Here is a 144,179-nt window from a genome sequence, read left to right on the forward strand (position 1 = left end):
TGCACGCGAGTCCTGGGAAAGATGGTAGCTTCTTACAAGGCAATTCCATTCGGCAGGTTCCATGCAAGGATCTTTCAGTGGGATCTGTTAGACAAGTGGTCCGGATTGCATCTTCAGATGCATCGGCTGATCACCCTGTCCCCGAGGGCCGGGGTGTCTCTGCTGTGGTGGCTGCAGAGTGCTCATCTTCTAGAGGGCCGCAGATTCGGCATACAGGACTGGGTCCTGGTGACCACGGATGCAAGCCTCCGAGGTTGGGGGGCAGTCACTCAGGGAAGAAACTTCCAGGGACAATGGTCGAGTCAGGAGTCTTCCCTTCACAAGACCCTGCTTCAAAACCAGCCGGTGCTGATTCAGTCAGACAACATCACGGCGGTCGCCCATGTAAATCGACAGGGTGGCACAAGAAGCAGGATGGCGATGGCAGAAGCCACAAGGATTCTCCGATGGGCGGAAAATCACGTGATAGCACTGTCAGCGGTGTTCATTCCGGGAGTGGACAACTGGGAAGCAGACTTCCTCAGCAGGCACGACCTCCACCCGGGAGAGTGGGAACTTCATCCAGAAGTCTTCCAACTGATTGTAAACCGTTGGGAAAGCCACAGGTGGACATGATGGCGTCCCGCCTAAACAAAAAGTTAAAAAGATATTGCGCCAGGTCAAGGGACCCTCAGGCGATAGCTGTGGACGCTCTAGTGACACCGTGGGTGTACCAGTCGGTTTATGTGTTCCCTCCTCTTCCTCTCATACCAATGGTGCTGAGGATAATAAGAAAGAGAGGAGTGAGAACTATACTCATCGTTCCGGATTGGCCAAGGAGGACTTGGTACCCGGAACTGCAAGAAATGATCTCAGAGGACCCTTGGCCTCTGCCTCTCAGACAGGACCTGCTACAGCAGGGGCCCTGTCTGTTCCAAGACTTACCGCAGCTGTGTTTGACGGCATGGCGGTTGAACGCCGGACCCTGATGGAAAAGGGCATTCCGGTTGAAGTTATTCCTACGCTGATAAAAGCTAGGAAATATGTGACAGCAAAGCATTATCACCGCATATGGCGAAAATATGTTGCTTAGTGTGAGGCTATGAAGGCCCCCACAGAAGAATTTCAGCTGGGTCGTTTTCTGCACTTCCTACAGTCAGGAGTGACTATGGGCCTAAAATTGGGTTCCATTAAAGTCCAGATTTCGGCCCTGTCTATTTTCTTTCAAAATGAACTGGCTTCACTGCCTGAAGTTCAGACGTTTGTTAAGGGAGTGCTGCATATTCAGCCCCCTTTTGTGCCCCCAGTGGCACCTTGGGATCTCAACGTTGTGTTGGATTTCGTAAAATCAAATTGGTTTGAGCCACTTCAGACCGTGGAATTAAAATATCTCATGTGGAAAGTGGTCATGCTTTTGGCCTTGGCTTCGGCTAGGCGGGTGTCAGAATTGGCGGCTTTGTCCTGCAAAAGCCCCTATCTGATCTTCCATATGGACAGAGCAGAATTGAGGATGCGTCCCCAATTCCTCCCTAAGGTGGTATCAGCGTTTCATTTGAACCAACCTATTGTGGTGCCTGCAGCTACTCGGGACTTGGAGGCCTCCAAGTTGCTGGACGTAGTCCGGGCCCTGAAAATCTATGTTTCCAGGACGGCTAGAGTCAGAAAAACTGACTCGCTGTTTATCCTGCATGCACCCAACAAGCTGGGTGCTCCTGCTTCTAAGCAGACTATTGCTCGCTGGATCTGCTCCACGATTCAACTTGCACATTCTGCGGCTGGACTGCCGCATCCTAAATCAGTAAAGGCCCATTCCACGAGGAAGGGGGCTCTTCTTGGGCGGCTGCCCGAGGGGTCTCGGCTTTACAACTTTGCCGAGCTGCTACTTGGTCGGAATCAAACACGTTTGCAAACTTCTACAAGTTTGATACCCTGGCTGAAGAGGACCTTGAGTTTCTCATTCGGTGCTGCAGAGTCATCCGCACTCTCCCGCCCGTTTGGGAGCTTTGGTATAATCCCCATGGTCCTTACGGAGTTCCCAGCATCCACTAGGACGTCAGAGAAAATAAGAATTTACTCACCGGTAATTCTATTTCTCGTAGTCCGTAGTGGATGCTGGGCGCCCATCCCAAGTGCGGATTGTCTGCAATACTTGTATATAGGCCCTCATTCCGAGTTGTTCGCTCGGTATTTTTCATCGCATCGCAGTGAAAATCCGCTTAGTACGCATGCGCAATGTTCGCACTGCGACTGCGCCAAGTAACTTTACTATGATGAAAGTATTTTTACTCACGGCTTTTTCTTCGCTCCGGCGATCGTAATGTGATTGACAGGAAATGGGTGTTACTGGGCGGAAACACGGCGTTTCAGGGGCGTGTGGCTGAAAACGCTACCGTTTCCGGAAAAAACGCAGGAGTGGCCGGGGAAACGGTGGGAGTGCCTGGGCGAACGCTGGGTGTGTTTGTGACGTCAACCAGGAACGACAAGCACTGAACTGATCGCACAGGCAGAGTAAGTCTGGAGCTACTCTGAAACTGCTAAGTAGTTAGTAATCGCAATATTGCGAATACATCGGTCGCAATTTTAAGAAGCTAAGATTCACTCCCAGTAGGCGGCGGCTTAGCGTGTGTAACTCTGCTAAATTCGCCTTGCGACCGATCAACTCGGAATGAGGGCCATAGTTATTGCCTAACTAAAGGGTTATTGTTATGAGCCATCTGTTCGTGAGGCTCAGTTGTTATTCATACTGTTAACTGGGTATAGTATCACGAGTTGTACGGTGTGATTGGTGTGGCTGGTATGAGTCTTACCCGGGATTCCAAATCCTTTCCTTATTGTGTCAGCTCTTCCGGGCACAGTTTCCCTAACTGAGGTCTGGAGGAGGGGCATAGAGGGAGGAGCCAGTGCACACCAGATAGTACCTAATCTTTCTTTTAGAGTGCCCAGTCTCCTGCGGAGCCCGTCTATTCCCCATGGTCCTTATGGAGTTCCCAGCATCCACTACGGACTACGAGAAATAGAATTACCGGTGAGTAAATTCTTATTTTCTGCTGCCCTGAAATCGGAAATATTAACGCAGGGGATTATTGTGTTTAAATGTTACATTTATTGTACCAGACACAGAGATATCAGCCACGGATATACAGATACATCTTACACAACCTCATTATATATATATATATATATATATATATATATATATCCAGAGCTACATATATATATATATATATATATATATGTAGCTCTGGATATATCAACAGCCTCATATATAGATATGTCACCCACAGCTGTATATAGAGATATATCAGCCATAGCCTCATATATGGATATATATCTGCCACAGCCTCATATATAGATATATATCAGTCACAGCCTCATACATAGATATATATCAGCACCAGCCGGCAGCTGCAATAGGGGGTTGCCACGATCGCGGGGGGGGGGGGGGGGAGAGGGGGAGGGGGTGCCACAATCGCAGGTGGCGGGGTGCGGGGATGCCGTGGTAGCGGTGATTGAGGGGGTAGTATGCGGAATCGCCGGCGGGGATTTACGGGGTGCCGCGATCCTTCAGTCCGGCAGCAGCTTTGAGAGGGGTGCCGGCTATCAGACCCCCTCCCACCCATCTGACCAGCTACCCGCCCCACAGTACCTCCGCTGCCAGGCTGACAGGGGAAGCCGGGCAGCAGTGAAGTACTGCCGCCGCTGCTCCTGCACTTCCTCCCGCTCTGCCGCGTTCACTACTGGGGGCGCCCGTGTGACAGGGGCAGCCCGGCAACAATGATGAACTGCCGCGGCTGCCCCTGAACCTCCTCCCGGCTCCCACACCACTTCCGCTGCTGCCAGGGTGACAGGGGCAGCTGTCACAGACTACACAGCTGCCCCTGCACTTCCTCCCGCTCTGCCGCATCCGCTTCTGGAGGTGCCCGTGTGACAGGGGCAGCCCGGCAACAGTGATGAACTGCCGCAGCTGCCCCTGAACCTCCTCCCGGCTCCTGCTCCACAGTGCTGCCCAGCAGACAGTGATGGTTACAGAAGTAGGTGGACACTGCTGGCCAGTGTCCGCCTACTTATCGTTCAGTTGGGGGGAATGTTCCCCCTACACTTGAACGATTAGTTGGGAAAATCAAACAAGTTTGATTTTCCCAACTAGTTGGACAGACCGTTTCTGGCCGTTTTTCAGCGTGTGGGAGCAAACGGCTGATAATCGTTTCCTCCCACACACTGCCAGATTATCTTTCCAACCAGCCAACTAGTTGGCTGGTTGGAAAGATATCGTGCTGATGTATGGCCAGCATTACTGTAGTATTCCTACCTAACACCTCTTCTGTCACTAACATCAGCTGTTGGCAACAGGTCGCACCCTTCTTCCCACTACTGCTAAATCTTCCTGCAGTATGCCCACCTCACACCTCTTCTGTTACTAATGTCACCTGCTGGCAAAAGGTTGCACCCTTCATCCCACTACTGCTATATCTTACTGTAGTATTCCTACCTAACACCTCTTCTGTCACTAACATCAGCTGCTGGCAACAGGTCGCACCCTTCTTCCCACTACTGCTATATCTTCCTGCAGTATGCCCACCTCACTCCTCTTCTGTTACTAACATCAACTGCTGGCTACAGGTCACTCCTTACTTCCTACTACTGCCATATCTTACTGTAGTATTCCTACCTAACACCCTCTTTTGTTACTAATGTCAGCTGCTGGCAACAGGTCACTCCTTACTTCCTGCAGTATGCCCACCTCACTCCTCTTCTGTTACTAATGTCAGCTGCTGGGCACAGATCACACCTTCCTTCCCACTACTGCTATATCTTCCTGCAGTATGCTGACCTCACTCCTCTTCTGTTACTAATGTCAGCTGCTGGGCACAGGTCACTCCTTCCTTCCCACTACTGCTATATCTTCCTGCAGTATGCCCACCTCACTCCTCTTCTGTTACTAATGTCAGCTGCTGGGCACAGGTCGCTCCTTACTTCCCACTACTGCTATATATTCCTGCAGTATGCCCACCTCACTCCTCTTCTGTTACTAATGTCAGCTGCTGGGCACAGGTCGCTCCTTACTTCCACTACTGCTATATATTCCTGCAGTATGCCCACCCCACTCCTCTTCTGTTACTAACATCAGCTGTTGGGCACAGGTCACTCCTTACTTCCTACTACTGCTATATCTTCCTGCAGTATGCTGACCTCACTCCTCTTCTGTTACTAATGTCAGCTGCTGGGCACAGGTCACTCCTTCCTTCCCACTACTGCTATATCTTCCTGCAGTATGCCCACCTCACTCCTCTTCTGTTACTAATGTCAGCTGCTGGGCACAGGTCGCTCCTTACTTCCCACTACTGCTATATATTCCTGCAGTATGCTCACCTCACTCCTCTTCTGTTACTAACATCAGCTGTTGGGCACAGGTCACGCCTTACTTCCTACTACTGCTATATATTTTTTTTTTAATTCAACAATTTTTATTAGATTTTTTATAGAAATACAAGAACAGGGAAGACCTTCATGATACAGACATACCAAAAACCGGAGAGAAACCAGTATAGTTACAATAATCCATCGTAAAGTGCTTTTAAGCCACATCAGTGAAATCACAGATACATAGTCGGTAATTGTAGGCTTGAGTAAGAGGTAAAGGATAAACAATCTTAACCTACATGAGGTCTAGGAAATGATGAAGACATTACCGACGTGCGTTTCAGCATAAGAAATCACCATATACCTAAGGCTAAGCATACAATTCTACCTGAGGATTCACAGGACATCAGTATACCCGAGAGGTCAGTAAAGAAGACAGACAGGAGGGGGGGAGAAACAAATGGGGAAAACAATACAAGTATAATCATATCATGAATGAGTAGCGGCCAAAGAAGTCTTAAGTAAAAATATTAAAGAAGTAATCAGGCATGGTTAGCCATTCTAACCAAAGAGAAGGTTCAGGACCCATATGGCATCAGACTAAACATATAGCATAGGGTATTAAAATTAATATAATTGCATTTCCTAAGAAAACCGCAGGAGGTCCCAAAGGAACAGTACATGGGCCTAGGTTGTCAAGAGGCCCTATCGATTTGTCTATATAGATACCACGTTGTGGTCTCAAAAAGTTTATAGATGAACGACTGTACATCCGGGTCTAGAGTATCAATATACTTCTCCCACTTCTTGGCAAACCGCCTGACCCCCAATTCAATATCAGGAAGAGTAGCAAGCCTCTCAAAATAAATAATCCGGAGGGTCATGTGTTTCACAGCCATCAAAGAAGGGGTAGATGGTTTGATCCAATTATTAAGAATTTGTTTCTTGGCAATTGTCAGGATAACAGAGAGTACCGGAACAATATCTCTATCTTCAGGCCCAAGAGACCACTCCCTAAAATCAAGTAGCAAACAAGCCTTCGGGCGTTTTATTAACCGTAAGTTAAATACTGTGTTGAGATAAGCGACCACCTTGTACCAAAACTTAGATATTTTCCGGCAAGACCACATATTGTGGTACAAGGTGGCACTCTGCGCAGTACATTTGATGCAACAGCCAGTGTCATCTGGGACCATGTGTGCCCTCTGATTAGGTGCTATATATGCCCTTTGGAGCGTCTTCAAGTGAACCTAAAAGTGGGTAAAATGTTATCTAGCAATTCAGCGCACGATCCCATATTGGGGATATCTCTGGACCATGAAGACAACGCGGAATCCCAGAGCCTGTCTCTATATGAGACCCTAAAGGTGTTTCTGAAGTAACTAAGATGGTAAGGACAATCTTTAGTAAGTACCATTAAGGTGCGCAGCGGGTCTGTGGTAGCCTCAGAAATCATTGGGTGAGACTGGGATTGAGCAAAGTGTCTAGCCTGCAAGTACATAAAAAATTCCTGATGGGAAATACCGAATTTTATCTGGATATCAGAGAAAGAAAGCACTGCGTTGCCTCCTGGGTCGTATATGTCTCTAATAGCTGCGATCCCCTTTTCTCTCCAACTCAAAAAATGTGCGTTATCAAGGCCAGGAAGGAAACATGGGTTACCCCAAAACGTAGTGTGAAGAGAGGTGTCAGGTTTTCTCTGGGCTTTAGTGTGAGTGGCCTGCCATGCTCGATATGTATGCCAAAATAAAATATTATGTTTTATCTCAGATGGGAGACAGGAGTTTGGGGTGTGTAAGAGTGCAGCAGGGGAGAAACGATGGAATACGGCCAGTTCAAGTGGCAAGTTCATAAATACTGATCTGCCCCAAAGCCAGTCTGCGATATACCGGTACATCGCTGCTCTACTAAATAGGCCAGGATACGGGATTCCCATACCTCCCTCTTCACGTAATAGCTGCAACCTAGCGTAGGGGACTCTTGGCCGTTTACCTGCCCATAGAAATCTAGTGAAACACTGTTTAAGAAAAAGGACATCTTTCTCAACAAGGGCAATAGGGAGCATAAGAAGAAAATAAGCAATCTTGGGAAAAACAACAGATTTAATAACTTCTGCACGACCCATAAGAGACAAGGGCAGAGACGCCCAGTCTGTGAGGATTTTAGACACCTTGTACAAAATAGGACCAAAATAACCGCATATAGATCCGGGAGGGAAGTAGGGATCTGCACCCCTAAATATCTAAGACTATCTCGAGCCACTGGAAATTGGGACAGGACCAGGTGTAATGGAAAGAGGGAAGAGTCTCCTGAAAGGAGGAGAAGCTCGGATTTAGATATATTAATTTTGTATCCCGCAAAGGAACCATATTGTTCAATCAGGGAGACAATCGCAGGGATGGACGTATCAGGATGAAAAATAAATAGAAGCATGTCGTTAGCATACAGTGATAATTTTACCGTGGTGTCCATTATTTTTATGCCTGTAAATCTGGGAGAATTTCTCAGGGAAACAGCTAGGGGTTCTAAAGCTAAGGCAAATAATAAAGGTGACAAGGGGCAGCCCTGACGTGTGCCACTCTGGATAAGAAAAGGGGATGAGAGGATACCATTCCCCAAAACTTGAGTGGAGGGAGATTCATATAATCGGGAAATAAGAGAGACAAAGTCCTTTTTAAAATGTGTCAGTGGAAGGGAGGTCAGGGTCTTGCAGAGCTCCAGCCAGCAACCTTTTAAAAAAGACCCCCTGGCCCAGATTTGAGGGCTGCTATCCACCTGCACAGACCCCTAAGCCCTGCTGGATCACCCTGCATTCAGAGGTCGAGGCTGCGGAATCGGGGGGGCCCTGCGCTGCCCCCTGCAGATTGCGGCCTACCTCTGTCCCTGAAGCCGGGGCCTCAATTTTCGGGTGAGGACGGGGAGCCACCGAGCCCGGAGCGGCGGCTGTACGGACTTTCCCCCCCACCTAATCAGCTCTCTGGGGGTCGGATACCCTGCCCAGCAAGCCCCTAAAGCCCCACTGAGAACCGGAGACCGGGCAGCCTGCGGGAGACAGTGGCCGGGACACACAGAACGGGCGGGCGGTGGCCATCTTGTGGTTGGCGCCGCCTAAGATCTCATCTTTTGCACTGCCTCGCCGATCCCCAGCCTCTACAGGTGCCTGAAATTCGCCCCCCGACTCACTTACCCTCGTTTCACAGCTCCCCCACTCCGCTGACGGGAGATAACGGCCAGGAGAGCTCTGGAGGGACCTGGTCTCATCGACTGGCGGCGGCCATCTTGAGTTTGGCATGGCACCCATCCTGCTGCATAGCTGGAGATAGGCTGTAACAGGAGCTCCCTCTATTGGTGGCTTCTGGATTTGCAGCTGCTCCACATTTATTCCTATAATTCTACCTGTCCACAGGTCTCCTATCTGACAACCGGAGGGGAATCATCACTATATATCATCTTGAAATACCCGATGTGATACCTCAACAACCCTGTCGTAATCTGCTGTGTCCTGCAGTTGTGGGCTCACTGAAGTGGATGTCTAGCTCTCACCACGTCACCTCAAACCTTTCGACGTATACATCACGCGGCTGTGACATTTCGGAGTGTCACATGGTGACACCGCTAACACGTTACTTCTTGTGAATTTGTCCCGTAACGACCTGACATGTCGGCTATCTTCATAGCAATGTAACTTTCCAAGACCTCTCCCACGCTGATGTGACCCCCATCGAATCACTCTCTGCGCCCTACTTTATTTCTACTTTACATATCTATCTCTGACGACCTCATATGGAAAAGTTCCTGGTGTCCACTCCAATGTCCTCAACTAGTCTTATCTCAGGCACACGCGAGGACACATCCCGCAGAAATTCTTCTGACTCCGATTGCTCCACCACCCGTTCCCGTTCCCAAAGAAAACGTACTAATACTACGACTACTAAACAGCCTAAGATGAAACCCACTGATATTGCTGCAGTTCTCGGACCTCTCCTAGACGAAAAACTGGCGGGCATCAAGGAAGCCATTGACTCCACCTTAGCCCAGCTAACTCAACACAGTGGTCGTCTAGATGAAGTTGAACAGAGGGTCTCAACATTGGAGGACGACCTACAAGCCGCACAATCTACCATACAGTCCCAGACCACAGAAATTAAAGGACTCACTGATAAACTAGATGACTTGGAGAATCGGAGCCGTCGGAATAACCTGAGGGTGGTGGGCATACCTGAGTCGATAAGGGGCCATGCACTGCTGGACCTTTTAGCCAACTGGCTACCTGACAAATTAGGTATGGATCTTCAGGGCTCTTCGTTAGCCATTGAAAGGGCACATAGGATCGGCCCTGAACGCAGAGACTCAGCCGGACGCCCTAGACCTGTTATCCTACGGATTCTAAACTACGCGGATAAAGCCAAGCTCTTAGACCATTACCGCAAGTCAGAGAGTCTCCTCTATACGGGTGAAAGGCTGCTTATCTTCCAGGACTTCTCCACCCATGTCGCCAACAAGCGCAGAGAGTTTGCTCCGATATGCAAGCGATTGTTTGAAGACAACGTCAAGTTCTCACTATTATACCCTGCCCGTCTTCGGGTCTTTGTCAATGGGAAACCATGCTTTTTTGATGATCCGATGGCGGCAAAGGCCCATTTTGCACACCCTGACACTTGACTGTCCACCATTACTTAACGTTTGCATATCTTTATACTTGTCTTGATTAACAGGTCACACAGTGTTCGGGATATGATATAGGCATGCTATTTGCGCATGCCGGAGGCTCCACCTCCCATTGTTTCATATTTGTTAGTTTAATGTCTTTGTCTGTTTGTTTGTTTGCTCGTTCTGCCTGCTGGGATAATGTGTCTCGATCCTCCATAGGTTGGCCCCTCCTTGCTCATTGGGACGGGGGGGGGGCACCATTTCACCTATACGATTTTGATATTCTGCTTTCCATCTACGGGGGTAGGATAGCATAGCTACCCATGCTACCACTCAGACCTCAACTCCGGTGACAACCCCACTTTTAGATTTTAATATAATTTCTTGGAATGTGGAGGGCCTCAACAGCCCCATTAAACGCAAGAAGGTGACTGCCCACCTTTCTCGCTTATCCCCCGAAGTCGTGTTCCTACAAGAAACACACTGGGTGCATGATTCCCCTGTGTCACTAAAAGCCCCTTGGATTGGGGAATGTGTATCTGCTCCTTACACCAATAAAACCAGAGGGGTGGCCATCCTCTTTCATAGAAATCTCCAATTCTCCATCCTTAAAAAATATATTGACCCAGAGGGCAGATTTATTCTCCTAGATGTCTCCATTGATAGTGTGATATATACTTTTTTGAATTTATATGCACCCACCGGATCTAACAATCTCTTCTTTGCAGATATCCTTCAAAGAGTTCTGTCCTGGGGCGGCAAAAACTTAATCCTAGGGGGAGATTTCAATACGGTTGTTGATCCATCCATGGATAGATCAGGGGTGAGTACCAAAAAACCCGGATCCTCCTCTACTCTGCTTTCCTCTCTTTGCTCTCAACTTACCTTACTAGACCCTTGGCGTACACACCATCCCCTCCAACGGGATTATTCTTTCTATTCACACCCGCACTTCACCCACTCTCGCATTGACTATTTATTTTTGTCTAAACACCTTTTCTTTAAAGTCACCCACACCTCAATCAAGGACATCATTATTTCAGACCACGCCCCCATCACCCTGTCCCTACATTTATCCCTACCCCAGAACATTTCTAAATGTTGGAGATTCCCAGCATATCTCATACACTCAGAGGATTTCTTATTACATCTCAAACATTCCTGGCATAATTATACTACTGACAACTTAGATCAAGTATCTAACACTCCACTCTTTTGGGGGGCCTCTAAGGCAGTCCTTCGAGGCCATATTATTTCCTATGTTAATTCTAAGCGTAAGAAATTCAACACCAAATTGCAGGAACTTAGCGCAGCTCTAACACTCGCATATCGCACTTACAAACAATGCGACGATCCTACCCATAGAGAAACGTACCTCATGGCAAAACAAATCTATGATACCTTTCTCACCGAACAGGCCCAGATCAGCTATGATTACGGCAGAAACAGATTCCATAGATGGGGAAACAAGTCTGGCAGACTATTGGCCAACTTGGTTAGGGGGCCCCGAAACAAAACATGGGTTAACTCATTGCACAGCTCTGGAGGTGTTCTTTCTGATCCCACTGACATTTGCTCGGCCTTTATGAGGCTCTATAAATCCTTATATACTGCCGACACGGATGACGCAACTGATGGTCAGTTATTCCTGGCGGAGGCGCAGTTACCAAGGCTAGAAGTGGAAGAAAGGGACTCACTGGATGCTCCCATAACCGATGACGAGGTACGGGCCACCATTAAGTCCTTACCCAATGGAAAGAGCCTTGGCCCTGACGGCTTCAGTGCCGAATTTTATAAGATGCTAGATGCCGATATACTCCCTACACTAACACGATTATATAACCACATCCTAACAACAGGAGAGACTCCCCTTCGTTTTAACGAAGCTAAGCTTATAGTACTCGCAAAACCGGGCAAAGACCCTGCCCAAGTAGGGTCATACCGTCCCATTTCACTCCTCAATCAGGACTTTAAAATATTGACCAAAATCATAGCTAATAGGTTGCAAGCCTACCTACCCCGCCTTATCTCACCCGCGCAGATGGGGTTTGTCAAGGGTAGACAATCCACACGAGGAGTGCGGGCGGCCCTGACTGCGATTTCTCATACCCACTTCAATCAGGCCAAAAACAACATCATTGTGAATTTGGACGCAGAGAAGGCGTTTGATAAAATTGCCTGGCCTCACCTATCCCGAGTACTTGCCCACCAGGGATTCGGCACAGCGTTTTGCAACTTAGTACAGACCTTGTACAATAACCCAGTGGCACAGGTCTTAGTCAACAATGTGGCATCTCCACCCTTCACGTTGGAAAGAGGCACTAGACAAGGATGCCCCTTATCCCCCCTCCTTTTTGATCTGGCATTAGAACCTCTTATACGCCACATTCTGCTACACCCAAACTATGGGGGCATCGAGGTGGGTACACAGGAATTACGGGTGGTGGCATTCGCAGATGACCTCCTCCTTTTTATGTCAGACCCTCACCGTACGATCCCACAGCTGATTGCTGTGATTGATCGTTTCTCCTCTTTTGCAGGGTTTTCCATTAATTACAATAAGTCGGAGGCACTAGCCATATACGGACAGGCGAGATTGGGTTGGGGGACCACTTTTCCCTTTAAATGGGCGAATACACATATTACCTATCTAGGCGTTGCACTCCCTACCCACCCCTGCCACCTGTATAGGCTTAATATCACCCCGGTCCTCCATAAGATTAGAACCGAACTTGGTCTCTGGCAATCCCTCCCCCTTAACATGCTAGGGAGATGTAACCTATTTAAGATGGCCAGCTTCCCAAAACTCCTCTATGTTCTACAGATGACCCCCCTTCTATTATCCAAGTCGGATATATCTTCTCTGAATACCTCTATCTCCAGATACATCTGGGCTGGCAAACGTCCAAGGATTAGCATTAAAAAATTGTCCCAGACGGTATATAGGGGAGGAATCAACCTACCTGATGTTAAACAATACAATCTAGCGTGCCTCCTCCGCATTGCTATGGACTGGCTTGGAGACAATAATTACTACACGGACTCCAACCTAGACTCTCAACTCTGCGCCCCCTTATCCCTTAGTTATCTTCTTCATGCCAAACCCTCCAAGTTGGCGCTACATATCACCACTAATTCATTACTACTCCCCATAATACAGGCGTGGCAAATGGCGAGGAAATCTCTCAAACTTCAGCACTTGTGCTCACTCTCGATGCCCCTTATAGGCAACCTGGAGTTTCAGGAAGGAGAGGCTCTACAACCCTTCATTGCCTGGCACTCTCTTGGTATCCGCAACCTACACAACTTGCTTAATCCCTCCCGTGTCCCGCTGTCTTTCGCGGAGGCACAAGAAAAATATGGCCTGCCCCCTCACAACGAGTTTGCCTACTTCCAGGCAATACATTATCTTAAAAATGTACTCTCGAGATTGACAGGGAATGATTTTCTTAACTCTCTAGATACATTACTCCAATCAACATGCTACTCTATATCAACCATTTATACTCGTATTCGTCATGAACTCATCCCTGACACGGACCTTCCAGAGCTGTCCCAATGGTCCTCCCACATTTCAACGGTAACCCCTGAATCCCTCCTAAATCACTTTCAACTCACCCTAAAACTTATCCCTGCAAGCTCCTATCAAGAGATGGCCTATAAAATGCTCCATAGGGCATACATCTCACCTAAACGCCGATATTTGATGGGCATCTCAGAAGACAGCAAATGCACTAAATGCTCAATGGAGGGGGCCGACCTCTTCCATTGTTTCTGGGACTGTGCTCTGGTGTCACGGTTTTGGCATGAGGTACATCATTATGGAACCACCTCCTTAGGCATATCCTTTAGTTGCACTGTTTCTTGGGCATTGTTTGGATGTTTGACCGACCAGCCAGACATCCCCAGGTCTAACAAAAAACTACTTATGATATTGTCTGCGGCTGGCAGGAAGGCAATCCTACAACAATGGATCCACAACATACCTCCTAATCTTTCGATGGTGACCTCTAGATTATTTTTTCTATTCACCATGGACTGGCTGGAGGCCTCTATCCATAAGGAGAGGCTCACCCCTGCCCTGTTCCAATGCTGGGACAACTAAATTTTGACACTCCCCCTACACACTAAACAAGCCATTGATAAATGCTTTCAATCTACCTCATGGTACCTCCTCCACACATTAGCCCAACCTAACCCCTTGAACATCTGATTTGCCCTCTCTCCTCTCCTTTTTCCGGACCCCTCCTCCGCTCCGTTCTATTTTCAATAGTCTACCGGGTTGACTAGAAATATGGACCCTCGATATGGGAAGATTGCTCTGTGGATGGATCAACGGCCCGTGTCCCATAGTAGGCATTACATGTTAGTTTATTTTCTTATGTTCTAGATATTATGTATATGTTTAGGGAATTCGAAATACTCTGTCCATACTGGCGGAGAACCGATGTTTAAACCACCTCTTTTCATCTATAGTCTGCGACACTTGGAGAACTAAAGCACGTTCTCAATTCCCTGATATCCTTAGTTATACATAAGTTGCCTTTCTTGGAAGGGTACGAAGGTTTTATGTAGAGAAAAGTTTGAAAATAGGTTTGGATCTCTACCAGGTTTTATATGAGACTGAATAATCTGTAACTTCCTGTCTTTTGTCTAGAGGCTTATATATAGCGCATATTATGTTGTACAATGCCAACTATATATTCCATTCGATGTCTCGAAATGCTACATATCTACTCTGTATGGTATGAGATTATAATAAAAACAATTTGAAAAAAAAAAAAAGAGAGACAAAGTCCTCAGGTGCACCAAAGCGGTGGAGCGTTTCATACAGATGGTCCCAGGTGACCAGGTCGAACGCCTTTTCGGCATCAAGTGACAATAATACATTAGTGTTAGTGGGTTTGGAAAGCTGAAAGGCCTGCATAACAGTCAAGACCTTTCGGATATTGCTCACTGATTGCCGACCCCAGACAAATCCAGTCTGGTCTGTATGAACTATATCAGGGACTATGAATTTGAGTCTATTCGAGAGGATTTTAGTGAACAATTTATAATCCGTGTTTAGAAGGGAGATCGGACGATAAGAACTGGGAGACTCAGGATCCCGGCCAGGCTTCGGGATAACCTTTATGACTGCGGAATTAAAATATTGGGGCAAGGAAGCACCCTGCATAAAAGAATTAAATAAGACAGAAAGAGGTTCACACAGTCTAGTAGATAGAATTTTATAGTAGTCATTGGCGAAACCGTCAGGGCCCGGAGTCTTCCCAGTCTTCAGTCCAGCTATTGCTAAAGAAACTTCCTAAGTGGTGATAGGTGCAAGAAGAGAGGTACAGTGCGACTCTGACATTTGAGGCAGATCAGTAGAAGACCAAAAACTAGACTTGTGGGTCTGGTTAATAACAGGACGTGCATAAAGAGTGGTATAAAAAGACTGTAGCACCTCAGCAATCTCGGCCGAGGTCCGTACTCTGTCCCCACCTTGGGTGAGCAGAGAGTGAATGACCACTTTAGGGTGTCTGCCTTTTAACAAACGGGATAACAGTTTGCCAGACTTGTTGCCATATCTGTAAATGCCACAGTCTCTTGAAAATGAATATTTAGCTTCCATTTGAGAAAGGAGGGTATCAAACAGTGTTTTTTGTGTAAGGTACCGTTCCCTAGTAGAAGGGGAGGGGGAGGATTTAAATTCCTGAAAAGAGTGAGTAAGAGCCGCCTGGGCTTCCAAATATTGTGAGTTTAAATCTAAATCCCTTTATTTACTATAGGACATAATGTGCCTCCGAATAACTGATTTTGACGCCTGCCAGAAAAGAGCAGGATCACCGCTCAGAGTTTCTCCATTGTGCGTATGATAATCCAGCCACGCTGCATCTAATGAGGAGCGGAATTTCAGAGAGCCACTTAAATGAGAGGGGAAGTGCCAGGAGCAAAATGGGGATTTTTCTGAGAGGAGCATCAATTTCATCCAGCATAAAGCATGGTCCGAAATACAGATATCCTCAATTTTAGAGTCAGCCACTTCTGAGAAAAAGTAGTCAGATAACAGCAGATAATCAATCCTCAAGAACGTGTGGTGCGCAGCTGAGAGGCATGTAAATTCCCTTTCTAATGGGTAGCATGCGCGCCACACATCCACTAAGGACAACTGCGAGCAAATATAGGGGATACCAATACGTGGTAATGAGGGGGGAGCGCGAGGGGGGGGGGGATTTATCCAAGGTTGGAGAAGAATATAAATTAAAATCTCCACCCAGGATTATGGGAATTTCAGAGTAGCTTAGTAGTTTAGTGACCATGTTCGTATAAAATTGCTTAGAGTACTGATTGGGAGCATAAATATTACAAAGTAGGAACCTGGATGCATACAATGTGACATCTGCCAGTAAATACCGACCCTGAGTGTCATCTAAAATCGCATGGACAGAGATAGGGACCGTGTGCCGTGCTAAAATAATCACTCCCCTAGCCTTAGAAGAGAAGGAGGAAGAGGCTACCACAGACCAACCCATAGTGTTCAGTTTTACCACCTCATTTGGCATAAGGTGAGATTCCTGAATGAAAACAACATCCATCCCCACCTTCCGAAGATAGAGCAAAATCTTTCTGCCTTTAGCTGGGGAGTTGATCCCTCCCACATTCCACGTGCCGACACTCAAACTAGCCATGCATCATATGAACTGGGAAAACCTGAAAACCTGCGCAGTAACCATAATTTCTCTAACGTCCTAAGTGGATGCTGGGGACTCCGTCAGGACCATGGGGAATAGCGGCTCCGCAGGAGACAGGGCACAAAAATAAAGCTTTAGGATTAGGTGGTGTGTACTGGCTCCTCCCCCTATGACCCTCCTCCAAGCCTCAGTTAGGTTTTTGTGCCCGTCCGAGCAGGGTGCAATCTAGGTGGCTCTCCTAAAGAGCTGCTTAGAAAAAGTTTTTAGGTTTTTTATTTTCAGTGAGTCCTGCTGGCAACAGGCTCACTGCATCGAGGGACTTAGGGGAGAGAATTTTAACTCACTTGCGTGCAGGATGGATTGGATTCTTAGGCTACTGGACACCATTAGCTCCAGAGGGAGTCGGAACACAGGTCTCACCCTGGGGTTCGTCCCGGAGCCGCGCCGCCGACCCCCCTTACAGATGCTGAAGATTGAAGGTCCGGAAACAGGCGGCAGAAGGCTCTTCAGTCTTCATGAAGGTAGCGCACAGCACTGCAGCTGTGCGCCATTGTTGTCACACACTTCACACCAAGCGGTCACGGAGGGTGCAGGGCGCTGCTGGGGGCGCCCTGGGCAGCAATATTTAATACCTTTATGGCAAAAGAATACATCACATATAGCCATTGAGGCTATATGTATGTATTTAACCCATGCCAGATATCTAAAACTCCGGGAGAAAAGCCCGCCGAAATAGGGGGCGGGGCTTATTCTCCTCAGCACACAGCGCCATTTTCCTGCTCAGCTCCGCTGTGAGGAAGGCTCCCAGGACTCTCCCCTGCACTGCACTACAGAAACAGGGTAAAACAGAGAGGGGGGGCATTTTTTGGCGATATTTTGATATATTTAAGCTGCTATAAGGAACAACACTTATATAAGGTTGTTCCCATATATATTATAGCGCTTGGGTGTGTGCTGGCAAACTCTCCCTCTGTCTCCCCAAAGGGCTAGTGGGGTCCTGTCTTCGATAAGAGCATTCCCTCTGTGTCTGCTGTGTGTCGGTACGTGTGTGTCGACATGTATGAGGACGATGTTGGTGTGGAGGCAGAGCAATTGCCGATAATGGTGATGTCACCCCCCAGGGAGTCGACACCGGAATGGATGGCTTTGTTTATGAAATTACGTGATAATGTCAGCACATTACAAAAATCAGTTGACGACATGAGACGGCCGGCAAACCAGTTAGTACCTGCCCAGGCGTCTCAGACACCGTCAGGGGCTGTAAAGCGCCCTTTACCTCAGTCGGTCGACACAGACCCAGACACAGACACTGAATCTAGTGTCGACGGTGATGAAACAAACGTATTTTCAAGTAGGGCCACACGTTATATGATCACGGCAATGAAGGAGGCTTTGCATATCTCTGATACTGCAAGTACCACAAAAAGGGGTATTATGTGGGGGGTGAAAAAACTACCTGTAGTTTTTCCTGAATCAGAGGAATTAAATGATGTATGTGATGAAGCGTGGGTTAACCCAGATAGAAAAGTGCTAATTTCAAAAAAGTTATTAGCATTATACCCTTTCCCGCCAGAGGTTAGGGCGCGCTGGGAAACACCCCCTAGGGTGGATAAGGCGCTCACACGCTTATCAAAACAAGTGGCGTTACCGTCTCCTGATACGGCCGCCCTCAGGGATCCAGCTGATAGGAGACTGGAAACTACCCTAAAAAGTATATACACACATACTAGTGTTATACTGCGACCAGCCATCGCCTCAGCCTGGATGTGCAGTGCTGGGGTCGTCTGGTTGGATTCCCTGACTGAAAATATTGATACCCTGGATAGGGACAGCATTTTATTGACTATAGAGCAATTAAAGGATGCTTTCCTTTATATGCGAGATGCTCAGAGAGATATTTGCACTCTGGCATCGAGAGTAAATGCGATGTCCATATCTGCCAGAAGGAGTTTATGGACGCGACAGTGGTCAGGTGATGCGGATTCCAAACGACATATGGAAGTATTGCCGTATAAAGGGGAGGAATTATTTGGCGTCGGTCTATCGGATCTGGTGGCCACGGCAACTGCCGGAAAATCCACCTTTTTACCTCAGACCCCCTCACAACAGAAAAAGACACCGTCTTTTCAGCCGCAGTCCTTTCGGTCCTATAAGAACAAGCGGACAAAAGGACAGTCATATCTGCCTCGGGGCAGAGGAAGGGGTAAGAGAGGGCAGCAAGCAGCCCCTGCCCAGGAACAGAAGCCCTCTCAGGGTTCTGCAAAGCCCTCAGCATGACGCTGGGGCCTTACAAGCGGACTCAGGAGCGGTGGGGGGTCGACTCAAGAATTTCAGCGCACAGTGGGCTTGCTCACAGGTGGACCCCTGGATCCTGCAGGTAGTATCTCAGGGTTACAGGTTGGAATTCGAGAAGTCTCCCCCTCGCAGGTTCCTAAAGTCTGCTTTGCCAACGTCTCCCTCAGACAGGGCGACGGTATTGGAAGCCATTCACAAGCTGTTTTCTCAGCAGGTGATAGTCAAGGTACCCCTCCTACAACAGGGAAAGGGGTATTACTCCACGCTATTTGTGGTACCGAAGCCGGACGGCTCGGTAAGACCTATTCTAAATCTGAAATCTTTGAACCTGTACATACAAAAATTCAAGTTCAAGATGGAGTCACTCAGAGCAGTGATAGCGAATCTGGAAGAAGGGGACTTTATGGTGTCCCTGGACATAAAGGATGCTTACCTGCATGTCCCAATTTGCCCTTCACATCAAGGGTACCTCAGGTTCGTGGTGCAAAACTGTCATTATCAGTTTCAGACGCTGCCGTTTGGATTGTCCACGGCACCTCGGGTCTTTACCAAGGTAATGGCCGAAATGATGATTCTTCTGCGAAGAAGAGGCGTATTAATTATCCCTTACTTGGACGATCTCCTGATAAGGGCAAGGTCCAGAGAACAGCTGGAGGACGGAGTAGCACTAACCCGACTAGTGCTGCAACAACACGGGTGGATTCTGAATTTTCCAAAATCTCAGTTGACCCCGACGACACGTCTGCTGTTCCTGGGAATGATTCTGGACACGGTTCAGAAAAAGGTGTTTCTTCCGGAGGAGAAAGCCAGGGAGTTATCCGAACTTGTCAGGAACCTCCTAAAACCAGGGAAAGTGTCTGTGCATCAATGCACAAGAGTCCTGGGAAAGATGGTGGCTTCTTACGAAGCGATTCCATTCGGCAGATTCCACGCACAAACTTTTCAGTGGGATCTGCTGGACAAATGGTCCGGATCACATCTGCAGATGCATCAGCGGATAACCTTATCGCCACGGACAAGGGTGTCTCTTCTGTGGTGGTTGCAGAGTGCTCATCTGTTAGAGGGCCGCAGATTCGGCATACAGGACTGGGTCCTGGTGACCACGGATGCCAGTCTGAGAGGCTGGGGAGCGGTCACACAGGGAAGAAACTTCCAGGGAGTATGGTCAAGCCTGGAGATGTCTCTTCACATAAATATACTGGAGCTAAGAGCGATTTACAATGCTCTAAGTCTGGCAAAACCCCTGCTTCAGGGTCAGCCGGTGTTGATCCAGTCGGACAACATCACGGCAGTCGCCCACGTAAACAGACAGGGCGGCACAAGAAGCAGGACAGCAATGGCAGAAGCTGCAAGGATTCTTCGCTGGGCGGAAGATCATGTGATAGCACTGTCAGCAGTATTCATTCCGGGAGTGGACAACTGGGAAGCAGACTTCCTCAGCAGACACGATCTACCCCTGGGAGAGTGGGGACTTCATCCAGAAGTCTTCCACATGATTGTAAACCGTTGGGAAAAACCAATGGTGGATATGATGGCGTCCCGCCTCAACAAAAAACTGGACAGGTATTGCGCCAGGTCAAGAGACCCTCAGGCAATAGCTGTGGGCGCTCTGGTAACACCGTGGGTGTTCCAGTCAGTGTATGTGTTCCCTCCTCTGCCTCTCATACCAAAAGTACTGAGAATTATACGGCAAAAGGGAGTAAGAACGATACTAGTGGCTCCGGATTGGCCAAGAAGAACTTGGTACCCGGAACTTCAAGAGATGCTCACGGAGGATCCGTGGCCTCTACCTCTAAGACGGGACCTGCTTCAACAGGGACCGTGTCTATTCCAAGACTTACCGCGGCTGCGTTTGACGGCATGGCGGTTGAACGCCGAATTCTAAGGGAGAAAGGCATTCCGGAAGAGGTCATTCCTACACTGGTAAAAGCCAGGAAGGAGGTGACTGCACAACATTATCACCGCATTTGGAGAAAATATGTTGCGTGGTGTGAGGCCAGGAAGGCCCCCACAGAGGAATTTCAACTGGGTCGATTCCTACATTTCCTGCAAACAGGATTGTCTATGGGCCTCAAATTGGGGTCCATTAGGGTTCAAATTTCGGCCCTGTCGATTTTCTTCCAGAAAGAATTGGCTTCAGTTCCTGAAGTCCAGACTTTTGTAAAAGGAGTACTACATATACAGCCCCCGGTTGTGCCCCCAGTGGCACCGTGGGATCTTAATGTAGTCTTGGATTTTCTCAAATCCCATTGGTTTGAGCCGCTCAAATCGGTGGAGTTGAAGTATCTTACATGGAAAGTAACCATGCTACTGGCCCTGGCTTCAGCCAGGAGAGTATCAGAATTGGCGGCTTTATCATATAAGAGCCCATATCTGATTTTCCATACGGACAGGGCAGAACTGCGGACGCGTCCTCATTTTCTGCCTAAGGTGGTGTCAGCGTTTCACCTGAACCAGCCTATTGTGGTGCCTGCGGCTACTAACGATTTGGAGGATTCCAAGTTGTTGGACGTGGTCCGGGCATTGAAAATATATATTTCAAGAACGGCGGGAGTCAGAAAGTCTGACTCACTGTTTATATTGTATGCACCCAACAAGATGGGTGCTCCTGCTTCTAAGCAGATGATTGCTCGTTGGATTTGTAGCACAATTCAACTTGCACATTCTGTGGCAGGCTTGCCACAACCTAAATCAGTCAAGGCCCATTCCACAAGGAAAGTGGGCTCATCCTGGGCGGCTGCCCGGGGGGTCTCGGCATTACAACTCTGCCGAGCTGCTACTTGGTCAGGGGCAAACACGTTTGCAAAATTCTACAAATTTGATACCCTGGCTGAGGAGGACCTTGAGTTCTCTCATTCGGTGCTGCAGAGTCATCCGCACTCTCCCGCCCGTTTGGGAGCTTTGGTATAATCCCCATTGTCCTGACGGAGTCCCCAGCATCCACTTAGGACGTTAGAGAAAATAAGAATTTACTTACCGATAATTCTATTTCTCGTAGTCCGTAGTGGATGCTGGGCGCCCATCCCAAGTGCGGATTGTCTGCAATACTTGTACATAGTTATTGTTACAAACAAATTCGGGTTGTTATTGTTGTGAGCCGTCTGTTCAGAGGCTCCTACGTTTGTCATACTGTTAACTGGGTTCAGATCACAAGTTATACGGTGTGATTGGTGTGGCTGGTATGAGTCTTACCCGGGATTCAATATCCTTCCTTATTGTGTACGCTCGTCCGGGCACAGTATCCTAACTGAGGCTTGGAGGAGGGTCATAGGGGGAGGAGCCAGTACACACCACCTAATCCTAAAGCTTTATTTTTGTGCCCTGTCTCCTGCGGAGCCGCTATTCCCCATGGTCCTGACGGAGTCCCCAGCATCCACTACGGACTACGAGAAATAGAATTATCGGTAAGTAAATTCTTATTATCTACAGCCGCCGAAAAACGGATACAAAACATACCGGGGTGGACACATAAGGAGAAGAAGGGGAGGGGGAGAAGAAAAGAGGGACAGAAACATAGAAAACACACAAAATATAACATTAACATTGTGAAAGAAAGTCCTGCTAAGGACAATCATAACTTCAGAAAACAAGAACAACCGGTTCAAGCAAGCACAGAGGCCGTCATAGACCGCCAATGAGCCAGCCAGAATTTGAAAACCTGAGGAAAAAATGAGGGAGGGGGCGCCCTTACCCACCCTCGGCAACATAATATATGAAAATATACATAGGAAAAATAACAAGAAAGTATCAGAGCACACAGAGCATGTTACAGAAAAAGAAAAACGCAGCCTGTTATCTCCGCTAAGCATATATAAGCATTCTAGAAAGATTACATAGCCACAAAAAGACAACAGATGAATAAGAAAAATCTAAAACATAAAACAAGGCAAAAAGGTTCAGCCCGCTGTATAAGACCAAAGTCTCTTTTGGGGGGAAAAACACCTGCAGCAGATTCTACAGCAATAATTAAATTGGCAGACATAACCGGAAACAGAGAAGTCCAGGAGCAATACTCAGCCATCTCGATCCAGGGTGTCATCCGCCTGAGAGGAGTCGTCATCTGCCTTGGATGCCTCGGAAACATAAGCCTCTGCATCTGCAAGATTTGTAAAGTCCCGGAAAGAATTTCCATCAAACAGGCGTAGTCTTGCAGGGAAGAGCAGAGCAAATTTTTTATTCGCCTTTACCAAACGGGAGCAAAGGGGGGTAAATTCCCGACGTGCCCGGGAAACCTCCGCGGAGTAGTCCTGGAAAATGTCCAAACGAGCTCCCTCCCATTGTAAATTCCTATGCCTCCTGGATGCCGTCCATATTGCCTCCTTATGGAGAAAGTTCAGACAATTAAATATAACCACACGTGGTCTGCTATTAGGTGAAGACCCAGTCTGTGGGCTCTCTCGATAACTAAGCCAGTGCATTTATCTTAGATATGCAGTAAATCAAGGAGGGACGTTTGTAAAAAAAAGAGTCAAATCAGGACCTTTCAGTGATTCAGGGAGCCCCAGCACCCGAAGATTCGATCTCCTCGATCTATTTTCAAGTGTGTCAACCTTGTTCAGCAGCTGGAAGTGAGATTTCTGGAGCTCATCATATCTGTGCTTAAGATCCCCAACATCCTGAAAAGTCTCCCCCAGCCTTTGTTCATTTGTAAGAACAGTCTTAGATAACAGCTTGATTTGGGATTTTAGATCTTTTACTGCCTGCTGCATTTTAGCAGCATGTGCATCCATGATAGGCTCCATGGCATCCCTAACAGCTCTCACTACATCAGCATAAGTCACTGGAGAGGCAGGGGAACAGTCAGGCTCACCTGAGGGAGAAATGTGTTTTGCAGAAGCCTGTTTAATGCTGCCAGCAGCCTGCAGACTCGTTTGTGAGTTAGGTGCGGCGGCCATCTTGGATTCCCCCGGCCGTTTCTCAGACCTCGATCTCTGGGCTTTAGGGGGCATGGGGGAGGACAGAAACCTTTCCATCCAATCCCCAGCACCTTCCCACAGGTAGTGTGCGCCAGGCACGGAGAAAAGCCGCGAACGGGAGGCGCTGTGTGCTCCGGTTACCGAGGGTGCAGGAGAGCTGCAGCAATCAGCTTCTCCTCACATGGGCGCCGGAACCGGAAGTCCTACTACTGCTATATATTCCTGCAGTATGCCCACCTCACTCCTCTTCTGTTACTAATGTCAGCTGCTGGGCACAGGTCACTCCTTCCTTCCCACTACTGCTATATCTTCCTGCAGTATGCTGACCTCACTCCTCTTCTGTTACTAATGTCAGCTGCTGGGCACAGGTCACTCCTTACTTCCCACTTCTGCTATATATTCCTGCAGTATGCCCACCTCACTCTTCTGTTACTAACATCAGCTGTTGGGCACAGGTCACGCCTTACTTCCTACTACTGCTATATCTTCCTGCAGTATGCCCACCTCACAGCTCTTCCGTTACTAAAGTCAGCTTCTGTGTGCCCCCTCCTTTCTGCTGCCAGAGAACTGCATAATTGCTTCAAAATAGCATGTGCACATTTTCAGACCTACCAAATATTTATAATTAATATTGACTCTCCTCCTCTTTTCTCCATCCGTATCGGTAGGAACTGATGAGCACTCAACTACCCGCTGGCTTTTACGTTCCAGAATTAATGTCTGCATCCTGAGTGACAGCTATTCTGTAGTGCTGCAAACATTGTGAATCAGTGTACGTTATTTTTATTTTTTATTTTTTTTACCATAAACCATAATGAATAAATAAGTCATCCTGTTTGCTATCCAGTGCTGTCACCTCATGTGAAATAATAAGTCTCCCTAGTGCTGCATGCTAATTAGCTAATGTCATTAAATGAAAATAAAGACTCTAATAGACCCTAATCTCAGGAACAGAATAGATGAAGGTAGAAGAAATGTCCAAGAAATGTGTTTTTTTATGTTGGTCAATTTCAAAATACTGTGTGCTTGCTCACTTCTGGATTACACCCAACTGTTAATTGTGGGTAGAACCTGTGCAGTAGAGCCCAGTGCAATGGTGTACCATTTGGTACTTCTGCGATGGACATCAAGTGCCACAGAGCAGGGCAATAAAGAGCCTGGCCAGACCCAGTTACTTTTCAGGGTCCCCCCAGAAAAAAATAGTGAAAAAAGAGTAAGCGCCACAAAACAGCGCTCGTCACTGGACATAGGGGTGTTGTGAGCCCATCAGCCAGGAGCAAATGCAGAAGGGGGGTGCACAATCAGTGTGATCGCTGCTCCACCTGCACAGACAGAGGAGACTGCTGCTCAGCAGCCAAATCCTCCCTGGCAACATTGCAGCCCACCTTACAGCTGCATTGCTAGGCTGAGAAGAGCTCCTGCTGCTGCCAAGTAAGAAGGAGCGGCGGCAGACCCAGCAGCCACTCCTCACCTTTCTATGCCACTGCCAGAGACTGCTCTGTAACGGCTCATCATGGCTATAATAACTTTCTACTTGCAAGATTCTGCCTGAAGACTGACACCTATTACATGTTGTAACCTGTGATCTACAGATAAATGCTAAACTCTAATCCGCAAACACTCAGAAGTAAGTGGTTCTAGGTGCCACGGAAGGAGCCTGTTGGAGGCAGCACTTACTTTCTTATACCTAGTGCAGAGTTGGCATTCACAGTCTGGAGGGATTATGCTCAATATTTAAAAGGACAATACTTTTATTAGCAAAATATAAAAGCATTGCCCTTTTACATATCAAACACAAACACAATCTGAAGTGGCGGATTTTACAACATGATACTATGTAAATAAAGCACTAGGTGGCTAGTGGAAAAAGACTGAAAAGTGAAGGGGGTGGTGGAGGGTGACAGAAGAGAGAAGAGATGGGGCGGAGGGACATAGATTAAAAGAGTTTTGGGGGGGGGGGTCAGCGTGTGGTAAAGGATGGATGGGAAAGACGTCTGTAAGCAATTTGAGATCTCACCGTTGCCCCCATCCTCAAGTCACCGCTGTATGCTCCTCCAACTGTAACATCCAACACGACTCCACTCACAACCCAAAGAGGAGGTGGGGGGATGGTCTTAGATGAGACATGAGGAAGCCACACTAGTTAACAGCCCAACAAATGATGAGTCAAAAATATAAATTTTATATAATTAAAAAGGTAAAATATAGATTTCAACTCACCAAGGTCTGATCTGGATCAAGTTGTTAGTGTTGCAGCTCAGCTCAAGTTCCCATTGAGCAGTCACCATACCAGTGGGTCCAGAGAGTGTAGGATGCCTTCTTCCTGTAAGTGTCTGTGCATTGGCGACCTTACCATCACTGCGTATAGTGTCAATGATGTGAGCAAGGTCCGAACTGATATACTTTCAGAATAATGAGTCTTCCTGCAAATGTGTGTGTAAAAGATCTACAAAATGCAGCAGAAGAATCCTAGTGCAACATATAAATTCTTCTCCTCTGACTGTCACTTAAAATACTGTCCGGTCTTTAGATCCATATTCCCGGGTTCTCCATGCACAGTGTTCCTTCTGGGTTTGTTGTACAGGCTGTGTAGAGAAATTCCACAGGCTCCCAACACAAGACTGTGGCTTCTAAATGCACAATAGCATTCAGACGATATAAAACATTACTGGTGTCTTGGATGCTATTCTGTATCTGGAAGACTAGTGAGATCTGTGTGCACATGTCCTTGTGCCTGAGGAAAAATTGGGAATTTCTAGAATAAATCTTACCTGTTTAGCCATTAATAAATGTGGGCGGTACTCTATGCAAAATAAATTTATCGGTAAAGTTATACTGTAGTTAACCTTTCCCTCAGGACATAATGGGATTACCACTAATGGAGGTGGAAATGTTCGTGCTAATAGCAAGTACCAGACAGCATTTATTAAGAAAAAAAAGTGATCTGTATAACTCCCTAGGGACATTTATGATGTAACAAAAAAATGTGTTGGGATTTGGTATTGATACAACGAATAAGAATGTATTTTTGAAGCTGAACTAGAAATATGTCAGAAGTGATTGGTTGTAGTAGTTCCAATGCTATTTGTTCTGTATCAATTTTCTTTTGTCCCACTGTAGTATCATTTAATTTTCTGTGCAGGAACGCAATACTCTAGTTGACCTGTTATGGGTGCGTGATATAAGGCATGAGATTTTCAGCTCTAGACAAGTATTGGGCTTGTGATGTTACCTTACCTCTAGAAGGTATAAACACCTGCTCAGGGGAAATCCCCGGTGGGAAGGGGTGGATCCATAGTAAAATAACAGGGTGGGGGGCACCATGACAGGGGAAGAGGGGTAGTGGTGTGGTACACGTGGTCCTGGGAGTGGGTGTGGCCTCACAACAAAGGTGTAGCCTCAAAGGAAATGCTGTATCCATATGACAGGGTGATGCCTTGGAGAGACAGGGGGTGTCAGGTGTGAGATGCTGATGGGGAGATAGTGAAGCAGGGGAGAAGCAAAGGGTGAGGTAGTGTGTGACTGGAAAAGATAGTGGAGGATGGAGAGCCAGTGTGTGACAGGGAGAGGCACTGGGTGACGCCAGGGAATGGGTGATGGAGAGGATGTGGGTGACATCATGGGGAGGCAGTGAGTGACAGGATGACAGAGAGAAGCAGTGGGTGACAGGGAGAGGATGACGAGAGAGGTGATAGGGAGAGATAGTGGAACATGGAGAGAGTCAGTGGAAAACATGAAAGGGTGACCAAGGAAAGGCAGTGTGTGACAGACAAGGTGATGGGTAGAGGCAGTGGGTGACGGAGAAACAGGGTGATGTCTTGGAGAAGCAGAGGATGACAGAAGAGAGAGGGAGATGGGGAGATAGTGATGCAGGGGAGAGGCAGTGGGTGGCAAAGAGTGGGAGAAAGACATGGAGGGAGAGACAGAGTGAGAGTCTGTCTGGTAGACATTAGAATACATTAGACAGTGGTTTTGATTTGCACAGCTTCACAGAGTTGTTATTCAGCCTGTGCATGATCTGCCGAGTGTGGAAAGAAAGAGGAAGATCTAAGCAGATAGTGGCCTGAATAGTGGGGTCATAGGAGGGACCTGATTTTTGACTATCACATTTATGAACAGGTCGCTTTTACATAGAGCGGTGGAGGAGACTGTTGTTTCTACATTGCATCAGTAACCAGCACTGTAATGAATGTTTAAGCATTCATGGAGAGAGAGACAGGGAGAGAGAGAGACATGGGGTGGGATGTATGAAAAGAAAAATGTGGGCAAAAAGCCCATTTTCCCTTATGTATTAAGCCCTGGATGCTGGGGCTTCAGTGTGGAGGGTAACACCAGCGTTACCCTATAGAAACCTATGGGCTCATTTCTGCATTCTTCGTGAGAGTGTTCCAACCGGATCCCTCCCAGCACCCCTCACAGCTGCTGTGTTCTGACACACTCCTGCTCCTTCCTTTATAAAGGAGCCTTATTCATTGCATGTCCTTTCTCATGGTTGGCCAAGTCCCTCTGTTGTGACTGACCACACTCTTTATCAGCCCCTGCCAATACATTGCATGGTCGGCCCTTAATGCCCGAGTTTGACTCTGCCTTAATTTATGGTGGGGTAAAACAGCAAACCCACCCTCGCTAGCAATAACCACCTTAAGAAAAGAAGGTTCAATAGTTACCCAGAGGTTAAACACAATAATTATTTTCTTCATTCCAGTACCTTTAAGTTGTATACTGACAATTTAAAAAGCATGAAAGTACAATGGTTAAAATATTCTGCTGTTTCTTTAACTAATTGTAAAAAGTCGCATTATATCTGTGTAAAAATTAGCATCCACAGTTTTTCCTAATTTCCCAAAACAAGTTATGTCATAGTTTTTATACAGACTCAGACATACACACAGATATACAGTCAAAATTAGAGAAAAAAACTGTAGGTGCTACTTTTTACACAAATATACAAGTGTGGTTTTTCAAACTACGAGTGTTATCTTTAGGAGACTGAGTTTACTTTACTTCTTCCCAGACCTCCCCATTGCTTTAATAGGCAGCCTCCCCCACCCCTAATCCCACCCCATGTGAGACTTTTTATGGACTGGGTGCACTGCTTAGTAAAACACAATATGCCCGGTACACTACTGTATGTAAGTGAATTGCTCATGCTGTCATTTACTAAGCAGTACACCCAGTCCATGAAATCACAAGTCTCACAGGGGTGCGATTGTTTCTCAGTTTTACGCAATTTGTATAACTGAATACAGGGTCATTAACAGGTTAAAATCTATAAAAAAAAAGAATATACTATTCATATAATCTAATGTGACGGTTCCAAAATTATTATCATTATAGTGTTATTATAGTGTTTTAATTTGTGTTTTAATAAATTTTGATATCATTAAATCCAGTGTACTCCAGAAAGCATCTGTCTTTTACATTCCTTATTGACATAAATCATAGTATAGTTTACCAAAAGTGGTGGCGTAAGCCAATAATAACATCAATAATAACAACAACCTCAACACCTCAGCATATCAACTATTGGCAGCATTCTTGTTCTGATATGCTGCCGACAATTGATATGCTGAGGTGTTGAGGTGCTGCAGGTCTTTAATTGCCCAATAAGGGGACCAAGTTCAACAGACAGTCAAAGTATATGGAGCATATATCAAATACCTGTTAATGCAAAAATATTGCCTATAAGTCTTGGATGGCTTTTATATTCATACAATGTATTGATTCTACAGTTGCCGGTGACAACTTGCTGTATGTTTTTATACTGGGTAGTGATGAAGCAATAAAATGCATAAAGAACTTATATGAAGTGATTATTAATGTGAAGTGTGCCTTCACATTCGGATTTGCATGAAGGTCATCACAGGATTGTGGTTATTGCTGGAGGATGCACCCTACTTGTTGAATTTTTTAAAGAAGCTGTGCAGGCATTTCAATTGACACAAGAAAAAGCAGACAGACAATGGTTTGTTTAAAACAGTCACTTTTACTTCAACAGTTAAAAACTGTCACATAAGGATATGTGATATATTAAAATACTGCAAAAGCACTTGTTATAAAATAGGGCTCCAAAATCTATCCACGCATCCACACTGTGCTCCAGGCCTCATTTACAGGCTATGTGATGTGTCTGGATCGCTGTTAGTGCCGCACAAAAGTGTTTTGTCATTGATAGACTTCATCAGCCACTGTCAAAGTCTTTCAATGATGACAAGTGTTTGGGCAGGACTAACGGAGATGCTGAGTCCGTAACATCACAGAGATCAGAACAAGGCCTGGAGAGCAGTGTGGACACCAGTGGTGCCGGTGATTGTGGATGGACTTTGGAGTCCTATTTTATGAGTAGCACTTTTCAATATATCACATATCCTTGTGTGTGTGTGTGTGTGTGTGTGTGTGTGTGTGTGTGTGTGTGTGTGTGTGTGTGTGTGTGTTAGAAGACAAATATTGTTAAATACAACAAAATCACACAGTTTCTTCTCATTAAATATGTTGTAAAGTTTATTACTTATTTTACAAACCAAATAAAAATTTCCTGATTTTCGATAAAATTTCGTAGTTAGTGGCACTGAAAGACCAATGTTTTTGGGTTAAAATGTGCTGCTTGATACATCATATTGGTACTATGGGATTTAGTATAATTTTTCTAAAGTTAATATTTTCTTAATATTAAATCTCACCAAGAAGAAATGTCTTGTTAATGTGCACTGTTACCAATCTCAAAACATATAGAGATGAGCTAGCACAAAGAATTAAATAAAAAATAAAATAAAAAGCCTTGTGGTTAATTTTTTATAATTAAAATTTTTATTTGTGTTGGTTCGTTCTGTCATGAAATATCCCAGATAAGATTAACATCATTCAACAAAGATTACATCATAGGATGGACTTTAATACAAATAAAAAAAATCAAACAAAACGGGTTTTATTTTTTATAGAAAAAGCTTTCTATCTTTATTGCGGAAGAGTAGGCGGGATGGGAAAATGAAAGAAAAAGATACAGTAAGACAATTATTTCACAAGAAAGATTAGTGTTGGTGTTGGACATGTTCACTAGCCTACCATGCTGAAAATCAGTATTGCAAAATAAAAAAAATATCTATTTTACATATACAAAATAGTACATATTCTTATTTATTTTATTTTTAATCCGTTATGGTTTTGCTCCCTCTTCCCCCCACCCCCTCTGGCAAAAAATGTCTACCTGTTTTTCCCTTTAAAACTCTGCAAAGTAAAAGTTAGAGATACTTATATTTCTAGGGAAAAATTAAAGGATCAACAATTCACATACATAGTTGGGAAAACAACAGAGTAATTATTTTGAATGGCTTTGACCTGAACAGTATAAATCATCCACTTGCCTATTACAATACTGATTTTATTGACTCTAGCTGCTAAACTTTGGCATTGTCCACATTCCACCACAAAACAGCAACACTTAAGTCACCATTATCTACTCCACTGATTCCCCATGAGCCTCGATCTTTGATCCATTTCTTAGTCTTCTACTAAGTGGAGAACATAGAAGTGCAAGGTAAGCACTTTTTTTTCTTGACATAACGACCCATGATATCTCCATCCACAGTTCCTACTGTGTGTTTAGTTCAGCTTCAAGATTAAACTCGTGTCTCTCTAGTTTTCTTTTTATACTTAGTGTGAGGTAGCTTAAACCTGGGAAGTTTTAGATTTTGCCCTAAACTTCCTCCATCTCATATTGGAAATAAAAACAAAAAAAACAAACAAAGGGCAGACAAACTTTAAATCCGGGAACTTTTCATTTTTTGCTATCTACAGTATAATTAAAAATAAAAAAGTAAAAAGAACAAAGCTCAGATCAACTTGTACTTTCCAAAAAAAGTTATTTTTATATCAGTTGATGTTACAAAATACAAACTTTTTTACAACATAGCACCATTTCATTCAATGACACGCAGTCTGGTAGTCTGCTGGTATACACTGTGAGGGGGGAGGGTTGCTTTAAACTGCACTTCATACATCGGTTAGGGGGGGGGCTTTCAATCATGCCAGTTAGTGTCACACCTTCACCTGACCCATAGGTCTTACAGGAAGACAATAAATAAATAATACCATGATTTTATTCCGCAGTCTGCCCATTTCTGGTCTTGCAATAGAAAATGAAAATGTCCAAAATGTAAGCGCGTGGATGAATGGAAATTTGGGGTCGGTTCAGCCATTCAGTGCAGAAGTCCTAAAAGTGATTGGAAAGTACTCAGGTCCTTAGGGTTTTTATTTATTTTTTATTTACTTTTTGGGTTTTTACAAGAAGCAAACTGGGCCAATGTCAACGCCAAATTCCTGATCAGCTCCACCAATATCCATAGGTGCAATGTCTACGATGGGCAGGCGGGAAGTTTTCTGTGTCCTGTATTCAATAACTGTCTTTCCCCATTTGCCAGTGTGTTTCTAGAATAAATAATGCACAATGGTTAAAGCATAAATAACATTTGTAATCATTTAAATATTTTTATTTTGTATTATAAAAAAAACATTTAGATTGTAGTAGCTACTGATCCAACACTTTGGCTGTTAAAAGGTATTCTCTATTCTACCAGTTATTCTGTCCTCTAGACAGCATTGTACCGACTATGTTACATCATTCTACTACATAGTATTGGACTTTGGAATGAAGGCCCCCTCTTAGGAATGCAGTGGTAGAGGCCCACACTAAAGGGGTAGGGCCAGTTACAGTGGAGTGAGACCAGTCCCCACAGGGGCTTGGACAGCCATTAGAGACCATGCAACTGACCATCTATTTGAGTAACAATGTCTAGTTTGATTGCACTGTCTGTAGCCTGACATCACATGAAGGGGTGGGGCCCACTGGGGAGTCCCCCTTCAGCCCTGTGGGCCAGTCCAGCTTTTCTATTACATCACAGTAAACCACATATATCTGATCCATGCTCATTTAAATAAGCATAAAATAAAGGTTTCAATGCACAATAACTTATGTTTATATATTTTGTAACACTTAATAAAGGGCAAATTAAGTAAACAAACAAAATAGCCCCAGGGTTTACTCTTTATTCCATATAATTTGCTAAATATTTCTACATTTATATTTACCTTGCAGCCATCTTCCAAGGCGTTGTATGTGAATCGGCTGTTGCCCTCAGCTCTGATCTCAACATCATTTGAGCCCTGGAGAAGGAGAGCTTTTTTCAGGTTGCCTGATGCCTCATCTATGAAAGCAATGCTGTTCTTGCAGTGGTAGGTGATGTTCTGTGATGCGTCCGTAGACAGCAGGCGGAGGAAGGTCATTTGAATGCTGGCAGTGTTGGGTGCTGAGCTGTCATCACCATAACTGAACTGCAATGGCAAAGACAAACATATTGGTGTTTGATGCTAAATCACATAATGAAAATAATCAAATGGCTATATAAAAATATGGGGAAAGGCAGGCACCTAAGTCATTTAAGAAATATAAGCAGGAAAGTTCAAATGTAAACTAATTGTTGTCTAATGCACAGAAAGTTAGAAATTTACTTACTTGGAAGCCACCGTTGATTGTCTCTCCAAACCAGATGTGCTTCTTGTCCTTGGTCTTGCTTGTCCACCAGTTCTTTCTTGGGATCTTGCTTGGGTTGGGGTATACACATGTTTCTCCAGTTTCCATGTTGCAGAAGACTTTGATGGCATCCACAGTACAGCCCTGGTTGGGGTCAATCCAGTAGTCACCTGAAAAAATGATCAGGATTCAGTCAGTAGGATAATACAAGGCAAATACGTTGTTCTGTTCTGAAGAATTTTAAACATGATGCAAGAAAGATAAGCTATCAAAGATAGTAATAATAATGATGCAAATATATGATCTAGATAAAATATTGATCATGTAAAACTTGTAAGTGCACAGGGGTTCTTCACTTAACCATATTAGACTTAGAAGATAGTGACCTTAGGAAGAGAGGATCAAGATACATTGAATACTGGGAATGTGAAAATCAGCAATAGGAACAAAAACAATTGGAGATGGAACAGCACAATAAGTATATTATATGGTGCAAAAAGTGAAGAAGTTGCCCATATAAACCAAATAGCTTTTAGCTATCATTTATTATGTACATTTTAAACAATGAAAGCTAGCAGATGATTGGCTGCATTTGGCAACTTCTTCACCTGTCACCTTCAGAAGATTTAATTCATCTCCCCTTATATGAAAATATATATAAAATACTGTTAAGTAAAAAAAAGAAAGCAAAAAGAAACAGAGAAACTGAACTGCTGCTATTTATTCATATAGTCTGTGTAGTAGTGATTATTTTGTACATACCACTCTTCCATTCAGGGTGGCACAGTTTCAGGTCACGGCAAGTACGAGCTGGGTTTTTCTTGCTTCCATCTGGACTACGGATGCTCTCGATCTGGTTGTTCAGTGATTTCAAAGTGGCATCAACCTCAACATCATGCTGGCGGAGGTTTGCGGAAGCCTGATCGGCACGCATGTAACGGAGAGGATCTGGTCCTTTCTCTGGCTGGGATAGGCCAGCAAATGCAGACATGTCAATGCCAGGGCCGGGAGGACCAGGGGGACCAGGTGGACCAGGTTGACCAGGAGGACCCTTTTGAAAGAAAAACAAACCAGATGAGTTATGAACCAGTAGTTTATCATTATATTTCCTTCTTTTGTCTAATGAAGTATGGCGTGAGTACTGCACTTAAGTAATGTAGGAATACATTTAATTAGAGATAGTTAGAAGACCGTAAATTTAAAATTGTGTGTATACTTACAGCTGGACCAGTTTCACCACCACGACCACGAGGACCAGGTGGACCAATTGGACCAGGCAGACCATTAGAACCATCTTTGCCAGAGGGACCAACAGGCCCAGGAGGACCCTAAACAAGGTAAATAAAATGTAAGTTAACTGATAGTGTCTAACATAAACAATGACATAATAATAATAATATTCATCATTTTTAGTTATATTTTAGAACTTACTCTTGGGCCAGAAGGACCAGCGGGACCGGTAGCACCTTGATCACCAGCAGTACCCTAATTGAAGAAAAAAAGTTTGAATATAAATGTATGCTATCCCTGTTTTACAATAACTCATACACCTTATAGTACAATACTGAAATACACCTACCTTTATTTTAATAGTTATAGTAGTGTCTATAGTAACCACAGTTTAAGTTATATCAAATATATTAAATACTAGGCTTACTTGTTCAGAACTTTATTAACAAATATTATGACGTGTCCATAGAAGAACTGATCCATGGAAAAACATTTTACTATCTGACCTTGCACTCTCATTATTTTGGGTTAGGACCATTTTTTAGCAGAAGCACGGAAAACTGGCAAAAGGCTCAGATATTTGCAAATGTGTGTAACCAAGACTTCTGCATTATATATACAAATTAGAACCATGTTTGATTACTGCATTGTGCTGTGTGATTGTGTTTTGCTTTGTGTAACAGAAGTCTAATTGTGAAACAATATTGTTACATTTTTCTAAGATGGTAATTTATGACTGCACCCTGATTATTTTCAATTGATAGAAAGAAGATGAGACATTTAAAAGCCTATTTTATCATTTTTCCTACTTGCACTTTGATTAGGCTAAGCACATAAGCAAAAAAGCAAATAGGTTAAATGACTAAAAGCATGACTTATGTTAATACACATCCCTGAATTATATAAGTTAGGACATTGTGGGCAACAATAGAATTCCACCTATTTTTAAAGTTTTATTTCCAATAACACTTAACAAACCCAAATGGGACGTCATATCTGAAACAGGTAAACAGTTGGAAGTGCTTGTATAATGGATCAACAATGTTTGCTTGTAAAATTAACAGCAAACATTTCAAAATAATGATCCATTATAGTTGAGTCATTTTGGCAAGACAAGTACTTAAGAGTTGAATCTGCTCTCTATTTCCTATACTTTTTTGTGGTAATAAAATACCTGATTATCACGTGGACAATGTATTACGTCAGTAGACAGGATTGGTATGGTTTCTGAATAATGAATTTTGTGTTTGCCAATTAGAGGCCTCTAGTAACACAAATGTTCACATTAATATAAGATGACCACACCATATAATATAATCTTCCAAATATAGATAATATTCACTCTTGCTCCAGTTTAATGCACAAATGCTGATGATTTTAATGAGATAAAGAATAAAAATGTACGCTTTGCAATTTCACGGGACTGAGAAAGTGGCATAGGGGTTAGCTGTCTTTGCTGTCTTGCCATTCTGGTTGGTTTTATTCTGATCTAGGTTGCCGAGTTTACTCTTGCAGCCCAAGGGCAAACTAGAAGGGTCATTTAGTTATGTCTAGTTTAGACTTAGTGTTTTTGTGTGGTGAAGGAAATTAAAGTGTAAGGAAATTAGAGCGTAACCGCCTGGGGCAGAGACTGATACTAGTGGCATAGTTTTGTGGATTAGTATCAGTTCATCTTTAATAAAACAATAAAAAAAATTATATATTTTCAATTAGTGTACTTACTGGAGGTCCGGGCAGACCCTGAAGACCAGTGAATCCTCTGTGACCCTTCTGTCCTCTCTCTCCTGATTCACCAGCCTCACCCTTATCACCACGTGGACCTTGAGGACCCTAAAATAAAGGAAAATGTTATAAAAGAGCCTTAAAAATAATACAGTACTATGCTAAAAATATTTCCCAATGTGCAATGTATTAGGTGTGCAGTCTGCAAACAAAGTGCACACAGGATACATTGTAACAAGTTTATATTGAGCTAATAAAGCAGACACTTCCTGGAGAGGCGGTCTGACCTTGGTTCATATAATTATTTGTTCATTTTATATAGTCATCCCCATACAGTGCTGCTTACTAAGTAAATAAATATAGTCCTTAATGGAAAAAATCTAATTTCTTGTGGTAAACTGAGATTGATCTGCATTTTCACTGTGAGTGTAAAATGTCTGTACCAGCCCATTGCAGCTACAAATTATATTCATCCTTCGGTTGTCTCAACCATTTTTCTGGTCTCAGAATTGTGCACAATGATAATAAGCTATCAGGACACGTCTGTATGATTGTGATTTCACTATAATACGTGAGCACCAAATTAAAGCCCGGAAAGGTAATTATATGTGTGGATTGTTTTATACATGAAATTGTTGGGAAAAAAATGACCAGAATATATAAAAATGAGTACTTACTGCCAGACCACGAGCTCCAGCTGGACCAGATGGACCCAAAGGACCTTGTGGACCCTACAAATGAACATAAAAGTTGTATTAAAGATATTGAAGAATATCTACCATGTTTTAATGTATGGTATAATGGATGCTATATAGCTTCACAAAATATAACAACTAAACACCGACTACTTGCCTCAGGAGTATTAAACTAATTACTTCACTATTTTCTTGAAATGTACTTCCTTAAGCTTGTAAGAAATGCTTGTATATCAGATTGGGTAGGGGTACCAATAACACTCCCCTTATGCCTCATTTATTCAAATAAGAATAAAAATGCTACATTCTGTAATAGTGCTATGTGACTCAACTGGCTAAATATTGTAGCTATAGCTAATCCTATATATATGCAATATATAACAACTGTGGGGAAATATTTTCTATGCATTATCCTATACTTCCACAAGAGCATCACAAACTCCTTGGCACATTTCTACGTTTCTGACTTGCTTACTGTGTTTAAAACTTTTATATAGTAAAGAGTCGGCCATTTTAAAAAGAGTATCCCCCAAAGTTTATTCAGAAAAAAAAATGTACTTACAGATTCACCTCTATCTCCTTGTTTTCCAGTTGGGCCAACAGGGCCAGGGGCACCAGGAGAGCCAGGGGCACCAGGTGCACCAAGAGGCCCAGTCTCACCACGGTCACCCTGTAGGGTTAGAGCAAAAGGTTGCATATCTATATGATTTCTTAAATAACTCATGCCTCTTGTGGTAGAGAAAAATGTTATATCAAGATTTAAAGTTCTACAAATATATAAAGTTCAGCAAATATCCTCTGACTAAGTTCATACTAGAGTTATACCAAATATACTCAGCTACAGTAGTCATTGGTTTAAGCTATTATCAGGATTATTGCATGTTCCTTGGTATCCAATTACTTTAATCCTAAATGGTTATTATTTCATATATAGAACATGAAGATCAAAGCTATCTTGAACACTTGTCTCTTTAATTTAATTATAAAAGCATTAGAAGTAATGAATGCTGAATTAATTTTAGTGTTACTGCCATCATATTGGGACCTAAACAAAATTGTCCTTGTGATCAGTACATCAACTGGAACATTTGCCAATCTTACCTTCACACCGGTGGAACCATCGCGACCAGGAGGACCATCACTTCCAGGGTTTCCCTAAAGGAAAATAACATTTTAGACTTACAGTATATGTCTGAAAATAATTTCCCATTTTGTCCCTTGCCTACTAAATATAAATTAATAATTATGTTATTGTTTTTTATTCTGGTTTTACTTGTTTGTGTATTTGATTATGTTATTTTCATTATTTAACTTTAATATTATTTAACTGAAGTCTGGAGCATTTCATAGTAGCAATGACTATCATCTCATGCCATATGAGGGCTGATTCCGAGGTGTGCGCTAATGCACAGACACTGGCGGCGGGATGTAATGGTGTCCGAGTTTGCCGGAGGTCTGGTATGCCAGACGAACTCTGACAATTTTTTAAAGCAGCAGTCATTTACAGGGCATGGTTTTGCCTTGTAAATGATTGCAACTTTAAAAAAAAGTCTGAGTTCGGCCAGAATCCCGCACCTCCAGCAAACTCGGACACCACTACATCCCACCGTACGTCTCTGCGGCTTGTGAAATTATGCAAAAGCCGCAGGAGGCACTTAAGTAAGTAATTTTACTACTACTATGGGGCAGATTTAACAACGAATGATATGAATGCTAAATGGTGCTCCAGCCTGTCATGTGTTTGTGTTTGAAAAATGATAGTTAGGAGTTGATTGGCTGGAGCACCATTTAACATTCGTAACGAATGATAACAAGACTTCCACTCATTGTTAAATCTGCCCCTAAGTGTGAATAATTTCTCTCCAGCTAAGCCTTTTAGATAATTCTGTGGATCTTTGGTTTTCTTTGGTTATCTTTTTCCTTGGGTTGAGGTCACACAGCCATTATAGTACACCTTTCTGAAGTTCCTATACTAGCACAGAGCCCTGAGTAATGTAATGTTACACTCACAGGTATGTGTCAATAGTTAAGGTTCAGACCACCAAGGCTTTCTCTCTGGAAATGTACAATATTTTAAAGCACCGATATGATGCTATTTTTTTTTTGTTTCTGAGCGCTCTTAAACTATTTTCCATACTAGAAAAGAAGCCTTAATTCATAGTAAGGGTAATGTCTCTTTTACATATCATTTTCATAAAAAACTACAGCAGCATATTTAAAACATCAAATAAGATTGTGCTTGCCTTACAATGGGGCAGACATACTAGGCCTTGGAGAGAAATAAATGCAGAGAGAAAAATAGCAAACCAATTAGCTCCTAACTTTCATTTTTCAAGCACAGCCTATGACATGGCAGTTAGGAGCTCATTGGCTGGTACTTTATCTTTCTCCACGTTAACACTCTCAAAACTTTCTTGAAGTATTCGGGCGCTGTGAGATGAGGAGCTAAGCTAAGCAGCAGCCAATGTTTAAGAGGGAAGTCACTCCCAATATTTTACAAAGAAAAAAGGGGGAAGAAGGCTGCGCTTTGAGAGGAAATGAGCAATAACCACTAATTGTGTAAAATTAAAGACAATTTATTAAAAACATTAATTACTTAAAAAACAGTGATATTATGTGCATTTACATTATACCATAAGCATGCTATGGAATAGTAAAATTTTACCCTAGATATTGATACCGGATATTTGTCATATAGACACTGAAGGATCTGTTCCAAATATTGCCCAAAGATGGTTTAAATCCAATAGTTTTCCACTATGTAAGTCCCATTCAGATAATACCAGAAGAGTCCGTTGTAATTTCCATGGACCGCTAGAGGATTTTAGAAGTGATAAATGTCCCAAAAAGTTTGTGGGTACCTCATGCAATGCGGTAGTTTGGATGGTGCCTCTCTGGGGTTCTCCTGGGTAGCTGGAAGTTGTTGTGGGCTGGTTCAGATCCGGTTAGAGATGGTCGTGCTCAAAGCATGCAGTATCCTGGTAACCTGACGCGTTTCGCTGCATATGCCTTGCAGCTTTTTCAAAGGTACCTTTGAAAAAGCTGCAAGGCATATGCAGCGAAACGCGTCAGGTTACCAGGATACTGCATGCTTTGAGCACGACCATCTCTAACCGGATCTGAACCAGCCCACAACAACTTCCAGCTACCCAGGAGAACCCCAGAGAGGCACCATCCAAACTACCGCATTGCATGAGGTACCCACAAACTTTTTGGGACATTTATCACTTCTAAAATCCTCTAGCGGTCCATGGAAATTACAACGGACTCTTCTGGTATTATCTGAATGGGACTTACATAGTGGAAAACTATTGGATTTAAACCATCTTTGGGCAATATTTGGAACAGATCCTTCAGTGTCTATATGACAAATATCCGGTATCAATATCTTGGGTAAAATTTTACTATTCCATAGCATGCTTATGGTATAATGTAAATGCACATAATATCACTGTTTTTTAAGTAATTAATGTTTTTAATAAATTGTCTTTAATTTTACACAATTAGTGGTTATTGCTCATTTCCTCTCAAAGCGCAGCCTTCTTCCCCCTTTTTACTCTCAAAACTTTAGTACATCTCCCCCTATATGTTATAAATGGAAACTTCTATTTTATATTACTATTCTTATAACCAAAGCAGAGTAACACATATATAATTTACTACACTGCTATAGTTTTCTGAATCTATCTCTGCCTCCTTATTTGGATTCTGAAGCCATCAGACAGTAGGCAGAGGAAGCAAACAGGAAAGACAGGAGACAAAACAAAAAGAAAATAAATAACTAAAATTGAAACATCTGTGATGGAATATCTTGATAGTATCACACAGATAAGATACATACAGTATAATATATTAGTATGCTTAACCTGAATGGTCTAAGTGGCAAATGCTGGGACGTGACATTTGCTTATAGTAAGTCTCACAAAATGTGAAATAGTGGCCGCAGGAGGATACTAATGATGGTAATTTCGTTTGTGATTAATACTACAATGGCATTAAACTGCTACTTTGCAAGGGAACCCAAAAGTATTTTGTCTGCATCAAAATTAGGTACTTACTTCACGTCCAGGCTCTCCAGAAGGTCCAGTCAAACCAGGTGGGCCAACAGGGCCAGGGGGTCCACGGTCACCAGCACCTCCAGGGCTTCCTTGTTTTCCAGGCTCACCCTAAGGAAATATTTAGGGAATGAGGATTCGGAATATAATAGGTCTGAACACACAGGCATATCTTGATTTGTCATTTTTATATTTTTATTGCCAACATAATCTTCTTATCTATGGAATATTTTAGGGCCACTTAGATCAGTTCTGATCTATTTGTAGCATATATCTTTGACATCTGTACAGGGGTAATAACGTGCTATTATTGTATTGCTATGCTAACAATGCAATTGAATATCCATTACTTCTTTATGGTGCTTTTGTTGACTAGAAGCCTTAGGAGTTGAGTCAATTCAAATAAATGCAATGGCTGCAATTTGCCATTTTGGAACAGTACATTGTGGTTAATAACATCGCTACTTTTTCTTGAACATCATAGAGGTGCAGAGGAACAATAGCAATATTGAGGGTGCTGTAATGGGCAAATATGTATCCATTTGGTGACAAATCACCCAGAATTGTATCAGCACCCTATTTAATGACTTTTCCAAGACAGAACCGCAACATAATAGGACACATATGTAAGCTATGTTTTTATATATACATTATAGGAATGTCTATATAGTTTTGGGAGAAGAGTTACATATATATTATATATGTCCTTCTATATTCAATAAATGTTGTTCTGTGTCCTAAAAACCAATCTATAGAAGGTTTGGCCAAAGTCTAAACTTAGAAGTGGTGGTATGGAAAATGTAAGTTGAATGGAATTTGATAGTGTTATAAGGAAAACAGTAGAAGAAGTGGCGGTATGGAATATTCCCCTGTATCGGGCCATTTCCACCACTGGATGCATTTTAAATTTAGGTAAATTAGACAAATGCCTGTGGCAATAATGCTTAAAATTGCTGAGGTATCATGCTGCTAGTGAAATGAAGTGATAAATGTAGCAACTGTCCATTCACAACAGATGACAGTCCCCGCTATGCTAACTGGATCCCATGGTATCGGGATTCCAGCGCTTGGCGACCGCCGGTATGCTAACCTGATCCCATTATAACAGTTTCACTTCACTTTGCATAAATGTATACTTACAGAGGGTCCTGGAAGGCCAGGGAAACCTCTCTCACCACGCTGACCAGGAAGACCAACAATACCACGCTGTCCAGACAAGCCTTGAGGACCAGGGGGACCATCAGGACCCTAAAGAAAATTTTGATCAATACTCATAATTAGTACTCCTCATGGAAGATATGAAATTGGCAACACAGTAATAACACAGAACTATGTATGTAGTGAAAACTGAACTCATGAAGATACAGTAGTCTGGCCAATTAAATTTTTTAGACATCAAGGGGACTACAGGTATATGAATAGGACAATATAGTAACATGATTTTGAATTACTTTTCCCCTCTTGTTGCCTTATACTCAATGGTGATTTTTACACCCCAACACATAACTGAATGCTATATGTAAAGATATACTCACAGAAGTACCATCTTCACCAGGCTCTCCCTTCTCGCCAGGAGGACCAGAGGGACCTTGAAGACCTGGGTCACCAGCACGACCAGCAGGGCCACCATCACCACGAACACCCTTTGGTCCATCTTTACCAGCAGATCCAGGAGGACCAGGAGGACCAGGGTTTCCCTATAAAATGGTTTTAAAATTGTGTTATTCAGAACTTATTACTAATTATTATAATAATAATAATAATAATAATAATAATAATAATAATAATAATTACAGGATACTCATCATTACATGGAAATGTCTTCCAAAATACAGTAAGTCTTAAAGTAAGTTTACAGAGTAGAAATGGTCCTTGTTTTTGCACCCATTTATTTATTGGACATAATTAGTTGTAAAATATGTATTTAATGTTTATTTATATATGAATTATGCTGTTTAAGACATAATGTAGTATAGCAGTTATCTACATTAGGACTAAAAGATATTATTTCATAAATTATAGAATGGTGTCTGTAACACACAGGGATATAAAGCAACTGGTCAGAAAATGATTACAGCAAGTGTTGTCAGAAAGTCTTTCATGTCACTGTTTCCACCTCAGTGCCAATAGTTCTTCATCTAATATTATTTACATTTATTTACATAGCACCAGCATATTCTGGGAACAAATGCAGTAATGAAATGAGACTGGACATTTACAGGCAAACTAAAGGGCCCGACACACTGGCCGATGTGTGTGGCCGATATGAACAATCTCATTTAGTAATGAATGAGAAATTGTTCATACCTTTCAGGGTGTATGCACCAACGTTGAACGATGCGCTGCCCCGCGGTCGTTCATCGTTGGTGCCAGCTCGTTTGTACCTGCAAGCCGATATAGACAATATCATCCATATTAGCATGCAGGGCTATGGGGCCGTCACCCCCACACCATTTCCCTTTTTGCCAAACGGGTCGTCCGTCGGCCGTATCAGCCGTTGGGTGCCTTGGCAGAATTGTCAACTGTGTAGGGGCCATAAGAGATATGAGGGGAAAGGGTTTGATACACAACATTTATGTTCCACATAGTGAGTATTTGTGCAGCCAGATTTTAAAAGGAAAACTGCTTCTTGAAGCTATGTTGGTTGGTGGTCAGAGATTGAGGCGTAGAAAAAGAATACATGTCACTTTTGTGTGAATTGTGTAGAGGGGCGGTTATCGGAAGGTTAAGAAGCTAGTTTTAAAAAATTATAAGCTTGCTTCATAAGGTGAATTTTCAGGAAACATTTGAAGGTTTTGGGGGTTATATTTGCCCTAGAGAAACCTAGGGAAACATGGCCTATGTTATAAATATACTGTATTTAAGATAACTGCATATATTATTGTGTACAGAGGTACCCCTGAATATTTGTTATGAAATAAAAATATTACTGTCCTAATATGTGGCCAAATCTTTGATGCCACCATGAAAATAAGTGGTAAATAAAGGCATGTTACTTACATTGGAACCAGGAGGACCAACCCTGCCGGCAGCACCAGGGAATCCAGTAGCACCCTATAGGTAGAAGAAAATATGTTTACAAAATGTATACAATTAACATTATTAGACTGATCATCTAGTTAGAAGGAAAATATGTATTTATTTATTTATTCACAACTTCATATCAACAAATACAGGAAAATAACTTTTAATTACATTATTTCTGTACTTAATTGTAAGACGTCAGCATATTTGTTTATTGAAATCTAATCTGTCTTGATGACTGTGAACATTGACAGATATCCTGATTAGTTAACAGATTAGCTAGGCTGTTATTAGGGCTATATCCACATATCCACATTATATAGTTACTGGACATTTGCATTTATTTTTATATTTCAACCATAGCTCCATTAAGCCCATTTTAATACTTATACTCAGGAATATATTGAGTAAATATTGTTATTATGCTACACATCTCTGAACATGTGTAGAGGATTTAACCTGTGAAATACAGTAATTTAGGATTGTAAACCAATAAAATTAGGACAGTAAAAATTATACTTACAGCTGGACCTTGGGCACCACGAGCTCCTTTAGGACCATTAACACCAGTTGGGCCCTGGAATGACAAGGACATTGGACATGTTAAAAGTTAATATTAAGTATAGTTAATGGGTCATATACTGTACATCCCTATATTTTATTATGTTGTATTTTTGTAATCTATCAGCTACTGAAACTGTTTACAACTGCAAAACATATACTACTGTATACCAATAATAATTTAAATTACCATCTATTATTTATCTAATGTAACATTTTAATTTGCAGCAATAAATATATGCACATTGGTATTATAGTAAAGTGGCATCATACAGAGGTAAAATGCATGTTAGTGACTGCTAGGTGGACTTGGTATATTCTGATTGTGCCACCAAAGGTAAAATTGTTATTCTATGTTGGTTTTGTTGGATATAATGAACAAACCTGAGGGCCAGGAGCACCCGATGAACCTTGAGGACCAGGAGCACCAGCATCACCCTTCTGACCAGACTCACCCTGCTCACCCTTAATGCCAGGTTGACCATCACCACCCTGTAAAATAAACAAAGGGGCATCTCAGAACCGATACTAGGAAAACATACTGTAGAAAATGATTAAGTCACAATATATCTTCAAGTTTAATTGCTGAAAATTGATTGATGATATACAACATGGATATGTCAAGAAGGTGGTATGGTGGTTTTCTCGATACAGCCAACAAATTAATCTTCCCTGGTCATTGTAGTACATGAACCCACTAAAGGTACAGTGATTTTATTCCAGTTATTTGGATCTTTTTCTTGCTACTAGTTTCTACGCCTCAGAAGCAGTACTGAGCAATGAGGTTCTCAAGTTTAGAAAATGCCTATCCCTGTGTCTGGTTATAAATGACCACTCTCAGGAAAGAAGAACCTCCAGGAATTCTCTAGGGACAACCCCACTTATGACCATATTGCTATAGACCATTGTGGCAAATCTACATACTGTACATGTAATTATGTTTATAGTAAAATCTAGGAATGGAACTTCCGGTTATAGCATCTTAATAAAATTGATTCTTGACCAAGAATCCATAAATTCCAGATCGCGTTTTTCCCAGCCATAATCTATCACAATTGTATTGAAGTTCACTTACAATCACAATACTGTAGATCAAGTCATCATTTATGGTGACAAATTGGAATTGAAGATACTAGATAAACAACAGTTTTATTTACTTACAGGTGGACCAGCAAAACCAGCAGGACCAGGTGGGCCAGTCTCTCCGCGATCACCCTATAAAAGAGACAATTTCATGATTAGTCTATTTGTTCATAGGTTCAATAGAAACATTACAGTTTAAGTATTAGAAAAATCAATTCTGATATTTTTTATCTTTGTTGACTACCAATTCAACTTTAAAATAAGTTATTCGCATTGATGTAATTGACAATTGTTAAAGGCACAAAGTAAAGAAAAACAGTTTAGTGGCTTTGCTATTAAAATAAAAGCCAAGTTTTTCTCACTGAAACTGTGAATTATTTTTTCAGTGTTATTTAACTCCACTTTTAGCAATAACAAATCAGAAAATGTATGCATTAGTATTCATGCTAACAGATTTAATATGCTCTTATATTATTGTATAACTGACAATATCCTGCCTATACTCTGTCCATTTTGCTATTTCCTAGCGTAAAGTAACAAGCACTGTATATGTAGATATAGTTATATATATATAGTTAGAAGAGAGTCCCAGAGGTAGCACTCCAATTAGCTCGTATAAGTGTCCTGGTGCCCTCCGTAGGTGCTCCCCTGCAAGGAGCCCAACAATATGCACTGTATATGGCGGCCCTTGGTTAATGGAAATACTACAGAATCTCAGGAAATAACTGATGTTTCGATGGTTTATTCCATCATCATTAGGACATATCAAATAGTGGGGCAGATGTATTAAGCCTGGAGACGGATAAGGAAGTGATAAACCAGTGATAAGTGCAAGGTGATAAACGCACCAATCAGCAGCCAATCAGCTCCTGTTAATTTACATATTGGAGCTGATAGGCTGGTGCGTTTATCACCTTGCACGTATCACTGGTTTATCACTTCCTTATGCTTTCTCCAGGTTAATACATCTGCCCCAGTGTTTTTACATTTATTTGATATGTCCTGATGATGATGGAATAATCCATCCGCCACACACAGTCCACTTATATATATATAGTTATATTTATTTACTATATTTATTGTACATAACTAGTTTCTTCTAGTTCCCCAGTACATGTTAAAAGGGAATTACTTATAGTGTAAGTGCTAAAAATATCATTATACTGCTACACAGTTACATATACAAATATGCTTTGAAGCCTACTATTTGACAAAAGTAAAAGTACAACAATACCTTTGATAAATACCCTATGCAGAGATAACATATAATTAGCAAAATAAACTTACAGGAGCACCACGGGCGCCAACAATGCCAGATGGGCCAGGAGGACCAGATTCTCCCTAAAAGATAAAAGAGAACAATGTATTTTCACACACACACCGTATGTTATGCAATAATATCACAAAACAATAAACACACTTAAATGTAATTGAATATGAAGGAATTTTAACTTCCTTGTTTAAAACTATCAGTTATTTTTTACAATATTAAGTACATACAGTTAGTGTGTTTTATTTGTTTCAGGACATATTAAGCTTTCTTCTTATTCTTGTTAAATAGTAAAACTAACAATATTTATTTGTACTATGTTATTTTTAATATTTTATTATAATAAGAAATTATATTATATTATTATATAAATAATTTCAAATTGTGATTAATCTGTGAACTGAAAGTACAGATCACGCATTTCACCACAAATTTAAAACTAGCTCTGTACATGTTCTTGCTGGGATGTATTTTAAAAGCTACAAAATATAACTGCTTATAGACCTACTCGATATGGAGTTTCAGCCTTATGGCAAGACATTGCTTATTATAACGTATATTGTCTGTGTCTGTAAATTATATTTTTGCCCGTATTGGAAATAGAACTGCAAATAGTAAAACTATATGTAATCTCTTATCTTTTTATTAACCTTTCTTCCACTAGGATGTAGTTATGGTTTAAACATTTCCAGGGCAGTATATAATATAGTGTAAATCCAGTGTTTCATGCAACTTTTTTTCTTAGACATTATAAGGTATATATACAGCCTTATTATTCTTCTGATGTTCTCAAGGTCCTACAGGGATTGTGATAGGAAGTGAGAATTCTGAATTTTGTATTAGAAAAGTTTACTAATAAAAGATTGGAGACATGAGCAGATGAATATGACAGGGTCATGGCCCCTCCAAGACTAAACGTATAACATTTACACTACCATAAATGTTATTATATGGAAGAATGTTGCAGTGCTTTAATATTTCCATGGTAGCATCCAACTGATATGTTGTTGTTACTAAGACAATAATTTTTATCATTAGCAATTATTAACTGTTGTAAAATTGCTTAAAACTTTATTATATGACTATCATATAGCAATGAAATCATTATGCATTACTATTCTCATTTGAAACACATTTTTAGATGAAATGACACCTACTTTCTCTCCATTAGGACCACTTGGACCATGTGGACCAATAGGACCAGTCAAACCCTACAAAAAAAAGTAGATATTAAATTAACACATTCACATGTACACCACACTTCCTATAATTAATAACCGGACATGGTCATAATACAATTCTTTAACAACCTATACAGACTCCGGACACTACGCCTATCCAATATGATCATAATACAATTCGATTATAACCTATGCAGACTCCGGACACTACACCTACCCAACATGATCATAATACAATGCTATAACAACCTATGCAAATTTTGGACACTACACCTACTCAATATGATCATAATATAATTCTATATCTATGCAGAATGTGGACACTACTATACTGACATGGGACATTACATCTACCACATAATTAAAAAACCAGTCAACGGCAAAATCCCCAGGGACAAAAAATCAAAAGCTCAATCAGGAGTTTCTCAATAAGGAGTTCCTGTAACATACATTATTCCTTAATGCGAAAGACCTATCCAAAATGGAGGTATGTCACAAGCCGTCCGTACAAACAGCAGGTTTTGTCATATACTCATATTGTAATAGTTTGTCATATACTCATATTGTACTTACTCTTGCACCATCTTTTCCAGGAGCACCTTCTGGTCCTTTCTCACCAGAGTCACCCTATTTGCAATGAAAAAGTAAACAATTACAAAATAAAATATTAGTATGCTCATTTGTTATTTCTCAGCAGTAGCATAAAAAAATCTACATTATGTTCAAAAGGAGCACATAAAGAGAAATTCATTATTCACTAGTATTCAATTAAAAAGTACAAAAATAATGCCTAGAATTATATGGTTTTATATGTTTTAGGGATAGTAAGAAAAATATAATGAAAATGCCAACTACTGTACTTATTACTTGGTTTAAAATTTATTTCTTGCCTAGCAAAAATTCTAAGATCTACATGTATATGTATGTGGATTGACCTACCCTTTCTAACCTCTGAGACTAAAATGGCACCTACCTTCCTCATCTCATAGACTATAGCCACATATGGTACGGAATGCTTAGCCACACCACACATGTGACAGCCAGAGCATACAAACACATACATGGATCCTATCATTAGTTCATTGGGTCACATGTCTTTAAATATTTTTTTTTATCAAGATTATTAGTTGGAATATACTGTATGTATCTTGACTATCATGAAAATTGGACATTACAAAATAATGTTTTATCACTACAGTTTTTTATTAGTGTTATGGCCAAACATGGAGAATAAAATATAAAATAGAATTAGTTTACTTACTCTGTCACCTTTAGCTCCAGGGATACCTGAAGTTCCTCTCTCACCAGGCATGCCTTGAAGACCAGGAGGACCTTGGGCACCATTAGGACCAGATGGGCCACCAGCACCCTACAGATAACAGTAATCATAGTAATCACCCAATTAATCCACTGATCTCATATAGCAGATGCACAGAAACAGAGCCTAAACTGTTCTTACCTTAGGGCCATCAGTACCTGGAGTACCAGGAATACCACGTGGACCTTGGAGACCTTGAGGACCTGATGAGCCACGTTCACCTGGGAAACCACGTTCACCCTGCAAGGCAGAGATAGCATTGGTCATTTAGTTGATAAGATAATGTGGAATATGTACCTCTTTTTAATGTTAATTATGAAATGAATTACTAATAAAATTAAATGTTTTAAAATATGTGTTTATGTATATGTGTATATTCAAACAATGTGATTGTTGAAACATACCAGCCTCATGGTATAGTGTTAGGAACATAAAATAATGGGCAATGTTTAATATCATTACTTACTCTTGGTCCAACAAGACCTGCAGCACCAGCTTCTCCTGGAACACCCTGGAATAGTGATAGAAAAGGACAATGTAACTTTTTTATTCAAGAACTAAAACATAATGGCAAAATATACTGAACAATGATGTTTGAGATTGAGTACTCTGAAGTTGTCAAAGGCTATTTTGCCTGTAATAGCTTATCTATCTAATAGTTTCCAGATAGGAAGCATTTTTTTTTCTCTCACCCTTTCTGCTGAGAATCTTCCATTGTTATACTGTATTACAATATTTTAATTCAAACTTTTGGGACCACTTCATATATACCTTTGAGTGAGTATTGTCTTCTTGATACAAGAAGAGGTGAAGGTGGTATACAAAAATCAGTGTCCAGCACATGTCACCTGGTTAGCAAGTCCAGTATTGCTAACATGCACATGTGATAACAGCAGATAAAACAGAGTCATATATCACGGAAGAAGAGAAGCTAGAGACATTCTACACTCTTGGGCATTAGACCCATTTGTTGTGATGCCAGATGCAGCAGGTTAAACACGATGGGCAATTTGCCTCTATTCAACCTCAAATACTATGTTACTATGTAGCAATATCTGAGGTCACACTTGCAAAGTAAATTGTTTTCAGTGTGGGATTGAAAACTGGAATCATTTTATTTATTTTTATTTGAAAAGACTAGAAGGGATCAAATGTACTTGATTTTGAATATGCTGTGACTGTAATCAAATAAAGACATGCTCAATTGTGCTAGACCTATAGCTCTTTGTCTACTGTGAGCTACAGTGGAATAAAAGATTGAATAGATCTTTGTATGCTTTCTAGATTTTAAATTTAAATGATGTAAAGTGCTTTTGGATAATCATTATTTCTAAATTATTACTGCAACAGATAGGAAAAAGAATAAAGATGACAACAAAGTGATTACTTTCTAGTGTTATCAGTCATTAGCAGATATCAAACGTCTAAAAAGGACATGCCCAAAGCAACCAATCATATTCCAGATATCATTTTATAAAATGTACTAGGCAAATCATAACTAGTATCTAATTGGTTACTATGGGCAACTTCTCCACTTTAGAAGAACTGATGCATCTCCCCCAAGATCAAGTTGATGCAAGGATACATCTCTCTCTCTTCCCTCTCTTCCTTTTAGTCTTCCTCTTTTTTCCTTACCATTCCCTTGCAACTTATTGGTCCTAAAGATCATATTTTCTACCTCTGACTGCAAGTAGGCAATGCCAGTGGTACTGTGGTGTCCAAAAACCTGCACCACCATACTTTATTGTCCATAGGGTATTAATATTGCAAATGGCATCCATAGAAGGAGGAGTTATTGAAATCTGAGACAATGTGACAAATCCAATTTGTTGTTGTATTTTCTAATCCATGTTTTCAAGCTTATTTGAGCTCTTCAGATCATTGAAATGTATATATTTCTTTAGCTCATAGTAATACTGCAACAAAAACTTTATACTATATTATGTCAATTGGTATCATGTAAATAGTTCAAAAGTTTAGTACAGCTCCTTAAACTAATGGAAATAAAAAGTTAGTTTTAGATATATGCATTTGCTCACCATGTCTCCTGGTTTGCCACCCTCGCCGGGAGGACCTGGGGGGCCGGGAAGTCCCTAGTAAATTAAAAAAATAATTCATTACTCGAAGCATAAGTCAGTCCCTGTCAAAACATTTCAACTTAATTTTATGCTACAGATATATAATACAGTGATCTATACCTATAACACTGACATACCTGGAAGCCAGATGGACCAGGAGGTCCTTGTTCACCTCTCTCACCAGCAGGACCCTACAAGAAAGACATCATTATTTATATCATTAGCATTTAGCATAAGGTTAAGGCTTGGTCTAAACCAATGAGTTGTTGATGTTTATTTCAACCCAATATCTAGTCACCAGACACATATGTTACACAGTGTCTATCTATGGAATTAGAAAGATTGCGATCTTAGAGCATCAAACTTATAAAAACCAATTCTAACTGAAAAACTGCTTGGAGAACTTGTCTATAGGTAATCTCAGGTCTTACATGTCTATTCATCTTATCTGAGGATAATGATCAATTATAAATGACTCCTCTTAATTGTGTACTGTAGTTCTTATTCTATCGAATTTAAATTTTAAAAAAATATACAGTTTGTGGAGGACACAGGATCTCTTTCACTGGCCATGGGCAAAAGACCTTAGCAAACTGATGTAGATAAATCTCAGCAAAGCTTAATAATAATAATGTCAATGAAATAGTGTAAGATTCATATCTGAGCTAGTAATGGTAGAAAGGAGCTAATAATGTAGTTATGTTTCATATTTACAATGCATGAATCAACCTTGTACTCCAGCAGCTCATTATCAAAGCAAATCTATATACTTTTTATTATGTTGATTTCCCTGTTGTCACAATATGGGAACTTTTATTAGTTAGGAAGATAGTTTGATACATTTTGCTTAATAAATGTTAATTTACTCCTATATTGCCACAGGTGTTGCAGTTGTTGTAGCCAGGGTCAGACTGGCCCACAGGGGATCAGGGGAAACCCCCAGGGGGGCCCAACTGCATGTGGGCCCAGCTCCTCCTCTAGGGATTAGGTTCCAGAATATATCCAAGTGCATTTATTTATAAATTATTAATTTGTTAAATTATACTGCACAGGACTATGTGTATTCTCTACAGTGCATGCCTGTTGTTAATCTGGTACATTATCATGCATGCATTAGCATTATTTACTATATATATATATATATATATTTATCAAGGGGCCCACCGCTACTCTCTCTAATAGTTAGCCAAACCTCTGTGGTGGTTGGCCACACCCCCACTGGAACCTGGCCACACCCTTAAGCATGGGCCCCTACCACTGCATTTCCCCGGTGGGACCTTCATGCTCCAGTCTGACACTGATTGTGGTACATTGAAAAATGTTGTTCTCAAAATGCTCTCCACAGACATGATTGTCAAGCACAGGTTGTAAAATGGTGAAGTTCGCCATACCATGAAAGTAAATCAAAACTATTCTAATAACATAAAGCAATTCTTAATGATGCAGCATTTAGCACAATGTTAATAAACCCCATATGTAGTGTATTTTCTTTTACATATTTTATATTTAATCCACATTGATGGCTTTGTTGTCTACTGCTTTAGTTGAAAAGTTGGGAATAACATTTTCTTATCTTTTAGCAATGAAAAACATGTTTCTTTTAAAATCAACAGAGTGAATAATACTTACAGCGGGGCCATTGGGACCTTGGGAACCAGTTTCCCCATCTTTTCCAGGCAGACCCTAGGAGACAGATTTTTGTTCGTGTTACTACCACACAAGCTCCTTTAATAACCACTGATGTGAATGCAATAGCAGAGCTTTAACATTTCTAGATAATTGTATTATTGTTACAATCTTTTCATAAAATAATATATACAAATCCTAGCTAAGTTTCTCCCATTTCATAACCGGAATCTTGTAGTATGATGTTATTATTTATCCAGTTTATATTCTCCGATAGTGAGACAGAAGGTTACTATCTATGTTAACTAATCCACTGAATTACAAATAAACAAAGTATTGTATGCATGGGTTTCATTGAATGATCTAAAATTAAGATAGCCATACATAAATGTCAAGGCAAAAGTACTTACTCTCAGACCAGGAGCACCAACCAATCCTTTCTCACCAGGCTTGCCAGCTTCACCCTAAGAGAAACCAATACAAGGATATAAAATTAGCAGTACATGTTATGTGCATTGTGTTTAATGTACAACCAATAACTGAGAAAACATTGAATAAAGTCAACCTGATAAATAATGTACAATTCTGGGGCCAGGCCAATTTGTACTGATATACAAAGTATAATTTGGTGATGTATGTGACATTGATCTGAGAAGAGAAGATATGGTATTGTTGGAGAAACATAATTGTATTGTTGTGGAAGATACATAATTATCTGTAAGATATGTGACATTTATTTAATGACATTATATTGAAGACATAACTCTGACCATTGCATGTGGTAGTATGAGGGAAATGTATAAATTCTTGGATATTTCTCCATTTATTACACATCAATCAGGAAGCAATACTACTGGATAATTAAGTAGTGGGTGATAGATACCATATATTTTCTACTATGTAGCAGTGAATTGCTAAGCACTATAAATATTGTTCACACCAAATACATGTTACAAACGCTCTCTAACTTGCATTGTCTGGTGATACTGACAATAGATGAGTATACATGGGGGCTGTAAAATTGCCAGATATTAAAGTTCCTTACATTGGCACCCTTAGGTCCTGGGAAACCCATGACTCCAGGTTGACCACGAGCACCCTGAGGTCCAGGAGGTCCGGGACGACCATCTTCACCAGCAGCACCCTAGAAGAGATAAAACCAAGTCATTATTGTTTTCTAATGTAACTGTAATAGGATCAATGTGTTCATTTTGTTACTTTTCCCATCTGCTTATTGGAATTAACACTCTTGATACTAATATATACTGTATATTTGACCTTCTATATAGAACATAAATATTATACAAACATGATCATCATATATTTATAATAAATGTAATAATAATAAAAAAATTGAATTTAAAAATAAAACTTACAGTTGGACCAACTTTTCCTTGAGGACCAGCATCTCCAGGGCGACCAGTGAGACCCTAAAGGAAATAGGACATTAATTAGGGAACAGGAAATCCTCATTAAGGAATTGGCATGTTTACAAAGAAAGACTAACCTAGATTTCAGTTCAAATATCGTTAATATTTCATAGCTTATTGGAATCATTTTTAAAAAAGGATGTACATAGACTTTCTTTAAATCTCCTGATTTAGAACTTGTTAAGAAAGACTAATGTATAAACAATTTCTATACATTATCTAGAGCCAGGGGCTGACTGGCAACTTTCAGCCTGGGGGGCAGACTCAAGCAAGTGGACCAGCTTTTCACAGGGAATCTGCAGTCAGATGGCCCTGGAACACTTAAATTGCACTGACCCAAGGGGCAGATGGCAAACTGCCCCCCCTGTCCAGCCAGCCCCTTCCTACAGCCTAGGTAACAGCACATTTAATAAGGGAATATTACACTTTTATTTCATCTATTTTCACATTACTTGTGCACAGATAAAATATTTATATATCAGACAAGTTTTCCTGTCCTGTAGAAGTCTATAAGTCACCCTGCTCTGAAGCCTTGGGTATGAGAGAACGTTCCATAAATTTGGACTCAGACCAACATAATTTCAGGAGTAGTGAATTGCCATATTCAGTCTGCAATTTAGTATTGGTTTTAAATGCTGTTTATTTTATATGTATCTGTTTGTGCTGGGGAAGTAGGGGAATTTATCCACACATGTCTATTAGCATATAAATGATCGTCACTTTCCTTAGAGAGAAAAAAAAACTTTTCTATATGCATATGATAAAAGTTGTGACTTTACAGAGAAAAACATGAAAACATTATATCTGAGCTTACTCGAAAGTATGGATTTTCCAGGTGCTCATCTAGTTTTGCAAATGGCATATTTTCATAATTTAAACCAGTTAAAACAGTCCATTCAATATTTATGTGTTAGGGCATGGGGGTTTCCTAACACATTTAATCTCCCTCTAAGTGTAAATTTGCCTGTAAAAACTAACCCCCATGATGCAGTCTTCCTGCTAGACGAAATGCATCAGACTGGACAGCTACAGTTTAGCTGAGATTATCCCATGGACAGATAAGCACTTATTTTTATGTTTCTTGTATATGTGCTACTATTATCTGTGTTAAATTAATATTGAACTTTTTTGTAAACAACCAACAACTTCTGGTAGTGATATCTGTTTGGGAAATTAATATCCCTAAAGGGTGGTTATGGAATTTTGAAGGTTTTTTTTAATAGTTATTAATACAGTGCAATTCCATATACTAGTGCACATTGGGTTTTAGTTATTTTTAGCCTCTTATGCAGAATTCTATGGTTGGTCATGAGAACGAAAAAACGTAAAAAAAGAGAAGCAGAAAAAGTTTTTTCTGTTATTTCACATTACTATGCACTTGCACCTTACACTCCCCTCATTAGGAGTGTGGTATGATATATGACCTGATTGCACTATTAGGTGTTCATCTTTCCTCTATTATTGCTGTAAAATGAACATTTACATTTTGTTCTGCTACATATCTCAGGACAACAGGTGGATTGTTTTTTTTTGGGGGGTTTTGTTTCCCCCCCCACACACTTTTTATTGAAGTATAGAAGTGGACTCTAAATATATTTTAATTTTTCCATTCTAATTAATATGTTACTGTAACAAGCAATTATCCATCCTGAGAATTAGTGGGCCTGATTCAGAGATGCAAACAATGCTGATATTTTTAGAGTTGAGCAATTATCTGTGTATGCATCTCGATTACACTGCGCACACACCAAGGAACCTTGGCGACACCATTTGCAGTGAGGATTTCTTTGCAAGGTGAATGACAGTCAGGGGGCAAAAATGCTGGCGTGTTACAACAGTTTTCAGGGTGTCCCAGCCCATATCAGCGTGTAGCCTGGATCAGAGAAGGCTGTGGGTGTCTCAGTACATTTCCAGGAAGATGCAGCATTAGCATATTTTCGCGCATTACCTGTGTATGGGATCGCAGCTGTGAATGCATTAGGGTACATCTCTGAATCAGGCCCTGTGTTTATACCCCACCATTATAGTGCAATGAATAAGGTAGCATGGTCTATCTGATATCACTTACTCTAGCACCAGGGAGACCAGGTTCACCAGGGCGGCCGGGATCACCATTAGCACCCTTGGGACCACCAAGACCAGGAACACCACGATCACCAGGAGCTCCCTAAAATAAAAAAATCTGTATTTAATTGTTCTTAAAAAAAGCATCAACTTATATTAAAAATATAATCATCAATAATGACATCGGTGATGTTAAGATAAAATTAAATAAACAGTAGAAGATATATTGTTTAATTGTACCATCAGATTACATGTTACTGCCATTATACAATAACTGTACAGTATCTACATTCATATAGTTTCCTCTTGGAAGACAAGGTAGAACATCTGCACTCACCTTTGGTCCGGCAAGACCATCTTGACCAGGGAAACCACGGTTACCAGGAGCACCCTAATGACAGAAAAAATATTGCAATGGTCACTACTTCCAGTAACAAGCTACAGTATATACTAAAGATGAGTGAATTGTGTGAAATATGCCGGCACATGTCATAAGATAAAAACTGCATGCATACATGTGTAACATGATACCTGTAAGTTGGTTAGAAGTACAAATAACTATTTATTAGAAGGTATAGCAAAGATGGGTGGTGTCAATATGCAGGATGTAGGTGGAAATTACAGCACAATTATTATTAATTATTATTATTATTATTAATAATAATAATAATAATAATAATAATAATAATATCATCATCTTTTATTATTACAGTATACCATGTTTACAACCAGGGACATAAACAGAGACAAAATAAGATAAGGTACTAAATGATAGGTGAAGTGGTAAAAGGGCCCTGCTGGCAAACTTACAGTGTGTAGGACAGCAGACATCACAGTGGATACTAAATGCTATGACTTGAGGCTGATGTTAGACAGGCAATTACTTTAGGCAGTGTGTTCTCACATTCAAGTATGTATGATCTTATTAGATCATATTGTTTATGTACAAGAGTTACCGATGTCTGACTGAAAACCATATGTTATTTTATTACTGTGCTGGTATGGTGCAGGAGTAGGACAAAGCTTGGTGGGATGGATACACAGAGGATACAACATGAAGACTCTTCTGAGAGTCTCAAATATATGCTGTGGGTCACAATCATTTGTATTGATGCCCACTGACCAAAAGTCTAGAACACTGGCGTAAGTTTAAAATAAGGACAATGGAAGGAGGGGATTTGGAAGGACTTAAACTATATACTCTAGGTATTTATTAAGACTTTTAAAAATGGTGATTGGTTTGGAAACTTAGAAATAATGTGTTCAAATTAATAGGGGGAATGTATACACTCCCTTCACTGCAAAATATAGATTATGAAGCAGATAAGTAGACCATTGGTGTTTGCCAGAAGGGCTGGTGTGCATGAGATTATTAGTGGGTCTGGCCACCCAAATGAGTTACACAGCTTGTGCCTGCCTCCATGAATTGCTTATAATTAAATGTTGTCATCTTGATTCGCAGTCACATGCACTGAAAGCACTGGTGGATCCAGAGAGCCACAATTATGAGCCAGGGCTGTTTTTTAGTGCCGGTTGGCCTAGCTGAGGTGTTCTCAAGCACATATTTCCAAGCAACACACAAAGTGTGTCTATTCGTTAAAAGCTACTGTTATATAACATTATTTGCAAAGTATTCAATGTATTCAAGTACCAATGTTTTCTCTATCACTTTTTTTTATTTTAACAATAAGATTAACACCCATTGCAACAGTTGTTTTTATTTATTTTATAAGTTCTTGCACTAATAATTCTGTAATATTGAGGAGAAGGCGTGGATGAGTGTGTGTACTGGGCTTGTAACCAACAAGCCACTTTTTGTGTAGAAGCATTGAATGTAGTGAATATATGTAAAATAATTTGAGGGTTCTAGACTTACTCTTTCACCAGGAGGACCAAGTGGACCAGCAGCGCCAGGCTCACCACGGGTACCTCTTTTACCTTCTTCACCAGCTGGGCCAGGAGCTCCCTGAGGACCTGAAGGTCCCTAGAAAAACAACATATAGAACGCTATGAGTAATATGCTTGCTGGTCAGTCACAGCCGTAACCATGCTACTTAAGGTTACTGATGGTCTTTTGTTTTCATTGATGAGATTAATGAACAGTGATTCATTACTGTATTAGAAGAGTAGCTGAACAGGAATTATTGTTTGCAAGTAGCATTGTAGGCTTCCTTAAAGCACTGAAACCTATTAAACAATTCTTTAGTAGCATTGGAATATTGGAAGTCTAGGAGTTTGAAATACCAATGCAAATGCCTACTTCATCTAATATACAAGTGACTCATTTTGTTCACCAAGTCTTGTTGCAGATTAAAAACAGCAGACACCAATATTACTCTTCATTATATTCCGTCAAGGTATGGAAATGTGCCCATATGTGGGCATTGTACTTAAATTGTACTAGAACCAAACATACATTTTAATGTTAACTTATCTTCATAATTTAACTGGAAGATTATGTTGAAAATCTTCAATTAACTTAAAGAAGTAGGTTTTAGATAATATTAAATCAATAATTTTCTAGAACAATGTGAAGGCAAACACATTTGAATATATATTATTTTTTGTAACAGAATAAAGATATAGATTGTATTATATATTTCTAACCAAGTTGTGTTATATTTTATTGTGTGATTATACCATTATACCATTATACCATAGACAGATAAAATTGTAATGTTTTGAAATGCATTATAAAGGTATTAAAATAATTCATACTTACAATTTCACCCTTGGGACCTTGTTCACCCTTGAAACCTGCAATACCTGGGTCACCCTAAAACAAACAGAAAATACATTTGTTAATATAAGTCTCAGATCTATTAGTCTCCTCTAGAAAAAATCATATTGCCTATCATATAAGTGTTGTAACATACAAATGACTGCAGTAGATTGCAACTCTGCAAAGGTGAATTGCACAAAATACAATGGATATAGCAGTTGCCAAGTCACACATGGCAGATGCATTATACATTTGCAGAACAAGGGCATAGTAGTCATACAAGTCCTCCTTGCTTCATCTCTCCACCTATTTAAAGCTTACTCTATAAATACTACATACAATACACTAATGGCTACTAATGTTAAGGGCCCTCATTCCGAGTTGTTCGCTCGTTCTTTTTCATCGCATCGCAGCGATTTACCACAAACTGCGCATGCGCAATGTTCGCACTGCGACTGCACCAAGTAAATTTGCTAAGAAGTTTGGTATTTTACTCACGGCATTACAAGGTTTTTTCTTCGTTCTGGTGATCGGAGTGTGATTGACAGGAAGTGGGTGTTTCTGGGCGGAAACTGGCCGTTTTATGGGAGTGTGTGAAAAAACGCTGCCGTTTTTGGGGAAAAAGTGGGAGTGGCTGGAGAAACGGGGGAGTGTCTGGGCGAACGCTGGGTGTGTTTGTGATGTCAAACCAGGAACAAAACTGACTGAACTGATCACAGTGGCAGAGTGAGTGTCGAGCTACTCAGAAACTGCTTAGAAATTTCTATTCGCAATTTTGAGAATCTTTCATTCGCAATTTTGCTAAGATAAGATTCACTCCCAGTAGGCGGCGGCTTAGCGTGTGCAATGCTGCTAAAAGCAGCTTGCGAGCGAACAACTCGGAATGAGGGCCAATGTCCATTATTCTGATAGTCCTACTGCATGTAAAGTAATGTAGACTGGTGATAAGTGACTTACCGTCTGACCTTTGGGACCAAGAGGACCAGTGGCACCCTGTGGACCAGGTGGGCCACGTGGGCCGGGGAAACCAGGAGCGCCAGCAATACCAGGAGCACCCTACAGGAAGACACACACACAAAGAATAATGTGTTATTGTCATTGTTAATTAGCTGCTTTACACAACACCCAACAAATATACATGCAAAATCATATGTACAGTAGATGTAGCAATAATTATCAATCTATATGCCTAAAGAGCAATAAAAATCTAAAAAATAAATAAAAAAATAAATAAAAATTGTTTCAGGATCATCCGTAGAAAATACCATAAACACTGCTAAAAATCTGCCTAAAGAGTATTATTAATATTTTCTCAATATATCTTGGGTATGTGCTACTTACACTTGAACCTTTAGCTCCAGGAATACCATCAGTACCAGGATTACCCTAAGGAGGAAGAAAACAATAAATAAATATCAAATATTTTATAGCATTTGAAAGGAAACCAAAGAACAAAATTAGATGTAAGGTAAGTAGATATTCCGAAAATAACTGGGAGGGGGTGTAGTAAAATCATACGTATAAACTGTATTTAGGAAAAGACAAAATCTCATTGGCTGCTACAGGCAACACTCCCTTTCCACCCTAAAAGAACAGTCTATATGAATATCCCCTGATGTATATACCTGTTTTGTCATGGATTGATATTGATTTGTTGTGCAAATTAATAAAGGGATTAGGATGTATTAACAGTGGCAATGGTTTTCCACATCTTTGCATGCATGGGCCTATATCAGTGAATCTTTGTCATTAGCTCTTTGACAATGTGATCTTTCCACAATCCAGCCCACTGATGTTTGCTTGTCCAGTATCAGAAGATGTATTATGCATTACAGGTGTTTCAGGGGGGTGAGATACACAGACATATCGCAGGTACACACCCGCCAACACGCCCACGATATATCGGCCATAAAATTGAACAGCTGATATACCGGCTAGTGTGTACCCAGCATAAGCATTCTTCCAATTGACCCACCCCCACGATGAAAAATCTGCACTTGTCCCTTTTTATACTGAGAATATATGTTTACTTAATATTAATATTGAGGACACTGCAAACCTATAGCAAACTGAAGACAGCCTCAATGTTTCTATTTGCAATTTCAATATCTTAAAAAGAATTAGTAGCGATCTTAAAGGAAACTTACAGAAGCGCCAGAAGGTCCAGGTGACCCAGGTGTTCCAGATTCTCCCCGAGACCCCTGAGCACCCTCAGGACCACGAGCACCAGTGGGACCAGCTTCACCCTGATGAAGAGAGATTAGAGAAAGGTCATTATCACTGTACTTTTATTATTATTATTATTATTGTAAATTAACTTTTAAACTAGTTGATCAAATGTTAGTGACTGTATTTCTTCCCAACACAATAATAGTATAATCAATATGAGAAGCAGAAAGCTAATATAAAAATTGACTGCAAATGACAACATTAGAGTAACACCTAGCAGAGGATAATGACTATGTTTTGTGATTGGTCTTTGCCATCATTCTTAAATGTATTGAAATCATTACATGGTACATGTTAAAATAATATGTGATTAAATACTGATATGCTTGATGGTAATTTTGTGATTTTATATAGCACAAAAATAATTATTATATATGATTTATTGTATAAATAAAAAAGAATAAGCACAATTATTAATTATATATACAGTATCACAATTGTTAATTCTATATCTGCCATTATTTTATCACAAACTGGGATGTTTTTGAAGCAGTTAAATTAACAATTGTGATTCACACGTCTATACAACTTGCAGATAATTGTACCTAGTATAATCCTGTTCTAGAAATTATATGATGAATTAATTTAACATAGCTCACAAATATAAAATGTTATGCTAATTTAAATAATAATTATTTTTTAAACTCATAGCTGCTGAAATTCCTCTTACACTGTTCAGTGAAATTGGATAACAACCAAAATATTGAAAATACCAATCAAATTATTAATACGATAAATACTAGAGGTTGGTTTGAGGGGGTTTTTATGAGAAGAGCACTTACATACATTATGTTCATTGGTAAAAGAATGTCATGTTTTTTTATAGGAATGGGTGTACTCTATTTCCTAACTACTGCCATCTAGTGGCTAATTTGGTATTGTTTTTTTACTTTAAAATGGAAAAAAATAGCTCTAAGATAGGATAGGTTATTCTCATTTTTGTTTTCTATTTGAAGTTTAAAAGTACCTAAAAAGTTTCAATGCCCACTTTTTAACCCCTCTTTTCAATGTATTGCTTAAAATTAAATGTATGATCATTTTAAAATACCACTTTGTAGAAGTCATTCTGTTTATACTATATTTATCATCAAAATCTGTACTATGAATATATGTTATAAAGGGTTTGAAAATAACATGTACTACAGTGTATCTGGCATATTGTAACTTCTACATGCTACATGTCTCACCTAAATTATGTATTCACCAGTTTCAAAATCATAACACATTAAAATATTGTATTCAGTCTGAATTTGCAAGTAAGTAACATACGCAGTATATTTTTGTAACCATTATATTCTCTTCTATATACTTCTACACTTTATACTTCCTTATATACTTCTAGGCAATGTAGAATAATATTCGATCTATGTAGTTTTATAAAGTATTTGCAATAACTGTGTCAAGCAGTTGGGAAATACCTTGCTTATGATAACAATCAGTGCTAAATTTGTAGATGAAAGAGAAGCTTAACTTAAGTTATATAACACAGAAGAGGTTCTCAATACGTAAGTTATGACATACAGTATGAAGTAAGATCTTATCTTTAATCATTCAGCATAAAGAAAGGCCAGATATTATTATTCGTATTGTTTGGATGACATGCTTATGTGTTTCCTTTTATGTCCCCTGAAACTTCTGATGTTCTTTATGTATGGCCACTGTTTCATTAATGTACTGATGCATTCATCCCTGTCTTATTCTCACAAAGATCCTTGTTTTTTTCAAATTCCTGAGTGGACCCCTGTACTGTCTGGTTACCATGACGACTGCTGCAGCTAGACGCCTGGGAATAAGGACTAAAGACCAAGTATAATTGAGCTTCCTCAGAAACCTTAAAGGGATTTGTAGACTTCATGCTTTTACTCTGTCCTTAATTTGAAAGTTTTTGCCCCCTGCTGCTCACAGATCTGCACTAATCCATTCAGGCCCTCATTGATCCAGACAGGTGTAAGGAAGCCGTGGAAGAAGTGTTTCAGTCATTTATGTGTTATGCATTTTTCATCTCCTGCTGCACAATTTCATGCAGCAAAAATATAAACTGGTCCTTGTTAATATCAGTCATTTACAAAAGGTACAAAATGTAATTTTACATAAATGAATGTTCTATGTGACCCTAATTAATATTATTTTTCCTGTAGTCATTTTATACAAATAAATATTATATAGACTTCAATAAAAGGATAGAAGTGACTAGGTGGGGGCTTTGTACTAAGACTTGGAAAGTGGAGAGAGATAAAGTACCAGCCAACCAGCTCCTAACTGTCATTTTTCAAACACATCCTGTGACATGGCAGTTAGGAGCTGATTGGCTGGTACTTTATCTCCGTCCACTTTATCTCTGTCCAAGACGTAGTACATAGAACCCTAGTGGTGAAAACCTGTATTGCAACTCACAGGGAGACTTGGACTGTGCTCTTATGTTAACATTATGTGATATTTTCCCACTGATATTTATTTAGATTTCAATATATCAGTTATTTATGGTAACAATTTTGGGGCAAAATAATCGATCCATAAATATTAGAAAATAAAATGTTCAACATTGTTAATTTTGGTGATTTCTCTCTAGTTTCAGCTTCAATGCATAACACTGATAATAACGAATATTTATTATGCAGGTTTCTATATGATAATTGCAATAATTTCTGTTACTTTCTTTGGCATATGTGTTACATGTATTATTATTATTATTATTATTATTATTATTATTATTATGTATTTGTGGTCCTCTAGTTACCTTGTCTAGCCATTAACTGTATAACACCTTGTTACTTATGTAGAAATATTAGGCTGACTTTAGTCATGTGGTTGACAGATTGCTGTAACATAATACATACCTTAGAGCCAGGGGAACCAGGGAAACCAGGAGCACCAGCTGGGCCAACAGGTCCCTGTAGACAAAAGGAAATAGTCATTTAAAGACATTCACATATCTTGGTTTATAAAGCAGTTTAGCCCTGAGTGTTTTGACAGCTGTATAGGAAATTAGGCTGCTGCTATTGCATTCTGTCCAAACATATAATTATGTTGTATATTCCATTTCTCCAAATAAATACACAGCATACCTATTTGCTTTCAATTAGCCACTAGTTTATTGGATAGAGAACATTATGAAGCAGACATAACTATTTATTTACTTTATAGATCAAAGAATGTAAAAGACAGATCAGGAAGAAGAAATGTTCAATGCTTCAGCTCTTACTAAATTCATTTGGAGTTTATATAGTACTGTACCTACAGTATTTCCTTAGTATTGCTATAGTAATACAGTATGAAATGTATATAGAATAAAGCCATGTATTATATTACTTACTGGAGGACCAGCTGGACCTGGAAGACCATCATTACCACGAGCCCCCTGAAAAAAAAAGAGCACAATATAATGGTGAGAACAGAAATAGGAAATATATAATGTCGATTATATTAGTTACACTTAAAAAAACAGTTCTTAAACAAAAATTGCAAGTAAAAAAAAATAACTGTGGTGAGAACTAAGTGATAAAATAGGTTTGATCTGTGATAGGTAGGTCACATAAAAGAATGTTGGTCTATAAATGAAGACTATGTGTATGAAATCATATACACTAAAGTAAACAAAAGGAATATAGCAAAATATTAATACAATACACCCTACATCTGCAAATCATAATTCAAATGCTAACAGCTAAATTCCTTAAATGATGTGGTTTATACAGCTTCTATATTACCAAAAATCAGATTTATCCTGTAAGCCAGTAAATCATGTATTATCAGATAACATGTAGTGTTAACATACATATTTGAATATATGGTCTGCAGGTAAACAAAGTGCCTCTATAGTGACACCTGGTGGGGGATATGTTACACTGCACACAAGTAGTAATGCCAGTGATGTCATTAGTTCCTAATTAAGAATTGCCTGCGTTCTCTGGAGTACTGCAAACATGCCAAGTGACTAATTTAATAAGAGGGGCATTTCTGTAATCTTTAACTAAGTTCATGTTAATCCAGCTGTTTAATTGATATATATGAAACTTTGCACTCCAATTGATTTAGTGAGCTCAGTTTTATCTGGTAGGAAAAAAAAAACTAATATGTAAACTGACCAATGGAACAAGAAAATGCTACTCTAATGAAATGGAGGAGATTGGCTGAATGCACTAGAACACAGGTTCTCAAACTCGGTCCTCAGGACCCCACACAGTGCATGTTTTGCAGGTCTCCTCACAGAATTGCAAGTGAAATAATTAGCTCCACCTGCGGACCATCTGCGGACCTTTTAAAATGTGTCAGTGAGTAATTAATACACCTGTGCACCTGCTAGGTTACCTGCAAAACATGCACTGTGTGGGGGGTCCTGAGGACCGAGTTTGAGAACCCCTGCACTAGAAAATGTTGAAAACTTTACATATTGTAATCTCTATAGGGTAGAAATTGGTTGGTTAATTAGCTCCCAACAAAATTAACCCTAGTGTGTCAGTGTGTCTATGTGCAGACTAGATGGTGGTTTGTATCTGCCATCAAATTCTATCTATAGTGCCACTTAGTGGTTAAAATGTTGCATTGCGTGTGTGTATTTGTCACCTGTATACTATACATGAAGGCATTAATGAGTTATAGAAAATATCTCTGTAGAGCCACTCAGTGGATGAAATGTAACATTGCAGATATTTAACACCTGCATTTTCAGAGAGGTATTCAGTAGACTGTAAAGAATGCGGAGGTCACATAGATCATTGCAGAACTGCTTTGGACATACAGTAGCTGATAGAAACCTAAGTTTAAAGCTAGAGAGACAGCTTTTCAGTTACATTGTGTCTATATTTACCAATGTTTTCCACAACATGAAACACTGGAATATTTTCAGATTACATCACATATCACATATATGTTGCCCTTATGTCCATGTTTTAGTGCTGTTTTGTACATATTTAGCTGTGACTTTAGATGTTTTTTTGGATGTAATGTAAATGTAAGAGCGCTTAGATTAACCGAATTAATACTGAGTTTTAATAGAGCTATTTTGCAAAGACATATTTCATTTCAAATATATTTTAATTTCTTATTGCTTAATCATTAGCTCTACATTTAGAGTTCTAAGTATACAGAATTTATATTTTATGTTATGCTAGATATTAGTTATTTTTTTTTAGACAATTCTGCATATTAGAGAATAAGTCTATGGGGGACATGTACCAAGCTTCTGTCATTTCATAGATTGTGCTAGATAAATGACAGAAGCTAATTTGTTACTTTGCACAGCTTCTATACTTTGTCTCTCTCCAAGGCTTAATACATCTCCCCCCATATGTGTAAAAAAAAATGCTTCATACTGAAATATATCCTTCAAAAGGATCACACCTATAATAAAACTGGTTTATATAAAATAGTATAAAATAGTAATAACATTCATAGTTAGAAACATTTTAGGGGTATAAAATAAATATATTTATAATAAAGCATTTATCATTAGATAGGTATAATTTTACTCCTGCCATGACACATGAATGTTTAAAAATGCATTTTTGCATTATGAGATACTTCTTTAGTTGAACTTAATTACTGTGTGGCTTAAGGGCCCTACACACTAATAGATTTTACTAAACGATATGAACGTTCTCGTTCATTAATGAATGAGAACTCATTCATATCGTTTAGTGTGTAGGCACCAACGATGAACGATGCGCGGCCCCGCGCTCGTTCATCGTTGGTGCCCAGTCGCCTATGCATGCAGGCCAATATGGACGAGATTGTCCATATTAGCATGCACTGCTATGGAGCCGGGTAACGGGAGAAGTGAAGAAACTTCATTCCCCCCAGCTGCAGGGTCACCCATCGGCCGTATCCGTCGTCGGGCAGCTCGTGGCATATCGCCGAATGTGTATGGGGCATTGCTTTAGGACCCATTCAGACTAAGCAAAATCCCGGGTTGATGCACATTCACGTGCAATAACCCAGGAAATTTTTGCTAGTCTGAAAGGGGAATAAGCAACTTCTGGATAATTCTTTGATTAAACAGAACCAACTGTTCTAACACTCCTGTACATCATGTTACAAACATTTTTTTCCAGTTTAATTTCAGTCTAAAATAAAAATAAATGCATTAACATAATCTTGAGGGTTTTTTTTCTAGATTAGTACTTAAATTGCAGGATGTGAGAAAAATTTACCTAGAACAAATGTGATATGTCAGTCATCTAAACTGCGCTGAACTCTTCTGACATCTTTCTCTACCTATTTCTACTCTGCATGTATAGAGGCTGAGCTCTACTTATACTATTAAGTATAGTATAGAGGCTGGGCTTTACTTATACTAATAAGTAGAGTATATATAGTCTAATCAGTGAGCACTGCTTATACTAATAAGTAGCATGTAGAGGGAGTATAGGGGCTGAGCTCTACTAATCCTAATAAGTAGTGTACACAGAGAGGCTGAGTAACGAGGCTGAGCTATACTTATCCTAATAAGTAGCATATAGATAGAGGCTGAGTTTTACTAATCTTAAGTAGCGTATAGAGTCTGTGCATAAAGTCTGAGCTCTACTTATCCTAATAAGTAGGGTGTAGAGGCTGAGTATAGGAGCTGAGCTCTACTTCTCCTAATAAGCAGAGTATAGAGACTGAGCTCTAATTCTCCTAATAAGCAGAGTATAGAGGCTGAGTGTAGAGGTTGGGCTTTACTTATACTAATAAGAGGAGTATAGAGTCCAAACTCTGCTTATACTAAGAAGTAGTGTATAGAAGCTGAGCTCTACTTCTCCTATTAAGTAGAGTATAGAGGCTGAGTGTAGAGCCCGAGCTTTACTTATACTAATAAGATGAGTATAGAGTCTGAGCTCTGCTTATACTTATAAGTAGTCTATAGAGTCTGAGCTTTGGTTGTACTAATAAGTAGTGTATAGAAGCTGAGTATAGAGGCTGAGCTATACTTATCTTTGTAATAAGTAGCGACAGAGACTGTGTATTGAGTCTGAGCTCTACTTCTCTTAATGAGCAGAGTGTAGAGGCTGAGCTGTACTTCTCCTAATAAGCAGAGTATAGAGGCTGAGCTCTACTTTTCCTAATAGACAGATTATAGAGGCTGAGCTCTACTGCTCCTAATAAGCAGAGTATAGAGGCTGAGCTTTACTTATCCTACTAAGCAGAGTATAGAGGCTAAGCTTTACTTCTCCTAATAAGCAGAGTATAGAGGCTGAGCTCTTCTTCTCCTAATAAGCAGAGTATAGAGGCTGAGCTCTACTTCTCCTAATAAGCAGAGTATAGAGGCTGAGCTCTACTTCTCCTACTAAATAGAGTATAGAGGCTGAACTCTACTTCTCCTAATAAGCAGAGTATTGAGGCTAAGCTCTACTTCTCCTAATAAATAGAGTATAGAGGCTGAGCTCAACATCTCCTAATAAGCAGTGTATAGAGGCTGAGCTCTATTAATCCTAAAGCTCTTGTTTGCTTCTATTACATCCACACTTTTTTGGCAAATGACCTCACTTTAGATACATTGCTCGTATCTGCACACTTCCAACAACCCTTCACAAGTTTTTTTGCACTTGAAGCATGATACCATAAGATTTTAGCAAATGTTTAGTGGCCAATCACATAACGTATGTGTCCTACACACATCGCGATGTGCCGCCGAGGTGCCACCCAGCGGCGGGAGAGGGAGTGATGGGGGGAGTGAAGTTTCTTCACTCCCCCGTCACCCAGCCCCATAGCCTTGCATGCTAATATGGACGAGATTGTCCATATTGGCATGCATGTATAAATGACCTGGCACCAACGATGAATGAGCGCGGGGCCGTGCATCATTCTTCATTGGTGCCTACACACTGAACGATATGAACGAGTTCTCATTCATTAATGTACGAGAAGGTTCATATCGTTCAGTTAGATCTTTAAGTGTGTAGGGCCCATTAGACCAATCATAACAACCACTCTACGACATGTGGTTCCGCACTAAACATTTACAATTGATTGGAATTCATTGGTCAGGATGAATTTTCCTGCATTTGGTCGTCAACAGACCCTTAAGTAGTAGGTTGTCGTTGTACAGCTATTTTCTATTGCAATCTTATTATATTAGATCACAGCAATCCAATTAGACCAGTGTAACTTGTCCCTCCTTATAGGCCCTACACACTGGGCGATATAACTGAACGATATGAACGTTCTTGTTTATTAATGAATGAGAACGCGTTCATATCATTCAGTGTGTAGACACCAACAATGAACAATCCGCGGCCCCGCGCTCGTTCATCGTTGGTGCCCCATTGCTTATGCATGCAGGCCAATATGGACAATCTCGTCCATATTAGCATGCACTGCTATGGAGCCGGGTGACGGTGGGAGTGAAGAAACTTCTCTCCTCCCATCACTCCCCTCCGCCACCGGGTCGCCCGTTGCCCGTATCTGCCGTCGGGCAGCTCAGCGGCGGGTCGGGTAATGTGTAGGGCCCATTAGATTCAACCAAATGACAGTGATTCAATAAAGTATAATTTCTCAGTGTATCAGCAGCTTTACTTTATATGCCAATTATACTCTGCTTTGTGATAATATAAACAGATCTTAGTGAGTGTAAGCTTCTAATACCAGAGATTTTAGTCCATATGGGTGCAGATGTAAATTTAGCACTACTGGTGCCATTGTTCTGCTTACACGTCTTTTTGTGTATTCTAAATATTCTTCAATTAAATCATAGAGTCCCCTGTCAACTGAAATGTAAGTAACATGAGTATTTTCCTTTTATTTGATAGGAGCACCTCAAAAAGGAAAACTGCAGACACCAAGCACCATGTATATGAGAATCAATGTGAACTAACAAGGTTATAGCAGGGCATCTAAGAGCCAAGGTTAGCAAAGAAGAAAGGAATGTTGGAGACAAGCCCAAACATAGGCCGTCCATAGATTCACAGACACAGGGCAATAACATGTTCTGCTGTCACCTACCTATAGTGATCAGTTACATTTCTCCCTTCATGTATATTTACATAAGTAATCCCCTTTATTCAGTGTGGATTTCCCTGTTTAGTAAGTACAATGATTTGTTGCAATCTTGGATAAATCTCGGAAGTTTACAGTACTTAATTTAAAAACATTTTCCAAGGCCAATGACGAGCTGCTAGTCTGTACATGTAGGAGGTGTATTCAATGAAAAACATAATCCTTATTCACACACTTAATTGTTTTCTTCTATACAAGTCATGTCAGGTTTCTACCACAGATGTGACTTCAAAGGTGCTGCTACTTGTAATCTAAGAAGAGCTGCCTACAGAGCTGTGTCAGAGGTACTGTAACTATGGTTCTGTGCCAACAATTGCAGCTTGCAGGATGTCTGAGTACATAAAGGACTTAAGGAAAACTTCATGTTTTATGTAACAGCAGCAATCCCACATGGAAGAATTTTTTTTTTCCTTATAGAAAGTCTAGTACATTTTAAAAATGAATCTGATAATGATTTATTCTAGTTGTTCTTCTACTAATCATTTTCAAAATCTTGCTGGAGGTAAAAGATATATGGTTGCACCGTGCTGGATTTACTAAGTGGCAGCTTTTGCAAGATGCAGATTCCTCAAGGTTTTGAATCCTCACCAAAAATATTAAAATGTGACTAATATTAAATAAATAAGCAGGCATTTCTTGCATTATATATTAAGTTGCGGGGTCAACACTGCCACCTAGTTAATATAGCCCACAGACTTACAGCTTTCAGCAATGCATGTGATGCCATTTATGAGAAAAGGAGGATGTAACAGTGCAGACAAAGCTTAGGAAGACATCTCAAAGCCTATGCTCACTGCATCATGTGCATGTTACTGTGGTTGCCATGGCGGTCACATGACAGTATAGAAATTCTGCATAATCATCAATCCTATAGTTTGCCACACTGATTTATGTTATAGAGGTATTGCCCATAGTGACCAATCACATTTTGGTCATAACTTATTTGATACATTCTAAAAAATGAGAGCTAGAATTTGATTAGTTACTATAGGCAAAATATCCACTTTTTAAACCTGCACTTAATAAAATTTCCTCCTTCGTTTTTCCATGGGATTGTTTAATTTATGTGGTTTGAGTGTAAGTGGATACATAGGAAGTCAGTATGTCTAAATGTGGACTGCCTTTCATCAGTACATTACAGTGCTAGGAAGTATTTATGTGTTAGCCATATTTATTACTTACAGCAGAACCAGAAGGACCGGGACGACCTCTCTCACCAGGGAGACCACGGGGACCCTAAATTATGAAGATAAAGTATGCATCAGTTTACAGTATCATTTATGTATTTTGCAAAACATTATCATTATGATAAACATCTATTAGCCTATAGGGGATCAGGCAGTTCAGGATGTGGAAATCACTGTTAGGACATTTACTGCTTTTCAATGATCAAAGCCAAAGTGTTCTATAATGTTAATGAGCAATAACTGCTATGTTGTTCATTCTGTATTTTACCAAAGTCCCTAGTTCATTTGATTAAGGTTAAAGTTTGTTACAAAAGTGTACACCATGTTATGTGCACATTAGCAATCTACAGTAGGTGCATTTTCTTCATCGTAGAACCTATATCAGACACTTACTTTCATTTATCTGTCTTTCACTAGACTGGTCAAGAATAACTGCTAACTGTCTGCTGTTTATTACTGTAGTATGGAAGTTTGTCTTATGCAAGTAAATACCCCGCTATATGTCTGATAACAATATCCAGCGAGTTAATCAAAGGAAATTTCTTGATAGCATTGCTCTACAGGGACTATAACCAGTAAAGAAATGAAGAGTGTGTTGTATAAATCCATTTCAGTGAGTAAATGGGGGGGACAAATTTTAGATACAGCTCAATTTCTACCATCAAATCCTATTTTATATAATATATACATTTATAGAGAAGGTATGGAAGCCGATAAACAGTTTCTGATGACTACTTACCATTGGCCCAGGAGCACCAGCCTCACCAGAAGCACCACTTTCACCCTATAGGAGCAGAGAGCAAATGTTAAATATGAGACACCTTATCCCACTTAGCAGTGGATTTATGGCCACCAACTCTAATATAAAATGGCTAAATAAAGGCCAATATTGATTGTAGACCCTCACCTTGACACCAGCAGCACCAGCCTCACCCTTTGTGCCATCAAGACCTGGGTAACCCTGCAATCATAAATATTCAATGTTATTATTTAGTAAATGTAAATTGCTTATAGACTGCCAACATTGTATAATTCTAGAAACAAATAGGTGAGAAAGAATAAAGTGTCTACGTTTCTAAGTAATGGAACACAAATTATTGATTTCTGTTAGTTTCTGTGTAAAAAATTTTCAATATTGTGAAACTTTTTTCTTGTAGTAAGAGACAATGGGGTCCCAGCTTATAATTATTCCTTTAATATTATTTCTATATGATATACTGTATTTCTAACATTAGACTATAATAGATTCAACATACAAAGATAGGTGTTGAGCTGTCAAGATAGTTAGGTACAGTATGAAATTAAGTAGCTTAATATATTGTTATACAAACCCTGTGTCCTTTTACTCCAGGAAGTCCAGGAGTTCCGGGAAATCCTCGAGCACCCTTAAAAACAATAATAAAAAAATGAAATACGGTATAGCATAGTATACAAAAATTACCTTGAAATCAGTAATCACTGTATTAACATGATTTATGCTCAGTGTTGAATTATATCTCATGTAAGTCATGAACATATTTTAAACAATTGTTGCAAAACATGTTGCATTGATGTCATAACTATTCCTAATAAGCACAATATTTTTTTTTTTAAGTTTGAATGTTGAATGTAGGTCATTGTGTAGTGAAGTGATATCCCACCCATCAAAGGACATGATATTATCCAATAAGTTCCGTGATCCACAAGCAGGAAATCATAGTCTCAATTCACGGTGCCAGTGTTCCACCAGTACATAGTATCAATGATTACAAGGAGTACATGATGTCACCCATGAATACTCTCAGTGTTCAACCAATAGGATATGATATTCTCCAATAGTTGTATCAATGTTCCACCAATATGGCATGTTGTCTCCCATAAGTAGTGTTAGTGATCAACAGTCAGGACCTGATGTTTTCCATTAATATTGTCAATGTTCCACTAGTAGTAAGTGATGGTCTCCATTATCTGAGGCAATGTTCCACTAGTACATAATCAGGGTTAGTGTTCATCCAGCAGGACTTGGAGTTTTCCACTAATAGTGTCATTATTTCACAAGTGGGGCATGATAGCTTCCATTAATAGTGTTCAATTATCCAAGTTTCATGCTGTATTCCATTGATAGTGTCATTGATTCACCGGTGGGACAAGATGTCTTCCCCTAATCGTATAAATGTTCCACCAGGGGTGTATGAAGCCTTCTGCAAATAGTGTCAGTATTCCACCAGTACCACCAATGACCACAAAGTTTTCCATCAATAGTGCTAGTCTCCAATAGTGGGGTATAAAACCTGACATGTATAATGTCAATGTTGTGGGGCAGAGCATTGTACAGTAATAGTGACACTGATACACTTGTGGACATACATATGTACTTGTGGGTAGTTCTTAATTTAGTTTACAAATTGTGTTGGGTAACTAAGCTGTGATCAGTTCATATCATTTTGTCCATTAAATCGTACCTGTGGTCCTGGTGGTCCGCGTTCGCCAGATTTGCCAGGTTTTCCAGCTTCACCCTAAAATAATTAGTGAAAGACCAATTTGTTAAACAAGTTTGACTAGAACTAGCTGCCCTCTCTATCACGAGATATATACTGTTCTAGCTATTAATATACAGTTTTGCTATAGTACAACACCTTTAAATTCTGTATTTTCTTAATACAACTTTCCATGAAGTGAACCCATTGTAATAATCATTACCCATGATAGGGCTGCGGCCACAATAAACACCTATTTTTCGCTGCCACGGCACTATCGCAGGTAATATTTTTAGCACCCCTATCCAATTAGGTCATGCGGAAAAAAAACACCCATTTTTGTATGCGAAAATACTTTGCACGAAAAGCCGTGGACTTATGTATTTTCACGGCACTTATCGTGGGTTTAAGAGGCACTTATCACGGATTATGCTTTGCGTGCCTAAAGCTTGATAAGTGCTGGCATCAGGGATAACCGCTGGCTTATCAGGGCTAATTGTATAGTCCCCGGTGATACAGTTACCCGCCATAATTAACCGCAGGGAATTGGATACCACCCTAAAACTCTGAATGGCAATGCTGTACTAAATAAAGTATACACTGTTACCCATCACATATATGGGCATGCATACTTATATATAATTTCCTGTGTTTACTAACAATGCAAATTATACATATTTATGGATATATGGAAAAAAAATGTTTATAAATATATATTTTTAAAACTTACATCATCGCCAGGCTTTCCAGCAGGGCCAGGAGGACCACGAGCACCCATAGGACCCTAAAAACAAAGCAAAAAATTAACATAAGTTAAAATCTCATACCCATGACAATCATAATGAACACGTATGTGAGTGCTCCGCCACAGTACAGAGGTTGGAAATTGTTTTAAGTTCAAATTACTGTCCACTTCTAAAATATTGTGAGAAAGAAATTGAAATACTGAGTAGCTGAACACTCAGTCCAAGTCATGTACCTCCTAGTAGAATACATGTAAATTGTATGGTTAAGTTATACTATCTGGTTAAGTTATACTATCTAGTTAAGTTTAAACACCTACCCTTTGCTTGTGCGCAAGGGTATAGCACAACATTAATTTAGAGACTACAATAAAGTCTATCTGAAAGTGAAACCATACAATAAAGACAACATAAAGGGTGGTTTAAATGTTGTATGAAAATTTAGATAAACTAAACTCACAGATTCTGACAAGATGACCGCGGCAGCGCTCTATGGCTGACCCAGTTGGTTTGCATAATTAAAGTTGACTTGTTACTATTTCAGTCTATTTCATGAAGAATTAGACACTCACTGCCAGCACAATGCCCTTAGCTACACCCTGTAAAATAATGGTGCTCCAATGGCTTCAAAATTTGCTTATCACAATATATCAAAATAAATAAATAAATGACTTACACCAGCACCAGGTTCTCCGGGCTCACCAGGATTTCCTTGGAAACCTTGAGGTCCCTGAAATTTAAACCAGAGTTAATAAAAAGAACCTCAAACTACAGTCAACATGTCATCCTGAGACTTGTGACAGGACGTAAGCACTTACAGGTGAGCCTGATGGTCCAGGAGGTCCTCTGGGTCCCATAGGGCCCTTGAATATAAATAAAACATGATTAAAATATGAGTTAGATGGTAAAACATTATTGAAAATGGAATCAATGGGCTTCTGTACAGCAGAGCTGGTGCGTAACTGTGTGCTTTTTGTTGGAGCTAACTAACACATCTATATTTACTTAGAGCAGCTCAGAGCTTGGAAGTCTGCCATGTTTACCAGCTCTAGATTTCATTTACTACATGCCAAGAAAGGCTGGAGCGCAGACGTTTCCTGGAGGAATACTATAAAGCAGTAGCTGATGTCTGCATGTTTAAGACTTCCAGTCCAAGATCAACCAAACTCTATAAACAAATCCTGCATTATATTTACAGGTTTGTTTTTTGTTTTTTTGCACAGCATGGAAAGGATCAGGGGAAAGACATCAAAGTAATTCTGTGTTACTTCTGTAAGCACAGTGAAATAAATATTGTAGGTTGCATTCTTGCTTACACCTTTGTTAGGGTCCTATGAAAGTCACTGTACTGAGCCTGTCCTCTAGGTGGCTCCATAATTAATTTGAGTTTACTTGCGATATAGAAACATTCTTACCATTGGTCCTTGCATAACACCCATTTGTGCGCCTCCAGCTTTTTCATCAAAACCTCCAGTCATCTGAGCAGCAAAGTTCTGTGGAACCAAACATCCACATTAGTATTTACAGATATAAAGATATAACACACAATTGTTTCACAGTCTAGACTTTCAAAGTTAAAAAAACAAAAACAAAAAAAAGTCAAAACAATAAAGTTTCTTTCTACATGTCAATAATTATCTTTGTCACACTTTACTTCATTCTCAAACTGTTGTCAGTTAACCCTTTCACTGCTGGGGCCTACTTCACCTCAGGTTATTTTTGCACTTTCTGGACAATCGAACATCTCTAAGTTTCGTATGCAGGAATCACATAAAAGCATACCTTTTTTTAGACTTTGAATTTTATGAAAATGCCATTAGTTTTTTTCTTTTAACACAGCAATAAAATCTATCCAAAATTGCAAAAAATAAATAAATGTATATATATATATATATATATATATATATTCCTACTTTGGTCATAAATGATAATTTCTGGGTGCACATTATTCAAAAGTGGGGACTTCCCTCTTTCAAATGAGTATTCCTCTGAGTTTATTGATTTCAGGGTAGGGTATGATATTCCCTCATCATCCTTGGACATCTTTATTTTTCTGCATTGTAGGAGGTCTTGTCTAGTGATCACACTGATTACAGAAAATAACTTTTAAAGGTGCACATAGTTTAAAAGAGGGTACTCTTGATTATTTTTCCTATAATGTAGAGAAGCTCTGCCCCCTCAGTGACATCATCATAGGCCACTACACTGACATCATTCCCCACTCCTCACTGGTACTAGTTGCCAGTGAGCCTTGGGAAGTATATTTAATGTTTACTGTTAGATGTTGGAAAGATTTTTTGTGAAGCTATTTACTCAGGCATTTAAAGTATTGTATGACTGCAAACTGTAACTGAAAAAATTCTGCACTGTTTCCTGACATAATGTGGTCAATTCATTTAGGGGCAAATTGCGGCAATGCACATAATGTGCTTTAACAACAGCATTGGAACACCAGCAACAACAAATTGCCCTCAATTCAACCTAATTTTGCTCAGAGATCGCATGATTTTGTTTGCTGCCCCAGAGGCTGCAAGTGCAGCATATGCGCCCTAAAGATCACAGACATCGACTGCAACTGAACTGACCCCAACGTGTTTACGAAGAAATTGCGCCATGCTTCTCTTTTGTTTTTATCTTTGTGGAAACACTTTATGTCATCACATATATATATATATATATATAATATTTTGCCCTTACGTTTGAGCAGCCTATTCATATAGCAGCCTTTCGTTACTCTATAGATGTAGAGTTTTTCCCCTTCCCTCTATATAAGCACCTGTAGTACTTATATTTTTAAAGTATAATACATGCTGAGCACAAATCAGACTCATCCTTAGCGCACAAGTGGTTAAAGTGAAATTGTTTAGCCCTTTAGGCCTTTCTGTGACTTATTAACTCCCTTATTTATGTGACTTATATCTTACAAGGAAGAGAAACCTCCAATGTTCCTATTGAAATCCATCTTAAATGGGACTTTACTATATTACTAATGCAATCGGAAATGTAACCCCATACAGAAGGTTCTTTATCCCTGTACTAAACTTAAATGTGCACTTGGAAGAAATTCAGCATTTACTTTGTTTATTTTCAATAAAAATAATTAATTAGGTTTAATTAGTGGCTAAATTATCTGAAATATTCTAAATTCAATTATATATCACAATTAATTTATATTTAGTGTGTGGTGTTACAGTTGTAAGTTGGATCTTCAATAGCTGGTATCTAATTAAATGTAATAATATATATAGCCTTCATTTAAAATGTAGCACCCCCTAGTGGATAAATAAAGCCTCTTTCAGATGGGTCATTTTATGTAGTATGCAGTATTCACATTTTTGTCAGGAACCATTCTTCTCTACAAACATGGCGCTGACATCTGTGTAGAAAAGAGCGCAGACCCTGGCACAGTGCTAGAGCACTTGTTATCTTCTGTGTATGCACCATGTTTCCTGTCATTTCTTTGGACATGTAGTGTTGGCACCATAAGTCCAAGAAATCGTATATGAAGTAAGTGCTGGTTGCTGCCCTGTCAGGCCTTGTACTGGCTGCAGGGCCCATGTGCACTGCACATCCTGCAGCCAGTATAGATACGCCTCTGTGACCTGCACAGAGGCCTGAGGCCTTTATAAGCATGACATCCTCCATGACAGATAATATCTTTATAACTTAAATTAGTGGACCACTTATTCTAGATTTGCCCACAGCCACTCTTTCACTCTAACTGCTGTTTAAACATCCTCTGATGAAAAGTATCTTGCGGGTGCAGGCTATTGACGAGATATGCATCGGTAAAGGTGGGGTGACATTGGAGTGTTTGAGGATGACGATGATGATTAGTGTTATTATTATCCTTCATTTATAAGTCCAGAAAGCACCAAAGATGTGTTAGAAAGCAGAGTCATGTAGCAGATACAAGTTTCTGTATTATGGGCATTATTGAATTAGTTATGGTAGATTACCACAGGATAATTGATCCCCCGAGACTATCCAATTAGACCCAAAGCCATGAGTTATCGGGGATCTTTTTTCACCTACTTTAGCAGGTTGAAAAAAATCTCTGGTAATCAGCAGGTTAACGGGTACTGTGACCCAGTTAACGCATGAACTTTTCATGGATTCTGTGTGTAAACGCCCCTTAACCCATGTTATCGCCCGTTAACAAGCTACTTTAACAGGTGTTAACTAGGCTATCAGGATAAATCAGAAGCCCAATTGAATAGACCCAGATGTTAAAGTCCAATGCTTCCTCCATTTGTCACCCATGGTAATTTACTGCTGGTAATTAAACACCAGCCTTTATCTGCTTATCGGATGAACAAAAAGATAACATAAATCTATGTCTATTTTACAATATTTTGGTGTTTTTAGATGGATTTTCTCTGAGCTTTGAGGCATTTTGTACAAATTCATGCAAATGTAGTTATTTATTTAATTAAAAGGATATATGTAAACATATACATAATCTGTAGACACTACAGATAATGATCATAATAACATCAGAGCTATTGATATATTTGGAGAGAATTTTAATTTCCCTTGAAAAATTGTTAGTTTAGACTTTGGGGGCTTTTTTAATTTATTTTTTTAGGGTGGATTCATTAATACTGCATTTAGGTGAAACATTTGCTCTGAACTACAGTAACCAATCAATAATTAGCTTTTATTTGTTTAGTGCAAGCTAGACAATGAAAGCAGCTGTCTGATTGGCCACTCTGGATTAGTGCAATACATCTAAATGCAGTATTAGTTAATTAGCCAAATTGGCTAAAATCTACTTGATAAATTAAAGATAAGGTCTGATTGCTAACATCATGTGTACAGCACCAAACTCTGCCTAAAGCCTGTACTCTCTGCATCTCATCCGGCTCCAAATGAAGAGGCAGCCTCTTTATGAATCCAAGATGGCCAATGTGGAAGCGCTCTATCCAGATAGAGTAGTTTCTCACTGCCTATCTAAGGTTCAAAATGAGGCCACCTCTTCCCTGGGAGGCAGCTGAGAAGCTGAGAAGAAACAACAGTAATGAATTGACTTCAGTATTGTTGAATTTAATAGTTTACATTTAACTAGTTTTGACATGTCTGTTATCAGCCTGGCAAATCAATATTAAGTGCAAATTACAATATTTGATTATTTTTCTGTGATGGTTGAAGACTGTGCTCAATTTGTTGCATATACTGTATTTATCCACGAATCACAGTGATTGCATTTGAGTTATTAACATCTATTTGCATTTTTCTGCATCATGTTAATATATGCATATAGTTTATACAGTATATATGATTTCTGAACCATTATAAAATGATTGTATTCTATTATTCTTATAAAACATAAAGTCTGAATTCTTACTTGTCATTCCCAAAAATGTATCTTGTAATGGTCATATTTATATTTTGTGCTATGTGCTGATTTTGGTGGCAGGAACAGTGACAGAATGATTGATCAAAGGTCACATAGGTCGCCAAGGTCACACAGACCTGATCTGGGAATTTAAACAAGGGTTTTAAACATGTCTCTCAATGTCAATGTCAATTTGGGCATTTAAATACTTTTGTTGTGTTTTCATTTGTTAATATCTGATATATGTGATGGCTATACTATATCATTCCTTATAGCATTACCAATTCAGCATATTATAGGGCCAATAAGTATTCATCTTGACAACTTTGATCCAGTACAATACTGTATACTTGAATATCCTAACTTTATTTGAATATTTGAATCTCAGAACTTTATTTTGAAAAGGGCAAAACTGCTAAATACTTTGAATATTACTATTCACTGACGCTGTAAAAATAAGCACTAAAACAAATATTTTTGTGGTTTTTCATGATATTTGCACTACACTAACTTTATTAAATAAGCTTTTGAATATTGTTTGTCATTGCACTTACTGCCAATTTTTCTATTATCCTACAGATGTGTCCTCCTACATCTAGCTAGATCCTGTACAATTCTGCTAACGTTGGGTGTCTTTTTTTCCGTAAAATCATCTTAGTCGCAATGCAATGTGACTAGTACACATGAAGAGACTGTGCTGATTAATTTTATATATGATACTTGTATATTTTGACATTTACTAAGCTGTGATAAGAGTGGAAAAGTGAGCCAGTGGAGAAGTTGCCCCATCAACCAATCAGCAGCTCTGTGTAATTTTATAGTATGCAAATTGTAGATGTTACTTCAGTGCTGATTGGTTGCCATGGGCAACTTCTCCAATGGCTCACTTCTCCACTCTTATCACTGCTTAGTAAATGTACCCTTGAGTCACATTGCATTAAGCCCAAGGTGCATTTTCAGCAAAAAGATGCACAAATGCTGTTGATTTTGAACACTTACATTATCGGTGCTAGTTTTCCCCACTTTAGTTTTTTGTGGTAGTGTAAAAGTACATCTGATGCAGCCATTTTAGAGGTGAGTAAATATTAATACAAATGCAGTCTAGAAATTGGATAGTAATTAGTCCTCCATGAATATTTCTCAGGTCTCATGAATATTAGTCATGAAATGCCTCAGTAATGTCACTGCTTCATACTGGACTCATTAACTACATTCTTATTACTAAGTTTAAATTCCCCCCCCCCCCCCCCTTCCTATCATATTCAGGATTTCCATCTTCTAATATGATCAGGTCTAGATTAATCATTTATTAATTCACTTGCACTGAATTATTTTAACCAGTACTGTGGTAAATTAGATGCCCCTCCCTTTTATAATATAAGTTCTCACAAGCAGGGCCCTCTCCCCTCTTGTGCTTTTCCTTCTCATACTTAGACTATATTCTACTCCATACTCTCTACAAGGGCACACTATTGCTGGGTAGACAATGGCCGATATATCGGCCATTCTATTGAACGGCCGATATAACGCAGCCCCGTCAGCCAGTGTGTACCAACGATTTGTCCGTGAACGCCGTCGTTCATGGACATATTGTGTCGGCCCTGCAGCACACACGATTACCAATATATCTACAGATATATTGGAGCCGACCACCTGTACACATGCAGCAGCAGCCGGCGGTGATTGACGGCAGAACTGGGCGGGCACATGTAAATGCCCGCCCAGTTTGGATGGATCAGGCGGTGTGTATGCACAGCACACTGCCCGATTCGGCTATAGATATATCTGCAGATCAATTGATCTGCAGATATATCTATCAGTGTGTACCCAGCATTACCCTCGGTTTCTGCCACCATGATGCTTATTTCAGTGTCATGTCCGCTGATGCAGCAATGTTTTTATACAATGTACTTGTCCTGCATTGTCTTGTACTGTAAGTTGCTGTTTTCTTGTTTTGCTCATTTGTTTATCTACTTTGTTAGGCGCTGTGGAACCCCCTGTGGCGCCATATAAATAAAGGAAAATAATAATAATAATTTGTCACTATGTCAGGATATATTGCAAGGGTCTCTGAGCTACCTGTTATTATAATAAAATATATTTTTTATATTAGTTGCTAGTGTTCAAGCAGTATATTATATGATCTAAGTGGTGGTATACTTAGTATAAATGATTCAGGTAATCATCTGTCACTCTAGGAACATCACGCTGTCTAACACTAGAGTTTTCATGCTGAGGATAAAGTGATGGGATCCCAGTGAATGGCTGTGAAGTTGGACAATCCTCTGCTTGTGCAGTATCCAGCAAAGTAAGAAAAAAACTTTCTGGGCAGAGAAGATTTTGTGTCAGAGGAATGCACACAGACCGAGGGATCACAAAGAGTGACTGTTGTCCAGTCATTTGTAACAGTGAAGTCTTTCAACACTGTCAGCTTCATTTAGAGATGGAGGGAACATGTCCGTGGTTGATATGAGCTGGGGATGTGAACTCTACAGATCTGTGGCACAGGTTGGGTGCCAGGGTTAAGCCTACTTACTCCGCCAAGGCCGGGAGGTCCGGGTGGGCCAGGGGGTCCTGGGTTTCCAGGTGTACCAGGTTCACCATCTCTTCCACGGGGTCCGGGAGCACCCTGTGTGGCACAAGATGGGTACATTACTCCTCATTCATACAAGTTGGTTACATTATTTCTAAAAAAAAAAAAAAATGCATCCATACTCTGACACTTTTTTGAATTTATATGGCTGCCATATAAGATAGAGTCCTTGTTCTCAGTCACTTATACAAGAGGGACACATTAATTGCCAGCATACTAGGTAGATAGATAGATAGATAGATAGATAGATAGATAGATAGATAGATAGATAGATAGATAGATAGATTATACCCAAGTCATACAAGGGGAACACTTTATATATCAATAAAATAAGGTCAAGACAGTATTTCCTACCACAAAAGGAGACAATGAGGGAGACTCTTTTACAGGTAAATGTGTAGATGAGTGGGATTGGCCATTGGTAATACTAAGATGTTTGATATTATTTTCTAAACTATGCTAGACAGCATAGCTTTTTCTATGCAATTACCTATGGAATAGTTTCCACAAATATACTGTACTCCATTATTTATAATGATTCATAAAAAACAGTGGGGGAGATGTACTAAGCTTTGGAGAGTGATAAAGTGGAGAAAGAGAAACTACCAACATATCAGCTCCTAACTGCCATTTTTCAAACTGTAGTTTCATTTTTTGTCCACTTTATCACTCTCCAATGCTTAGTGCATCTCCCCCCAAAGAGGTTTCATTCATACAACATGGAAGTGTTTAACAAATTACTTTATTAAATGCGCAAAGAAAGAGCAACCAATAAGACATATTTGTTCACCATCCAACTCACTTAGTTGATTAAAGCTAACTGCTCATTGTTTGGTGAGTTATGGCACAGTTCCTAACATATAGGTTTTACTTACTTTGTCACCCTTATCTCCACGATCACCTCTTGGCCCTTGTTCACCAAATGGTCCCTGATAAACAGCAATAATTTGTATTAAATACATATTTATCAATGAATATAAACATGAGAGAAGCATCTATAATTTACATCTATGATATACCTGTGGTCCTGGAGGTCCTCTTGGTCCTAAAACCTGTAAAACAACACATAACATTATTTATTGTACAATACTACTACTACTACTACTACTACTACTACTACTACTACTACTACTACTACAGTATTACATTTGAGCTGCATAGCTGATTTCATCAAGCAACTTTGCTTCCATGGTAATAAAACACTTACATCTTTAATATCACCAGGTTCGCCTTTTTGTCCCTAGAGATTCAAACAAAAACAAAGACAAATTATTTAGGTGAAAAGATGATTTTAGGTGACTATGAGGCAGATGTACTAAGCCTTGGAGGGTGGTGACGTGGAGAGAAATAAAGGGGCAGATTTAACAACTAGTGATATTCCTGTTATCACTCCTTACAAATGAAAAATGGTGCTAGAGCAAATCAGCTCCATACTGTCATGAGTTTGAAAAATGACAGATCGGACCTGATTGGGTGAAGCACCATTTATCATTTGTAGTGATAACAAGAATATCACTGGTTAAATCTGCCCCTTTATCTCTCTCTACTTAATCTCTTTCCGAGCCTTGAAACAAATACCTCTTTATGTTAGTGCAGAGATGGACAAAATAATGTTAAATTCTGTAGTAAACCCATAAAACATAGTCATGGAAGTTAGACACCCATGCACATAAATACAAATGGCTGCCAAAGGTTTTTTGTTGATGTTGCATTGACTACTGGGATCCTGGGATTTGTAAAGCTCTAAGTTATGGGTTTAGCATGTTTCAATGGGTTGGCGTTTCAATAAATGTGCCCGCTTAGGTTATTTCCCATTAGATCTATTTTGCTGCAGTTTTTAAATGTTTCCCACATTTGTATCATATGTGTCAATGAAGAGGATCTCCATAAACTGAAATGTATTCTTCCTAGCACCTCACCTGTACATTCAGAATAGAAAACATGCTTTATCATTATTCATCTTGGCAGTACATATCTAGCAAGCCAGCAATAGTTACTTGAAGTATTGTAATGGTTGATAAATTATTGCACGTCTGTTCTGTTCCTTTGTGACATATTAACAAGGACATGTATCAAACCTTCTAAGGAGGACAAGAGAAGCTTCTCAGAGCAACCAATCAACTTTCAGCTATCATTTATAGAGTGCATTCTATAGAATATAACACTGGTAGGTTGGTATGGCCAAATGATCCACCTATCCTACCTTTGATACATCTCCCCCTGATGTTTTGTAGCTGATCACTTAAACAATGTATCTAGTAATTGTATAGTTGTATAATTGTATAGTAATTGTAATGAAAGTTGATTACCTTTAGCCCACCTTGCCCTGTTCATGGGGGGAAAAGTAAAAAAATAGACAAAATGTTAGCATTGGGTAATTCATATTTTAGTTCTTTATACACTTAAAGTAAACAACACAGACTCTGATGAAACAGACAGACCCGAGTACGGACAAAGGTTGGACACATCGAAGGCCTTCTTCCCTTGAAGAAGTTAAGTGTTAAATCACATGACATAAAACATCCTCTACCTCTAACATAAACCTCTAACATGTTCTATGATTTCACTTGGATCTGTTACGGGACTGTGGGTTCCTACTTCCGGGGTACTCAAAAACAGTTCGGTACCAGTTGGTCAAAAGATAAATGAATGAAAAAAGTTTATGATTAGGTAAAATGTGAAAGCTGTTTAGTTTGCCAAGCCTTTTCAAAAGGATATGTAGCCATTTTCACATGAGTAGTTAAACTAGAGGTAGCTAGAAAATGGTTAGTTACAGGAAACGTTTAATACACACATGAGTTATGATAGATGCTATATTAGACTGCACATAGCACTGCAAACATACATCTTGCATCAGAGATAAAGGGCACAGCTCCTTAGCTGTAGGAGATGTGATGAAACATACAGTAAATGCTGTTTATGGTTACAGTGCTGACTGTGCAGTGTAAGTCATTAAAAAGGGTCCCTTACTGCTAGCTTCTGCCTCTTACAATAATGTAATATTTCATCTCCCGCCTGAACCATGAACAGGTTAATACTCCTTTTATATTTATAGCATGTGGTTTGTTCAGTGTGTGCCTTCAATCTGACTGCCAAGAGAAACCACAGGAGGGTAGTCCTGTGGTTTCAACACAAGGCAACAAAAGGACACACAGCCTCTCCTACTCTTGTGATGGATGTAATTGAGTACTGGCAATACTTTAATCATACATAACTGTACTATTAAAAGATTGTCTATACATTCTCCACTTTAAGAGATGCAGTGTTATCCTATAAGCATACTCTTGAACGTGTTGGGTATATCCTGACCACCGGGATCCCGGCAGCCAGCAATATAACCGCATCCCCTATTGAACCTATGAATTATATAGGCAGAAGTCTAAACAGACGGAGTCCTTTTTAACTGCAGCAGGGACCTATGGTTGGCCAGCTTGTTAGAAGAAGCATGCAATCCATAGGTATGCACAAGTAATTTATTTATGAAACACAAATAAATAAATTACGACCACTGGTGGTGGAGGACTGTTCAGTTGGGCAGATGGGGCAGCACTCTCCAAAGGGGATCTCAGCATTTGGGCAGTCTTTAGTGTCCTCGCAGATTATCTCGTCGCAGAGAATAGTCCCAGTGTCACAGACACAGATTTGACAGGGTTCTGGTTTCCACACATCTTTGTCACTATACTTCTGCCCATCCTGCACGCAGCTCCCCGCATCCACTGTGCCAAAGGGCAGGGGGTGTTATAAATGTAGAAAGAGGCAGCAAAGGAGAATAAGCAGAAATAAAATAAAAGGAAAAAAATATCATACAAAAATATCATACATTAATATTGTCATATATTGCGGTGTTCAGATATATATGACATATTTAGAGAACTGCTCAAAAATATTGATATTCTCTAAATTATTAATATTTTTAAATATGATTCTTCATATTTTAGTATAAAATAGTTTAAACTCGAGGTACATTTTATTAGTAGCAGCAGGTACAGTACAATAATGGGTGTAATGTTAAACTTCACCAGATGGGGGCAGTGCTGAACCAGAAAGAGGAAGGTGATGCAAGTTCAAATAATAGAGGCTGCTTGGGGTAAGAGGGAGGAGAATGCCCTAGTGCAATATTGGCTGTCTCTAGTTATAGGAAGTTGTAATATAATATTACAAGATGAACCGTGGAGAATTGTTAATAACAGAAGGGTTCTCTAAGGTCATTCAGGAACCTTAGAAAATTGTTTGAAATTAGTATCTATTGGGGCTCTTCTATCAAGATTCAGAATAAATATTTGGTTGTCATCTTAAGCTGTAAATAAAATGTATAATTGAATAGCAAATTATCTTTTATTATGCAAATAATGACAGCTATAAAGACTAAATATCATAAAATAAACTATGAAATTATGATGCATAGCTGCATAATTGAGATAGATTAAGAAAAGTAAATAAAATAATGATAAACTTGTAAAATGACAAAGGGGATATTATGGGACATTGTGAGTCATGAACTACACTTCTATATTCTCAGTCTACCTCCCTTTGGGTCCCGTGCCTACGCTTGGGTAGCCCAGAGGACCCTTAATGAATGGGCCTTTCTGTAAAATACACAGAGGTTTCAATTCACATTTCACTGTCAGGGGCCAGTTTAAATAAATATGGGCAGCATTTCAACTCCATCTGGAAACCATTTCTGCCATTCCTGCTAGTGCAAATAAACAATCACAATAGTCAATTGGGATCTTCAAATAAGGCCACATCTACCAGCTTTAAACCATATTGACATGTCTCAAGAGCTCATCCACCTTAAAACAAACAGTAGCACAGTTTTCTACATTGGGATCCCCTTCAAACCAGCACAAATCTTAAACCAAGCTATCAGCATGTAAGACAAATATTGACTCAAAAATCATTTTTTTATCCACTAATTTACTCTCATAATGCACTAGCTTGATATGTGCCTCTGCTTCCATGAAGGGTTAATTAGCGCTACACATGTCTATAAGGCCCTTTTCCTGTAGAAACCTAGACCAAAATACAATCTATTCTATCAGAAAGCTATATGTTACCTGAAAACTAATTGTACTAACAGTTTTCATATTTCTGCATAACAAAATGTTTACATATCCCTTTCTGCAAAGAAGTTAGTACTATTTATTTACACACTTTCTAGCCTGCTTCTCTCAGAATTTATACACCTTTCTGCAGATGTCACTTTCAAGGAAAAAACTTTTTTTTATTTTTAAGGAATGGAAGAATGATTCCAACAGAAAAAAATGGCAAATTATCAAGAAAACATGCCATATCCATACTAGCACTGCAATGGATTTACAATCTGTAGTATACAAAAGACTTAAAAGGCTCATAAAGGAATTTTTTTTTTTTGGACCATTGGGGACCTGCCCAAGCAAGTTAAAAAATGTCTGCAAAGAAAATAAACCTTCCAGCAGTTATCTAGAAGAATTGCCCAGCCTATGTCCTAGCCAGGTGTTTTCTCATATATTCCATTATTTTCTGCCAGTGTTCATAACAATGCAAGAATAATTTGTGAAAGTACAATAATATTGTGTATTGATAGCTAGAGGAAGATCATTGATGGTAAATATTATATTACCTTAAATAGTAAGGATATATTTCAACCAATGTAAAAAATTTTTTTGCAGTGCACCTTGCACGCACTCTGTAAAGTTGGTCACAAAAGAAAGGCTTTGTATGACATTGGACCTATTTAAAGGGCCCTTGGAATAAAATCCCAGGAATGCTTTTCAGCACTCACATGGCTTCTAGAGTAAAAGTTTGTTTTAGTGGTCATTAAAAAGTGTGAGAATGCAGACCCCATGTTCAGTATATCTCGATGCTAACACCTTTTTAACAGCATCCACATGATTGCATGTGTTCTGTCTCAGACTGGCACTAAAACCTACTTCTGTAACCTACAGTGGTTCTTCACTATCAATCACAGCCTGAATGTGGAGCCACAGGAATGTCCACGTCTAAAACAGTTCACTGTCATTATAAGCCTATTCTATTGCTATTTCAGCTGCTTCACAGTGGACACAGTTTCTTAGTCTTACCAGAAAGCTAATGATTTTCTGATACAATGAGTGAGCTGGTTTCTGATCAAATAATGTAATATAACTAGCTTAGATTTATTAAATCAGTTTAAAAAAAAAAGTAGAGAAAAATCTGGCTTGATTGTATTATAAAGCCATGAGCACAATGATTCAGTGCTGACTATTCAGGACACTGAGATTTGGGTAATGCAAGGTACAGTAATCGCAGCAGAAATACAGTAGCTGCGCTGCAGTTGCCAAGTTCAGTGCACACTGGATGCTGCCACTAAAGGATGCAACAACCTTGCTACTGTAGCACATTTGGGATGTAACTAATTACAGTGATTACATATCATAACAATGAAGAACAATTTGATTGCAAAGTCCGATTGCATTAACCCACTCAGGTCTGGATAGAAACTGTCACTTAAATATCAAACCAGCTCACGTCCTCACGTGCAAATTAAGTGAAATACTTGTGCGAGTCTGTGTGGATGTATAGAAAAAAATGTGTGTGTGTAATATATATATATATAATAAAATTATAATCATTAAAAAAAAGTTGTAACTTACGAATATCTTGATCTTGGCATCGTACAAGCGCTAATAATATGACTTGGGTGGCTGCGAACAGCACTAGTGTCCTTGAATCCACAAAGCTGAACATGTCTAAATATTAGACATGCAGAATCTTTGTGGGAATAAGTGAAGAAGAGGAGGGGAGGAGAGGAGGTTGGCTGTCCCCAAAAGTTATCTTGTCTTCATGCAGCCGATTTCTTGGGAAAAGAAGGAGAATCCAGTACCAGGCCCCAGCAGAAACTTAGTACTACCTGCTCTGGGCCAAGGTACTGAAGTTATAGTCCTCACTGAGTTGAAGTCAACGTATATGCCCACATCTTAGTCCTCCCCTGCCCCCAGCAGGGCTGAAATCTGAGTCCCTCCACTCCTCTCTGCCCTCTCCCCATCACAGCAGACCCCTCCTTCTCCTGCAGGGTCCCCTGTGCTAGGCTTGCCACACTCTGTCCCCTTTCTCCCACCCCTCTCACTGTCCCAGCCTCCCCTTCCCTCTGCCCTGCCTCCCCCATCACCTAAACTCTTTCATTCCTCTGTCAAGGAAAAAAAAAAAGTAGCACCATTTAGATAGAAGCAGGGGAGAGAAAAAAAATCCCAATTTGCTAAAGCAGGACTCCTGAGCGTGCTGAAAAGTTTTACTGGGGAGCTCTGTCTGGTACAGGAGAGAGTTTAGTTATGTGACAGCTGGTCTGGGTAGGTCTCGCAGGTTCTTACGGTACTGGAGAGTTTCTGGCTGTGGATGGTTCCAAGTCTCTCAGGTGGCTCCTGGAGTATAACTCATGCATAAGGCTCAGGGCACAGTGTATGGGGTTTGGAATGTATCTCTGCTCTTTTACTGCTACATATTTTTCTAACTTCCTTAAATCTCTCTTCACACGAGTTATTCCCTAACTAATAACTCCATCCATCTATTAATGTCAGGAATGCACTACTGCCTGCTAAGGACTAGCTACCTGCAGCTGCAGCATCATGGTGAACGTAATTAGTGTAATTATTTTATTTAAATGTAATTTGTACATTTGCTTCTCTCTCTCTCTCTCTCTCTCTCTCTCTCTCTCTCTCTCTCTCTCTCATATCTGTGTGATCTTTATTATTCTATGTGTGTGATAGAAGTACAACTTATCTTAGCACCATTTAACCTTCCACATTGTATATTGTGTCACCATTACACAGAATGTCTAGTGTGACAACTGGAGTGAATCATGAATGATCTGTCTATTGCAGCCTCATGCTAAAGCTGGGAATTGGTTTCCAGGCTGATGCAGGGTCTGGCCAGGTGGTCCTGTTGAATGGGATCTATGTATGCCTGCTTTCCCTTTTGGGCTCTAAGTGCTGTAAGGGAGGGTCAGAAATTGCAATTTAAGTACCAGTTAAAAGTTGGACTTTCCATGAGACAAGGGTTTATTTATTTGTCTGCTAGGGCTAATAAATGAATCAATATTTGATTTTATAAGAGTTCTCACAACATACTGATTTTCCCTTCAGATCTCATTGGCAATATCTGTGTGATGTGCTTGAGTGAAAGAGCCTTCATTTGTCATCAGCTTCATGTCTGAGCACTTTTACATCAGTTTTTACATCAAAGTTTTGTTTCACAGCAATATGAAACTTCATTTAATGTTTCATTTTCAGTCCTAAAACCAAATTAACTACATGTTCAATTTCCTGCTCCTTACAACATTCCCCTTTGTAAGAAAAAAATATATTACATTTAAAAAACCTGTATATCCGCCCACACCCACCACCCCAAAAAAATAAATTAGCCATTCATTTGTATTCACAATTTTATTCATGCTATAATTTAGTTGACACCTACATTTCAGAGGCGGAGTTAAAGCTGAAATAGATATTAACATATGCAGTAACCTGAAAGGGACCATGTAACCAATGGAAATTCATTTCCTTGAAGTTTTTGATTGGATGAAACAGATCTCATGGGTGTAACTGGGGATAACCAATTATAAGAGTTGCTCAGCCAATCTCTGTCCTCTTTCATTAGAGGATAATTGTGTTGCTAAATCTTTTAGTACAAATCAATATTATTTTTGCCTGAACTGTTTCACACAGCCATTTTTAGACCATTTATTCATGGTATTAAACCAGCAGTCATTAAACCAGAGTCCTGCAAGTTATTTAAGAAATCTGTAGTTGTTTATAAAGGGCAAACTGAGTTAGCAGAATGAGTTATTAAATATTGGGTGTATTTTATGCTAGGTGACAATTACATGGTTTGCAAAAATAATCCCTCACCTCACCTGTGTATGAAAGTAACATATGGCATGTCAGAACCAGTGAGCGTTGGATCGGCATCCATGCTAATTCTTTGTTTAAGGTCAAAAGTTGCCATAGCAACCTATCACGTTCTACTTATCATTTTTCAAGCACCTTAAGAAGATAATGGCAAGAGTCTGATTGGTTGCTATGGGCAACATCTCCACTTCTAAAAACCCAAACTATAGTAAATATACCCCATAAAGTATAAAAGGGCACAAGTTACAGGTGGTTGCATTGCCCTAAGCCCTGTGTATGTGTATATAGTGTCACAATATGAATCTCATATGTCCCACATTTCACAGGATAGACCTAATTTGCCTAAAAAAATGTAAGCTTTTATTTTCTATTAATGTAGACTCCATCACAGCCTTTGTTAACAGATTAGTGGGAACAGAGTCTGTTTACCCTCTTTACTAGCATATGACTGTTTTAATGTATGATCATATGGACCCTGGTTTTTGTTATTTTAGAGCAGGACTGGCCAACCTGCTGCTCTCCAACTGTTGTGAAACTACAAGTCTCAGCATACCCTCCCACCGATCAGCTGGTAAAGCGTGCTGAGACTTGTAGTTTCACAACAGCTGGACAGCCACCTATACACTACAGCAGGCATTCCCAACCACGGTCCTCAAGGCACACCAACAGTGCAGATTTTAGTGATATCCAGGCTGCAGCACAGATGGTTAAATCAAAATAACTGAGCTACTAAATAAGTCACCTGTGCTGAAGCCTGGATATCACTAAAGCCTGCACTGTTAGTGTGCCTTGAGGACCGTATTTGGGAATGCCTGCACTACAGTATACCTCCCAACATCGGGACCTTGCAAAGATGGATCCGCCCAAAGAGGGGGCATGGCCTTTAGAAAGGGGGCTTGGCATCATGTGCAAGCCATGATTGTGAGCCACGCCTCCCTTTTTTCATGACTCTGGGGGCATGGCCAGGCATGCCCCGAGTACCTCTGTCTCCAGTCTAGTCTGCTCTGCACTAAGCAGGGCAGCCAGCGAGTGACAGGAGCCTCCCAACTGCCCCCTCCCCCCACCACAGGACAATGCTGCCCCTGTTGGAACACCGGGACAGTCTCCCAAAAAATGGGACTGCCCACAAAAATCGGTAAAGTTGGGAGGTATGCTCTAGAGGATAGCATAACTAACATAAGTTCCTATGTGCACACAAAGCCCTGAGAATGCATTTGTATGCAAATTTGGTCACATCTTACACTGAATGACTGCTTATGCTTAGAGAGACGGACTAAGAGGAGTAATGGATGATAATTATAGGCAGAGTACACTAAGGATGTGTTCAGGGCCGGTTCTTGCCCTAGTGGCGCCCCGGGCAAAACGATAGGGGCGTGGCATCATATGGGGGCGTGGTCAGTTACGCCCCCATTTGTGCCCCCTGTAGCGCCGCTGGAAGAGAGAAAAAAATAAAATAAAATGTATACTTACTATCCCCGCTCCTGATTCCAGATCGCTGCAGACAGCCGCTGGCGCCACTCCTCTCCTCGGATCAGCATAGACACTAGAGGTCAATTATGACCCCTAGCGTCTGTGCCACAATGCTGTGCAGTGCACGATGACGTCATCGCGCACCGCACAGCAAAGGTCCCCTCCACGAAGGGAAACTAGACGCGTAGCGTCTGGTTCCCTTCACAGCGGGGGTCACAGCGGCGGGGGTCACAGCGGGGGTCCAGCGGGGGGCACAGCGGTGGGGGGCACAGTAGTGGATCTTGCCATGGTGCGGCGCCCTCCGGAAGGCGGCACCCCGGGAAAATGTCCTGCTTGCCCGTGGCAAGATCCGCTAATGGATGTGTTCACAAAAAAGGCTCGGAGTAGGACTCTATGCTGCCCTGTGCTGGCCCCACCCCCAAACCTCTGATGTAATGATGTCACACCTAAAGAGGGCAGGGGGCACAGGCACTAGATGTAGAGCACTGCCCAGAATGTCTTACGATGATCCAGACAGATCAGTAGGCTGCATGCAATTACAGGCCATTTCCTTGCATTGGTTAGATCCTACTAACTACTTTGGGACTCATTTACATTTGGATGTAATTTATTTTTTTACACAGGTGTTACTTTCACAATCTCCCTGAAATGCATTTTCAAAAGTAGGCAAGTATGTATAACATACCTCCCAACATCGGGAGATGGTAAGAAGTGACTCCCTGGCGCAGCAAAGCCGCCCCGGCTGAAAAAGAGGGGATGGCCTACATTTTCCTTCATTGTGGGGGCATCTGTCTGTTTCCTGTGAAAAGATGCTGTGCGTCTATTCATCGCCGCTATGCTAGGCAGAGCATTGAATAACAGGAGCCCCCCCCAAACACACACACACACACACACACACACACACACACACACACACACATCGCAGGACACTGCGGTCCACGGGTTGGACAGCGGGACAGTCCCCCCCAAAAAAGGACTGTACCATGAAAATCGGGACAGTTGGGAGGTATGGTATAACACTTTGTGACAGTATTATATTGTGTACAAATTGGGTAATGTGATCTTAGCATTCACTGCTAATACTGTCAACCAATGTGTGTTTAACCATTATTCTGATCAGGGTGCAGGCTAGGGGCCCCAGCTGCCAGGCACCCCTTGCACTATTGTAGCTGCTTCTAATGATGCCACAACCAGGTCACAGATTCACAGTGTACAGACATGAGAGGAGCTGGGAGGAGCGTATAGATCTGCAGCTGGGACTACATTGGCAAGAGTGCATAGGGTCTTCCGCACACTGTGCAGCTTGTGGTCAGTCAATGATACTTGTAAGAGTACTTCAGAGTTTACCAGTGATGCCATTGTAATTTAAAAATTGTGGGACATGGAATTCAGCATTTTATCAATACATAGACATGATCAAGAGCATGGGCATACAAGTTCAAGGGATTATGTCAAGTTTGGGGTGGAGGGGGTTACAAGGTACAAGGATGGACCCATATGCAGTGGAGCCAAGAGGGGGGGAGTGTACTAATTACCCATCCCCATGTCTGATGGAGGGGCCCAGTGGGTACCCGTGTTATCCCTCATCCTTACCTGGCAGCAGCAGCTGAAGTTCTTATACTCAGCCCAATGCACATTGCTGTGTGCCGGGCTGTAAAATAGCCAGGGAGGCATTTAAAATACAATGTTTTCTGTATTTTTTTCTAAGGGTGATTGGTCATGCCTCCTGTGATTAGGCCACACCCCCATAAAAGCACCTGTGACAGCCAGGCTCTCTACTGCCCTGCCCGTATGTTACAAATACTCACGCATATAGGAGATTATGCTGTAAGAAATGCAAGTGCTTGGTATGTGGGTGTCTGTGTGGGGGTGAGGGGGGGTTACAGTATGTTACAAACAGGGGTGCAGCGAGGGGGTATTACTTTCATGGTCTGGTTGGAGGGGCCTGGGTAATCTGCTGAAGGGTAATCCATTGCAGCACTTCTGAAGCAGGACTGGGGTAACAGGGTGATCGCCACCACCTGTAAGCAGGGCTGCCATTAGATATTGCAGGGCCAAGGACTGCCATAATAGGCAGGGCCCCCAAGCCCCCCCCCCCCTACTCCTGCTGTGCTGATTGTGATCTCAGTTGTGCCTCCATTTGTCCATGTCACCTCTCACTACTCATTTGCAACAAACAGTCCTGGAGATGGGGGCAAAGGCAAACATAGGAAGTTAAAGGCACATGTGGGGATTGAGAGGCACAAGAGGAAAGATGGGCAGAGGCACATATTGGGTGGAAGAGGCACATGGGGGGTGACATAGATGGTTAAATGGGGCAGGTGTATAAATGGGTAGAGTCATAGATGTTACAGAGTAAGAGGCAGAGGAACTTAGTAGTGGGCAGAGGCACAGATGTTGAGGGGGCAGTGGTACAGGTGGTGAAGGGGGTACAAAGGGGTATAGGCACAGATGGTAAAAGAGAGAAAGGAGGAGCAGAGTCACATATGGCAAAACCTAGGGATGGTACTGCCTGCCCCCCTGACAGCAGTTGCCTGTAACACTTCTACTCTGCCCACTACAGCTGGCCGCTGTATTGCAGGGCAGCCTTAGTGGCACATTGAGCAGTGAGAGAGAGAAGACTGACAGGCTGCCGAGAGTCAGGGAGCAGCAGCAGTCTCCTCTATCTCTCTGCTATACAGTGGTGAGCAGAGGAGAAGTGTTACAGGTCACACTGATCGCCCACCCCACTGGATCCACCACTGTGCTGAGTGCATGGTGCCCCATAGTATTTTTTGGGGAGGGGGCACACACCCCAAAATGACTCAGGCCTGTCTGAGTTCACAATAGCCCTGGTCACAAATACACAAATATAACACTGTTATTACTCTTGACTTTAAGTGTAAACTAGGGGCAGACACTACTGTTACAGAGATGCAGTGCCCTTGAGATGTTGCCTGCTGCATTGCCTCTTTTTTCCAAATGAATTACCCCTTTATTTTTTTGACTTAAAATACACCCAACTCTACATGTGCCCCAATATGTGCTGATATCAATGCTGTACACAGCTCTTACCGACCAACAGAACTAAAATATACTGGTCATGGTGGGAAAACCATGGCTGCTGCATGATCACCTTTTGATATATAACCATAGATATTTTATTGGTCCATATTGACTTAATTATTGATATTCTATTGGATATTCATGCAGCATGATGTCACATACTGCTCCCCACTAAATGCAGTCTGGCAAACGCTTCCTGGAATGTGCCCAAACAATGCAGCACTGTACTCAGCTAACTCCAGGAGTGAATGATCTGCAGCCAGATTTCCAGCAGCAGAAGCAGACGCAGCAGCAGCAGCCCAGCAGTGACATCAATGGGCAAACTGTCTTTTCCAAAGACGTGAAAAGACTTTTCTCAATTGAAACATTTCCTTAAGTAATAGACGCAAGATGTATAAGTTACAGTATGTTACTCTGGTGGATGAGAAGACTTTCCAAATGCTACGTTATTCCAAGGAGCCTTACTACTTAGGTATATACTGAAACACATGCTACATTATGATGGGTATATACTATACTTTTATTTTTAAGTTTTGTACAATTAAACACTTTGGTGTCTGACCCACAAAAATAAAACAGTAATTCATCACAGAACATCTCTCATTGATAATCAGTAGGGAAAATAAAATTCATTGAGATCAGTAAGTTTTATTCCAAGAAATCTAATTGGGAGTTACTGTGTCATCACAAAGTAACTGCTCAGTTAATGGGGGGTACACACGGAGAGATCCGTGCTTAAATTCTAAGCAATCTGACTAGATAGAAATTATAACGGATCTCTCTGTGCGTAGGGTGCTGGCGACAACAATGCGCGGTCCCGTGCGTCGCTATCGCCAGCTTTAGATTTGGCATGCATGCCAAATCTATTGAGATCGCTCATTTCACCACTGGGTGAAATCAGAGGCCCCCCTTGCTAAGCACAATCTGCTGTGTGCTGAGCCGGGGAGAGAGGTGTGCTGAGTGCTCTGTGCTAGATCGCTCAGCACACATCTCCCCCGTGTGTACGAGGCTTTACACCAGAGCCGGCCCTAGGCATAGGCAAACTAGGCAATTGCCTATGGCATTTGGTATGCCTAAGGGCACCAGCAGCTTTTGCTGATTAAAATGATATGCAGCATGCCTATATTCTGTGTGTAGCATTTTGTATGCAGATACAGCCACAGTGGCACACAGAATATAGACATGCTGCATATCACTTTAATTAGCAGAAGCTGCTTGTGCATCCTAGCCACACAGTAATACAAATAAAATGCATTTTCATAAAGGTGCCCAACATAAGCAGAGCTGCCAGCTGACTCACGCCAGGCAGCTCCTGCTGCATGGTGTATTGAAGCAAGATGTATGAGAACCATCTGTATCCAAGCAGAGGTAGAGGTCACAGTGTTAGCGGCCGTGGGAATGCTGTGTGCGGGTTGGTTGGTTGGTTGGTTGGTTGGTTGGTTGGTTGGTTGGTTGGCTGGTTGGTTGGTTGGTTGTGCAGTAGTGTTTGGCATATGTGTAAGGGGCATTAAATGTGTTGTGTTTAAATGCATTAATAATGTGCAGCAAATGTGTGTGTGGCACTATGTGTGTCATCATGTGTATAAGGGCATTAATAATGTGCAGAATGCAGTATGTGTAAGGGGCATTATGTGTGTCATTATGTGTATAAGGGCATTAATAATATGCGGCATATGTTTAAAGGGCACTATGTATGTCATTATGTGCATAAGGGCATTAATAATGTGCACCATACAGTATGTATAAGGGGAACTACGTGTGTCATTATGTGTAAAAGGGCATTAATAAAGGTTGGCATAATTTGCAAGGAGCATTATGTTTATAAGGACATCAATAATGTGTGTCATATGTGTAAGGGGCATTACTGTGTGGTATTATGTGTATAAATGCATTACTAATGTGTGGCATTATGTGTATAAGGTACTCTATTGTGTGGTGTTATGTATAGAAAGGGCACTACTGTGTGGTCTAATGTGAATAAAGAGCAATATGGTATGGTGTAATGTGAATAAGGGTCAACTCAGTGTGAATAATGGGCACTACTGTGAGGAGTAACGTATATGAGGTAAAGTGGTACTACTGTGCGATGTAATGTGAATAAGGGACACTATTGCATTATAAAATGTGAATAAAGTTGCACTACTATGTGGCGTAATTTGAATTGGGGGTACTATTGTATGGTCATGCCTCTTCCCAGCAAAACACCCCCCTTTTTGGGCTGTGCGCCAAATGTGCGCACTGTTTCTATTTAAAAAATAGGGGATAGTAACACCAAAATAAGGACTGCTATGGGTGAGGAGTGATGGTGCTGGGAAAGGGGTGCAGGGTCAGAGGTGGAACTAGCGGTGGTGCTAGGGGGCACCAACCAAAATCTTGCCTAGGGCATCATATTGGTTAGGGCCGGCTCTGCTTTACACCGATAGGTGCGCTCTGTTATACCTTGTACTGTTTACAAAATAACCAAATATAAGAAATGTATATGGCTTAGCATCATTTTATTATGCAATCTTTGTGTTTAATGTTCTTTACTAAGGTTGACAGAAAACAGGATAGTGCCTGAGTGCACTCACATCTGCCCTTTCATCTGGGCCATTTCTAGACAATTTGACTTCCAGTGTGAACACCCAAAAAAATGTAGCTACCCTCATATAAATATAAAAAAATGACATTTGCGTGGCCTTGCTGTAATGGGTGTGGCTTTGCTGCTATGGGTGTGGCCTTGCAGGAAAAGGCTACTTTTCACCAACATAGTGTCCTTTACACCATATTATGCTCCACACAGTAATGCCCCTTGCACCGTATTAAGCCACCACAGTTATGCCCGTCACCATATTATGCCTCCACTTTAATGCCCCTGACACTATATTGTGCCCCCACATGCCCCTGTCACCATATTATGCCCCTACCGTAATAACATATGCCACAATACCTGCTAATTTTTAAGGGGTTCTGCTCATTGTCAGGGATCCCCCGGCCCCCACCGCCACCGGTCTCTGCAGTCCTGGTGGGGACCGCTGTTTGCGCCTGCCCAAGTTCAAAATATTGAAAATGACCTTCTCAAAATGGTCGCTGCCTCCTCTAGCATCTTTAAAAACTGTCTTCTATGTGGTGGTGGCCATTTTGTGAGGTACATTTTCAATAGTTTTCCAGACAGAATACTGTAACATACAGTTGCTGTGGCTGCGGCGCCCCATGCGATTGCACGGCTCCCAGTCTTTCGTATACTTATTCTGTGCCATTAATATATTACATCATTGACTCCCAAGTGCAGCTCAGTGTTTGTGAATTAGGCATCCACGTAGTGCTGTGACTGTTGTAGTGGCAATCTTATACACAAGTGATGCCAGTCTGGGTATACAAAGAGTGTGAAATACATGTATGGAGGTCCTATTAAATGACTGAAGCATAATCAAAACAGTTGGGCGAGGGAATTCTTGGGGCAGATGTACTAAGCCTTGGACAGTTTTAAAGTGGAAAGAGATAAAGTACCGATCAATCAGCTCCCAACCAGAGCCGGACTGCCCATCTGGCACTTCTGGCATATGCCAGAAGGGCTGATGGTCTGGTGGGCTCTCTGGTGACACAGAGAGTCGGGAAAGCTACGTGCAGCGCAGCTTCCGGCTTTCCGTTTTGCTCCCCCCCTCCATTCGAATTGCTTGTTTTAAAGATATATGGGGGGGTGCCGTGAGTGCACGCCCCCTTGCATGCCGTGAGTCCACGCCCCCCTTGCATGTGCGTGCACCCCCTTTTACACACAAATGCCAGGGCCTAAAAGCAGCCCCAGTCTGTCCCTGCTCCTGTCATTTTTTAAACACAGCCTGTAACATGGCAGTTAGGAGCGAGCTGAGTGGTCGGTACTTTGGGGGATATTTGCTAAGGCTTGGACGGAGATAAAGTTGATGGAGATAAAGTACCAGCCAATCAGCTCCTAACTGTCATTTTTTAAACCCAGCCTGTGAAACGACAGTTAGGAGCTGACTGGCTGGGAGTGGGATGTTATCTCCATCGACTTTATCTCCATCCAAGGCTTAGTAAATAGACCCCCAAATCTCTCTCCACTCAATCACTTGATAAAGCTTAATACTGTACATCGCCCCCTTGTAATGCTCCTAGCAAATGATGCTGAAAGTGGCTATTCGGGATCGGTATGAAATACCTCCAATCAAAATCCCGACGTTCAAAATCCCGACACCAATTGACCGATGGTCAAAATCCCGACAAGGTCAAAATCCTGACATGGACAAAATACCGACATTTAAAATACCGACAAGGTCAAAATACCGACATGTAAAATGCCGACAGGTCAAAATACCGACACGCGTTTTCTTGTTGTTTTTTGTGTGTATGTTGACATAAGTCAACATGGACACCATATAAAGTGTACCGCGTCCCCTAGCCTGGCTCGCTGCGCTCGCCATGCTTCGGGCACGGTGCCTCGCTGCACTCGGCACACTATTATATTCCCCCTTCAGGTCCACTGGGATGGTAAAGTATGAACAAGTCGGTTTCAATGAAAAAAATCATGAAAAACTCATGTCGGTATTTTGACCTGTCGGCATTTCACATGTCGGTATTTTGACCTTGTCGGTATTTTAAATGTCGGTATTTTGTCCATGTCGGGATTTTGACCTTGTCGGGATTTTGACCATCGGTCAATTGGTGTCGGGATTTTGAACGTCGGGATTTTGATTGGAGGTAAACTGACTGCATCCCGGCTATTCTTTTACGTGGCATCTTATATGTCACAACACATTGTTGTCTGCAGGAGACTGCTACTGACTACTATGCTGTTGTTAATGTTTAGAGTTGAAGAATGAATGCAATAGGTGCATTAACACTAATCAGATGCACCTAGAAAGGACATTTGGTTATAATGCACCTTGTAACCATGATAAGATGTATAATGAAATGTTGTCTAGCAGTAGATGGTTCAGTAATAAATACTGCATTACAGTAGCTATTTCAGCTGTTTACAAGTTACACTGTGTTGTAAGCTTACTCCTCTAAACGTAAAATACAGGTACAGTATAAAAAACAGACCACTCACTATTGTATTTACAGCATATAGCATAGATGTATGATGCATTATAGTATAACTACAATGTCATTCATTAAGTTGTGCACTTTTGGTGGGAAACAGACACAACCAATATATGAAGAAATAGAAACATTGGCTCTCATTCCGAGTTGTTCGCTCGCTAGCTACTTTTAGCAGAAATGCAAACACAAAGCCGCCGCCTTCTGGGAGTGTATCTTAGCATAGCAGAATTGCTAACGAAAGATTAGCAATTGCTAACGAAAGATTAGCAATTCTGATAATATTGGTGGTCATTCCGAGTTGTTCGCTCTGTAATTTTCTTTGCATCGCAGCGATTTTCCGCTATTTGCGCATGCGCAATGTTCGCACTGCGACTGCGCCAAGTAAATTTGCTATGAAGATTGGTATTTTACTCACGGCATTACGAGGTTTTTTCTTCGTTCTGGAGATCGGAGTGTGATTGACAGGAAGTGGGTGTTTCTGGGCGGAAACAGGCCGTTTTATGGGAGTGTTTGAAAAAACGCTACCGTTTCTGGGAAAAACGCGGGAGTGGCTGGAGAAACGGAGGAGTGTCTGGGCGAACGCTGTGTGTGTTTGTGACGTCAAACCAGGAACGACAAGCACTGAACTGATCGCACTGGAAGAGTAAGTCTCGAGCTACTCAGAAACTGCACAGAGAAGTCTTTTCGCAATATTGCAAATCTTTCGTTCGCAATTTTGCTAAGCTAAGATTCACTCCCAGTAGGCGGCGGCTTAGCGTGTGCAAAGCTGCTAAAAGCAGCTTGCGAGCGAACAACTCGGAATGACCACCATTAGCAGAATTGCTAACGAAAGCAATTTCCTTGCAGTTTCTGAGTAGCTCCAGACCTACTCCTATATTGCGATCACCTCAGTCCATTTAGTTCCTGGTTTGACGTCACAAACACGCCCAGCGTTTGACCAGCCACTCCTCCGTTTCTCCAGCCACTCCTGCGTTTTTACCTGACACGCCTGCGTTTTTTTAGCACACTCCCTGAAAATGGCCAGTTTCCGCCCAGAAACACCCACTTCCTGTCAATCAGAAGAGCAATTGAAAAGCTTTGTTCACCTATGAGTAAAATAGCATAGTTTTGTGTAAATTTTCTTAGCGCGTGCGCCCTGCTGTGCATACGCATGCGCAGAACTGCCGGATTTTAGACTATTAGCAATTCTGCTAAAATTAGCAGCGAGCGAACAACTCGGAATGAGGGCCATAGTGTGGTACGTTTCTAAAGCAGACATACATTTTTAGGGTATTTTCTGTATTTTTTTATGGCGACTACTGAACAGTTCCTGAATTTAGCAATGAATGAACACATTTGTTCTGTAGTTCCCTCACCATCAAAAGCAATGACTCACAAGTGTTCAAATATACTCATGCCCAGTTACCTGACTTTTAAAACCTATATAATGATTTTATTGCATTCAGTGTACTCATGTAGTATCAATAGCATATGGTAGTGGTTCCTAAACTGGAGGCCATGGCCCCCTATGGTACCACAGGCACATGCAGCTGTGTGTGCCACCGGTTAGTGGTCCAAGACCAAGTCAAATTATTTATGCTCAATGTAATAGGCAAAACCATGGTGGCTGCCGATCATAAATATGTGAACAAACAGAAATGCCACCCTGTCCACCAGCACATAACTGACCCTAAGGATACGCATCATTTATTTCAAGCAATATTTTTTTTCAGAATTTCTCAATATGAAACTTTTGGCCTAAAGCGCCATGAACAAAATGCTGATACTCTAGGGCCAGTAGCATAACTACCGTGGGTGCAGGGGGTGCAGTTGCTATGGGAGCCAGGCTGTTTTGAGAGCCCCCGGCACCCCCAGTCATGGAATGCCTCCAAGGCCCGTAGCACCCTTTCACCCCCCCCCCCCCCCGCTAAGGATGGCCACCGATAGCATAACCCTCCCATTCCCTCGAGGCTTCAGCCACATGGAGGATGCAGCAGGGGGGCTTCCTGGCCAACTCTGAGGGCCACGATTCAGGGGTATTTAGGGGCAGGGCCTAATGCCGGGAAGTGCCCATCCCCATCAGAGACCTATGCTGGAGTCAGGCAGTGCTCACTCCTCTTCCCTCTCTCTCCCTGACACTCTCTCTCTCTCTCTCTTGCTCCTCTCTCTCTTTTTCTCTTTCCCTGACAAACTCCCTCTCTCTCTCTCTCTCTCTCTCTCTCTCTCTCCCTGATACTGTCTCTTGCTCTCTTCCTGACACTATCTCTCTCCCTCACTTTCTTCCTGACACTCCCTCTCTCTCTCCCTGACACTGTCTCTCTCTCCCTGACATTATCTCTCTCCCTCTCTCTCTCTCTGACACTGTCTCTCTTGCTGACACTGTCTCTTTCTTTCTCTGACACCATCTCTCTCTGTTTCTCTGCCACTGTCTTGCTCTCTCCCTGACAGTCTCTCTACCTATCTCTCTCTCCCTGACACTGTATCTCTCTCTGCCTGATGCTGTCTTTGTCCCCCTCTCTCTTCCTGACACTGATAAAGCTAAATATTTATCTTATATAAAACCCTTTATGAGGTCTAAGAACACTGTACGCTATTTACGTATGGAGTACCGTAAGGGTACGCTCGTTGCGTAACGATCGCTTAGCCGTGGTCGAGACGCTCAAGCGTCACGTTCGCTCACGGCCGAGAGATCACAGGCAGGCACGCTATTGGCTGCCGACTAACGTAATGATTCGCTATAGCGTAGCGGACGCTCGGGACCACGAGGAGATCACCAGCGGCGCTGACGCTCACAATGTTAAACCTTTAAATCTAAACCATAAACAATGTAATATGCTGTAAAACCTTAGTGTAGAGATAGGGTGTAGATGCAACACAGTGTAACCTTATTAACTTAAAAGCTGTTTGAGCGTCACCGACGCTCTGTGAATACTTAACACTATAAGAAATACACAGATACCGTGCTTAGGGTCCAACGCCTAATATATATATTATGAATGTTATACTTGCAAAAGAATTACTACAATACAAGTTATACACTACAATATAACATAGACTACCTAACCAGATAACTACACATGGAATACAATACAATACTATTACGTTTAGGAGAGTACGAGAGAAAGAAGAGAAGAGAGAGAGAGAGATGTGGCCCATAACAACAAGAAAGACAATATGATTGCGGAGAAAACTTACGCACAAAGGAAACGTTCGCATGCGCCTCTGGACATCCAGCTCCCGATTTTCAGCAATGATAACCGTTGAAGAGTGAGTGCTGGATGTGATCGGCTTGTCTATTTATGCCCCACACACAATACAATTCAATGGTCCCTACAATCTCATTGTTCATTGGACACAGGAATTCCTCCTCGCATTATAACAAAAGGTCATAGGTTGATTCATACAGGTGGGCTGTGACTATTTCCAACAGCTCAGGTGGGAGGGAAACTGGGTTTCCCGCCGCATGGATAAGTAAGTGCAAATACAGTAAATGTTCATAAACTTCTTATGTCCATAACTATTCGCACGAGCGATTAATCCGCTTCAAACCAACACCGGAATATTGCTAATTAAATACTCTTCCGATGGGTACTAAACCCCACTGTATTACTCCTGTCTGACCCTTCGTATCAAACAAAGGGGGATTTCTCTGTTCATGAACATTCTATATTAACCAAACTTTCAGAATCTATCAAAGGGACCATGATCTACAAAATACATTATATAGTGGAAATATGTAACGAAAGAGTCGCACGCTACGAACACATGAACTCTACCGTAAATGCACATACCGCGCACCCGCGGGTGCCCGCAACAGCGAGTATGCGCACGCACGGGAGAGCGCACGCATGCGCAGCGCAGACCTGTGTGAGGTGCAAATATGGCAGTGTGCATAGAGATATTTTTCTGACTTTGACAACACTGTCTCTCCATGACATACTCTCCCTCTCCATGACTTAAAAGCAGGTAAGCAATGTAACAAGGCAATGAGGAAGGCTAGTCAGATGCTTGGCTGCATTGGGAGAGGAATCAGCAGCAGAAAGAAAGAAGTAATAATGCCACTGTATAGGTCATTGGTACGGCCTCATCTAGAATACTGTATTCAGTTCTGGAGGCCATATCTTCTAAAGGATATTAATACATTAGAAACTGTACAAAGGAGGGCAACTAAAATGGTGCATGGCCTACATCACAAAACATACCCAGAAAGACTAAGAAATCTCAATATGTATAGTTTGGAGCAGAGAAGGGAAAGGGGAGACATGATAGAAACTTTCAAATATATATAGGGTTTTAACAAAGTCCAGGAGGGAAACATTCTCCAAATGAAGAGAAGCAATAGGACACAAGGACATGCACTGAGACTGGAGGGGGGGAGGTTCAGGGGAAATTTGCGGAAAAATTATTTCACAGAAAGGGTAGTGGACAAGTGGAATAGCCTCCCATCAGAGGTGGTAGAGGCTAAGACAGTAGAGCAATTTAAACATGCATGGGATAGACATAAGAATATCCTTACAAAGAAATAAGGATCAAATAAGGTTAGTGATAAAAAATAATATAAAAAAAATAAAAAAATAAGGGGCAGACTAGATGGGCCAAGTGGTTCTTATCTGCCGACAAATTCTATGTTTCTATGTTTCTATGTTTCTCTCCTTGACACTGTCTATCTCTCTCTACCTCCCTCTCTCTCACCCTGACACCGTCTTTCTCCCTCTCTCCCTGACTCTCTCTCCCTGATACTTTCTTTCTCTCTGCCTGACTCTTTCTCTAACACTCTCTCTTACTCCCTCTTGCTTCCCTCTTTCTCACTCCCTCCCTAACACTATCTCTCTCGCTCCCTCTCACGCTCCTCCCCCTTTTTCTCACTCTCTGACACCCTCTCTCTCTGACACTCTACCTTTCCCTGAGACTCTCTCTCTCCCTCCCACTCTCTCCCCCTGACACTGTTTCTCTCTCCCTGACTGTGTCTATCCCTGATACTCTCTTTCTCTCTCTCCCTGACTCTCTTTCTCTCCCTGACACCCTCTTTATCTCTTTCTCATTCTGTCTCCCTTTCTGTCTCTCCCTCTTTCTCTCCTTGACACTCTCTCTTACTCTCTCTTGAGCCCCTCTTTCTCTCTCCCTCAATGTCACTCTCTATCTCTCTCTCTCACTCCCTCTTGCTCCCCTCACTCTCTTGCTCCTCCCCCTTCCCTGATTCTCCAAAACCCGCTCTCTCCCTGGTGCCCTTTCTCTCTTTCGCCTCTCATCCCTTTCTCTCCTTTTACTTGACACCCTCTCTCTCTTTCTCTCATTCCCTCTGTTTCTATGAAACCCTCTCTCTTTCCCTGAACCCCTTTCTTTCTTTCTTTCTTTCTTTCTTTCTTTCTTTCTTTCTTTCTTTCTTTCTTTCTTTCTTTCTTTCTTTCTTTCTTTCTTTCTTTCTTTCTTTCTTTTTCTCTCTCTCTCCTTGCTCCTCTCTTTCTTTCTCTCTCTCTCTCTCTCTCTCTCCTCACTCTTTCTCTTTTGCTCCCCTAACGGTCATTGTATTGACAATGGCCGGGTGGGGACTTTCAAGATATTGGCATGGGGTCCACAACGTTATAGTTAAGCCCCTGTCTGTGTACCATGATTCAAAATAAATTGGGAACCACTGACATATGGAAATCCTTTAAATGATAGATTCTGCCTGAAATGTACTGTATGTAATATTACTGTAGGTAACTAAACATATCAATTACATTAAATACATTAAATCTACTCTGGTTTGAATTTCCATTGACAATTTGTTTCTTTGTTTGTTACAATTAATGTTAGGATTGCTACAGTGTATAATAAATCAATTGTAAAACATTTGTTTGTATATAAATACACCTTAATGTCTTCTGTGTGCATAACAAGACTATGCCCACATCATGCAGTTTTTTTTGTAACTGTCCCATATTTACACGGGTCCTGCTTGATATATTACAGGTTTGTGGTCTGGCTGGAAATACACAGTGGGTCTGATTCATGTTTGTAAAGCTGGGCATTCACTACAATACAATGATTGTATTAATATTGTCATTTGCTCTCATCCATACAACTATTGTATTATTATTGTCATTTGCTCTCATCCATTACTAGACTTTCATTCCAACCAGCCAGATCTGGCAGAAGATCTGCCAGATATTTGTATTGTGTATGCCCAGCTTAAGTAAAGCAAAAAAGAAAGCATGTGAGAAAAACCATGTGCACTGCAGGCGGGGCACATGTAACATGTACAGAGAGATTTATATCTGGTGGGATATGTTCAAAATCATATCTAAATTGCAGTGTAAAAATAAAGCTAACATTTTTGGGCTACATGCAAAAGCAGCCAGTATTTACCTTTCACATAAAACATATAAATGTATTTGCTCCCTTTGCTTGGCAACATGGTTTAGTCCAGACACAAAGATACTTTTTTTGTATACAGTATTTACAAACATGAATTAGGCCCATTGCCTGAGTTACTTTCACTTCAAGACTGTTCCCTTCATCCAGTGTTTATATTTTTTCACTATAATACTGCTGTGCTTCCTTTTCCCTCTGCAAAATGGATACCCGATGAACGTCAGGTGAATAGAAAATCTAATATTTGCATGTGGGCTGATAACAGGCTCCTTCATATGGCTAGCCTGCACTAATTAATGAATACCCCAAGCCTCCCATCTCACCAATACAGATATCACATGCACGTTACCAAAAATATGGCACAGTTGCCAAAAACAGGTATTTGCGATGGGTGAGGTACATCTTAGTACTTTATTAAAGTAACCCAAAAGGGAAGCGGCTTCCAGAATGTTACATCAAAACCAGCAAGATTGCTAATTTTTCCTTGCAACTCATAGAGGCTGATTTGTGAGCAGTGAAACATCATGGAATGTTAGGCAGCACATCAATACTAATTTAATGTCCCAATATGTTGCATACTGTTGCATGTAATCACACATATATTTTGTAAGATACTATTTGACTTTTAGTGCATTGTGTGTCTCAGTTTAAGCTTTTCTTTATTAAAACATTCATGAATAAATTGACAAAAACATAAAATTCACCTTCACGAACACCTAATGACCTAATTCAAATATTTTACATTTTTCAAACAACTATACCAAAATGCCCATATGAGCATGCTGAAGACCATCTGTCATTCTTGTTGATGCTCTTGACCAACAGAAATTTTTGTATTGTAAACGCAGTATTTTCTGTTTGCTAAGGGGCGAATGAAGGCCACACCCCTCACATGAGGTCACACTCCCTCCCAAAAGACCACTGCTCCTTTTTGGCTTTTTTGGCCTTCAGTGTGCAAGGAAGGAATGTTTATCGCACAAGTGTGACCAACCCCAGTGCTGCCCCTGGGGGGACACCATCATGTATGAGACCATGGATACTTAAGTACACATTGTACGGTCTGAACTTAAGCAAATACTAGTTGACTAACGGGAAAAATGTCCTAATAATTCCTTTATACTGGTCGGAGCCTATAATCAGCATTGCTTCTGAAAATAAGCCTAAATAGTTTTTATGGTGTTACAGTAATGTTTATTGCATCGGACTGGCTAACTGGGGAACTGCTTCTGGTCCATTTATGCCAGGACAATGTTTGGAGGCACCCGGTATGCAGGTAGCAGGTGTATATATATCAAGGGTTTTAACAAGGTCCAGGAGGGATACATTCTCCAAATGAAGAGAAGCAATAGAACTTGAGGACATGCTCTGATACTGGAAGGAGGTAGGTTCAGGGGAAATTTGAGGAAAAATTACTTTATAGAAAGGCTAGTGGATAAGTGGAATAGCCTCCCATTAGAGGTGGTAGAGGCTATGACAGTAGAGCATTTTAAACATGCACGGGAAAGACATAATGATATCCCTACAAAGAAATAAGGATCAAATAAGGTTTGAGGTAAAAATACAGTAAAAAGGGGCAGACTAGATGGGCCAAGTGGTTCTTATCTGCTGTCAAATTCTATGTTTAAAAAGTTGGGTGCTTCTAAACATTATCCCAGCATAAATGGACCGGAAGCTGTTCGCTGGTCAGCCAGTCCGACGCTGAATGTTTGTATTAATGCTATGTACTTATGCTATGAATAGCTGTTGTGTTTCGCACAGTACTTATGCTCTATTACTAGAGATGAGCGCCTGAAATTTTTCGGGTTTTGTGTTTTGGTTTTGGGTTCGGTTCCGCGGCCGTGTTTTGGGTTCGAACGCGTTTTGGCAAAACCTCACCGAATTATTTTTGTCGGATTCGGGTGTGTTTTGGATTCGGGTGTTTTTTTCCAAAAACACTAAAAAACAGCTTAAATCATAGAATTTGGGGGTCATTTTGATCCCAAAGTATTATTAACCTCAAAAACCATAATTTACACTCATTTTCAGTCTATTCTGAATACCTCACACCTCACAATATTATTTTTAGTCCTAAAATTTGCACCGAGGTCGCTGTGTGAGTAAGATAAGCGACCCTAGTGGCCGACACAAACACCGGGCCCATCTAGGAGTGGCACTGCAGTGTCACGCAGGATGTCCCTTCCAAAAAACCCTCCCCAAACAGCACATGACGCAAAGAAAAAAAGAGGCGCAATGAGGTAGCTGTGTGAGTAAGATTAGCGACCCTAGTGGCCGACACAAACACCGGGCCCATCTAGGAGTGGCACTGCAGTGTCACGCAGGATGGCCCTTCCAAAAAACCCTCCCCAAACAGCACATGACGCAAAGAAAAAAAGAGGCGCAATGAGGTAGCTGACTGTGTGAGTAAGATTAGCGACCCTAGTGGCCGACACAAACACCGGGCCCATCTAGGAGTGGCACTGCAGTGTCACGCAGGATGGCCCTTCCAAAAAACCCTCCCCAAACAGCACATGACGCAAAGAAAAAAAGAGGCGCAATGAGGTAGCTGTGTGAGTAAGATTAGCGACCCTAGTGGCCGACACAAACACCGGGCCCATCTAGGAGTGGCACTGCAGTGTCACGCAGGATGTCCCTTCCAAAAAACCCTCCCCAAACAGCACATGACGCAAAGAAAAAAAGAGGCGCAATGAGGTAGCTGACTGTGTGAGTAAGATTAGCGACCCTAGTGGCCGACACAAACACCGGGCCCATTTAGGAGTGGCACTGCAGTGTCACGCAGGATGTCCCTTCCAAAAAACCCTCCCCAATCAGCACATGATGCAAAGAAAAAGAAAAGAAAAAAGAGGTGCAAGATGGAATTATCCTTGGGCCCTCCCACCCACCCTTATGTTGTATAAACAAAACAGGACATGCACACTTTAACCAACCCATCATTTCAGTGACAGGGTCTGCCACACGACTGTGACTGATATGACGGGTTGGTTTGGACCCCCCCCAAAAAAGAAGCAATTAATCTCTCCTTGCACAAACTGGCTCTACAGAGGCAAGATGTCCACCTCATCTTCACCCTCCGATATATCACCGTGTACATCCCCCTCCTCACAGATTATCAATTCGTCCCCACTGGAATCCACCATCTCAGCTCCCTGTGTACTTTGTGGAGGCAATTGCTGCTGGTCAATGTCTCCGCGGAGGAATTGATTATAATTCATTTTAATGAACATCATCTTCTCCACATTTTCTGGATGTAACCTCGTACGCCGATTGCTGACAAGGTGAGCGGCGGCACTAAACACTCTTTCGGAGTACACACTTGTGGGAGGGCAACTTAGGTAGAATAAAGCCAGTTTGTGCAAGGGCCTCCAAATTGCCTCTTTTTCCTGCCAGTATAAGTACGGACTGTGTGACGTGCCTACTTGGATGCGGTCACTCATATAATCCTCCACCATTCTATCAATGTTGAGAGAATCATATGCAGTGACAGTAGACGACATGTCCGTAATCGTTGTCAGGTCCTTCAGTCCGGACCAGATGTCAGCATCAGCAGTCGCTCCAGACTGCCCTGCATCACCGCCAGCGGGTGGGCTCGGAATTCTGAGCCTTTTCCTCGCACCCCCAGTTGCGGGAGAATGTGAAGGAGGAGATGTTGACAGGTCGCGTTCCGCTTGACTTGACAATTTTGTCACCAGCAGGTCTTTCAACCCCAGCAGACCTGTGTCTGCCGGAAAGAGAGATCCAAGGTAGGCTTTAAATCTAGGATCGAGCACGGTGGCCAAAATGTAGTGCTCTGATTTCAACAGATTGACCACCCGTGAATCCTTGTTAAGCGAATTAAGGGCTGCATCCACAAGTCCCACATGCCGAGCGGAATCGCTCCCTTTTAGCTCCTTCTTCAATGCCTCCAGCTTCTTCTGCAAAAGCCTGATGAGGGGAATGACCTGACTCAGGCTGGCAGTGTCTGAACTGACTTCACGTGTGGCAAGTTCAAAGGGCATCAGAACCTTGCACAACGTTGAAATCATTCTCCACTGCACTTGAGACAGGTGCATTCCATCTCCTATATCGTGCTCAATTGTATAGGCTTGAATGGCCTTTTGCTGCTCCTCCAACCTCTGAAGCATATAGAGGGTTGAATTCCACCTCGTTACCACTTCTTGCTTCAGATGATGGCAGGGCAGGTTCAGTAGTTTTTGGTGGTGCTCCAGTCTTCTGTACGTGGTGCCTGTACGCCGAAAGTGTCCCGCAATTTTTCTGGCCACCGACAGCATCTCTTGCACGCCCCTGTCGTTTTTTAAAAAATTCTGCACCACCAAATTCAAGGTATGTGCAAAACATGGGACGTGCTGGAATTTGCCCATATTTAATGCACACACAATATTGCTGGCGTTGTCCGATGCCACAAATCCACAGGAGAGTCCAATTGGGGTAAGCCATTCCGCGATGATCTTCCTCAGTTGCCGTAAGAGGTTTTCAGCTGTGTGCGTATTCTGGAAAGCGGTGATACAAAGCGTAGCCTGCCTAGGAAAGAGTTGGCGTTTGCGAGATGCTGCTACTGGTGCCGCCGCTGCTGTTCTTGCGGCGGGAGTCCATACATCTACCCAGTGGGCTGTCACAGTCATATAGTCCTGACCCTGCCCTGCTCCACTTGTCCACATGTCCGTGGTTAAGTGGACATTGGGTACAACTGCATTTTTTAGGACACTGGTGAGTCTTTTTCTGACGTCCGTGTACATTCTCGGTATCGCCTGCCTAGAGAAGTGGAACCTAGATGGTATTTGGTAACGGGGGCACACTGCCTCAATAAATTGTCTAGTTCCCTGTGAACTAACGGCGGATACCGGACGCACGTCTAACACCAACATAGTTGTCAAGGACTCAGTTATCCGCTTTGCAGTAGGATGACTGCTGTGATATTTCATCTTCCTCGCAAAGGACTGTTGAACAGTCAATTGCTTACTGGAAGTAGTACAAGTGGGCTTACGACTTCCCCTCTGGGATGACCATCGACTCCCAGCGGCAACAACAGCAGCGCCAGCAGCAGTAGGCGTTACACGCAAGGATGCATCGGAGGAATCCCAGGCAGGAGAGGACTCGTCAGACTTGCCAGTGACATGGCCTGCAGGACTATTGGCATTCCTGGGGAAGGAGGAAATTGACACTGAGGGAGTTGGTGGGGTGGTTTGCGTGAGCTTGGTTACAAGAGGAAGGGATTTACTGGTCAGTGGACTGCTTCCGCTGTCACCCAAAGTTTTTGAACTTGTCACTGACTTATTATGAATGCGCTGCAGGTGACGTATAAGGGAGGATGTTCCGAGGTGGTTAACGTCCTTACCCCTACTTATTACAGCTTGACAAAGGGAACACACGGCTTGACACCTGTTGTCCGCATTTCTGGTGAAATACCTCCACACCGAAGAGCTGATTTTTTTGGTATTTTCACCCGGCATGTCAACGGCCATATTCCTCCCACGGACAACAGGTGTCTCCCCGGGTGCCTGACTTAAACAAACCACCTCACCATCAGAATCCTCCTGGTCAATTTCCTCCCCAGCGCCAGCAACACCCATATCCTCCTCATCCTGGTGTACTTCAACACTGACATCTTCAATCTGACTATCAGGAACTGGACTGCGGGTGCTCCTTCCAGCACTTGCAGGGGGCGTGCAAATGGTGGAAGGCGCATGCTCTTCACGTCCAGTGTTGGGAAGGTCAGGCATCGCAACCGACACAATTGGACTCTCCTTGTGGATTTGGGATTTCAAAGAACGCACAGTTCTTTGCGGTGCTTTTGCCAGCTTGAGTCTTTTCAGTTTTCTAGCGAGAGGCTGAGTGCTTCCATCCTCATGTGAAGCTGAACCACTAGCCATGAACATAGGCCAGGGCCTCAGCCGTTCCTTGCCACTCCGTGTGGTAAATGGCATATTGGCAAGTTTACGCTTCTCCTCCGACAATTTTATTTTAGGTTTTGGAGTCCTTTTTTTACTGATATTTGGTGTTTTGGTTTTGACATGCTCTGTACTATGCCATTGGGCATCGGCCTTGGCAGACGACGTTGCTGGCATTTCATCGTCTCGGCCATGACTAGTGGCAGCAGCTTCAGCACGAGGTGGAAGTGGATCTTGATCTTTCCCTAATTTTGGAACCTCAACATTTTTGTTCTCCATATTTTAATAGGCACAACTAAAAGGCACCTCAGGTAAACAATGCAGATGGATGGATTGGATACTAGTATACAATTATGGACGGGCTGCCGAGTGCCGACACAGAGGTAGCCACAGCCGTGAACTACCGCACTGTACTGTGTCTGCTGCTAATATATAGACTGGTTGATAAAGAGATAGTATACTCGTAACTAGTATGTATGTATAAAGAAAGAAAAAAAAACCACGGTTAGGTCACTGGTATATACAATTATGGACGGGCTGCCGAGTGCCGACACAGAGGTAGCCACAGCCGTGAACTACCGCACTGTACTGTGTCTGCTGCTAATATATAGACTGGTTGATAAAGAGATAGTATACTCGTAACTAGTATGTATGTATAAAGAAAGAAAAAAAAACCACGGTTAGGTCACTGGTATATACAATTATGGACGGGCTGCCGAGTGCCGACACAGAGGTAGCCACAGCCGTGAACTACCGCACTGTACTGTGTCTGCTGCTAATATATAGACTGGTTGATAAAGAGATAGTATACTCGTAACTAGTATGTATGTATAAAGAAAGAAAAAAAAACCACGGTTAGGTCACTGGTATATACAATTATGGACGGGCTGCGGAGTGCCGACACAGAGGTAGCCACAGCCGTGAACTACCGCACTGTACTGTGTCTGCTGCTAATATATAGACTGGTTGATAAAGAGATAGTATACTCGTAACTAGTATGTATGTATAAAGAAAGAAAAAAAAAACCACGGTTAGGTGGTATATACAATTATGGACGGGCTGCCGAGTGCCGACACAGAGGTAGCCACAGCCGTGAACTACCGCACTGTACTGTGTCTGCTGCTAATATATAGACTGGTTGATAAAGAGATAGTATACTCGTAACTAGTATGTATGTATAAAGAAAGAAAAAAAAACCACGGTTAGGTCACTGGTATATACAATTATGGACGGGCTGCCGAGTGCCGACACAGAGGTAGCCACAGCCGTGAACTACCGCACTGTACACTGGTTGATAAAGAGATAGTAGTATACTCGTAACAACTAGTATGACGACGGTATAAAGAATGAAAAAAAAACCACGGTTAGGTGGTATATAATACAATTATGGTTGGACGGACTGCCTGCCGAGTGCCGACACAGAGGTAGCCACAGCCGTGAACTACCGCACTGTACACTGGTTGATAAAGAGATAGTAGTATACTCGTAACAACTAGTATGACGACGGTATAAAGAATGAAAAAAAAACCACGGTTAGGTGGTATATAATACAATTATGGTTGGACGGACTGCCTGCCGAGTGCCGACACAGAGGTAGCCACAGCCGTGAACTACCGCACTGTACACTGGTTGATAAAGAGATAGTAGTATACTCGTAACAACTAGTATGACGACGGTATAAAGAACGAAAAAAAAACCACGGTTAGGTGGTATATATTATAATACAATTATGGATGGACGGACTGCCTGCCGAGTTCCGACACAGAGGTAGCCACAGCCGTGAACTACCGCACTGTACACTGGTTGATAAAGAGATAGTAGTATACTCGTAACAACTAGTATGACGACGGTATAAAGAACGAAAAAAAAACCACGGTTAGGTGGTATATATTATAATACAATTATGGATGGACGGACTGCCTGCCGAGTTCCGACACAGAGGTAGCCACAGCCGTGAACTACCGCACTGTACACAGGTTGATAAAGAGATAGTAGTATACTCGTAACAACTAGTATGACTATGACGACGGTATAAAGAAAGAAAAAAAAAACCACGGTTAGGTGGTATATAATACAATTATGGATGGACGGACTGCCTGCCGAGTGCCGACACAGAGGTAGCCACAGCCGTGAACTACCGCACTGTACTGTGTCTGCTGCTAATATAGACTGGTTGATAAAGAGATAGTATACAATACTACTAATATACTGGTGGTCAGGCACTGGTCACCACTAGTCACACTGGCAGTGGCACTCCTGCAGCAAAAGTGTGCACTGTTTAATTTTAATATAATATTATTTATCATGTACTCCTGGCTCCTGCTATAACAACCTGCAGTGCTCCCCAGTCTCCCCCACAATTATAAGCTTTATATACAATACATTGATGTGCAGCACACTGGGCTGAGCAGTGCACACAGACTGAGTCACTGTGTGACTGTGTATCGTTTTTTTCAGGCAGAGAACGGATATATTAAATAAAACAAACAACTGCACTGTCTCTGGTGGTCACTGGTCACTGTGGTCGTCAGTCACTAAACTCTGTCTGCACTCTGCACTCTCTTCTAATCTACAGTATCACAGCAATCTCTCTCTCTCTCTCTCTTCTAAATCTAATCTAAATGGAGAGGACGCCAGCCACGTCCTCTCCCTATCAATCTCAATGCACGTGTGAAAATGGCGGCGACGCGCGGCTCCTTATATAGAATCCGAGTCTCGCGATAGAATCCGAGCCTCGCGAGAATCCGACAGCGTCATGATGACGTTCGGGCGCGCTCGGGTTAACCGAGCAAGGCGGGAAGATCCGAGTCGCTCGGACCCGTGAAAAAAAAAGTGAAGTTCGTGCGGGTTCGGATTCAAAGAAACCGAACCCGCTCATCTCTATCTATTACACTGTTTGTTTACTCCCTTGTACGGTCCTGCAGATATGTTGTGGCACCTTATAAAGTCAGCTTATTATTAATAATAATATGAATAATAAAAATGCTGATTAATTTGGCTGCTTATATAACATTACTGGAGAACTTTATGGGAGATCCAATATCTCCCAACAACTGTGCAATGTGGATTAAACATTAGAGTTTATTATTAGCATAGATCATACTGTATTTAGGCAACATATTTACTTTTTACTAATAATTTGTAGGTTTGAAGACTATTGTTAATACACAATCTCCACAGTAATATCATGTTTAAATTAACCCCTTTATGAAAATTACATATTTTACAAAACATTTCACATCACCACATACTGTAACTGATTTAATTAAGTTTCTTTTGTGAAGGTACTTTGATTGAGGTGAAAGCATTTTTCTATACACAGTTTCCATCTTGTGTGCAATCGGATGTCCCCAGTTTTCAAATTGGCAGCTATACAGTACAATAAGGTGTAGCCATTCAGACTAGAATGCCCATGGCAACACTGATTATTTCAACTGAGGACTGAGTTAAACTTGTGGGAGGCAGTGAACTGTTCACTTATTACAGTATGTTACCAGGAGCCAGAGCCGGCCCTAACCAATATGATGCCCTAGGCAAGATTTTGGCTGGTGCCCCCTAGCACCACCGCTGGTTCTGCCTCTGACCTTGCACCTCTTTCCCAGCACCATCACCCCTCACCCATAGCAGTCCTTGTACCCCCTATATTTTAAATAGGAACAGTTCGCACATTTGACGCACAGCCCAAAAAGGGGCATCTTCTTGCTGGGAAGGGGCATGGCCACACAATAGTAACCCCAATTCCAATTACGCCACAGATTGCTGCAACTTTATTCACATTTTATCTTGCGATAGTGTCCATAATTCATATTACATCCCACAGTAGTATCACTTTACCTTATAAACGTTACTCCTCACAGTAGAGCCCCTTATTCACATTACATCACACTGAATTGCTCCTTATTCACATTACACCACACCTTATTGCTCTTTATTCACATTAGACGACACAGTAGTGCCCTTTCTATATGTAACGCCACATAGTAGAGCACCTTATACACATAATGCCACACATTAGTAATGCATTTATACACAATTCCACACAGTAATGCCCCTTACATATATGAGACACATTAATGTCCTTATAAACTAGAGATGAGCGGGTTCGGTTTCTTTGAATCCGAACCCGCACGAACTTCACTTTTTTTTTCACGGGTCCGAGCGACTCGGATCTTCCCGCCTTGCTCGGTTAACCCGAGCGCGCCCGAACGTCATCATGACGCTGTCGGATTCTCGCGAGACTCGGATTCTATATAAGGAGCCGCGCGTCGCCGCCATTTTCACACGTGCATTGAGATTGATAGGGAGAGGACGTGGCTGGCGTCCTCTCCATTAGAATAGATTAGAAGAGAGAGAGAGAGAGAGAGATTGTGCAGACAGAGTTTACCACAGTGACCAGTGCAGTTGTTGTTAAGTTAACTTTTATTTAATATATCCGTTCTCTGCTATATCCGTTCTCTGCCTGAAAAAAACGATACACAGCAGTCACACAGTGTGACTCAGTCTGTGTGCACTCAGCTCAGCCCAGTGTGCTGCACATCAATGTATAAAAGCTTATAATAATTGTGGGGGAGACTGGGGAGCACTGCAGGTTGTTATAGCAGGAGCCAGGAGTACATAATATTATATTAATTTAAAATTAAACAGTGCACACTTTTGCTGCAGGAGTGCCACTGCCAGTGTGACTAGTGGTGACCAGTGCCTGACCACCAGTATAGTAGTATATTGTTGTATACTATCTCTTTATCAACCAGTCTATATTAGCAGCAGACACAGTACAGTGCGGTAGTTCACGGCTGTGGCTACCTCTGTGTCGGCAGTCGGCACTCGGCAGGCAGTCCGTCCATCCATAATTGTATAATTATATACCACCTAACCGTGGTATTTTTTTTTCTTTCTTTATACCGTCGTCATAGTCATACTAGTTGTTACGAGTATACTACTATCTCTTTATCAACCAGTGTACAGTGCGGTAGTTCACGGCTGTGGCTACCTCTGTGTCGGCAGTCGGCAGGCAGTCCGTCCATCCATAATTGTATTATTATAATATATACCACCTAACCGTGGTTTTTTTTTCATTCTTTATACCGTCATAGTGTCATACTAGTTGTTACGAGTATACTACTATCTCTTTATCAACCAGTGTACAGTGCGGTAGTTCACGGCTGTGGCTACCTCTGTGTCGGCAGTCGGCAGGCAGTCCGTCCATCCATAATTGTATTATAATATATACCACCTAACCGTGGTTTTTTTTTTCATTCTTTATACCGTCATAGTGTCATACTAGTTGTTACGAGTATACTACTATCTCTTTATCAACCAGTGTACAGTGCGGTAGTTCACGGCTGTGGCTACCTCTGTGTCGGCAGTCGGCAGGCAGTCCGTCCATCCATAATTGTATTATAATATATACCACCTAACCGTGGTTTTTTTTTCCATTCTTTATACCGTCATAGTCAGTCATACTAGTTGTTACGAGTATACTACTATCTCTTTATCAACCAGTGTACAGTGCGGTAGTTCACGGCTGTGGCTACCTCTGTGTCGGCACTCGGCAGGCAGTCCGTCCATCCATAATTGTATTATAATATATACCACCTAACCGTGGTTTTTTTTTCATTCTTTATACCGTCATAGTGTCATACTAGTTGTTACGAGTATACTACTATCTCTTTATCAACCAGTGTACAGTGCGGTAGTTCACGGCTGTGGCTACCTCTGTGTCGGCAGTCGGCAGGCAGTCCGTCCATCCATAATTGTATTATAATATATACCACCTAACCGTGGTTTTTTTTTCATTCTTTATACCGTCATAGTGTCATACTAGTTGTTACGAGTATACTACTATCTCTTTATCAACCAGTGTACAGTGCGGTAGTTCACGGCTGTGGCTACCTCTGTGTCGGCAGTCGGCAGGCAGTCCGTCCATCCATAATTGTATTATAATATATACCACCTAACCGTGGTTTTTTTTTCATTCTTTATACCGTCATAGTGTCATACTAGTTGTTACGAGTATACTACTATCTCTTTATCAACCAGTGTACAGTGCGGTAGTTCACGGCTGTGGCTACCTCTGTGTCGGAACTCGGCAGGCAGTCCGTCCATCCATAATTGTATTACAATATATACCACCTAACCGTGGTTTTTTTTTCATTCTTTATACCGTCATAGTCAGTCATACTAGTTGTTACGAGTATACTACTATCTCTTTATCAACCAGTGTACAGTGCGGTAGTTCACGGCTGTGGCTACCTCTGTGTCGGAACTCGGCAGGCAGTCCGTCCATCCATAATTGTATTACAATATATACCACCTAACCGTGGTTTTTTTTTCATTCTTTATACCGTCATAGTCAGTCATACTAGTTGTTACGAGTATACTACTATCTCTTTATCAACCAGTGTACAGTGCGGTAGTTCACGGCTGTGGCTACCTCTGTGTCGGCAGTCGGCAGGCAGTCCGTCCATCCATAATTGTATTATAATATATACCACCTAACCGTGGTTTTTTTTTCATTCTTTATACCGTCATAGTGTCATACTAGTTGTTACGAGTATACTACTATCTCTTTATCAACCAGTGTACAGTGCGGTAGTTCACGGCTGTGGCTACCTCTGTGTCGGCAGTCGGCAGGCAGTCCGTCCATCCATAATTGTATTATAATATATACCACCTAACCGTGGTTTTTTTTTCATTCTTTATACCGTCATAGTCAGTCATACTAGTTGTTACGAGTATACTACTATCTCTTTATCAACCAGTGTACAGTGCGGTAGTTCACGGCTGTGGCTACCTCTGTGTCGGAACTCGGCAGGCAGTCCGTCCATCCATAATTGTATTACAATATATACCACCTAACCGTGTTTTTTTTTTCATTCTTTATACCGTCATAGTCAGTCATACTAGTTGTTACGAGTATACTACTATCTCTTTATCAACCAGTGTACAGTGCGGTAGTTCACGGCTGTGGCTACCTCTGTGTCGGAACTCGGCAGGCAGTCCGTCCATCCATAATTGTATTACAATATATACCACCTAACCGTGGTTTTTTTTTCATTCTTTATACCGTCATAGTCAGTCATACTAGTTGTTACGAGTATACTACTATCTCTTTATCAACCAGTGTACAGTGCGGTAGTTCACGGCTGTGGCTACCTCTGTGTCGGAACTCGGCAGGCAGTCCGTCCATCCATAATTGTATTATTATAATATATACCACCTAACCGTGGTTTTTTTTTCATTCTTTATACCGTCATAGTGTCATACTAGTTGTTACGAGTATACTACTATCTCTTTATCAACCAGTGTACAGTGCGGTAGTTCACGGCTGTGGCTACCTCTGTGTCGGCAGTCGGCAGGCAGTCCGTCCATCCATAATTGTATTATAATATATACCACCTAACCGTGGTTTTTTTTTCATTCTTTATACCGTCATAGTCAGTCATACTAGTTGTTACGAGTATACTACTATCTCTTTATCAACCAGTGTACAGTGCGGTAGTTCACGGCTGTGGCTACCTCTGTGTCGGAACTCGGCAGGCAGTCCGTCCATCCATAATTGTATTACAATATATACCACCTAACCGTGGTTTTTTTTTCATTCTTTATACCGTCATAGTCAGTCATACTAGTTGTTACGAGTATACTACTATCTCTTTATCAACCAGTGTACAGTGCGGTAGTTCACGGCTGTGGCTACCTCTGTGTCGGCACTCGGCAGGCAGTCCGTCCATCCATAATTGTATTACAATATATACCACCTAACCGTGGTTTTTTTATACCACCTAACCGTGGCAGTCCGTCCATAATTGTATACTAGTATCCAATCCATCCATCTCCATTGTTTACCTGAGGTGCCTTTTAGTTCTGCCTATAAAATATGGAGAACAAAAAAGTTGAGGTTCCAAAATTAGGGAAAGATCAAGATCCACTTCCACCTCGTGCTGAAGCTGCTGCCACTAGTCATGGCCGAGACGATGAAATGCCAGCAACGTCGTCTGCCAAGGCCGATGCCCAATGTCATAGTACAGAGCATGTCAAATCCAAAACACCAAATATCAGAAAAAAAAGGACTCCAAAACCTAAAATAAAATTGTCGGAGGAGAAGCGTAAACTTGCCAATATGCCATTTACCACACGGAGTGGCAAGGAACGGCTGAGGCCCTGGCCTATGTTCATGGCTAGTGGTTCAGCTTCACATGAGGATGGAAGCACTCAGCCTCTCGCTAGAAAACTGAAAAGACTCAAGCTGGCAAAAGCACCGCAAAGAACTGTGCGTTCTTTGAAATCCCAAATCCACAAGGAGAGTCCAATTGTGTCGGTTGCGATGCCTGACCTTCCCAACACTGGACGTGAAGAGCATGCGCCTTCCACTATTTGCATGCCCCCTGCAAGTGCTGGAAGGAGCACCCGCAGTCCAGTTCCTGATAGTCAGATTGAAGATGTCAGTGTTGAAGTACACCAGGATGAGGAGGATATGGGTGTTGCTGGCGCTGGGGAGGAAATTGACCAGAAGGATTCTGATGGTGAGGTGGTTTGTTTAAGTCAGGCACCCGGGGAGACACCTGTTGTCCGTGGGAGGAATATGGCCGTTGACATGCCAGGTGAAAATACCAAAAAAATCAGCTCTTCGGTGTGGAGGTATTTCACCAGAAATGCGGACAACAGGTGTCAAGCCGTGTGTTCCCTTTGTCAAGCTGTAATAAGTAGGGGTAAGGACGTTAACCACCTCGGAACATCCTCCCTTATACGTCACCTGCAGCGCATTCATAATAAGTCAGTGACAAGTTCAAAAACTTTGGGTGACAGCGGAAGCAGTCCACTGACCAGTAAATCCCTTCCTCTTGTAACCAAGCTCACGCAAACCACCCCACCAACTCCCTCAGTGTCAATTTCCTCCTTCCCCAGGAATGCCAATAGTCCTGCAGGCCATGTCACTGGCAAGTCTGACGAGTCCTCTCCTGCCTGGGATTCCTCTGATGCATCCTTGCGTGTAACGCCTACTGCTGCTGGCGCTGCTGTTGTTGCCGCTGGGAGTCGATGGTCATCCCAGAGGGGAAGTCGTAAGCCCACTTGTACTACTTCCAGTAAGCAATTGACTGTTCAACAGTCCTTTGCGAGGAAGATGAAATATCACAGCAGTCATCCTACTGCAAAGCGGATAACTGAGTCCTTGACAACTATGTTGGTGTTAGACGTGCGTCCGGTATCCGCCGTTAGTTCACAGGGAACTAGACAATTTATTGAGGCAGTGTGCCCCCGTTACCAAATACCATCTAGGTTCCACTTCTCTAGGCAGGCGATACCGAGAATGTACACGGACGTCAGAAAAAGACTCACCAGTGTCCTAAAAAATGCAGTTGTACCCAATGTCCACTTAACCACGGACATGTGGACAAGTGGAGCAGGGCAGGGTCAGGACTATATGACTGTGACAGCCCACTGGGTAGATGTATGGACTCCCGCCGCAAGAACAGCAGCGGCGGCACCAGTAGCAGCATCTCGCAAACGCCAACTCTTTCCTAGGCAGGCTACGCTTTGTATCACCGCTTTCCAGAATACGCACACAGCTGAAAACCTCTTACGGCAACTGAGGAAGATCATCGCGGAATGGCTTACCCCAATTGGACTCTCCTGTGGATTTGTGGCATCGGACAACGCCAGCAATATTGTGTGTGCATTAAATATGGGCAAATTCCAGCACGTCCCATGTTTTGCACATACCTTGAATTTGGTGGTGCAGAATTTTTTAAAAAACGACAGGGGCGTGCAAGAGATGCTGTCGGTGGCCAGAAAAATTGCGGGACACTTTCGGCGTACAGGCACCACGTACAGAAGACTGGAGCACCACCAAAAACTACTGAACCTGCCCTGCCATCATCTGAAGCAAGAAGTGGTAACGAGGTGGAATTCAACCCTCTATATGCTTCAGAGGTTGGAGGAGCAGCAAAAGGCCATTCAAGCCTATACAATTGAGCACGATATAGGAGATGGAATGCACCTGTCTCAAGTGCAGTGGAGAATGATTTCAACGTTGTGCAAGGTTCTGATGCCCTTTGAACTTGCCACACGTGAAGTCAGTTCAGACACTGCCAGCCTGAGTCAGGTCATTCCCCTCATCAGGCTTTTGCAGAAGAAGCTGGAGGCATTGAAGAAGGAGCTAACACGGAGCGATTCCGCTAGGCATGTGGGACTTGTGGATGCAGCCCTTAATTCGCTTAACAAGGATTCACGGGTGGTCAATCTGTTGAAATCAGAGCACTACATTTTGGCCACCGTGCTCGATCCTAGATTTAAAGCCTACCTTGGATCTCTCTTTCCGGCAGACACAGGTCTGCTGGGGTTGAAAGACCTGCTGGTGACAAAATTGTCAAGTCAAGCGGAACGCGACCTGTCAACATCTCCTCCTTCACATTCTCCCGCAACTGGGGGTGCGAGGAAAAGGCTCAGAATTCCGAGCCCACCCGCTGGCGGTGATGCAGGGCAGTCTGGAGCGACTACTGATGCTGACATCTGGTCCGGACTGAAGGACCTGCCAACGATTACGGACATGTCGTCTACTGTCACTGCATATGATTCTCTCAACATTGATAGAATGGTGGAGGATTATATGAGTGACCGCATCCAAGTAGGCACGTCACACAGTCCGTACTTATACTGGCAGGAAAAAGAGGCAATTTGGAGGCCCTTGCACAAACTGGCTTTATTCTACCTAAGTTGCCCTCCCACAAGTGTGTACTCCGAAAGAGTGTTTAGTGCCGCCGCTCACCTTGTCAGCAATCGGCGTACGAGGTTACATCCAGAAAATGTGGAGAAGATGATGTTCATTAAAATGAATTATAATCAATTCCTCCGCGGAGACATTGACCAGCAGCAATTGCCTCCACAAAGTACACAGGGAGCTGAGATGGTGGATTCCAGTGGGGACGAATTGATAATCTGTGAGGAGGGGGATGTACACGGTGATATATCGGAGGGTGAAGATGAGGTGGACATCTTGCCTCTGTAGAGCCAGTTTGTGCAAGGAGAGATTAATTGCTTCTTTTTTGGGGGGGGTCCAAACCAACCCGTCATATCAGTCACAGTCGTGTGGCAGACCCTGTCACTGAAATGATGGGTTGGTTAAAGTGTGCATGTCCTGTTTTGTTTATACAACATAAGGGTGGGTGGGAGGGCCCAAGGATAATTCCATCTTGCACCTCTTTTTTCTTTTCTTTTTCTTTGCATCATGTGCTGATTGGGGAGGGTTTTTTGGAAGGGACATCCTGCGTGACACTGCAGTGCCACTCCTAGATGGGCCCGGTGTTTGTGTCGGCCACTAGGGTCGCTAATCTTACTCACACAGCTACCTCATTGCGCCTCTTTTTTTCTTTGCGTCATGTGCTGTTTGGGGAGGGTTTTTTGGAAGGGACATCCTGCGTGACACTGCAGTGCCACTCCTAGATGGGCCCGGTGTTTGTGTCGGCCACTAGGGTCGCTAATCTTACTCACACAGTCAGCTACCTCATTGCGCCTCTTTTTTTCTTTGCGTCATGTGCTGTTTGGGGAGGGTTTTTTGGAAGGGCCATCCTGCGTGACACTGCAGTGCCACTCCTAGATGGGCCCGGTGTTTGTGTCGGCCACTAGGGTCGCTAATCTTACTCACACAGCTACCTCATTGCGCCTCTTTTTTTCTTTGCGTCATGTGCTGTTTGGGGAGGGTTTTTTGGAAGGGCCATCCTGCGTGACACTGCAGTGCCACTCCTAGATGGGCCCGGTGTTTGTGTCGGCCACTAGGGTCGCTAATCTTACTCACACAGCTACCTCATTGCGCCTCTTTTTTTCTTTGCGTCATGTGCTGTTTGGGGAGGGTTTTTTGGAAGGGACATCCTGCGTGACACTGCAGTGCCACTCCTAGATGGGCCCGGTGTTTGTGTCGGCCACTAGGGTCGCTTATCTTACTCACACAGCGACCTCGGTGCAAATTTTAGGACTAAAAATAATATTGTGAGGTGTGAGGTATTCAGAATAGACTGAAAATGAGTGTAAATTATGGTTTTTGAGGTTAATAATACTTTGGGATCAAAATGACCCCCAAATTCTATGATTTAAGCTGTTTTTTAGTGTTTTTGGAAAAAAACACCCGAATCCAAAACACACCCGAATCCGACAAAAATAATTCGGTGAGGTTTTGCCAAAACGCGTTCGAACCCAAAACACGGCCGCGGAACCGAACCCAAAACCAAAACACAAAACCCGAAAAATTTCAGGCGCTCATCTCTATTATAAACATAATGCACCTTACACATTATGACAACCTTTATTAATGCCCTTTTACACATAATGTCCCTTACACATATGCCGCACATTATTAATGCCCTTATACACATAATGACACACATAGTGCCCCCTACACATTTGCTGCACATTATTAATGCCCTTATACACATAATGACACACATAGTGCCCCCTACACATATGCCGCACATTATTAGTGCCCCTATACACATAATGACACACATACAGTAGTACCCTGTTACACATATGCCGCACATTATTAATGCCCTTATACACATAATGACATACATAGTGGCCCTTTACACATATGTTGCACATTATTAAAGCATTTTTACATGACACACATAATGCTCCTTACACATATTCTGAACACTACTGCACAACCAACCCACTCACATGCACACAGCACTCACACTTTCACTAACACTGTGACCTCTGCCTCTGCTTGGATACAGATGTGTCCACACAAATCTTGCATCAATGCTAACGTCGGGCACCTTTTTTTTAAATGAAAATGCATTTTATTTGCATTGCTATGTGGCTAGGATGCACAAGCAGCTTTTGCTGATTAAACTGATATGCAGCATGCCAATATACTGTGTGAGACTGTGGCTGTATCTGCATATGAAATGCTACATACAGAATATAGGCATGCCGCATATCATTTTAATCAGCAGAAGCTGATGATGCCCCTAGGCATATCAAATGCCCTAGGCAATTGCCTAGTTTGCCTATGCCTATGGCCGGCTCTGCCAGGAGCAGGGCGGCATCCTCAGTAGCACTGATGAAGGAAGACAGTGTTGTTAGATACAGAAGCTCTGTATAGATCTCTATATAGATCTCTATAGTTATAATACCAGTGGCACATGCAGGGGTGCTTCTGAGTACCCAATAACATAGTAACATAGTCTCTGAGGTTGAAAAAAGACAATTTGTTCATCGAGTTTAACCTAATTGTGGACGCCTACGCTGCCCCCCACCCTCTCTCCAAAAGATGCGAGCACAGTATTATTATGGCCCCTCCCTCATGACAAAATGCTGTGATTCACAGGTTAAAGGGGATATGGCGGAACCAATTCCATTACAATTGAACCTGTAAAGATCATGCGTTTGCCCTGGAATAATGCCAGTGGTGCAAGTAGAAAACAATTCTTAGTGGTACTGTGCGCGCGTGATGAAAAAATGGGCCAATCCACATGCCACAAGGGTAGTGACCAATTAAAATGGAGGAGTGTCAACATTTCTCGTCACTCTGAGAACATTCCTTTCCATTCCAAATGCACCTTACCTATATGGTGGTTTCTCACAATGGGGAACCTCTGAAGAAATGTGTTCTCCCTGGTCAGACAGTGTCTTCAGTCGGTATACGCTAGGATATTGCATGGTACGGAAGATGTTAGTTTTTGTAGGAAAATTACCATGGTCATCATCGTACAACAGAGGTTCAACCACTTATGCCAACTGTGTCACCTTCTATCCCCTGTGTCTCCCAGCCACACCATCTTCTTACCCCCTGTGTTTCTCAGCCACACTATCATCTTCTCCCCTGCTACTCCCAGCCTACCCCCTTTAAACCTTTGTCTCTCAGCCTGCCCCCTGTAATTCTGTGTCTCTCAGCCTGTCCCCCATTCACTTTGTGTGTCTCAGCTTGCTCCCTTTCACTCTGTGTCTCTCAGCCTGTCCCCCGTTCACTCTGTGTCTCTCAGGCTGCACCCCCCCATTCAGTGTCTCTCAGCCTGCACCCACCCCATTCACTTTGTATCTCTCTGCCTGCCTACCCCCTTCACTCTGTGTCTCTCAGCCTGTCCCCCGTTCACTCTGTCTCTCTCAGCCGGCACCCCCCCCCCATTCAGTGTCTCTCAGCCTGCACCCACCCCATTCACTCTGTATCTCTCATCCTGCCTACCCCCTTCACTCTGTCTCTCAGTCTGCCTACCCCCTTCACTCTGTGTCTTTCAGCCTGTTTCTCAGCCTCCCTCCACTTCTCCTTTACTCTGTGTCCTTCAGCCTGGCCCTGTTCACTGGCAGCCAGCCGCTCTCATCTCTGTTTCCTTTCTCTATGAAGCAGACGGTGAAGGCAGGCAGGCACTGCAGGAGCAGGAAGTAACATAGTAACATAGTAACATAGTAACAAAGTTTCTGAGGTTGAAAAAAGACAATCTGTCCATCGAGTTCAACCTATTTGTGGTCTCCTATACTGTATTATTTTCAGTACTAATTCTAACTTGTGCTAAAGTCGGCCGTTATGTTTATGACTCTTTTTTATAACTATAGCGTGTGATCTATGCACCATAACCCTGTATATCCTTATCCATTAGGAATGTATCCAGCCCATTCTTAAAAATGTTGACCGAGTCCACCATTACTACTCTCTCAGGCAGGGAATTCCAAACTCGTATTGTCCTTACTGTAAAAAAAACCTTTTTGCCTTAGTGTGCAGAACCTCCTCTCCTCTAACCTAAGCGGGTGTCCATGTGTTCTCTGTGTCGATCTTACTAAAAACAGATCCTCCGCTAGCTCTGTGTATTGTCCCCTAATTTATTTATAAATGTTGATCATGTCCCCTCTTAATCTCCTCTTTTCCGGTGTAAACATGCCTAGCCTTGCAAGTCTTTCCTGTTATTCCAGCGTCTCCATTCCCCTAATTAGTTTAGTCGCCCACCTCTGAACCTTTTCTAGCTCCAAGATATCCTTCTTGTAGTATGGTGCCCAAAATTGTGCACAGTATTCAAGATGTGGCTTCACTAGAGATTTATATAATGGGAGTATAACACTCTCATCCCTTGCATCAATTCCCCGCTTAATGCATGCTAATACCTTGTTTGCCTTCTTTGCTGCAATCCTAGTTAGGGTACTGCTGCTCAGTTTGCTGTCTATATAAACACCTAAGTCTTTTCCAGTACAGAAACCCTTAAATTCACCCCATTTAGTGTGTATGTGTTATTTTTGTTCTTGCTACCAAAGTGCATTACCTTACACTTATCTGTATTGAAACTCATTCTCCATTTTGCTGCCCATGATTCCAGTTTAGCTAAAACGTTCTGGAGAGACTCAGCATCACCCTCCAAATTTATAACCTTACACAGTTTGGTATCGTCTGCAAAAATTGACACCATGCTCTCTAGACCTATTGCTAGATCGTTAATAAAAATGTTGAACAATAGTGGTCCAAGTACAGACCCTTGTGGCACACCATTTAGTACTTTTGTCCAATTTGAAAAAGTTACATTTACCACAACGCGCTGCTCCCTTTTATCCAACCAATTACTAACCCAAGTGCATATCGGGCAGTACTTATGGTGTAATGGTTAGCATTACTGCCTCACAGCACTGAGGTCATGGGTTCGATTCCCACCATGGCCCTAACTGAGCGGAGTTTGTATATTCTCCCTGTAGTTGTGTGGGTTTCCTCTGGGTACTCCAGTTTCCTCCCACAATCCAAAAAATATACTGGTAGGTTAATTGGCTTCCAACAAAAATTAATCCTAGTGTGAATGTGTCTGTATGTACATGTGATAGGGAATATAGATTGTAAGCTCCACTGCTTATTTATTAGCAGTTTCTTATATAGCGCAGCATATTCCGTTGCGCTTTACAATTAGAACAACAGTTATAGAACAAAACTGGGCAAAGACAGACCAACAAAGAGGTAGGAAGGCCCTGCTTGCAAGCTTACGATCTATAGGGAAATAGGCATTGATACACAAGGATCGATGCTACCTGTTACATAATGGTCCACCAGATTGCTAGGTTCTTAATGGGTTGTATGATATGATCACCCAGCAATGTTGGAAGACAAAATGTGAGGTTATGTGGACTGTACAGAGAGGATGTAACTGGATAGGGAAGCATTGAAGGTTATGTGGGTGGGTCTGGAATTTGGTAGGCTTGTCTGAAGAGATGAGTTTTCAGGGAACAATTAAAGGTTTGGAGACTAGAGGAGTCTTATTGTGCGTGGGAGAGCATTCCACAGAGTGGGTAAAGCCCTGGTAAAGTCCTGTAATTTTGAGTGGGAACAGGTAATACATGTGGATGAGAGACGCAGATCTTGTGCAGAGCGGAGAGGTTTGGTAGGGAGATATTCTGAGATGAGTGAGAAGATGTATGATGGTGCAGTTTGGTTAATAGCCTTGTATGTAAGTAAAAGTATTTTATATTTAACACGGTAGAATACCGGTAACCAATGGAGGGACTGACAGAGCGGATCAGAAGATGAAGAACATCTGGCGAGGAAGATTAGCCTCGCAGCTGCATTTAAAATGGATTCTAGTGGTGAGAGCCTATGTTTAGGAAGACCAGTAAGGAGACTATTACAATAATAAATGCAGGAGATGAGTGCATGGATTAGAGTTTTTGCAGTGTCTAGTCTAAGATAAGGGCATAACATGATTTAGAGACAGATTGAATGTGTGGAACAAAGGACAGTTCAGAGTCAAGGGTGACACCTAGGCAGCGAGCTTGTGGGGTAGGGTGGATAGTTGCATTGTCAACAGTTATGGAGATATCAGGTTGGTAACTACTCTTGGCTGGTGGGAAAATAATTAATTCTGTTTTGGAAATGTTGACTTTGAGGTGGCGAGATGACAAAGATAAAATGGCAGACAGGCATCCAGTGACACGAGCCAATACAGATGGTGATAAATCTGGGGAGGATAGGTAGATTTGAGTATCATCAGCATACAAATGATACTGAAATCCGAAGGCGCTGATTAGTTTACCAAGAGAGGAGGTATAGATTGAGAAAAGCAGAGGACCTAAGACTGAGCCTTGCAGTACTCCAACTGATAGAGGTAGAGAAGAGTAGGTAAAATCAGAGAAGTGAACACTGAAAGAGCGATTAGATAGGTAGGATAAGAACCAAGTAAGGGCTGTGTCCTGAAAACCTAAGGATTGTAGTGTTTGTATGAGAAGAGAGTGGTCAACAGTCAGAGCCGTCTTAACAGCAGTGTAGGCCCCTGGGCACAGCAATGCACTGGGGCCCCTACCCACCCATCAGCGGTAGGGGTGGGAGGTGCTAGTTCCGCAGGGGGGTAGGGGGGTTCTATCTTTCGCTCAGCATGTAGGACCTGGAGAAATAATTTCTGCTAATTATTCCTTTACTGCACAAATGAGGCGGGAAGGAGAACACTAAACTGTAGAAGGGTACATTGTGCTGAATTAAGAGGCCCTGGTACATGACTTCCATGGTGGTAGGGGGTGTTTAATACACAGGGGAGGGGTGGATAGTGGAGTGGGCTTAATATTCATAATTTTCCGGGGGTCAGGGCAGCTTGCTTTACTGCAGATATCTCCAGTAAAGCTGCAGATATCTCCAGTAAAGCTGGAAATAGATTTCTTAGCTTTAATGGGATAAAAAAAACTAGAGAGTCCCACCTTTCAGGAGGTGCTGGGGACTTGGGGATCAGACTTCAGGAGCCTGAGCAATCCACCAACAAAAATATAAAACTGCATACCAGGCGTGTCGAGCTGGAGCAGGGAGCAGCTGCTTGAAGGCTGATATCTCTGGTTGTGGGCATAGTAGAGACAAGCTGTCAGTGTCCAGTGAAAGGGGAGAGTCCCAGCTTTTGGAGTATACCCTCAGAAAAACTCTAAGTCAGACAGAACCCGAGATACCTGGCTGGGAAGAGCAATTAACAGGCTTGGATGGGGACCACTGCTTTGAAGTCGGATATCTCCGGTTCCCCAGGGCCGAATTTCAAAAATCTGGTACCCCTGGAAAGAGGGTCCCTCAGCTATCAGCCTAGGTCCCTTTTACTCCTGGGACCCTTTGACAAGAGCCCATTGAGCCCATACGAAAAGACGGCCCTGTCAACAGTGTCAAAAGCAGCAGAGAGATCTAGAAGAATAAGTAGTGTGTAATGGCCTTTGATCTAGCAGCAAGATCATTCACTACTTTGGTCAGTACCATCTCTGTGGAGTGTTGGGCATGAAATCCTGACTGAAGTGGGTCCAATAAGTTGTGGGAGTTAAAAAAGTGTATAAGGCGAGTGTATGCAAATCTCTCAAGTAGCTTGGAGGGACCTGGTAGCTGAGAAATGGGATGGTAGTTAGACTGTGTTTGGGTCAGAGTTATGTTTTTTTAGAATGGGAGTAATCACTGCATGTTTAATCAGAGAGGGAAAGATACCAGTAGAGAGAGAGATTACAGATTTTAGTTAAGGTTGGGATAAGCACAGGAGACAAAGTTTTACTGACCTGTGAGGTTATAGGATCAAGAGGAGAGGTAGTGGAGTAGGAGGATGAAAAGATTGTTGATACTTCATCTTCACTTGTGGGATCAAATGAAGAGAAAGTGCCAGGGGGTTCAGGTAGGGAATTGAGCAGGTCACTGGCTGAGTTAGAGCATACCATTTCATCAATCTTATCCTTGAAGTAGGAAGCAAGTTCTTGTGCACTGATACTAGCTAGTGGGGGAGGTGAGGGAGGGTAAAGAAGTGATTTAAATGTATTAAAAAGTCGCTTGGGGTTGGTGGCATGATAAGAGATGAGAGTTTGGAAATATGTTTGTTTGGCACTGTCCAGGGCCTAACGATAGGAGCGGTAGGTAGTCTTATATGTGAGAAAGTCACTTGGATTCTGAGATTTCCGCCACTGACGTTCTACTTTACGTGACAGTTTGTGTAGGTGTCTTGTTGATTTAGAGTGCCATGGTTGGCATCTAAGCCTACGTGGAGTGTGATGGGTAGCTGGAGCCACTTCATCAAGGGCACTCTCTAGAGTCTGGTGCAGGTGGGATACAGCAGTGTCAGGTGTGGTAAATGTAGAGATCGGTGAGAGAAGTTGTTGCAGAGAAGTGGAAAGTTGTTGAAAATGTACATTGTTAGTATTTCTGTGAGTTAGAGGAGGCTTGCTTGGTTTTAGTGTCACAGAATTTAGAGTAATAGAAAAAATTGTGAAGGTGATCAGGTTGTGATCAGAGAGAGGGAAAGGAGTGTTCATGAATTCGGAAACTGAGCAGAGCCTGGTGAACACAAGATCAAGGCAGTGGCCCTCCTGGTGAGTAGAGGAGTCGGACCATTGGGTGAGGCCAAGAGAGGAGGTTAGAGAGAGGAGTTTGGAGGCATGAACAGATTGTGGATTGTCAAGAGCTATATTGAAATCGCCCATAATGATGCAGGAGATGTCAGAGGATAAGAAGTGTAGGAGCCAGGCAGAAAAAATCTTCTAGAAATTGTTGTTTGGGTTGCCCAGGAGGGCGATAGATAGCTGCAACACGCAGAGAGAAGGGGGTGTAAATCCTGATAGAGTGAACTTCAAATGACGTGAATGCGAGTGATGTAACCTGAGGTAGAACAGTGTATGTGAAAAATTGTGACAGTAAGATTCCAACCCCACCACCTTTACTATTATTAGGCCTAGATGTGTGTGTGAAGTGGAAACCACCGTGTGACAGTGCTGCAGGGGAGGCCATGTCTGATTGTGTGAGCCATGTTTCTGTTATAGCCAGCAGATTAAAGTTGTGAGATATGAAGAGGTCATGGATGGATGTTAATTTGTTACAAACAGAGCGTGCATTCAATAAGGCACAATTTAGTGACTTGGAGGGGGATGGGAGACATGAGATATTTATGAGGTTAGATGGATTTCTATGTTGTTTTGAGACAGCTGAGTGTGAGTGGGACAGGTGGTTGGGGCCTGAATTTGGTGATATGTCCCCAGCTAATAAAAGCAGAAGAGTGAGATAAATATTGGCGGATGTTTGCGAGTGTTTATTCTGGTGGCCAATTGTTGCTGTCAAAGTACTTGCAGAGAAGTAAGTATAAAGCTCATGAGTGTTTAGAAGAGGGGAGTGGAGAATAGAAGCTGTAATGTGCACAGAGGGGTGAGTTTTAGGGTGAGTGTAGAATGTGATAATTTGGTGAGAATTCCATGAATTGAAATAAGAAACAGTAGTAAAGCGCTGCTGAATATGTGTGCGCTATATAAATAACTGGTAATAAATGATAATAATAAATAAATTGTGCTCCCTAGCCCCAGTTCTTGTAATTTATAGATAAGTCTCATGTGCGGTACTTTGTCAAACGCTTTAGAAAAGTCTAAAAGATTACATCCACCTCCTTACCCTGATCAAGCTTAGTAAGCTTTCATGAAAGATTAATAAGTTTGTTTGACTTGATCTATCCTTCACAAATCCATGTTGTTTCTTGTTAATAACCTTATTGGTTTCAAGGAACTTCTGTATACTATCCCTTAGAATACTTTCCAGTAGTTTCCCCACTATAGACGTAAGACTAACTGGTCTATAGTTACCCGGTTCAGCTTTACTCCCCTTTTTGAATATCGGCACTACCTCCGCTATACACCAGTCTTTGGGAACCATGCCTGATATAAGTGAGTCATTGAAGATGGTAAATAGTGGTCTTGCTAGTTCGGAGTGAAGCTCCATGAGAACCCTTGGGTGAATACCGTCGGGACCAGGTAATTTATTAATCTTAGTTTTTTTTAATCGGTCAGAGACTTCCTCCTCACTTAAATAAGCACTTATCAGTGGGACATTATCTTTATTGAGGTTGTTTGTTACTTCCTGCATCTGGTCCTCTCTTGTGAATACTGATGAGAAAAGCTCATTTAATTTATCTGCTATGTCATTATCATTTTTGATTAAGACTCCCAGCCTGTCTTTTAATGGGCCTATACTTTCCTTTTTTAATCTTTTGATGTTGATATATTTAATAAAAAATTTGGGGTTTGATTTACTTTCCTTGTCTACTTTAGCAGCTCTAGTTTCTACTTTAGCAGCTCTTATTACTTTTTTGCATATTTTGTTACAAGCCTTATAGTCCTGGAATGACTCCGCCTTCCCGTCTGATTTGTATTTTTTGAAAGCTTGACTTTTTTTTCCTATTAGTGCCTTAATCTTTTATTAATCCACATTGGTTTGGAATTTTTAGCCCTTTGTTTGCTGCCCAAGGGAATAAATTTATGAGTAATCTCATCCAGCAGCGATTTTAACATTTCCCATTTCTCCGTAGTATTTTTTCCCTTAAACAAAATTTCCCATTCAATGTCCCTTAAAGCTTCCCTCATCATCATAAAGTTGGCTTTGCTAAAGTTTAAAGTCCTAGTTGAGCCTATAAAGGACTGCTTATGAAAACTGATAGTGAAGGTGAATATTGTGGTCGCTGTTTCCTAAGGGCTCCCCTACTATAACATTTGATATCAATTCCCCATTGTTTGTTAATACCAGGTCTAGGATTGCATTGTACCTAGTTGGTTCCTCGATTAGTTGAAGTAAGTAGTTATCATTTAACATGTTTAAAAACATATTAACCCTAGCAGTATCACGTGAATCATTTGTTCAGTTTATCTCCAGATAGTTAAAGTCTCCCATCACTATTGTGTCTCCTACTCCTGCCACTTTTTCAATTTGCTTCAGCAACAATTCCTCATCAGACACAGTAATACCAGGTGGCTTGTAGCATAACCCCAATACTATCTTTGTTGTTCCCTTTCCCCCGCATGGAATTTCTACCCACAACATCTCAACAGTATTTACAGTCCCCTCATGAATATCTTCACGTATAACAGGTTTTAAAAATGGCTTTACATAAAGACAAACCCCCCACCCCATTTATTTAATCTGTCTCTCCTAAACAGCGTATACCCCTCTAAATTGACTGACCAATCATAAGATTCGTCCCACCAAGTTTCAGTAATGCCTATAATATCATACTGTTTGCTTGCTGCAAGGACTTCTATTTCCCCCTTTTTACCTGTAAGGCTACTAGCGTTTACATACATACAATTAAGATAAGTGTTTCCCCTTGTGTTGAGTACTTCATTTTCTATATGCAGTAACGATAACCCATAATCATCATTAGTTAATGTTTTAGCAATACCCTTGGTAATACCCTTAATAGTACCCATGTTAGGGCCCTTGCTGGCTGCTCTTACACTCCCCCCTTCTCCACCCCCACTTAGTTCACTACCTCCATCCATACTATTCTCACTGCATGACCCATAGTTTCTAGCTAAACCCTCCCCCCAGGCACCTAGTTTAAATACTCCTCCAACCCTCTAGCCATCCTTCCCCCCAGCACTGCTGCCCCCTCCTCATTTAGGTGCAATCCATCGCGACAAAAAAGATGGCGCCTGACTGAGAAGTCTGCCCAGTGTTCAGGAACACAAATCCTTCTTTCCTACACCAGTCTCTATACCACACATTTACCTCCCTAATCTCCCTCTGCCTCCCTGGGATAGCGCGTGGCATGGGTAATAATTCAGAGAAAATTACCTTAGATATCCTTGCCTTAAGTTTCCAGCCTAAATCCCTATAATCTTTCTTAAGGACATCCCACCTTCCACTAACTTTGTCGTTGGTGCCAACGTGCACCAAGAACGCTGGGTCAATCCCAGCCCCTCCCAACAATCTTTATACCCGATCCGCGAAATGCCGTACCCGGGCACCTGGGAGACAGCAGACTGTATGGCGATCACGGTCCCGGTAGCAGATTTCCCTATCTGTCTTCCTAATTATAGAATCCCCTACCACCACAATCTGTCTCGGTACCTCACTATCTTTTATCCCAACTGTGCCAGCTCCGTCATTTCCTATCTACCAACCACCAAATCTTTGTCCAATCAGGCAAATTTGTTAAGGTTTGGTATTTCAGAGATGTCGTGCCTTCCCCTCCTTTTCTTCTTTCTAACCGTGACCCAGCTGGCTACCTGTTCGTCCTCATCTACCGGTCTCCCCCCCTGCAACTCCTCCACCATTCTATCTAAGCTCTGCTCGAGATTGTGAATACCCCTCAAACGCATAACGGTTTGCTCTAGATCAGTTGCCTGGTCTTCCAGGGCAACCGTTCGCACACACTTCGCGCAGATGTATTCACACTGGGCTGGTTGCTCCCGGCGCGCATACATCTTACAGGACATGTACTGAGCGAGATTCTCAATCACGGAACCACCCATTTTATTGCCACTAACTTCCTATTACCTTCTGAAGAGCAATACAAGCAATACAAACTATGCATTACGATATTGTACTATGGCCTAGCTATGAAGAGAAACAATATTAACAGCAAAACAGAAATTGCTACAGAACAGAAATAGCTAAATCAATCAAGGACAGGGGGAGAGAGAAAAGAAGAAAAACAATCAATTTATACAGTACAATAAAATAGGAAGGCTAATACTTATCCTATCTGCGGGAGCCCTCTTCTGCGGCACCACTTCACCTTCTCCTCTCTCCAACGTAGTCTTCACTTGCAGTTGCTCCTGCTCACAGCACCTCCGTCCCGCTCGCTGATGTGCACCCGGCTTCCGGCACCTCAGGTGTCCTCACCCGCGTCTTCACCAGCTCACACTTCAGTAACCCGTCCTGCACCTTGTCCCTTGCTCTACTCCTCCTTTCACTTGCGCCGATTCACACTCGCCCCTGGTCCGTCCCACAACCTTGCTTCACCGTGATCCCCAGTTCCCGGCATCTGCGCTTGTTCTCGGCACCTGCACTTGCAGCCGGCTCCCGTGCTTGCAGCCGGCTTCCTTCCCACTCCGACTAGCGAGTGCGTGCACCCGCGAGCCCCGTCACTTCTGGTTCCGGTCCTCCATGTGTCTCTGTCCAGCAGTGTGTCTTAGCAGCGTGACTCCACAGTACACAGTGAACGTGAAGCAAGGCAGCAGGATCTTCTTCACGTTAGATGCAGGACAGTTAGCGACTGTCCCCTGGCTAATTGTAGGAGTTTACGCTCCGCCGAGTACAGTGCTCGGAGGTGCATAATAAACTAATAGCACGGTTGTAAGGTGGTTGGGGCAGCAGTACTGTGTACCGGTTGCCAATTTATAAACGGTACACAGTACCGGACCATACCACCATAGTTGCAGCACTGAATACTGCATATAATTATCCATAATTCCAGATACATGATTCAAGATTTTCCCATTGGTGTGGTCACACTTTCAGTTGCAAACGCTTAATTTCCAAAGGTTTCCAAATTCTTGATTTTAGAGCGAGTGTGGCCAGTCCATGAAAAAGGCATAATTAGCACTTAACCAGCTAAAATATGCATCATGCAAAGTGCAGTGTACTGTATATCATAAATCTGACATATCCATGGCCCATGGTCACAGTAAGCCATTAAATGCACCAGTAGGGCAACCCTGTCTGAGATGAATGTTTTTATTTCAGATGTGGACACCATTTCAGAGCATCGGAGCAAACCCAGGAGTCTGGGGGAGTGGCATCTTATTGGACCCACTTCAGTCATGCTTCCGTTCCCAACACTCTACAGAGACTGACCAAAGTGGTTAATGATTTGGTCACTGAGAAGTCTAAAAGCCATTACTTACTTCTTATTCTTCTAGATCTATCTGCTGCTTTTGACATTGTTGACCACTCTCTTCTCATACAAACACTACAATCCCTAGGTCTTAATGACACAGCCCTTTCTTGGTTCCTATCCTACCTATCTAATCACTACTTCACTAAATCTGAACCTCCTCTTTGCTACCTCTTTCAGTTGGAGTACCACAAGGCTCAGTCTTGGGTTCTCTGCTTTTCTCAATCTATACCTCATCTCTTGGTAAACTAATCAACTCTTTTGGATTTCAGTATCATCTGTACACAAGTTATACTCCAATCTACCTATCCTCCCCTGATTTGTCTCTATCTGTACTGGGACTTGTCACTGAATGCCTTTCTGCCATTTCATCTTGGATGACATCTCACCACCTCAAACTTAATATTTCAAAAACAAAGTTAATTATATTTACACCGGCCAATAGTAGGTACCAACCTGATATCTCTATCACTGTTGAAAACTCGACAATCAACCCTACCCCACAAGGTCTCTGCCTTGACATCCTTGACTCTGACCTGTCCTTTTTTCTCCACATTCAATCTGTCTCAAAATCATGTTACATGCATCTAAAAAACATATCCAAAATACAACCATACCTTACACAAGACACTGCCAAAACTCTAATCCATGCTCTCATTATCTCCCACATTGATTATTGCAATAGTCTCCTAACTGGTCTTCCCAAAACGAGACTCTCACCACTATAATCCATTCTGAATGCAGCTGTGAGGATAATCTTCCTTGCTAGACGTTCATCGTCTGCAGATCCACTCTGTCAGTCCCTCCATTCTACCGTATTCAATATAAAATACTTTTACTCACACACAAGGCCTTTAACCAAAATACACCAACATACGTTACTTCGCTTATCTCAAAATGTCTCCCAACCCGACCTCTTCGCTTTTCACAAGATCTGCGTCTCTCAGCCACACTCATTACTCGCGCCCACTATGTGGAATGCCCTACTATGCACAATAAGTCTCTCCTCTAGTCTCCAAACATTCAAGCGTTCCCTGAAAACTCACCTTTTCAGACAAGCGTATCAAATTCCAGAACCGCCCACATAACTTTCATAAATTTTCCTATAAAATTGCATCCACTCTGCACAGTCCACACACATCCTCACATGTCTTTCCATTCTTCACTTTCCCTTCCTCCCGGTTCATCATTGCTGTGTGACCATATCATACAGCCCACCAAGAACCTTTGCAATCTGGTGGACAACTAGGCAATAGATAGCACCTATCCTTGTGTATCCATGCTGTTTGTTATTACCCAGTTTTGTTATATCATTTTTATTTCCAATTGTAAAGTGCAATGGAATTTTCTGCGCTATATAAAAAACTGTTAATAAATAATAATAATATTAATAATAATAATAATAATAATTAGAATTTGGCACTACCCTTGATATATATATGTACACATTGGTCTCCTTATGCACTCGATAGTGTATGCTATGCAGCATCAATAATTAATCCTGCAGATAGTCTATTGCACTGCATGTTTTCCAGATCTCCTAATTAGTGCACAGGTGTATTCATTACCGGCTGACAGATTATAAAAGAGCCACAGGTGGTACTAATTATTTCATTTCTAATACTGAAGAGTTAACTGAAATTGTTTTGTATTATATTGCTCTTGTGGTAATGGTGTGGGCTGGGGGGATGGGGGATTCCAGACAACCAGAAACCCCCCTGCGTTTGCCTATGACTTTTAAACATGCTCTGCACTCAGAGTAAAATATGGTATAAAATAAGAAATAATATTGCATATTGTAATCAATGGTGTACTGAAAGGACTAGTCTAATTAGTGAGAACTAGAGATGTGTGCCAGACCATTTTTGCTGGTTTTGCTTTTGGTTCTAATTCGTCATCCAGCTTTGGTTTCTGTTTGCCTAAATCAGGCATGTCCAAACTGCGGCCCTCCAGCTGTTGAAAAACTACACATCCCAGCATGCCCTGACACAGCTTTAGCATTCTCTGACAGCAAAACTGTGTCAGGGCATGCTGGGATATGTAGTTTCACAACAGCTGGAGGGACGCAGTTTGGACATGCTTGGCCTAAATGCTGTAACTGGTTTTGTTTAGTATTTTTTTTTAAATGATAAAAAAGCTAGAATCACATAATTGAGCCTTTTTTTTTGTTCCTACAGTATTATTAACCTCATAAAACATTGATTTCCAGTCATTTCCAGTCAATTTTGACCACCTCACAGTGCACAATATTGTTTTCATCCAGTTTAGGCCAAAGGCAGCAGCGAGCTGGCTGGTTACTAAGCAATAGAGCAGCAACACAAACACGCAGCAATTTATAGCACATGCATGAAACACTGCCATAAAGAAGTGGCAAAAATAAAAAGTGGTGCAATATGGAATTGTCCTTGGGCCCTCATACCCGCCTGTATGTTGTATTTTTAAAATGGACATGCACTGTTTAACAAACCAATTACTTCAGCGACAGGGACTGCCACTTTTGTAGCAGAAGTGCTTGGTTTGTTTGGGAGCCCACAAAACAAGCTAGCATTAGGTTTAAGGCAGCTAAGCTAACAACTCTGCAGTGGCAAGATGTCATTATTACTACCATCCTCATCCTCACCATCATCAGTGTGTACATCATCCTCACACAATGTCAATTCATCCCCACTGGAATCCACCATTACAGAAGTCTCTGTACTTTGATGTAATTGCCAGTAAAGGTCTTCCTCATGGAATTTGTAGTTCATTTTGAAGAACATCATCTTTTCTACATTTTGAGGAAGTAGCCTTCTATGCTGACTGCTGATAAGGTTCCTGGTTGTGCTGAAAACTCTTTCTGAGTACACACTGGAGGGTGGGCAGCTTAAGTAATGCAAAGCCAGTTTTTACAAGGGCCTCTAAATTACCTATTTTTCCTTCCAGTAGTCAACGGGACTCTGTGACATGCCTATTTGCACAGTCTCATGAAAATATTTGTCCACCATTCATCGGATGGTGATGTATCAGAGGAAGTTACGGTAAAGGTGTCACTAATTTGAAGCAATTTTTTTAGACCTGACCAGATGTGTTGACTCCTTTGCATCACTACTGGGTCTTTTGGTAAAGCTCAGTTTTTTCCTGGTAGTTGCCAGAGAAACTGAAGGAGGAGATGTCATCATGCTATGTACCACTTGAGCTGCCAATTTGCTCACCAGGAGCTATTTGTATCTCTTAAAATCTGGGTCAGTTGTAAGGAAAGACATAACATACAACTTTAACCTGGGATCAAACATGGACACCAAAATGTACTGATTCAATTTCAAGATATTGGCAACCCTTGGATCCTGGCAAAACGGATAAAGGACTTGATTTACAAGTCCCACATACTTAGCGGAATCTCTTCATTTCATCTCCCCCTTCAGTTTCTCAATATGATTTTCCAAAAGCCTAATTAGAGGAATCAACTGACTCATGCTAGCAGTGCCTGAATTCTCTTTACATGTGGCAACTTCAAAGGGTTTGAGCACCTTGTACAAGATGGAAAGTATTCTCCACTGTGCTGAACTAAGGTACACTCCCCCTCCTCTCCCAATGTCATGGCTTGCTATTTAGCGGTGGATGGCTTTTGCTGTTCCTGCATCCATTGAAACATATAAAGAGTGGAATTCCACCTGGTTACCCCCATTTGCTTCAGTTGGTGGCACGGAAAATTGAACAGGTTTTGCAGATGCTGCAATCTTCTGCATACTGTGGCTGAATGTCGAAAATGTCCTGAAATTTTTCGAGGTACAGACTGCATCTCCTGCACACCCCTTTTATTTAAAAAACAACAACACTGTGCAACCAAGTTGAATATGTAAGCAAAACATGGGACATGTTGGAATTCACCCAGCTGTTATGCTCTCACAATATTTGTGGTGTTATCAGAAATCACAAATCCTGAGGAGAGTCCAAGTGGGGAAAGCCATTTTGCTATTTTATCCCTTCATTTTTCTAAGAGGTTGTCAGCTGTATACCTCTTAGTGAAGCTTGTGATCCACAGAGTAACCTACCTCTGAATGAGCTGGCATTGTTTGTTAAATACAGCTGCTGCTACTGAAAGTAATTCACCCATCCAATGGGCTGTCAGACATGTAATCTTTAGTTTGATCACTACGGCTTGTCCACATATCTGTGGTTAAGTGGACACTGGGCCTAATTTAGACCTGATCGCTCGCTAGCAATTTTTTGCTGCACTGCGAACAGGTAGTCGCCACCAACAGGGGAGTGTATTTAAGCTTTGCAAGTGTGCGATCGCATGTGCAGCCGAGCGGTACAAAAATAGTTTGTGCAGTTTCTGAGTTGCTCAGAACATACTCAGCCACTGCGATCACTTCAGCCTGTCCGGGGCCGGAATTGACGTCAGACACCCGCCCTGCAAACGCTTGGACACGCCTGCGTTTTTCCAAACACTCCCAGAAAACAGTCAGTTGCCACCCATAAATGCCTTCTTCCTGTCAATCTTCCTGTGATCAGCTGTGCGAATGGATTCTTTGTTAAACCTATCGCACAGCAAAGATCCGCTTCGTACCCGTGCGACATGCCTGTGCATTGCGGTGCATATGCATGCGCAGTTCTGACCTGATATCACCGCAGCGAAAAACCTAGCGTGTGATCAGGTCTGAATCACCCCCATTGGGTACAAAGGCATTGTGTAGACCAATAATTAATTTTTTTTTTAAATGTCCTGGTACAGCAGAGTACCAGTACCAATGTCTTTTCAGGCAAAATGGAACTGAGATCAGATTTGCTACTGGGGACACAGGACCTCAATTAACTGTGTAAAACACACTACATTAATGGGAGATATTAGATGCAGATCTAATATTAGCATAGCCGTGATGGCGTCAGTATGCGAATGGGTGAGTGCTGTCATACTTGCTCCCCTTGCAAAGAATTATTTCACAGTCAATTGTTTTTTTTTAAATAGTGGTCTTCTTGATTACTTTCTGGGATGAAGAGCTGTCCCCAGCAGCAGCTGGCCTAGCACTGAAGGATTCTTCTGAAGATTCCTGGATAGGAGAGGAGTCACCTAGCCATAACAAACTGGATGCACTACTATCTTCGATCATTACTGAAGATATTGAGGATGAAAGTATTGGAGATTGAAGGTGCTGGGATCTAGTTGAGATTAGGGAGTTAGCTGATGCTGGACTGCTTGTTGTTATTTTTTTCAGCGCCAGTTTCTGATGTTGTCAAAAACTTTTCATGAGTTGGCTGCAAATGACAAAAGAGGCACAAGATTCCTAGATGATTAACGGGACTGTGGTTTTGCAAATGCTACAGATGGCTTGACAAATGTTGTCAGGATTTAAAAATAATTCCTAACATAAGAGGTGGATTGGTTTTTCTTATGTCCAGGCATGACAATAGCCTTCTTCTTATCATGACTGCTTCCACTGATGCCTGACTTACACAAACAACACCCTCATCCTCACCATCATCATTAGCGATTGTGTCAGCTAACATCCTCAATTTCTATGTCATCAGCTATACTTCTGCTGCTCATCTCTACATTTTCAGAGGTAGTAGAAATGGTGGAAGGCAGCTTCTCTGTATAGAAATGGTGGAAGGCAGCTTCTCTGCGAGTACAGTTTCAAAAAGGGCAGGTTCACACATAGCACTCGTGGACACACTTAGACGCTCCTCAGGGATTTGTGACATTTCTGCTTCTGAATGCAGTTAGTACAAACTTAAAATCACTTTTTGTTTTACTTTTTTATTGTTTGAAATTTTTTACTTTTTTAAAAAAAAATTTTTTTTACGTTTTTCACAGCCGAGTGACACACTGTAATACTGCTTATATGTGATTGCACAGCCACTTAGATGGACACAGCACAGCCACTTGTATGAAGTCTAGAGTCCAGAGCACAGCCACATGTATACACAGCACAGCCCCTATGAGTCTGGACATAGCACAGCCACTTGAATACTAGTGCACAGCCACTTGTATGAGTCTGGAGTCCACGGCATAGCCACTTGTATACATAG

At 41.6% G+C, this 144,179-nt stretch overlaps 1 protein-coding gene across 2 annotated transcripts; it reads right to left on the reverse strand.

Moving 5' to 3' along the window:
- Positions 1 to 30,659: 30,659 nt before the first annotated feature.
- Positions 30,660 to 89,948, reverse strand: COL2A1 (collagen type II alpha 1 chain). Of its 2 annotated transcripts, XM_063952234.1 has the most exons (54): positions 89,594 to 89,948; positions 86,486 to 86,695; positions 85,289 to 85,305; positions 84,187 to 84,219; positions 83,999 to 84,031; positions 83,855 to 83,908; positions 82,923 to 83,015; positions 76,464 to 76,541; positions 75,867 to 75,911; positions 75,725 to 75,778; positions 75,036 to 75,089; positions 74,291 to 74,344; positions 73,181 to 73,234; positions 72,757 to 72,810; positions 72,589 to 72,633; positions 71,845 to 71,898; positions 65,003 to 65,047; positions 64,527 to 64,580; positions 61,608 to 61,706; positions 60,802 to 60,846; positions 60,418 to 60,516; positions 59,461 to 59,514; positions 58,615 to 58,722; positions 57,076 to 57,129; positions 56,743 to 56,841; positions 54,621 to 54,674; positions 54,290 to 54,388; positions 53,655 to 53,708; positions 53,248 to 53,301; positions 51,756 to 51,809; positions 51,580 to 51,633; positions 50,007 to 50,051; positions 49,682 to 49,780; positions 49,484 to 49,591; positions 48,796 to 48,849; positions 48,199 to 48,252; positions 47,059 to 47,112; positions 45,850 to 45,903; positions 45,073 to 45,180; positions 44,651 to 44,704; positions 44,104 to 44,157; positions 42,639 to 42,800; positions 42,244 to 42,351; positions 41,107 to 41,214; positions 38,150 to 38,203; positions 37,611 to 37,718; positions 37,031 to 37,084; positions 36,354 to 36,461; positions 34,833 to 34,886; positions 34,622 to 34,729; positions 34,164 to 34,452; positions 33,384 to 33,571; positions 32,960 to 33,202; positions 30,660 to 32,299 (listed from the first exon to the last, which is right to left on the reverse strand). In XM_063952234.1, the coding sequence occupies exons 1-54, from the start codon at positions 89,685 to 89,687 to the stop codon at positions 32,153 to 32,155; spliced, it is 4,467 nt and encodes a 1,488-aa protein (XP_063808304.1). In that variant the 5' UTR covers positions 89,688 to 89,948; the 3' UTR covers positions 30,660 to 32,152. The 2 variants fall into 2 exon arrangements, with proteins under 2 accessions (XP_063808304.1, XP_063808305.1); XM_063952235.1 differs by lacking the exon at positions 86,486 to 86,695 and having other exon boundaries at positions 89,594 to 89,947.
- Between the last annotated feature and the right edge of the window lie 54,231 nt (positions 89,949 to 144,179).

Source organism: Pseudophryne corroboree, chromosome 2 (assembly GCF_028390025.1).
Source record: "Pseudophryne corroboree isolate aPseCor3 chromosome 2, aPseCor3.hap2, whole genome shotgun sequence".
In the NCBI taxonomy this organism is placed as follows: Eukaryota; Metazoa; Chordata; class Amphibia; order Anura; family Myobatrachidae; genus Pseudophryne; species Pseudophryne corroboree.

Bases quoted from the DNA above. Each gene is read 5' to 3' on its own strand.
- COL2A1 (XM_063952234.1), bottom strand. From the start codon at position 89,687: ATGTTCAGCTTTGTGGATTCAAGGACACTAGTGCTGTTCGCAGCCACC. The intron at 61,707-64,526 runs GTATGTATTATG...TCTCTTCATCAG, and splicing joins CTGGTTCCCCTGGCTCTAAG to GGTGAAGCTGGTCCCACTGG. The intron at 45,181-45,849 runs GTAAGTAAATAA...TTTATTTTACAG, and splicing joins CTGGTTTTGCTGGTCCACCT to GGTGGTGATGGTCAACCTGG.